General features: G+C 42.9%; 1 protein-coding gene and 1 pseudogene across 1 annotated transcript; one reads left to right on the forward strand and one right to left on the reverse strand.

The window, feature by feature from the left end:
- Positions 1–28,838: 28,838 nt before the first annotated feature.
- On the reverse strand, positions 28,839–28,956 carry LOC126093079 (5S ribosomal RNA; annotated as a pseudogene).
- Positions 28,957–40,081: 11,125 nt separating this feature from the next.
- Positions 40,082–105,397, forward strand: LOC126092413 (tubulin beta-1 chain). Its single transcript, XM_049908000.1, has 5 exons — positions 40,082–40,239; positions 94,970–95,307; positions 95,865–96,191; positions 101,114–101,581; positions 104,869–105,397. Exons 1-5 carry the CDS (start codon positions 40,183–40,185, stop codon positions 105,020–105,022), a joined length of 1,344 nt encoding a protein of 447 aa, XP_049763957.1. The 5' UTR covers positions 40,082–40,182; the 3' UTR covers positions 105,023–105,397.
- Positions 105,398–144,179: the final 38,782 nt, after the last annotated feature.

Genomic DNA, 144,179 nt, shown 5'->3' on the forward strand with positions numbered 1-144,179 from the left:
TGCGGATAAGATGCCTGTCGTCTCGATTGCTAGTGATACGAGGCCGTTGGGATCCAGCACGGCGTGCCGTACTACCCACCTGGACCCACCGATTCCATATTCTGCTAATAGTCATTGGATCTCGACCAACGCGAGCAGCAATGTCGCGATACGATCAACCGCAACCGCAATAGGCTACAATCCGACCTTCATCAAAGTCGGAAACGTGATGGTACGCGTTTCTCGTCCTTACACGAGGCATCACAACAACGTTTCACCAGGCAATGCCGGTCAACTGCTGTTTGTGTATGAGAAATCGGTTGGAAACTTTCCTCATGTCAGTACGTTGTAGGTTGTAATATTATTGGGATTTCCGTAGTATGAAAGCTGTGAGTACCCTTGGAAAGGCATTCACCTATCTTTATATTAAATGATCATGAGATGAGACCTATTCTTTGAAAGACATTTGTTTTATATAATTTACATAACCGTAAAGATGCGCATCTAGCGCGGACGCTAATACATCGATTGCGTAGTCAAAGAAACATTTTAACAGAAGCTGAACTGACGTTCCGCTTCGATCTAAATAAAAGATAACAGTAAAAAAACTTTTGTAGATCTTCAGATTTTTAATGTACTTCTGCTTGTAATGTGAAAACGTAAAGAAGGTCGACTTTAAGCTATAAAAGTGAGCGATCTTGCCAGCGTGCAGACAACATTATTAATTAATAAAATTCAAGTAATTTATGTTCGAAACTGTAAATCAGCAAGTTATTGTTATGAAGGTGTTGAACAATGCAAAAATTGTCTTTAACGAAGGAGAAAAGTAATGACTGTAATTTGTGACAAAGACGTGAACCGAGGATACAGCACAGGGCAGGCAGAAATCTGATCGCACCTACAGTTAGAAAAGTACTTATGTAAGTTATATTGTTTATAAATAAGCCCTAATTTGCTATTGAGGATTGTTTGAATATATTTAGTGTTTACCAGATTTCTTATTCTGTTCTTTTCCTTTATACTTTTTTAACATCCATGCCATATTATTTTTATAAATGTCAAACAGCCTTTACTACAGCAGAGAATACTGCGGCATCCTGGTCGTACACAGAAGGCCGCCCCCTGTCTTCTATACCACTCATAGCTGCCCCATTTATTAATGATTTCATTTGCAAGTGCAACTTTTTTTATTGTTCATTGTTAATGGTCCCTTAGGTAATTATAAAATTCATACTGATTACGTAAAGAAATCCGGGTTGTTCTTTTCCAAATAATAGAAGTCTTTGCGTAATCAAAAACTAGCCTCCTCCCGACAACGATCAGGAGCCTCGCTTTCGTGTCTCCTGGGGCAAAGCTGTGCCAAACTGGGAACACGACATTCTAGTATGAAACACAGATTTAAATTGAAAGAATTGAAATATATTTAACCTAATTTTTTTAATCATACTAGAATGTGTCGTCACCGGTGCCAGCCTTGTGCGGATGCTCTGAAAAGCTAATCATTTGCATATCACAGCATCTTCTTCCTGTCGGTTAAATTTCGCGTCTGTAGCACGTTATCTTCGTGGTGTAGCAATGTTCGACATTTTCTCAGACGTGCGTGGTCGACGAGTGCTGTTCCCTTTGGATATGCAGCGAACTTCCAATAGTTTTGTATGCCTGTCATAAATCTGCTTCTTTAGAGATGGCTTCCTGCTGGATCGACGGCGGAAAGCATGTTGCCCTTGCTGAATTGAGTGACTTAGCGCAAATTCCAACACACAAAATGATATCCGTTGTGGCGTAGTCTCCATGTTCCTACAAACAGACAACAGTGGAGCTGCGTTAAAACTTTGAACATGACACAGCGACATGCGCAGTGTGTTTCTATCTTTTATAGTTTGTAACAAACAATTGAAATCTGTTCTTTCTTTCTGAATCACCCCGTATTTCACACTTAGGTATACGCACAAATATTCATTAGACTTACATAGAGTTGTTTTCCACATGATCTCCATTACAAAAAATGGCTCTGAGCGCTATGGGACTTAACTTCTGAGGTCATCAGTCCCCTAGAACTTTTTTTTTAACTTAGTACTTCTTAAACCTAACTAACCTAAGGACATCACACACATCCATGCCAGAGGTAGGATTCGAACCTGCGACCGTAGCGGTCGCGCGGTTCCTGGCTGTTGCGCCTAGAACCGCTCGGCCACCCCGACCGGCGTTCTCCATTACATTCCAAGCATTTTGTGAGTCTGCTTTTACCAGTCTCACACGACAGTCTTTCCTGCTGTGTTGAGTATCGTTTCCTGTCCTTGTGATCTTCCAAAATTGTGAAACGTAAAGAGTCACTTGGAGCTAGGCTGGAGCGTAGGGTGAGATGCTTCAGAATCTTCCAGCGACAACTGTTCAATAGCTCAGTCACTCTATGCGCAACATGAATTCAATCTTTAACGAACAACAAACACACTCCCTGACGCAATCGCCCTCCCTTCTGTTTTTTGTCCTTCAGTGGTACCTTTTATGGTCCCACATAAACTGCAGGTAGTTATGAATTAATCATCAATCAATAGATCAGAAAATCCCTTGTCGATCTCTAAGGAATTCCATAATGAGTTCTTTCACTAACTGTTGGGTTTCGATTTCTTTTGCCAACGAAAACCCAGTGGCCTATGCCGGCGCTACATCTACAATTTCGTTCTATTTCAAAATGTAATTTGATAAAGAGTAGACACATCAGGCCCTAACAGCAACGGAAGCGGCTTTTTGGGAAACTAAGGTTACAAGCAGTGAAGGAAACAAAAATAAATTCAGAGTAGGTATTAAAATCCATGGAGAAGAAATAAAAACTTTGAGGTTCACCGATGACATTGTAATTCTGCCAGAGACAGCAAAGGACTTGGAAGAGCAGTTGAACGGAATGGACAGTGTCTTAAAAGGAGGATATAAGATGAACATCAACAAAAGCAAAACGAGGATAATGTAATGTAGTGGAATTAAGTCGGGTGATGCTGAGGGAATTAGATTAGGAAATGAGACACTTAAACCAGTAAAGGAGTTTTGCTATTTGGGGAGCAAAATAACTGATGATGGTCGAAGTAGAGAGGATATAAAATGTAGACTGGCAATGGCAAGGAAAGCGTTTCTCAAGAAGAGAAATTTGTTAACATCGGGGATAGATTTAAGTGTCAGGAAGCCGTTTCTGAAAGTATATGTATGGAGTGTAGCCATGTATGGAAGTGAAACATGGACGATAACTAGTTTGGACAAGAAGAGAATAGAAGCTTTCGAAATGTGGTGCTACAGAAGAATGCTGAAGATTAGATGGGTAGATCACATAACTAATGAGGAGGTACTGAATAGCATTGGGGAGAAGAGGAGTTTGTGGCACATCTTGACTAGAAGAAGGGATCGGTTGGTAGGACATGTTCTGAGGCATCAAGGGATCACAAATTTAGTATTGGAGGGCAGCGTGGAGGGTAAAAATCGTAGAGGGAGACCAAGAGATGAATACATTAAGCAGATTCAGAAGGATGTAGGTTGCAGTAGGTACTGGGAGATGAAGAAGCTTGCACAGGATAGTGTAGCATGGAAAGCCGCATCAAACCAGTCTCAGGACTGAAGACCACAACAACAACAACAAGGTTACAATTTATTTTACTCATGAATATTGCACACATATTCATTAGACTTACACAGCGTTCTTTCCCGCACAATTCCCATTACGTTCCAAGCGTTAAGTGGGTCTGCATGTGCCACACCTCCCTGCCGCCAGTTGCAATTGCTTTTACATGACAACTTTAATTCCCCACTCTTTTTTGAACAACACTTTCCGCCCGTGCGATTTTGCAAAATGGTGATAAGGAAGGAGTCATCTACGATCTTGCGTAGGGGAGAGGGGTTTTTAATGTCCCAACAACATCTCTTCAAGATGGTTCAAATGGCTCTGAGCACTATGGGACTTAACATCTATGGTCATCAGTCCCCTAGAACTTAGAACTACTTAAACCTAACTAACCTAAGGACATCACACAACACCCAGTCATCACGAGGCAGAGAAAATCCCTGACCCCGCCGGGAATCGAACCCGGGAACCCGGGCGTGGGAAGCGAGAACGCTACCGCACGACCACGAGTTGTGGACCATCTCTTCAAGAGCTCAGCCATTTTATGCGCAATGTGAATTAGATCGTTAATAGGCAACAAATACGCTGCTTGCTGGTTTTTAATCGTTCAACGATATCTTTTATGGTCTCACATAATCTCCAAATACTTCTGCTTTAATCAACAATCCGTCGATCAGAAAAATCCGCATCGACCTCAAAAGAACGTCGCGATGAGTTTCTTCGCTGTTGCATTTAGAATTATTTTAATGTAAATTGAAGGTGGAAGGGGAGGGGAGGGGAGGGGGGAAAAGGAATGGGAAGGAACTACTAATGTTAGCTGCATCGGGACTTACGAGGAATCAGCGACGATGGATGAAAATCTGTGCCCGATCGGGATTCGAACCATGGATCTCCTGCTTAATAGACAGCTGCGTTAAGCATTGCGCCACGCGGGACAAAGTGTTTATCGTAATCGCACGCCTCTCCTCCGACCCACATTCCCACCTAGCGCCATTTATCCACATTCCCCGTCCATGTCCGCTATGCTCGCTACATCGAGATTCCCGCAACATGTTGAACGTAATTCTGTATACGCACTGAAGGTGATGGATTCATTGCCCACCGAGGCGAAGGAATTATATGAATGCATTATGTCTGTTCTTTCGGACACCACGCATTCATATAACAGAATTCTCTTGCCGACGAAAACCCAGTATGCTGGCATTACATCTGCCAATCACACTAGTTCAGTTCCACAAGTAACAGAGAGGAAACAGTACAGGACTTTACAGTAATAACTATTATGACATTCTGAAGTGACACGTGAAACCCCAATAACTTGCATAAGGGTGGTTCAAATGGCTCTGAGCACTATGGGACTTAACATCTATGGTCATCAGTCCCCTAGAACTTAGAACTACTTAAACCTAACTAACCTAAGGACATCACACAACACCCAGTCATCACGAGGCAGAGAAAATCCCTGACTCCGCCGGGAATCGAATCCGGGAACCTGGGCGCGGGAAGCGAGAACGCTACCGCACGACCACGAGCTACGGACAGGCACCCATAAGGTTTTATAGTTGCTGGGGACTTAATTAATTAATTGTTGCGCTGTCTCGTAACCGGTTGTCCCTGACTAGTATTTGTACGCAATCTGACTGCATAGAACAACAACAAAGAATGTAAGAAAATTTCCGTTAACACAATTAATTAATTAAGTCCCCAGCATCTATAAAACGTACGAAACCAAAGCACAAGTGTAACTGTTCTGTGTGTGGAAGTGTGATTCAACGTACACATCTGGCACGGTTCTTCTTCAATAAGACAAGAAATTTTAAGTACCATTTATATTGAAGTAATTAAAAAAAATAGGAATACTATAATTGCACAAGAAAACCAGAATTACACTCTAATACAAGAACACAAGCCAGATGCTTTGTTGACTGAACCTGTAATGACGCATTATTTAAGACATTGAAACAATAAAAAGAAAGGGATTTTTTTTACCTCATATATATTGACGAAAAGCACTCTGATCGTTACAATACCTCCATTCGAACAAAATTTGCTGTGTAGCCCATCGAAACTGCATAAAACTTCACAACAACTCTCCACTACCACCTCTCGACAAGCACTCTCCACTACATCTGAACGACTACTCTCCACTACATCTGAACAAGAACTGCCTGTGGAGGCGGCTGAATAATACTCTTTGGCGCAATCTCTGGCGCTGTGACTCAGTGTAGCCACCTTTCACCAGTTTTGGTGTTTCCAGACTTTCAGAAAGAATTTATATTGTCATTTGATGCATCATACTACGCCCTTGGCTGCATTTTGAGCCACGAAACCGATGGTCAACAACATCCTGTTACCTTTGCATCAAGACAATTGAACGCCGCAGAAAAAAAATTAGTCTACAACGGAGGGAGGGAGAGAGAGAGAGAGAGAGAGAGAGAGAGAGAGAGAGATGATTAATCTGGTATAGAGAATAACGTACTTTCGATGTTACTTGAACAGGAGCAAGTTTAAGTTGATATCGGACCATGCAGCTTTAAAATGGTTACTAGGCTTGAAAGCTCGTCTTGTAGATTAACGAGATGAGCATTAAAACTCAGTGCATTTGAGTAAAAAGTAAGACACAAGCCCGGAAGCAAAGAGAAATGCGGGCGGACTAACCGGAAAGACAGCTGTAATACAAGTACTGGGTCACGATCTTGCGGAATGACAAGCAGCGCAGAACACCGACAATGAGTGTAGGCAGTATAAGAAACAGCACCAATTTGGTGCACATACCTGATTATTGTGCAGAGAGACAAAATTGGAACCACGAGTGGTGGTTCCGGCCAAGTTAAAATTGGAAGTGTTACGTGAGATGCACGGTCACATTTTGTCAGGCCATGATGGATGCAGGGTGACGAATAGAAGTGTGGAAAGGAAAGAAGGATGATGTAGGTAGATACGTCAGGAACTGTGTGGGCTGTGGAAGGATGGCCAGTTTAAATCGGAGGCAGGTACTGTTACAAAGATTGCCAGAAGCAATGGAACCTTTAAGTTGTTTGGGGTGGACTGGTTAGGACCACTCAACCGAATACCAGCAGGGAATCGTTTTGTGCTGACCACAAAAAAGAATTTTTCTCGTTACGTCGAGATTGTGCCAATGCCGGACCAACAGGCAATCAGAGTCGCACAGGCATTAGTTAATGGGCGGATATTGAAGTTTGGAGTGCCCAGACGATGATAATTGACCAGGGGACGAACTTTGTCAGACCTGATGAAGGAATTGTGTCAGTTGCTGAGAGTGAAGAAGATGAGGACAAGCCCACTACATCTGCAAGCTAACGGTACGAGATAAAGACTTCATAGAACGATTTGGAAAGTGCTTGGTTACTACATGGATGCAAATTATTCAAACTGAGATAATACGTAGTTTTTGTCATAAACGAACGTAACTCCGCTGTATATACTAGCACTGGGTTACCACCATTCGAGGTAGCGTATGGCAAAAAGTGTCTTCACCTTTCGACATGATTGACCAGAAGAGTGGCAGAAAGGGTGAAGCAGTCCCCGATTTTGCAAGAAAAGTGAAGGAGAGAGCAGTACGACAGCTTTGGGGAAACCGGAAGAAGCTGTGTGGGTGGTGTTGTGAAGTCCATATACGCCAAAGGGAAAGAAAAGAAGTTTTTATCACGGCACCAGAGCCCATACCATGTAGTCGATACCAACTCATTAGTGAACGTGAAGCAGCATTTACCAAGAAGGGCGACGATTGTGTATGTGGGACGTCTGTGACCATTCAAGGGTGCGCCAGGGGCGAACTACGAGAACTGCTAGTTACAGGCAAGGGAGGGTATTAAGAGGAAAAAGCGAAACGATGAGCGACGGGAGAGGGAAATCCGGATACCTCAGACTCGTCATACAATTAAGGTCGAGAGAGAAGTTATGTGTATCGATTATGTGGAGTTTATTTGCATGTGTAGTGTAGGACGTAATGTTGATAGTAGTAGGGGTAGACCTATGTGTTTATTTGTGGTAGTCTTGTCAGTAGAAGATCGCTATTTAGAGACAGCAGGCTTCTTGGAGGGAGGTGAGATGATATGTATCCCTATCCTCAGGTTGCCAGGTGAGGGAGAAGAAGTTGCCAGTTTTGGCTGTATTGTACCTCTTCGCCGGGGACGAAGTAACGGGACTGTAAGTACACCAGCAGGATGGTGGAATGCTGTTTTCCAGACAGTCAGATGTGGTATTTTCTAGTCATAAATGGTCTCTAAGTTTAGTATTATATGTATAGTAGTTAATATGTAGGAGCTACGAAATGAAATCAGGAGGCTGGAAGAAGTACTTTCAGGGGAGCAAGAATTGGCGATTAATGGTGGGAAGCAGAGAGAGGTCTCAAAGGAACAGAGCAACTTGCTCGGGGCATATGCACGAATAAAGGAGCAGATGTAAGATTGAAGTAGTTCCACATGAGCTTAGGAGAGTAGAAATGGGATGGACAGACGCTGGGGTTAGAATACTGAAGACAGTCTTCGGGACAGCAGACGCAAGCGATGTGAGCAAATTGCATGAAATGGCAGAAGCAGCAAGAGGGTTAGCAGAACTGAATAAAGTGACTGTACAGTGTCATTCCACGCAAATTACGAACTTGGAAAGCAGCGTGCTAAGCAGCACATGCTTTCTCCTGAATTGCTATAATAATAATAATTATAAAAGGTGGCAATTTTATTTACGCACTGTCTTTTAAATATATATGATGGTATCTGATACTCAAGTACTAATGCAAAGAAACGTAATGATGCTAAAATGCTTTAAATTCTTGCTATGATTTAATCTTTAAAATTTAATAATTCTCTTCCTGTTAATATTCAATTAATTAACTTACGTCGTTGAGATTTCGTAACGCTGACGGCGCTAAAATTTAAGATTGTTCAGTCCCTGTTTTGTTTTCTTTCAATTGTTGCGTGCCAGCGATGGTGCAATGCTGTTCGCTTTCAAGTCTACACATTTATAAAAATCAGGTCCAGGAAATACTTTTGTGATCACGGTTGCGATTTAGACGGTATTCGCGTAACTGTACCGATTAAGAGTTATCGTTTACGAAAGATGCAGGTTCAATTAAAGCTGTGTACACTTTTGCGCATATAATGAAAATATTCCTAACACGTCGCGTAACAAAAAGTAACATGCGAATCACAACCGTGGTCAAACGAAGAAAATATACAGGGTGTTTCAAAAATGACCGGTATATTTGAAACGGCAATAAAAACTAAACGAGCAGCGATAGAAATACACCGTTTGTTGCAATATGCTTGGGACAACAGTACATTTTCAGGCAGACAAACATTCGAAATTACAGTAGTTACAATTTTCAACAACAGATGGCGCTGCGGTCTGGGAAACTCTATAGTACGATATTTTCCACATATCCACCATGCGTAGCAATAATATGGCGTAGTCTCTGAATGAAATTACCCGAAACCTTTGACAACGCGTCTGGCGGAATGCCTTCACATGCAGATGAGATGTACTGCTTCAGCTGTTCAATTGTTTCTGGATTCTGGCGGTACACCTGGTCTTTCAAGTGCCCCACAGAAAGAAGTCACAGGGGTTCATGTCTGGCGAACAGGGAGGCCAATCCACGCCGCCTCCTGTATGTTTCGGATAGCCCAAAGCAATCACGCGATCATCGAAATATTCATTCAGGAAATTAAAGACGTCAGCCGTGCGATGTGGCCGGGCACCATCTTGCATAAACCACGAGGTGTTCGCAGTGTCGTCTAAGGCAGTTTGTACCGCCACAAATTCACGAAGAATGTCCAGATAGCGTGATGCAGTAATCGTTTCGGATCTGAAAACTGGGCCAATGATTCCTTTGGAAGAAATGGCGGCCCAGACCAGTACTTTTTGAGGATGCAGGGACGATGGGACTGCAACATGGGGCTTTTCGGTTCCCCATATGCGCCAGTTCTGTTTATTGACGAAGCCGTCCAGGTAAAAATAAGCTTCGTCAGTAAACCAAATGCTGCCCACATGCATATCGCCGTCATCAATCCTGTGCACTATATCGTTAGCGAATGTCTCTCGTGCAGCAATGGTAGCAGCGCTGAGGGGTTGCCGCGTTTGAATTTTGTATGGATAGAGGTGTAAACTCTGGCGCATGAGACGATACGTGGACGTTGGCGTCATTTGGACCGCAGCTGCAACACGGCGAACGGAAACCCGAGGCCGCTGTTGGATCACCTGCTGCACTAGCTGCGCGTTGCCCTCTGTGGTTGCCGTACGCGGTCGCCCTACCTTTCTAGCACGTTCATCCGTCACGTTCCCAGTCCATTGAAATTTTTCAAACAGATCCTTTATTGTATCGCTTTTCGGTCCTTTGGTTACATTAAACCTCCGTTGAAAACTTCGTCTTGTTGCAACAACACTGTGTTCTAGACGGGGGAATTCCAACACCAGAAAAATCCTCTGTTCTAAGGAATAAACCATGTTGTCTACAGCACACTTGCACGTTGTGAACAGCACACGCTTACAGCAGAAAGACGACGTACAGAATGGCGCACCCACAGACTGCGTTGTCTTCTATATCGTTCACATCACTTGCAGCGCCATCTGTTGTTGAAAATTGTAACTACTGTAATTTCGAAAGTTTGTCCTCCTGAAAATGTACTGTTGTCCCAAGCATATTGCAACAAACGGTGTATTTCTATCGCTGCTCGTTTAGTTTTTATTGCCGTTTCAAATATACCGGTCATTTTTGAAACACCCTGTATGATGACATAAATGTTGTTCGCTGTTATTCAGGACAGGTTTAGATTAAACACCGCAATTTTCAGTCTTTAGAAATCACAAGACGATACACTTTAGAGATATTTGTTTTGAATAATTTGTAGTTACTTTTTCTTATACAATATGTTGATTGTCCGCAAGGATTATCTCTCTCTCTCTCCTTTTTATAGCCTTTATACTTTCACATTACATACATCGGTTAAGAAACTTTTCCTTCTCTACCGACCAGTACGAGAACAAAATCCGCCCAGACAAAATGTTTTACATAGAATCAGTTCTCACTTAACAATCATATCTAGTTTCGTAGTACAAACAATGCTAGTTTATTCCGTGCACTAGAAAGTCTTTGATTCACTGAGCACAAAAATTAAAATAATAAAATTATAATTACATTTTTAATATCGTCAATTCTTCTTTATATCGTGAAAATAAGGTCTGACATCATCGTAATATTATTTTTCATCGTTGTAGCACTTATACTCCGTCAGTTGACTAAGGATTATACCAGATGCAACGTTAATCTTGACAAGGTTGTTGCAGTCGCTAGGAGACACAAGGCTAGAGCTAACAAATTTTCAGGAGGCAGTGCATCAGGTGCTACATGGTCAATTAAGTCCATCCTTACCCTCGCCCAAGCAATTTCTGAAGAGGATGAGGAAGGTGCAAGGAGAGCTGCCAACGGAATTACAACTAGAAGTGAAATCAAGTCGTCAGAACTTACCATTTTACTACCATACTGCAGTAGTGGGTTTAGTAACAGATAGCGTGTGATTGTAGGTATCGGGCAAAAAACCAGTACCTGGGAAAGACACAGTATTTAGGTGCTACACAGTGCCACAGTGCACACTTATCCGGTGAAGCTAGCAGTAGTTGAGAAATTTATGCAAATGAGAGAAGAAGGGGCGTTACTACTAGCAGAGGGTGGGGGCCGACACGTGGAGATGAGTGTGAGTGAGCTCCAAGAATGTCGGAATGGTGTGGTGTCCATATGCCCAACTCATGAGGTTATAATGAGTAGGGACACATGCATCCTGCAACTATTTAAGAAAGACACCGAACCTAAGGAACATCTTTGCCCAAAGGAGGTGATTGAACCACAACCTTATTTTCGGAGAGCAAGGCTTCCCTGGGTCTCTTCTGTGTACAATGGCATGGTGGTGGTCGCTAGTTGTTATGAACAAGGGAAACTCACATGGGCAAAACGTTTGGATTTGCGAGACAGCAGACTACTAATTAACGGGACTAGGTTGATACAGTAGGACCTATGTTTCATTTACCAGCGAGTTACCCTAATTAGCGTGACACAGCTAGAGCTGTATTTGCCAGATGGACCACTAGAGATCTTATCCAAACGGAATCTTATCTTTCTGGACGATGCTTGGGAGCCAGGTCTGGACCACTCCATAAGCCAAATGACAGCAGTCCAAGAAGGGCAGATAACTGTGGAACAAATGCTAAAGCATGTAGAGCAGTATCAGAATAGGAGATGTCAAGTAATAGCGACTTTAAGTGTTGCAATTCCTGACACCATGATGGTTCAGATTCTGCTCTGCCTGCTTTTTTTTTAATATCTGAGGGAACGAAGCGTGAGGAAACACAATCTAGAGATAAAACAAGTTCCGGCAGATTGGATTCTCAGGGCAAGATATGATAGACAGACCGACTTATTTGATATAGTACTTTTGTAATAGGAATAGAGAAGAAACTTCCTGGCAGATTGAAACTGTCTGCCGGACCGAGAAGAAACCGATGGCCTTTGTAGTCTGGTCCCTTCAACCCCACACACCAATCAGCCGGACCGAGACTTGAACTCAGGACCTTTGGCTTTCGCGGGCAAGTGCTCTACGATATGAGCTACCCAAGCACGACTCACAACCCGTCCTCACAGCTTCAGTTCTGCCAGCACCTCGTCTCCTACCTTCCAAACTTCACAGAAGCTCTAGTGCGAAACTTGGAGAACTAGCACTCCTGGAAGAAAGGATATTGCGGAACTGTGAATACGGACCGCGAGTCGTGCTTGGGTAGCTCATATGGTAGAGCACTTGCACGTGAAAGGCAAAGGTCCCGAGTTCAAGTCTCGGTCAGGCAGATGGTTTTAATCTGCCAGGAAGTTTCATATCAGCGCACACTCCGCTGCAGAGTGAAAATCTCATTCTAGAGGAATAGACATGTTGGGGTTATTGTAAGATGAATAGTTGTAATGGGTCAAATTAAGACCCAAGGGACTGGGTCTTCTCCATGGCGGGAGGCAGCGTAGTGGCACTGTCCAGTCAAAGTATTAAATCTTTAGCGTAAGTGACTGAAAGTAGCATGGAGGCTGCCGTGCAGTATTAAGATAACAGTGCTGTCCGTCAGTCATGCTATGTCGGCATGTAGGGCACAGTAGCAGATGTGTAAGTCAGTTGTGAAGAGAGGACAGCTGAGTAGTAATGGTAAACTGCCCTCTTACATCAAAGAACGAACGACGTAGTAAGCGGGTCGTTGCCACCACACTCGAGCGAGTTTCTATGTTATGGGTGATGTGACCAGACACAGTGTTTTAGAGACACAGATGGGCAGTAGCGGATTATAAGTGAGGCTAAATTTGAGGACATTATTGGGTTCGAGGACTTCGTCATCACTGAGCAACTGCACCACGAGACCTGAGCACCGCCGGACTGCAAGACGACTGGGCAGCACCAGCAGCAGACTCCGGTTTGGGAACAGGCCGAGTCCTCCCGAGACTTGGTGCCACAGCCCCATCGGCCTCCTGTCCATGCCTGCTGCCACCAACACTGAGATCCAGGAAGGGGCTCGGCGTCGCGACACCAACCGCAGTCTGCCGGCTGTCTGAGGGGCACAGGTCGAAACCCGTGCACAGCCGCCTCCCCAAGGAATGAGGAGCAGTGGGCCTACCATCTGACATATCGCTCTGCCAGGAAGCGCCGCTGTCGCAAGTGGTCAGGGCCTTGCCTTCGCTGCCGGATCAGAGTCCTGATCAGCCTCACAGGGCTTGTCCTAGGATTCGACGCTCACTGCACTGTCCTGAGCTCAAGAGGAGAGGCGTGCCTGCCTGATGTAGAATTCAAGATGTAATAAGGTTATATTGTTAAATTATCCACAGCGTTTCTACTGGTTCCCCACGATCTACAGCATCAGCACACATGCATGACCCCCCACAGAGTGTCCATACAGAATGCACCAATTTTTATGCTAAAGTATAAGTGACCTCAGTGACTAAACAAGCTTCCACAGGGATCCAGAATGAGATTTTCACTCTGCAGCGGAGTGTGCGCTGATATGAAACTTCCTGGCAGATTAAAACTGTGTGCCCGACCGAGACTCGAACTCGGGATCTTTGCCTTTCGCGGGCAAGTGCTCTACCATCTGAGCTACCGAAGCACGACTCACGCCCGGTACTCACAGCTTTACTTCTGCCAGTACCTCGTCTCCTACCTTCCAAACTTTACAGAAGCTCTCCTGCGAACCTTGCAGAACTAGCACTCCTGAAAGAAAGGATACAGCGGAGACATGGCTTAGCCACAGCCTGGGGGATGTTGCCAGAGCACTTGCCCGCGAAAGGCAAAGATCCCGAGTTCGAGTCTCGGTCGGGCACACAGTTTTAATCTGCTAGAAAGTTTCATATCAGCGCACACTCCACTGCAGAGTGAAAATCTCATTCTGGAAACATCCCCCAGGCTGTGGCTAAGCCATGTCCCCGCTATATCCTTTCTTTCAGGAATGCTAGTTCTGCAAGGTTCGCAGGAGAGCTTCTGTAAAGTTTGGAAGGTAGGAGACGAGATACTGGCAGAAGTAAAGCTGTGAGTACCGGGCGTGAGTCGTGCTTCGGTAGCTCAGATGGTAGAGCACTTGCCCGCAAAAGGTAAAGATCCTGATTTCGAGTCTCGGTCGGGCACACAGTTTTAATCTGCCAGGAAGTTTCTTCCACAGGGATGTCCAAAATCGAAAGTGATAATTAAAACTATATTAGGGAGGGAATAACAGAGAGGATAAAGAAAATGAGGTCGGCTTTCTTCATGATGAGGGAGATATACAATAAAAAGAATATATCCACAGAGGCAAAGATAAGCCACTACAAGGCAACGGTGAGGAATGCAATATTATATGCTGCTGAGACGATGACACTAGGAAGAAATGGGGCAGAACAACTAGAGAAAGGAGAGAGAAAAATACTGAGGAAAATACTAGGTCCCATAAGAGGTGGAGAGACGTGGATGCGAAGACCTAGGGAAGAATTGTACCGGAACATGAGAACAATATCCGGGGAAATCAGACTCAAAAGGGCAAGGTTTGCTGGACATGTAGTTAGGATGAGAATGGACAGGATGACGAAGAGTGTGTGGGAAACAACAGGGAGGACAAGGGGAAAGACAGGAACCAAGTGGGTTGTTGAACTTCGGAAGGACTGGTTGGAATTGGGGATCAAGGTCGAAGAAAAGGAAAGTTGGAGGAACAAATATACACCGATCAATATGCCGGAGATCAATGACAGAGAAGAATACAGGAAAAGATCAGTGTGTCACCAGTGGAGCCGACAGGAGAAACGGAAACTGAAGATCTCGGAAGAAGAGCGGGAGAGAAGAAAAGAAAGAATGAAGAGGTTCTGGGAGAAGAGGAGAAAATGCAGTCCACGAAGGGGCTACCCGTGGTCCTACAGAGGCCGTAACGCAAGAAGAAGAAGAAAGCTATATTAGGCCCCAATAAAGTTAATTATATGTTTCTGGAGACATTATTTTCTTCTCCTCTAAAATTGTAGTTGGTCAGTTCGTTTTTGTAACATAGCTTCAGGTCGATCTAAGATGAAGTGTCAGGTGTCACTGCTGCATTCTATTGGAGAAACGTGTATGTACTGTTATAGAACAATTTACACTAGGAAGTAGCACTGAGACACTTCATGTGAGAGTCCACAGTTACAAATCAGGTGTCAAGTGTACGTTACACAGCAACAGCTCTCTTGCAGTAACTAATACATTGTTTTACATTATTTTACGTAATATGTTGTAATGTTCTTTAAAAAATATTTTGTGTTTTTGTTTGTTAATGAATATGAAATACAAATTTACTGTGTGATGTATTGTTGAGCAGATGGTGTTCTTAACCAGTTTTATTGTAATCCAAAAAAATAAACAACTTAATCTGGAAAACCAGTATGCAATGCCTATAAGGAAATCAGTCCCTCTGAAATATACCCAGTCTCGTGAGCGCCGAGTTCTATGGTCCTGTGCAAAAAAAAAAAAAAAAAAAAAAAAAAAAAAAAAAAAAAAAAAAAAAAAAAAAAAAAAAAAACTGACATAATTCCCTGTGCAAATAAAGAATCAAATAATTTTCCTTAGCTCTAGAGTCGCAATGGATATAATCTTGGTATTCTGTTCTCACCACAGTGGGCATAGAAAATATTCAATAGCCGGCCGCGGTGGTCTCGCGGTTCTAGGCGCGCAGTCCGGAACCGCGCGACTGCTACGATCGCAGGTTCGAATCCTGCCTCGGGCATGGATGTGTGTGATGTCCTTAGGTTAGTTAGGTTTAAGTAGTTCTAAGTTCTAGGGGACTGATGACCGCAGCTGTTAAGTCCCATAGTGTTCAGAGCCATTTGAACCATTGAAAATATTCAATCTTGGCACAGAGAAGTGCAACGCCGGATGTAAAATAGCTTCATACAGATAATATCAGTAGATTGGTTGATAAACGAATAGCTTTGCAAATGTTTAGTGAAGATACTGGATATTGACTCAGCACTGTGCAGCACTGAAGCTGTTACAAACAGTAACACTTTTCTGATTCTGCCTCATTAACATTTTTCTGACTCTGATTGAAAAATTATTTCTTAAAAAATATATTCATTGGGTTCAAATAAACACGACATGCAAGAGGATGAGATACTGATATGAGCATATCCTAAGACCAAATGCTTCAGTTTGAAAATTGTATTCAAATTAAAGTTTCTTCTTCCCAAAATCTGATATGAAATATGTTACATTAACTTCAAACTAAGTGAACTTCTCAACTGTTCTACAATTCTCACTTACTGTCGTAACTCAAAGCGCTTGGATTGTTACAGTACAAAAAGTCAGACATCGTTTGGCAAAATAGATACCAAAATTTAGCTTCTCTGTATCAGGATTACACAGCAACTGCTACTGCGCTCCGCGAACCCCTACTTACAATCGATTCTGCCACTCAGGCAATATCTTTGGTTCAGTGGTGTCAAAAATACAATCTTTTCTACATATGACAATCGTTTCAAGTCATTTCGCGTGAATTATATTACAAAATCGGGCTCCACGTACAATTGGACCTCTCACAATGTGCTTTATAAAAAAATAATACAGACAATGGATCTGTTTTATAGAAAATAATATAGACATTATAAAAATGATAAGAACATTGAAATACCCATTGTTCGTATATGTGTTTATGGGGCGGGGAAGGGGGGGGGGGGCGTGTGCACATACAATAGCAGACTTTGGGAGGTAGTGTGGGGTGGCTACATTGTCAGAAGCCTCAGTGGCCGAGGTGTGAGACTGGATGGCAGGCTGATGGGGCCAGGGAAGAAGTGACTGTCAAAATTAACACTTGTTGTCCAACTTACACATTGGTTCTGCATTGTGGTGGAGAGATAATCTCATGCTGGCACCATGCTTTGCTGATGTCTGCACGTGGCACCGGGCTCATGTCTATGTTGAGCGAGCCACAGAACTGACGTCAGTAGTGCATACTGGAATCTTGCAAAGGTAGCCCGTCTCTGATGGACGAACACGCCAAAGTGGCAAAGGCTACTGGCAAGTGGCATGTCCACCGCATTATCGGTAGGCAGGTGCTGTGACCAGGGTGCATCCAGCTGCCTCCTGGGAGGAGTTGAGCTGCTGGTGGGGACTCAAACAGGGCTGCAGTTGGCGGCTCTATGTCATCTCCTAATCTGGTGTAGCACCTGCTGGACTGCGAATGAATCTGCTCCAAAATCAACTGTTCTTTATGCCATATAGCAGCGCATTTGGTCTGCCAATGCGCAACTCCTGGCCACGTACTCAGTAACGCCACTGAAAGCCCGCTGGTGGAGACATCGCCTTGTCTATGCCATGCATAACTGGCTGCCCTGGTAAGTCATGCTGAGCGAGGCTAGCCCAGCTCACAGTAATGTCACATGCTTGCTGTCTTAATCCAAATGTCAACGTGCCCAGGTCGCTGGCCACCAGCGGCTAATGCAGTGTTCCACCACACTTTCTAACAAATTTTGCTCTTAACCTGGTAGCAGCAATACATTACACAGCTCCATGGAAAAGATTCACCCCTTCAGGCTTTCCTTAGGACTGGCTCCCACCATGTCTCACATATACATCACAAATTCCGTTACAAAACGTGTGGTACAATTCTCAAAGTCCAGAGCCCACATTTGTCTTCCACCCTTACATGCTAAACGCCTTCTTATACTGTTTAGTTGCTTACAACTACCCCACTTAAAAGTCTACTAGTTTCTCTATAGCTTCCATCACTTTGTGCTTCTTCTCGTCTCACATTCTTTCAAAACGTATACCCCCCACAACTTGCGAACATTCACTGGTCACTCTGTGGTCTTACATCCTCTTATATTCTATCCCGTACATCTATTTTTACAGCACCATATTCACTTTCAAACTCTAGGAATCCAGTACGCCAGGATATGTATTACTGGTAGCCTTCGGCCTCAAACAGATGAGGGATACGCAAGGCAGAGTTAAAGTTACTACAGTGCTAGGTATTGTGCCACTCAAGGTCACAGGTACGCGTTGTTGCCCTTTCCGACACTGTTCAACGTGCTGCACGAACTGCTCTGCAGAGATTCGCCACTCTTGTGTGGCTGTTAATTGGTTCAGGGAATGGACCAGGTTGGGTTTCCGTACAGGGTTGAGAAAGATGGCTCCTATGGCCAGTAAAGCTGCAGCTATGTTCAAGTGATTAACTCCATTCATTGTGGATGGTAGATGGAAAGTTGGCCCAGTTACTTCACATTTTGTCTATCACTCAACAATCCACTATCTTTCAGTTCCAACCATCTCGCCTCCACTAGCCTTCCTTGCTCATAATGACTCGCTACTATTACAACAGTCATACACAGAAAAAAATCCAATGCAGACCTATTTGCTGGAAATACAGCCTAGATTCCATGGTATTCCTTGGGCAAAGGTGACCCCCACTCTGCCATGAATAACTGCTGTGCATGTGACTGTGCTCGTCCGAATTACACGAGCTAGACATACTGTAACTCTCTGTTTGCGGTGTACAGCAACCTGAGGCCATGGACTACCATCACGCCCCCCCCCCCCCCAAAAAAAAAAGAAGTCTGTTGTCATTGATCAGTATCCTTCACAAAAATAAAAATAAAAAGGTCTTATTCGAATTGAAAAAACATATGATCATTTTTAATGCACTACTCCCCCTATCCCGGACATAATATTCTATATAATAATAAATAAACACAACAAAAATAGAATGAGGTTTACACTCTGCAGCGGAGTGAAACTTCCTCGCAGATTAAAACTGTGTGCCAGACCGAGACTCGAACTCGGGCTCTTTGCTATTCACGAACTACTCTACCAACTGAGCTACTCAAGCTCGACTCAGGCCCCGTCCTCGCAGCTGGCAGAAGTGAAGCTGTGAGGACGGGCCTGAATCGTGCTTGGGTAGCTCAGTTGGTAGAGCACTTGCGCGCGAAAGGCAAAGTTCCCAAGTTCGAGTCTCGGTCTGGCACACAGTTTTAATCTGCCAGGAAGTTTCACAGCAAAAATACATCTGCTATTTCCTTGATCTCAGAGCATATGGCATTTCCTTGCACAGGTTCATTTACACTTTCTCATATACTCCTCCCTTTCCTCCACTTTCTTTTTTCTGTGGCTCCACTCTTATTGTCCCTGGGATTAACTCCAGGGCACCTCTGAACGGTCACAACTTTCCAACATGCACTATTGTCAACCTCGTCGGCAACTATAACCTAAAACACTGAGTGGTGATGTGGTTTCTGCTACTTGATAAGAACCTTGGTATCTCTACACAAATTTCTTCGTCTTGCCTTCAACGTATATGGAGCAGCCAAAATTAGCCACTGCTCCACTCTGTATTTTGGTAAGCCTCTCATATGGTTGATGTTTTCTACTGTCTCTCTAATGCTCTGGTATTCACCCTCTTTACTCGTTTCCATACCTCTCATTGTTCCCACGAACTCATGGATCGACTCTCCGCCCTTGTCTACATTATGTCAAATAGTGATGACAATTTTCTCGCTTACCCCATCTTGTATGATGCTGACAACTCTGCAATGGTGTGGACCTTTCAATTGTACATACACACTGCAAACGAAATATGCGTGTCTCAATCACTGTGGTGAGAGTTCACACAGTAACTCAGCTTCCTCCAGCTCTTCTGATGCACCTGCTCCATTCTTCCATTCTACTGAGGGTGAAGTGGACTAGTTCTTAATATATTTTCTGGTAAAATCCGACATAATTCCTTCATCTAGTTGATCTATAATCACCATTTTTGGTACTTCAAACTTAAGTATCCATCTATTAACCTATGCCTGTGCTTACTGGTTTGACACAGGTATCAGTACAGGAGACATTGCCAAATATCATCAGCACAAAATTATTCCCCATTGAAGTCTGTTTAAACAGGCATAACACATCCACCTCAATCATCCCAAACGATTTTGAAGCTTCTGGCAGTCTCTGTAAAGATACTTACTTATGACTCAAGTCAACACGCTGTGCACACTGCACACAATTCTTCACATATTGATCCACATCTCTTTTCCTTCCTTTCCACCAGTGTTACCTGTACTCTTCACTTCGTGTTCTGCGTCCTGCATGACATGGTCTTACACTTCCTATAGAACTTCCTCCTTCAACCTAGCCAACACCACCACTTGCAGCCCTAACCTTGTTACGTTACACAACAAACCATCACACCTGCTGAACTGTGATTGTGTGCTGTATTGTTCGCATTAAATGTCAGCATCTGTGCTGCATGCCATTCAGCAAGGTCATGACCCAGTGCTTGTACTACACCTGTCCTCCAGCTTATTGTGTCCGCATTTTCCATGTTCCTTTCCTGGCTTGTGAACTACTTTGTAGTCAAACTAACTGAGTCTTAACGCCGATCGCTTTAGTCTGATGGATGGCTCCTTAAACCCTAAGAATCATTCCTGAGCAGTGTGATCAGTCACAACTTTAAACTTTTTCCCATAAAGGTAACACTGTAAGCACATCACTCCATACTGTATGTGAGACTAAGCATTTCCATCTCCATGATCGAATAGTTTCTCTCAACTCTATTGCCTTGACACAAAAGTGATAGGGTGTCCCTCACCATTGATCCCCCCCCCCCCCCCCCCCCCCCGTGAACCATAGACCTTGCCGTTGGTGGGGAGGCTTGCGTGCCTCAGCGATACAGATAGCCGTACCGTAGGTGCAACCACAACGGTGGGGTATCTGTTGAGAGGCCAGACAAACGTGTGGTTTTTGAAGAGGGGCAGCAGCCTTTTCAGTAGTTGCAGGGGCAACAGTGTGGATGATTGACTGATCTGGCCTTGTAACACTAACCAAAACGGCCTTGCTGTGCTGGTACTGCGAACGGCTGAAAGCAAGGGGAAACTACGGCCGTAATTTTTCCCGAGGGCATGCAACCTTACTGTATGGATAAATGATGATGGCGTCCTCTTGGGTAAAATATTCCGGAGGTAAAATAGTCCTCCATTCGGATCTGCGGGCGGGGACTACTCAAGAGGACGTCGTTATCAGGAGAAAGAAAACTGGCGTTCTACGGATCGGATCGAGGAATGTCAGATCCCTTAATCGGGCAGATAGGTTAGAAAATTTAAAAAGGGAAATAGATAGGTTAAATTTGGATATAATGGGAATTAGTGAAGTTCGGTGGCAGGAGGAACAAGACTTTTGGTCAGGTGAATACAGGGTAATAAATACAAAATCAAATAGGGGTAATGCAGGAGTAGGTTTAATAATGAATAAAACAATAGGAATGCGGGTAAGCTACTACAGACAGCACAGCGAACGCATTGTTGTGGCCAAGATAGATACGAAGCCCACGCCTACGACAGTAGTACAAGTCTATATGCCAACTAGCTCTGCAGATGACGAAGAAATTGAAGAAATGTATGATGAAATAAAAGAAATTATTTAGATAATGAAGGGAGACAAAAATTTAATAGTCATGGGTGACTGGAATTCGGTAGTAGGAAAAGGGAGAGAAGGAAACATAGTAAGTGAATATGGATTGGGGGTATGAAATGAAAGAGGAAGCCGCCTGGTAGAACTTTGCGCAGAGCATAACTTAATCATAGCTAACACTTGGTTTAAGAATCATCAAAGAAGGTTGTATACATGGAAGAACCCTGGAGATACTAAAAGGTATCAGATAGTTTATATAATGGTAAGACAGAGATTTAGGAACCAGGTTTTAAATTGTAAGACATTTCCAGGGGCAGATGTGGACTCTGACCACAATCTATTGGTTATGAACTGTAGATTAAAGCTTAAGAAACTGCAAAAAGGTGGGAATTTAAGGAGATAGGACCTGGATAAACTGAAAGAACCAGGGGTTGTACAGAGTTTCAGGGAGAGCATAAGGGAACAATTGACAAGTACGGGGGAAAGAAATACAGTAGAAGAAGAATGGATAGCTTTGAGGGATGAAGTAGTGAAGGCAGCAGAGGATCAAGTAGGTAAAAAGACGAGGGCTAATAGAAATCCTTGGGTGACAGAAGAAATATTGAATTTAATTGACGAAAGGAGAAAATATAAAAATGCAGTAAATGAAGCAGGCAAAAAGGAATACAAACGTCTCAAAAATGAGATCGACAGGAAATGCAAAATGGCTAAGCAGGCATGGCTAGAGGAAAAATGTAAGGATATAGAGGCTTATCTCACTAGGGGTAAGATAGATACTGCCTACAGGAAAATTAAAGGGACCTTTGGAGAAAAGAGAACCACATGTATGAATATCAAGAGCTCAGATGGAAACCCAGTTCTAAGCAAAGAAGGAAAAGCAGAAAGGTGGAAAGAGTATATAGAGGGTCTATACAAGGGCGATGTACTTGAGGACAATATTATGGAAATGGAAGAGGATGTAGATGAAGATGAAATGAGAGATATGATACTGCGTGAAGAGTTTGACAGAGCACTGGAAGACCTGAGTCGAAACAAGGCCCCGGGAGCAGACAACATTCCATTAGAACTACTGACAGCCTTGGGAGAGCCAGTCCTGACAAAACTTTACCATCTGGTGAGCAAAATGTATGAGACAGGCGAAATACCCTCAGACTTCAAGAAGAATATAATAATTCCAATCCCAAAGAAAGCAGGCGTTGACAGATGTGAAAATTACCGAACTATCAGTTTAATAAGTCACGGCTGCAAAATACTAACGCGAGTTCTTTACAGACGAATGGAAAAACTGGTAGAAGCCGACCTTGGGGAAGATCAGTTTGGATTCCGTAGAAATATGGGGACACGTGAGGCAATACTGAGCCTACGACTTATTTTAGAAACTAGATTAAGAAAAGGTAAACCTACGTTTCTAGCATTTGTAGACTTAGAGGAAGCTTTTGACAATGTTGACTGGAATACTGTCTTTCAAATACTGAAGGTGGCAGGAGTAAAATACAGGGAGCGAAAGGCTATTTACAGTTTGTACAGAAACCAGATGGCAGTTATAAGAGTCGAGGGACATGAAAGGGAAGCAGTGGTTGGGAAGGGAGTGAGACAGGGTTGTAGCCTCTCCCCGATGTTATTCAATCTGTATATTGAGCGAGCAGTAAAGGAAACAAAAGAAAAATTCGGAGTAGGTATTAAAATCCATGGAGAAGAAATAAAATCTTTGAGGTTTTTACATTGTAATTCTGTCAGAGACAGCAAAGGACTTGGAAGAGCAGTTGAACGGAATGGACAGTGTCTTAAAAGGAGGATATAAGATGAACATCAACAAAAGCAATACGAGGATAAAGGAATGTAGTCGAATTAAGTCGGGTGATGCTGAGGGAATTAGATTAGGAAATGACACGCTTAAAGCAGTAAAGGAGTTTTGCTATTTGGGGAGCAAAATAACTGATGATGGTCGAAGTAGAGAAGATATAAAATGTAGACTGGCAATGGCAAGGAAAGCGTTTCTGAAGAACAGAAATTTGTTAACATTGAGTATAGATTTAAGTATAGAAGTCGTTTCTGAATGTATTTGTATGGAGTGTAGCCTTGTATGGAAGTGAAACGTAGACGATAAATAGTTTGGACAAGAAGAGAATAGAAGCTTTCTAAATGTGGTGCTACAGAAGAATACTGAAGATTAGATGGATAGATCACATAACTAATGAGGAGGTACTGAATAGGATTGGGGAGAAGAGGAGTTTGTGGCACATCTTGAGTAGAAGAAAGGATCGGTTGGTAGGACATGTTCTGAGGCATCAAGGGATCACAAATTTAGTATTGGAGGGCAGCGTAGAGGGTAAAAATCGTAGAGGGAGACCAAGAGATGATTAAAACACTAAGCAGATTCAGAAGGATGTAGGTTGCAGTAGGTACTATGAGATGAAGAAGCTTGCACAGGATAGAGTAGCGTGGAGAGCTGCATCAAACCAGTCTCAGGGCTGAAGACCACAACAACACCACTGATCTGACTCAGAACGAGAGCATGATTAGATACATGGCAGAGAAGTATGAATTCCTTCTGTAAATCAAGGAACACCAACAGTGGACTCGATATCAAAACTCTTTTCAGCTCTTTGTGCACCACCTGAAAAATAGTTCAAATGGCTCTGAGCACTATGGGACTTAACATCTGAGGTCATCAGTACCCTATAACTCAGAACTATTTAAACCTAACTAACCTAAGGACATCACACACATCCATGCCCGAGGCAGGATTCGAACCTGCGACCGTAGCGTTCGTGCGGTTCCAGACTAAAGCGCCTAGAACCGCTCGGCCGCAGAGACCGGCTGCATCACCTAACATTCCTCCTTCCACATAAATTTTGCACCTCTTTGGAATGGTTGTTGCATCAGAAAACTCCCTTACGAATTTTCTACAAAGTTTCAGAGTCCCAAGACGACTGTAGTTCTTAACTTGTCTTTCGCAATGGAAAATCTCGCACTGCCTGTAACAGTCTTTGAGCCGTTCTCACCCCATCTTTGCTAATCACAGACACTAACTAGCTTACTTCCTCTAATGCAAACTGACACTGCTACATACTCAGCATCAAATTTGCAGACTGCAAAACTCTTAAATACTTCCCTCAAACGTTGTCTATGTCCTTCCACGTCCCATGAGAACACAATTATATCATCCAGTTAAACAAGACACTGCCAAGGTTTTAACCCCTTCAGCACTCCATCCAACAAGCGCTGAAGTGTTGCAAGAGCGTTCTTCAGACTGTGTGGCATCCTCTGATACTGGTAACAGCCCCAGGATAAATAAAAAGCTGTCTTCAGTCAGTCCTCTACAACCACCTCCAACAGATGGTATCTGCTTCTTGAGTCCATGGTAGATAGATACTGGCACTGACTAAAGTTATCAATGGTCTCTGTGATTCTGGGTATGGGGTGTGTACCTGTTACAGTCTTACTGTTAAGATGGTGGTAATCACAGCAAAATCTTTATTTACTGGAACCATCCATAGATTTTTTGGCAAAATCACAATTCTTGTTTCTCATTGACTGTTACTTTTTCTATTACCCCATCAATCAATTGCTGGTTAATAAACTACTCCAGTATCATTGCAAATTTGAGGTATTCTATATGGTTTGTGGTACAAGGTGCTTCATTCTCTGTTGAAATTCTACGTTTTGTGACAGGCGTCGCAGACAATGGACCCCAAATAAAATCCCAGTAGCTCATCCATCTGTGTTCTCTCCCTTTAGATGCTCCACCTTCTAATGAAATGCAGCCTTAGCTGTGTCATGTGGCTGTTTATGGCCTACACCTTCTCTATAGCAATCCTTCTCCTGCAGAATGTCGAATCTCACTACCAACATCCCCTTTGTCAACTATACTTCTTTAGTGCCGAAATCGTCAATAAAGATGGGTAATACCTTCCCACTGTTCTTTTCCCATACACATACTCCTTTTAACCGAACAATGCGCTGAGTATAATACATCGTTCCTTCCAAGGGTTCTATTATGCATAAAATATTGAATGATAAGTCTTTCTCCAAACTTACCCAAAACATCTTCCCGGTGCCACTTGACACACAATCATATGAATCAAGGCTTACTGTATTTATACATCCCAACTATGATCGATGCACCTTGTGACGGATCGACATTGACACTGCCTAACCTTAGGTGAAATGTCTTTCCACTGAATTCCACCACATGTTGCTGGAGGTCATTCATTATATGGTATTGATGCAAAACGTCTACTGCATTATCATGCTGTCACCCTTACTTACATGAAGCGCTACTTCCACATACTGCTTAAACCTGACTGCCTCCACCCAAAAATCTATTACCACCATACCCAATGGCATTATATCACTATCCTCCACTTCACACAGTATATAGCTTGGTGGGTTCCATCGCCGACTCACTAGGTCTCTACTGGCTACAGACACATATGCTCCTATGTCTAATAAAATCTTGTAATTTCCTTACCTTCACCACACCCACTCTTGCATACATACTTGTTGCACCTACCTTTCGGCAGACTTCGTATCCCTTCTTGCATTTAATGGATGCTTCCTTCCTCCTTGTCCACCTCTACTATCATTACTGTACTGCTGTTGATGACCCATACCACCCCTATTCTATTGAGGTTGGCAACACTGCTTCTGCACATGCCCTGTATGACCATATTTCTAATACTTAGCATTTACAAAGAATACACCACACCTATCCCTCACACCCATAAGACATACCAGTCTCATCATACTCCCTTCCTAATCATACAACTGAATGGAGGTCCTTAATAGGCACCTTTGTGCGTACTCCTCGACATATCCACTGGCAAGCCCCTTCTGAAAGCATCAAGCACCCTCTGATCAGCATTAACTTTTCTTATTCTGTCAGCAAAATTTTTCATGGTTTGTCTCTTCGTAAAAGCACTCAGCTGCTGCTGAAATAATCTCGCGCTATTTTGCTTCTCGTACCTCTGCACAAGCCCCGTTCAAACGTCTCCACCTCATTTAACGCATCCGTGCATCTCACAAAAGGCTTTGCCTCTCCTGTTAGACGTAACGTCGCTACCTGTAACAACTGGATATTACTGGACTAACCTTCATAGTCGCCAATGTTGTCATGTCATCCACGAACATCGCATCCTCAGACGACCTTCTAGAAAATGGATTGACTATGTTAGTGCCAGCTAGATCTACTACAAGGCTCAGTGCCCTGAACAGTGTTAACCTCTCATCTCTAACTGCAAGCTTGTTAAGCAAGACCGTATTTACTGAACTGCCTCCATCCCAGTGACTCCGCTATTGCAACACTTTTATCCTTCATTCAAATACAATACAAATAAGCAGTAATTACCAACTAACAAAAAGAAAACAATTAAACCTTGCGCCCTATCATCAACCATCTAGATTCTCTACATTGCTCCGCAACATGATTAAAACGATGGCATGTAAAACAAGTTACAGATATAGATTCAGCACATGGTGTGGAATTCCCAAGCCGACTACTTTGAGAGCCCCTCAGAGGCACTAAATACTTCTCTTTACTATTGTCACGAAATTCAGACGCATCAGCCAGTTCTTCTGATCTAAATAAAGTAACCCTGAAATGAGCCCGCCCAGTTAGCCGAGCAGTCTAACGCACGGCTTTCCAGGGCGGGATGGAGCGCCTGGTCCCCAGCACGAATCCGCCCGGCGGACTTGTGTCGAGGTCCGGTGAGCCGGCCAGTCTGTGGATGGTTTTTAGGCGGTTTTCCATCTGCCTTGGCAAATGCGGGCTGGTTCCCCTTACTCTGCCTCAACTACACTACGTTGGCGATTGCTGCGCAAACAAGTTCTCCACGTACGCATACACTACCATTACTCTACCACACAGACATAGGGGTTACACTCGTCTGGTGTGAGACGTTCCCTGGGGGGGTGGGGGGGGGGTCCACCGAGAGCTGAACCGCACAATAACACCCTGGGTTCGGTGTGGGGCGGTGGAGGGGTGAATTGGACTGCGGTAGTCGTCGTGGGGTTGTGGACCACTGTGACTGTGGTGGGGATGGAGCGTCTCCGTCATTTCTAGTCCCCGGTTCACATACAACATACAATTCTGAAGTGATAAAGATATTCCCATTAGATTCCATGACTGTCACATACAAAAAAAGTACCAAACAGTTCTTCCAATCACCCCATCATGTTGAAACTGCAAATCATGATCCAGACGTCATGCTGCATGGATGATGCACCCCCTCTTATCCACTAAATGCGCATTAGTACGCCTGACACCACTCTCTAGGACAACCCCGGGGGTCGTGTGAGGTGGTTACATTGTCAGGAAGCTGACTCACCGAGGGGTGAGACTGGCTGGCAGATCAATGATGCCCAGGAAGAAGCGGTTCTCAAAATTAGTACTTTATTTCCAACATTATTTTTCTGCATCTTGGTGGAGAGGCGATCACACCCTTGCCCCATAGGGGTGAGCAGGTAATCGGTCAGCCACATCGCCAACATCAGTAGCGTGTACTGCAGTCTTGCAGAGGTAGCCCCTCTCTGATGAATGACTGAACCCCGCTAACCGAGATGAGGGTCAAGAGGCGCGCCCTTTCCAATGTAGATAGGTAGCTGCTGCACTCTGAGTGTGGCCCATTGCATCTAGGCAGGAGTCCTCCTTCTGCTGGAATGGACCGGCTGTGCAATGGCACGAAGTCCGGTGGACGGACTTTGTGCAAGTGGCAGGTACCCCAATAGGGACTCAAACCTGTGGGTGTGGCTCCATAATGTCACCTCGCATTGGATATCATCTGTGTCCCGGTCGTTCTGCTAGATTGTGAACGTATCTGCTACAAAATCAACGGTTATTTACACCAGATAGGAGCATATTTGATTTGCCAATGTGCTGATCGTGGTCATGTACTAAACAGCACCACTGAAACCCCCATGGTGGAAACATCGCCTTGTCTCTGCTACGCATAGCCACTGCGTTGGTGAGTTACGCAAGTGAGGCTAGCCCGTCTTGCAATAATTTCACATACTTCTTGTCTTAACCCAAATTTGACACACCACACTCACAGGCCACTGGCGGCTGATGCAATTTTCCACCACACCTTCTCACAAGTTTTACCCTTAACCTGGTAGTGGTACCGGATGATATACTACGTCTTCAGGCCACGAGTGGCCTACCGAGACCATCCGACCTCCGTGTCATCCTCGGTGGAAGATGCGGATAGGAGGGGCGTGGGGTCAGCACACCACTCTCCCGGTCGTTATGATGGTATTCTTGACCGAAGCCGCTGCTATTCGCTCGAGTAGCTCCTCAATTGGCATCACGAGGCCCAGTGCACCCCGAAAAATGGAAACAGCGCATGGTGGCCTGGATGGTCACCCATCCAAGTGCCGACCACGCCCGACAGCGCTTAACTTCGGTGATCTCACGGGAACCGGTGTATCCACTGTGGCAAGGCCGTTGCCCTTCCGCATGATACAGTTTTGATAAATAATATAGACATGGGAACACTGTAGCTACACCCTTAACGTGCTTTTGACAGATATTATAGATGTGGTAATGTCACTGTGATACTAGACAAACATATACACTCCTGGAAATTGAAATAAGAACACCGTGAATTCATTGTCCCACCAGGAAGGGGAAACTTTATTGACACATTCCTGGGGTCAGATACATCACATGATCACACTGACAGAACCACAGGCACATAGACACAGGCAACAGAGCATGCACAATGTCAGCACTAGTACAGCGTATATCCACCTTTCGCAGCAATGCAGGTTGCTATTCTCCCATGGAGACAATCGTAGAGATGCTGGATGTGGTCCTGTGGAACGGCTTGCCATGCCATTTCCACCTGGCGCCTCAGTTGGACCAGCGTTCGTGCTGGACGTGCAGACCGCGTGAGACGACGCTTCATCCAGTCCCAAACATGCTCAATGGGGGACAGATCCGGAGATCTTGCTGGCCAGGGTAGTTGACTTACACCTTCTAGACCACGTTGGGTGGCACGGGATACATGCGGACGTGCATTGTCCTGTTGGAACAGCAAGTTCCCTTGCCGGTCTAGGAATGGTAGAACGATGGGTTCGATGACGGTTTGGATGTACCGTGCACTATTCAGTGTCCCCTCGACGATCACCAGTGGTGTACGGCCAGTGTAGGAGATCGCTCCCCAAACCATGATGCCGGGTGTTGGCCCTGTGTGCCTCGGTCGTATGCAGTCCTGATTGTGGCGCTCACCTGCACGGCGCCAAACACGCATACGACCATCATTGGCACCAAGGCAGAAGCGACTCTCATCGCTGAAGACGACACGTCTCCATTCGTCCCTCCATTCACGCCTGTCGCGACACCACTGGAGGCGGGCTGCACGATGTTGGGGCGTGAGCGGAAGACGGCCTAACGGTGTGCGGGACCGTAGCCCAGCTTCATGGAGACGGTTGCGAATGGTCCTCGCCGATACCCCAGGAGCAACAGTGTCCCTAATTTGCTGGGAAGTGGCGGTGCGGTCCCCTACGGCACTGCGTAGGATCCTACGGTCTTGGCGTGCATCCGTGCGTCGCTGCGGTCCGGTCCCAGGTCGACGGGCACGTGCACCTTCCGCCGACCACTGGCGACAACATCGATGTACTGTGGAGACCTCACGCCCCACGTGTTGAGCAATTCGGCGGTACGTCCACCCGGCCTCCCGCATGCCCACTATACGCCCTCGCTCAAAGTCCGTCAGCTGCACATACGGTTCACGTCCACGCTGTCGCGGCATGCTACCAGTGTTAAAGACTGCGATGGAGCTCCGTATGCCACGGCAAACTGGCTGACACTGACGGCGGCGGTGCACAAATGCTGCGCAGCTAGCGCCATTCGACGGCCAACACCGCGGTTCCTGGTGTGTCCGCTGTGCCGTGCGTGTGATCATTGCTTGTACAGCCCTCTCGCAGTGTCCGGAGCAAGTATGGTGGGTCTGACACACCGGTGTCAATGTGTTCTTTTTTCCATTTCTAGGAGTGTAATTTTAGCTAGCATGTATTTTGTAGAAATATTTAATTTTAGGACCCACTGTGTCTTGCGCCAAGTGTTACACAACAGTCGAACTAGGCTCCTTGACAAGTGCAGCCTAACCTGTGAGTTATATCACCAGTAATTGCTTAATGTAAAAAAATAACAAGTTTACATTTTGCGATTAGCATTTGTGCTCTACAGTTTTTTTCTGTTTATCCGTATTTTTTATTAATAATACAGACATTCTGGTTGTAGAATCACTGCAAATTACGTTAGTATTGTCAATATTTTTAGATATTTTTGATAAATAATCGTCCTTTTGATACTTCTGAAAGTGGCATCACTTTCTGCAAAATTGAGGTCGTTCGGATATCTTTGAACATGGTCGCACTGAGGCTACGTACTGAGAGGCCATTTCGATTTAATGGCTGGTAAAATACTGGGCTGTGATTGGCTGTTTTGTTGTAATGGCTGGTAGAATAGTGGCCTGTGATTGGCTGTTTTCTTTTAAATGTCCGTTTAAATACCAGTTTAAACTTAAGACAAGTGGGCTAGTTCTGCCATCTTGCATTTTTGAATTTCCTTTCTCCGCCATTTTTGTTTCCACGCCTGCAATGCCGCCAAGCGAAGGCAGCTTAATGCAGTGTAGTTGCGACCGACTGCAGCACTACCAAATAGTGGTCTCGTGAACTCAGTGCGTGGTCCAAAGACTTGGTTGCTACACTCCTTATGTGTAGGTTAGAATTCACCCCTATTTCTATCTTCATTCATGTAGAAGATGTAGTCTTGCGAAACTGAATGTTCTTAAAAGCTCTTGTAGGTAACAGCTCGTAACAAGACAAGGATATACCATCTCCAAATAGTGACGCAAACAAATGTAGTTTTATGTATCGGTTGGATTATTCACTCATTTCTTTCGAGTGAAACCAGCCCGTCGGTGAAACAAAATGAAAACAATCGATAACATCTGATGCAGCTTCGCATATAGAGTAAATTTTCATTATTTCTTGAAACATGTATTCATTCTTTCAAACGGAAACATTCTTTAGTGCTTTACTCGTTACCCATTCATTCTTCTGAGAGAAACTAATCTGTAGTACTTTTATTGGTTAAACTGGAAGAGTGAGTTACACCAGGGATACGCATACGCCGAGAGTCTTACCCCAACCCCTGGGTGTACATAAATAAATCGCAGGGGTTACACCAAAGTTAAAATAAGAATTACACATGTTCATTTAATTTGTACCAGATACACTAATTCTTCTTTTCTTCATCTACAACTTATTAATAGGCTACATTGCTATGGGTTAACTTGTTCCAGGTGCAGTTAATGGATATCCAATAAAATCGATGTATCGTTGGGGACAGATATTTGAGTGTAGAAGTTCAGTTAGAGGCACATGAAGACGTAAGATGTTAGCCACAGTTTGCACCTGTTTTAAGGGAAAGATGAAATGATCTCCACAAATTAATAATAATTTGAATGTAGTCCTTGATCATTTATTTAGCCATTTATTTGTGTGAGTGGTTCGAAAATTAAGTCAGTGCCTCTGTACATAGAAAACCCATCCACGCACACAGACCTGTTTGCATTTCATGGCCTGTGGGAAGCAGCAGGCAAAGTATTTCACGGGAATGAAAAAGTACTGTTCGCACTCACACACTGGAACTTCAGTTTCACTGTTAATCCTGTCACCAGCCAACACTGTGAACAATCTGTAACCGAGTTTGCGGTCCTCTGGACCGCTGGAGACGACAGAATGTTCCGTTCTGAGCGCAAACAATTAATCATTTTGGTATTGTTAAGTCGTTGTTGTTTGCACTCTGCTATTGCCTGCCGTCATTGTTGCTACGGTTCAGATATTTATTTTTTATTTAGTGCCAACAAGTAACTTTTAAATCAGTTTTTCGTTCATGTTTACGAATAGTGTGTTTACCTAATAGTGACCTTTGTCACTCTTATAAAAATGGTTCAAATGGCTCTGAGCACTATGGGACTTAACATCTAATGTCATCAGTCCCCTAGAACTTAGAACTACTTAAACCTAACTAACCTAAGGACAGCACACAACACCCAGCCATCACGAGGCAGAGAAAATCCCTGACCCCGCCGGGAATCGAACCCGGGAACCCGGGCGTGGGAAGCGAGAACGCCACCGCACGACCACGAGATGCGGGCTCACTCTTATATGTGTGGTGTCTGTTCTTTCGGACATTCTGCGGCCGTATATACACACGATGAAGGTGAAATACGAACGTCAGCCAGATGAGGGCGCTGAAATACACTCCTGGAAATGGAAAAAAGAACACATTGACACCGGTGTGTCAGACCCACCATACTTGCTCCGGACACTGCGAGAGGGCTGTACAAGCAATGATCACACGCACGGCACAGCGGACACACCAGGAACCGCGGTGTTGGCCGTCGAATGGCGCTAGCTGCGCAGCATTTGTGCACCGCCGCCGTCAGTGTCAGCCAGTTTGCCGTGGCATACGGAGCTCCATCGCAGTCTTTAACACTGGTAGCATGCCGCGACAGCGTGGACGTGAACCGTATGTGCAGCTGACGGACTTTGAGCGAGGGCGTATAGTGGGCATGCGGGAGGCCGGGTGGACGTACCGCCGAATTGCTCAACACGTGGGGCGTGAGGTCTCCACAGTACATCGATGTTGTCGCCAGTGGTCGGTGGAAGGTGCACGTGCTCGTCGACCTGGGACCGGACCGCAGCGACGCACGGATGCACGCCAAGACCGTAGGATCCTATGCTGTGCCGTAGGGGACCGCACCGCCACTTCCCAGCAAATTAGGGACACTGTTGCTCCTGGGGTATCGGCGAGGATCATTCGCAACCGTCTCCATGAAGCTGGGCTACGGTCCCGCACACCGTTAGGCCGTCTTCCGCTCACGCCCCAACATCGTGCAGCCCGCCTCCAGTGGTGTCGCGACAGGCGTGAATGGAGGGACGAATGGAGACGTGTCGTCTTCAGCGATGAGAGTCGCTTCTGCCTTGGTGCCAATGATGGTCGTATGCGTGTTTGGCGCCGTGCAGGTGAGCGCCACAATCAGGACTGCATACGACCGAGGCACACAGGGCCAACACCCGGCATCATGGTGTGGGGAGCGATCTCCTACACTGGCCGTACACCACTGGTGATCGTCGAGGGGACACTGAATAGTGCACGGTACATCCAAACCGTCATCGAACCCATCGTTCTACCATTCCTAGACCGGCAAGGGAACTTGCTGTTCCAACAGGACAATGCACGTCCGCATGTATCCCGTGCCACCCAACGTGGTCTAGAAGGTGTAAGTCAACTACCCTGGCCAGCAAGATCTCCGGATCTGTCCCCCATTGAGCATGTTTGGGACTGGATGAAGCGTCGTCTCACGCGGTCTGCACGTCCAGCACGAACGCTGGTCCAACTGAGGCGCCAGGTGGAAATGGCATGGCAAGCCGTTCCACAGGACTACATCCAGCATCTCTACGATCGTCTCCATGGGAGAATAGCAGCCTGCATTGCTGCGAAAGGTGGATATACACTGTACTAGTGCCGACATTGTGCATGCTCTGTTGCCTGTGTCTATGTGCCTGTGGTTCTGTCAGTGTGATCATGTGATGTATCTGACCCCAGGAATATGTCAATAAAGTTTCCCCTTCCTGGGACAATGAATTCACGGTGTTCTTATTTCAATTTCCAGGAGTGTAGTTCATTGGTGACAAGTGAAAATTTGTACCGGATCGGAGCGCGGAACCGGATTTCCCGGTAAACACCAGCGGTCGACTTCACCGCGTCAGCTATCCGAGCTCGACACTCTGATTCTCAACTGGCCGCACACTACCAAGGCCGTGTCCTAAGTGAGCGACAGTGAGCGACTTCAGGATACGCGACACACCAGCGACAAGCAGCAGCATCAGGCGAAAACCTTGGGTGTCCTCCGTGCGAGCGGCCATGTCGCGCTACACGATGGCTGCTTAGAGCCAACCAGGTGTTTCTATAAAACGGTGTCCTTAACCTGTAGAATACTGTAGCTGGAGAGTGAGGCTACAGAATTAGGTTTAATTAAGAAATTAAAGCGAATAGCAATACTGTGCTTGAAATTTACAAAGGGAGGAGACTCCATGGAGAATTTCGTAAGTATCGTCAACTACGAAGATCACCGGACAAGTTCTACGAATACACGTGAATGAGCAGAGGAACATTCGATTATCTCATCAACAAATTAAATATGAATGTTTTTTTATGTGATCAAGAACTTTTAACAGCCTATAAATGGTTCAAATGGCTCTGAGCACTATGGGACTTAACATGTGAGGTCATCAGTCCCCTAGAACTTAGAACTACTTAAACCTAACTAACCTAAGGACATCACACACACCCATGCTCGAGGCAGGATTCGAACCTGCGACCGTAGCGGTCTCGCGGTTCCGAACTGACGCGCCTAGAACCGCTTGGCCACTCCGGCCGGCAGCCTATAAATGCAGAGGAATGATTATTATATGACAAACTACACTAAGTGCAAACGTAAGTACCCAGATTGATAGTATTGAACAATGGGTGGCTGTGGTGAAGTGGTAGCGAATTCAGTTTATAATTACATGCGAGGAAAAGGTCTGGGGTTCGATTTTTTTATGACTCAGTTACGATTCTGTATACTAACTTTTATGTATACAGTTTACACTGCATCGCTAAGTATATTTTTAAGGTCTTGCCAAAGAACTTGATCTTCACCCTATCCCAGTACATCACACATTTAATTCCTAATAAATTACAATCAACCATGAAATTTTACAGATATCTGCTGTTGCGAACGTAATTCAGCAGCAGTCAGTGTTAAGGCCAAGCGTTTCAATTACTCTAAATAGTCTGTAAAAGTAAAGCATACAAAATTTTTGAAAAGAAAGTCAAATGTTTTGGGTAATGATTTGTCTAAAAGCATGAAATAAAAAATATTAGGGAAACGTTTGGTGCACCTCATTTTCTGTTCATGATTTCGAGCATCATTCAGAGGCACGTAGAACGCTTCTCTGATCTACTTATTTCTTTTACACAAATCATTTCATAAAATGTTTGACTAATTTCTTCCATTTTTGAATTTCAAGTTTTATTCAGAAGCATGATCTTACTAACTCCTCGTTTGCCTTCCTAACGTACTTGAAACGAAGGAAGCCTTTTTGACATTTAAATACCGCACCAATGTATCTTTTTATGTGCAAAACAGCTAGGTCTTGAACAGATGACATTTTTGACACTTCACTTATAGCAGTTTTTCGTGAAATATTTCAATTTTCATCAGCCTATTAATTAAGTTTTCGTTCAATACCCTGATTACTTTCAAGCAGTTAAATATTTTCATGCCAAACTAGACCTCATTCTGGTCACTTTGATACCACGTTTACCTGTTTCTCTCCCTTTGTTTGGCTATGAAAATTTGGACAAAACCTCATGGTGTAAGTTATAGGGAGTCTTGTTTTCGCTCTGCTCACGCATTTACAAAAACGTATCGAGTGTTAATCATATGATAAAATAGCCCTTTCTGCGTGCGGTCATTTCCAAAATTCGTCGTTTCGATATCTTGAACCTTTTATGAGATACGACGATTTTTACCACCACTTGATTCACGAAGCGCAGGAAAAGTTCGGACGCGCAGCCAGCGACCCGGATATAACAACCAATATCTCAATAATGAAAAGAGATATCATTCCGGTCTCAAATTTAAATACAATTTAGGTATATTAGTTACATTTCATACGCAATAATGTATGGCCTTAAATGAACTATACGGAATGTCTGCACAACGTGATTTTACCTCTGCAAATTCTTAAAAATTTGATGCAGCCATGTACTCAATTTCGTGCAGCACAGTAACTATGACGAACAACGAAAATAAATTCTGATCTTTATCATTTAAGGATATCAAGGTCCGGAAGAATCAAATTTTTTCACCGAATAGTTGTCTTAAAATCGGATGTTCAGTAATTCATAGTTGCCGTCACGTCCGCTCCACTGCTTTGCCAAGAAGACGCGTGGCGGTCGCTCTGTGTTGCGCGTGCTGCAGCGACAGGATTCAAACACGTTTGAAAGGACACTTGTCGCCTGAAGCTGTCGCGCGCTGTCGCTCACGTAGGACACGGCCTTACGTAGCACCCTCCTGTTCACCATACTCGTTGCTTTGGTCGCAGTACTTACAAGGGAACCTCCCCAGCGCACCCCCCTCAGATTTAGTTATAAGTTGGCACAGTGGATAGGCCTTAAAAAATAGAACACAGATCAATCGAGAAAACAGGAAGAAGTTGTGTGGAACTATGAAAAAATTAAGCAAAATATAGAAACTGAGTAGTCCATGCGCAAGATAGGCAACATAACAGGGAATTGTCAGCATAGGAGCGCCGTGGTCCCGTGGTTAGCGTGAGCAATTGCGGTATGAGGGGTCCTTGGTTCAAGTCTTCCCTCGAGTGAAAAGTTTAATTTTTTATTTTCAGACAATTATCAAAGTTCAGGCACTCACACATAATCAACTTCGCTCTCCAAAATTCCAGGACATGTTCAGATTTGCTTGGACATATGCAGGATTTGACGGTCTACGCAAGGAAAAATTTGAAAACGTTCAAAACATATGTTTTGACAGAACACAGGGAAAACTGTGCGACTGTAAAACTGTTGCATTCATTTGTTACAGTTTAGGTGACAAACTCTTATGTTTTCGTCACTTTTTTGGGAGTGATTATCACATTCACAAGAAAACGTAAATCGGGCAAGGTAGAAGAATCTTTTTACTCATTCGCCAAGTGTACAAGTTAGGTGGGTCGACAACATATTCCTGTCATTTGACGCACATGCCGTCACCAGTGTCGTATAGAATATATCAGACGTGTTTTCCCATGGAGGAATCGGTTGACCTATGACTTTGCGATCAAATGTTTTCGGTTCCCATTGAAGGGGCACGTCCTTTCGTCTGCTAATCGCACGGTTTTGCGGTGCGGTCGCAAAACACAGACACTAAACTTATTACAGTGAACAGAGACGTCAATGAACGAACGGACAGATCATAACTTTGCGAAAATAAAGAAAGAAAAATTTTTCACTCAAAGGAAGACTTGAACCAAAGATCTCTCGGACCGTAGTTGCTCAGGCTATCCACGGGACCACGGCGCTTCTGAGCTCGCAATTTGCTGTGATGTTGCCTATCTTGCGCATGGACTACTCAGTTTGTATATTTTGCTTATTTTTTTCATAGTTCCACACAACTTCTTCCTATTTTCTTGATTGATGTGTGTTCAGTTTTTCAAGCCCTATTCACTGTGCCAACTTATAACTAAATCTGAGGGGGGTGCGATGGGGAGGTTCCCTTGTTAGCACGGTTCCCCGCGCGACGGTACATCCACACTGCGGATACGTCATGGACGGGGCGGGGCAGAGGGGGGGGGGGGGGGGGGGCGGGGCGCTACAGAAGCACTGTGTGACAAGTTCAGAATCTGGACTGGACGTGCAACGTGCTTGAAAACCGACGCGGTTTAAATGACCGCTCCCGTAAAGTGGAAAATACGGGGTTCGAGACCCGATCAGGCACAAATTTTCATTCGTTGCCACTGAATTATTTCAGTGCTCTCACGAGGCTGATGCAGACAGTCCCCTTTCAGCAAGTGAACTTTGTGTCTGGATCAAAATGCCGAAACGCTCAGTTGCATGGGAATGGGAAAAGTCATATGACTGCCTAAAAAGTGATCCTCAAGATAATTTAATACGATACACAGTATCTCCAAGAATAATTCATATTCTGAAAGCACATTAACTAAAGATATAAGAAGAAAATTATCGAATCATGACAGATGTTTCTCACGAAAAATATTTCCGATAAGTGACAGTATAAGCATTAAAACGAGTGAATAAGTCACCAAAAAGTTAAAAACGTCGTAACCTTTATGCGCTCTGACCACGTGACCTCAGTATTTACCGAAAGAGAATTATCGGTGGTGGGTGCAAACCAACTTAGCACAGTTATTGGAGTTTTAAAGCCAACCAAACATTGATACTTAATGCTGGAAGTACGAAAAATTCGTAGTTAGCAAAAGAAATAAACGAAATTTTGAAAATAATTCATTTTCAATAACATGGACTTTTTACCTCTCCTTGAAATAAAATAGGTTCGTTAAAACTTTGAGGTTCGCCGATGACATTGTAATTCTATCAGACACAGCAAAGGACCTGGAAGAGCAGCTGAACGGAATGGACAGTGTCTTAAAAGGAGGATATAAGATGAACATCAACAAAAGCAAAACGAGGATAATGGAATGTAGTCGAATTGAATCGGGTGATGCTGCGGGAATTAGATTAGGGAATGAGACGCTTAAAGTAGTAAATGAATTTTGCTATTTGGGGAGCAAAATAACTGATGATGGTCGAAGTAGAGAGGATATAAAATGTAGACTGGCAATGGCAAGGAAAGCGTTTCTGAAGAAGAGAAATTTGTTAGATTGAAGTGTCAGGAAGTCGTTTCTGAAAGTATTTGTATGGAGTGTAGCCATTTATGGAAGCGAAACGTGGACGATATATAGTTTGGACAAGAAGAGAATAGAAGGTTTCGAAATGTGGTGCTACAGAAGAATGCTGAAGATTAGATGGGTAGATCAAATAACTAATGAGGAGGTATTGAATAGAATTGGAGAGAAGATAAATTTGTGGCACAACTTGACTAGGAGAAGGGATCGGTTGGTAGGACATATTCTGAGGCATCAAGGGATCACCAATTTAGTATTGGAGGGCAGCGTGGAGGGTAAAAATCGAAGAGGGAGACCAAGAGATGAATACTGTAAACAGATTCAGAAGGATGTAGGTTGCTGTAGGTACTGGGAGATGAAGAAGCTTACACAGGATAGAGTAGCATGGAGAGCTGCATCAAATCAGTCTCTGGACTGAAGACCACACACACAGTTGTGTCTAAAAGAATTTGGCAATCTAGTCATGGTTCATGTGTGATCGAAAAGGCCGAATAAGTATGTAAGTGAAAACATTCATCTAACTGACTTCACTGCTGGAGATTTGTTTCAGTCGGTTGTCTTGCATTGAGTGAAACCCCTCAAACCTGAAGAGTGAATGTTAAACATTCGAACAGCGGACGTGTCTGCAGAAAAAAAATAAAAATAAATAATACGATTGAATGAAGAAACAGTTGACTGGTTAATCGATCGTTAAAACCAGTCCGTTGCCCCATCATTACCTCCAACAGGGCGATGCCTACTAAAGCATGATGAAAAAAATCTATCTGAAAGATTACAAGAAAATGTCGAATAACTTTCTTTTCTTGAGTACTAGAAAATGTCGAAACTGATTTTGCAACTCCATGTATGGCAGTAGCGGCTGGGATCGGTGAGGGCGTGGTTTCATGAGGCCCTTGAAATGACTGTGGGGTAGCGTCTGCAGTTCCCCTTATGCAGGTGAGACAAACGTGAGTCACGACTGCAGAGCGGACGATCCATACTGCGGCGCCTCTGCGACCCTAGCGGCGAGCCGCTGGCCAATGGCAGCACGCGCCGTCGTCGCGCATGCGCAGTGGAGCCGTGCCGTGACGGTTCGGGTATTACTAGACCCGGGCGGGAGCGTCCCTCAGCCACTCGAGTAGCGACGCGAGGAGGGAGAGCTATACTGCTTCGATTCGTGCGTGAGACGGAACCACAAGACACACAAAAATGAGGGAGATAGTACACATCCAGGCGGGCCAGTGCGGAAACCAGATCGGCGCCAAGGTGAGTGCTAAACTGCAGTAGTACAGCGGCGCTATCTTCCTTGCTTATCCTAATATATGCTATGTACACCTACCGGTACCATAAAGAGCGTGTACCCTGTGTGGACTTCATTGTTGCCGTATTGCACGTAACAACAAATGCCGCTGCCTCGTAGCATAAGGTCTCAGTATCGAACAAAACCATTCCTTTGTTTAAATGTGACTTCCAAGTTTTCACCCCCCCCTCCTCCTCTCTCCCGTCATGCCCTGTTCATTCCTACAGCAACTTGTAGAGGTTGTTTTGCACGTGTCTCCTCGTATCGCCCTTTATACACCTCACACAATGTCTCTGAAACGGTTTAGTTCTATATTTCATCAGCTCGCTTGAACACCTTTGTAGCATTTCATTTCGACTGCATAGGGGTTTTCTGTCGGAATTTCGTGCTTTCCGGATTTCTCGCACCTGGGGCAATGCTGAGTCGTAATGGAAAGTGAACTAATAATTCGTGTTAAGTTTTCCTGTCTGCCTCAGTGTTGCTGGGTGTTTGAACTTTTCATTTATTTTCCATCCTCTGGCAACGAATCTTCGCTCGTCATCCGAGTGAGGACGTGTAATGTGTTAAACAACAAGGAGGAGATTGGAAAACTTATTTCGTATGACATGTGCTCAAGGATTTCTCCCCTTGAAAATGGCTATATAGCCCAAAATTGCCAATAATACAGATGTACAGCCTCGCGCAAATAATGCCTTTCAATTAATTCAAAAGGCTATGGAACTAAACGTGAAAAGAACTAATTTTGTAGAATATACGTATTGACAGTTCTTTAATGTGTAAAAGTCCCACCGCCTGAGGAGTGCGTAGGACGCAGAGCTTCGTCACATATTGAAAGGTACGCTTTCAAGGCCGCTGGTATTCCTGTAGCAGGCACAGATTCACAGCTTTCGCCCAAAAAATTGTGAAATACTCATTATTGAGATTTTAGTAAATTTTCCAATATCCCATTTGTCAGAACGATCAATGCACACCCGACGATTATGGGTTTACTTAAGTTTTTCTTTTTACATGTTGCTTTTTAATTTTTTATGAAGATAACTATTTGTCAACTCTCGAAACAGGTAAATATTCATGATAGGTAACGACCAAATGTAATGCTAAGTAAGGAACAACTGCATTACTCGTCTTGAGGTTGAACCACCTGTGTCCTTGGTTGCTTGCAAACACATTTGCATTATTTGATGCACTGATTGGTAAAAATCCTAATTTGACGTGGGGAGGCGTATTACAGTTGAATGCCAGTTATGAAGCTCATTCTCCTACTCCTCCTCCTCCCCCCCCCCCCCACCCCGCCATACTACAAACTTTTCCAAGATGAAAGTACGGATATAACTATAGACGTCTGCAGAAATTAAATTTGTTCAGGGGGACAAGATCAGAAAACTGTCAAGCAATGATATCGTTCCCTGGCTATTGCTAAAACCATAATATTGCCTCACTGATGTCAGCCACTTAAGGCTACAATTTGCTAAATGAGAAGTTTAGCGGAAACACACGAAATCATTTCTAGAATTGCATGAGAATTCTGTAATGATTAAAAACTCACTACCCCAGAGTCCAGTGGGGAGGAGGCGGGAAAGCGCCCCCTTTTGCCGCTGCCCTCCCCCTCCTAGAGCAAAATGCAAGATGACCAAATATGGTGATCAACAAATAATAGTAAGGAAATATTCTTGATGATTTGTTCGTTGTTGTTGTTGATACAGGCGGTGATGTCGCAGATTTGTTAAAACATGATAAAATCAAAGGAAAAGCCTTAAGCGGGAGGAGCGTTGTGAAAATTTTGTTATAGGTGTCCCTGAATTACGTCAAATGTATGCCCGAATGATTCCTTACATGAGGTCAAGGTCAGATTTGCCCTCTGCCTCCAACGTTGGCCCAACGTCCAAATCCAGCTACTTCAGAGTCCCCTGGGCCTGAACTGTCAAGTCAGTGGTGATAATAAGGTTAAGAAGAAACCACTACAGCCGTATTGATACACCTTTATTATGTCACGACCGGTTTCGTTCGAAAGATCATCAGGTTACTCTGTCTTCACAAGAACTAACTAAGTTGTGCGAATATCATGAGAAAACGTGCTTGGTGAAGTTGCCTGCACTCGCTACCGCCGTGCGTCTTCCTGGATTTTGGCTAAGAGGCATATGTTTGTTTCGCATTTCTAGTGCTTTTGCAGGGAAGCATAGATAAAGCGTACATTTTTAGTTCGTTTTGTATATTTTTACTTCGTTTTTAATGTTAATGTTAAGATTAACCTAACTAGCAGTTGTTCTCTTCACTGTGATAGCTGGCCAGTCGCTTTTCTTAATAAGAAACCACTACAGCCGTATTGATACACACCCTGACGGTTTATTTGAGACCATATTGGTGAACGTGGAACGGTACGAACCGGGGTGTTAGCCGATATTTTTCACACAACCCCTGCATTATCAGATGTGAAGGAAACGTTAAATGTTTTAAGAGCAACTAGGGCTCCAAGGCAAACATTTTTTGAAACGAAGAGGATGATTAAAAAGCAGCGTGTAACGTCCTGTCAACGATGAAATTATTAATCATTAAGATCGGTGTACAGGTTCTAAGTGTAGATGGCTGGGGAAGGAAATAGGTCGAATCCTTTGCCAAGCCGACATTTGCCTTAGCGCGATTTAGGAAAATCAAAGGTTAGACTACCCACCTGGGGTTTGACCTCTTCCCCGAATGCGAGCCCACTGCCTTTAACCAGTGTCATCTCCCTCTGTCCTTTTGGCGTTATTTGGTGAATTACAAGTGTCAGAAAGAAGATTCGCTTATTATAATCTTTGACTGTACCATCTTCATTATTGGCAGAGGGAATGTAGGCATTTCTAAGTTTAAATTAGCAACGTGCTCATTTGACAGTGCTTCGCTGTTTTGGTATAATCGTCGTAGAAGACATTAATGATGTGAGCAACAGATATAGAGTTCTGGTGTCCACACCTTCCAGTGAAACTTGAAAACGTAGTCTTATATAGTGGAGCACCTGTGTAGCGTGCCTTCTTAAATTTGTTTAAACCTCCAACTGCAGTGTTTTTTGCTTGTGGCAAATACGATAACATCAGGCGGGGAGGGGGGCAGAGGTATGTACTTTATCGACCGTATTACCAACAAATGTGTCGTTCTCCACGTAGACTAATGTGGGACAAAAATTGTCTTCGGCGCGCAACTCGTCGCTCTTCACCGTGAAGAAACGTTTAAAAGGATTGGAGGCGTGTCGAGGAAATTAGAGATGAAGGGGCAAGGAAAACCTGTTTGTCTGCCTGCGGTCAGAGAGGAAACGGTATATCGAATTCATTCGCGAACTTTCTGACGGAGTATGGACTGATTGCGTACAAGGTCAGACAAAAATTGCAAAGGTTTTTGGTTTCTACGCGTGACATTATGGTTGCGTCTGACATCAAACGTGACTTCCGTCTGTCAGTCTTCTTCTTTAGTGTGTCTTAGGACAGATTTCAGGTCGAGGCCCTCCATCGTGTTCCATTCTGAGCATTCTCCTTCATCTGTTGTACGTCCGTCCACATTCCATTGTCAAAAATGTAATTTGTCGCCACTGTTTGTAACCAGGTCCCCATATAATTTGCTGGGTGTCAAGGTTTGAAGAAAGCCTAAAGTACTACGGTGTTCAAACTACTAACTATAATGGTCGCGACTGCTTTCTTAATCGCCTGTGGTGAGATCTCCTTCAGCTGCCGCTGGTATACACGTAACTGTTTGACATTTTGCTGCTGTGTTAATGTCGAAGGTGCTCTTTGGCTCGCGACCTATATCTTGCCTCGTGTAACTCAGCACGTAGCCTCTACTGTCTACGTTTGAGTCTTGTACCATATAAGATTTGTTATGTGTATAGCATTTTTCAGTAGACCAGAGATGGAACTATAAACTCGTACCAAAGCGGAAGAGGCACTCAGATAATTTGCCTGTCGCAAGCAATTGTAATTGTTTAGCTCATCAAGGCACACCGGTAACTTCGTGTCACAATAAAATTGCCAGTTACTCTAAGGCATCCCTCTTGTCGTTTCAGAGTAATACAACCAGAGGTTGTCCCGCCGGGTATGTCGGCGTAGCACCACTGAAATGGCAGCAGGTTTCACAATTTGTGACGGGCTGTACAGCAGACCCTAGGGTGTAAAGTCAACGGCAAAATTGTAATAAAACAACTACAGCATTTTACCAGCGTAGTCAAAAAAATCAGTTACTCATAAGAATAGTGTAATACATTCTGCTGTAAACTTCCATCACTGTTAACCAGAAACGCGGACCCTGTGGAAGGCATTGCAGGTTCATTATCACTGCGTCAGACACAAACGATCTTGCCATAATCTCTTACTTTTTGTCATCACGTAACTGAGTGAACAATGGGCGACCGAAAAGCGATTTAGGTGGCAATTGTACATAGACTTATACTTTCCAAACGTTGAATTATCAAATCGCCAACTACAATCGAATTCAGTTGTGTGTTCAGAGCGCAGGTAACAAAATACCTACATTCTATAAAAAATTATTTACTTCTTACACCATGTGCTTAGTTTAAACTGCAAACGATCGAGGTGCAGCAGTGGTTAAGCCCCTGGATCCACTTTCGGTAATGATGAAGTGCGAATACTCCGTTCGACTATCAACATTTGTTTCCCACAGTTTCTCTGAAGTATATCACAAGGATGTCAAGATGACTCGTACAAAAGGGCACGGAAGATTTCCTTCCACCATAGTCATCCAAGAGAGCTCCTGCTTTGCCACTAATGACACTAGCGTCGACGGAACGTTAAATGCGGATCTCTGTAGTTTTTCTGCACTACGTTTTTCCGTCGTTCCCAAAGAACGTTGCACTTGAAGTTTTAAATTCGCTGAAGTGAAAAAAAAATTAATTTGAATTACGGCAGATATGAGAAACTTATGTTATGGTCGAAACGGCTGCTACTCAGCGAAGTGCGACTTCTGTTCACAGACTACTGCTCTCACCACAGGCAAACTGAGACACGTTAGGTTTGTATTCGTTAAGATCGTATTTCAAATCGCCTTGGTGGTTTTCTGCATTTCTCTGTAGCCCTTCCCGTGGTCGAAATGGTACCTGCCCCTCCAATTCTGTTCAATCTGAATTTGTCTTCCATTTCTAATACTCCAGTGACCGACGAAACCTAACCTTCTTCCCTTTTCATTATTAGCATCCAGGGGATGTAGGGGATAAAGTAACGAACGGATGAGAGTCCAGTGTCCTTTATAACGGCATCGCAAAACGTTTTATAGGAACACACGTGCGGTAAGTTCGGTTTTCAGGGAAACAATTTGTGTTTTTGTGCCAAAGTGTTTCTTCCTTTTACAAGCGCTACCGTGAAATCAAAATACCGCTCAAGGTTAAGAATGGTGAATGAACTGAGAGTAGCCATTTCGAGAATCATTTCATGTTTTGCTTGCACTGAAAAAGATCAATCTGCCCATTTAGAACTTGAATACGATATCACGATAAGATCAATGCGTTTTTAACAGTTCAGTATCAATTCATTCTAGTCACATCCATGAATTGTAGTCTTGACAAACAGTTCTTGATACTGTTTTCACTAGTTTTTTGGATCCAGAAACCGTTTTTACATTATTCGCAAAAAAGAATAGAAGACACCATAGGGCGCCAAATTAAGAATGTTTATTAAACAAAACCAATCTTTCAAGTGAGAATGGTTAGCAATTGCTGACTTGCTGCTCCGAAAACTCATATCCATTTTGATTAGAACAAGAATGAGGAATATAGCAATTCGTCCACAATTGTTGAGTTGGACTCTGAAATTTATTTTGGATGGACGTATAATACTGCACAGTGACGATTTTCGTACCTGAATACAAAATTTCAGTTAAACTATATAACGTATAACTTGTAGTAGAGCAGTTATTGACTTAAAAGTTTTGAGCCATGCAAAGAAAAAACATTAATAGAAAACTGGAGAGGAGGCGCTGGGGTTTCATACGGTCAGAATTGGGTCACAGGCTCAGCAGCTCCGGATGTGCTTACATCTTATTGTGTTTGGACGTTGTAGCAAACGTGTCCAGAGAAAGATTGCAGGAATTGCTGCCGGCAGCTGTCACGGAAGCAGCCGGCGGCCATCTTGGTCCGCAGCGGCCCTGCTGCGCTTCCGGTGCCGAAGTGGGACGAGTTTCTCCAGCAGTCTCTCCCACAGGCCTTCCAGTCCATATTTTATTCTGCACGTGAATTACGAGGTGCGCCGAGAAAGCTAAGTTCTCCCGGTCTCTCTCCAGCTGCGTGTGTCGGGCGCCACTGCAGCCGCGCCGTTAGGGGCAATAAACTCGTAATGCGTTCACCTCTTTGTCTGTATAGTATCGCACCCGCACCCGCAAAATGCGAATAAAAGAATGGTAATCGTAGTCGGTCTAGTACAGCGGTGTTGCTGAATTCGGGAAACTTTCCATAACTCTCGGGTGGGAGAAAACCGGTGTGCCACAGGAATGGAAATCTTTTTCCAGCCCAAATTTGGCAAGTCTGTCTTGGAGGCTCTAGAGTTATTTTCAGGAAGCATTGGTCTTTTTTTTCTTTTTAACCGCAGAAGGAAGTACTTCCAAGGGTGAAGAACTTATTCTGTCTACACTATGCAACACACTTTAAGGATCACTATTTCGAAACAACGTAGTTATCTCCCACTGGGACGATTAGTTTGAAATTTGGCTCAAAACTGCATACAGTCTTCTTCTGTAATGATGCAAAAGTGTGGCGATGTCACCCTCTGGTGCAGTCATAGACTGTGCGGCTGGTCCCGGCGGAGGTTCGAGTCCTCCCTTGGGCATGGGTGTGTGTGTTTGTCCTTAGGATAATTTAGGTTAAGTAGTGTGTACGCTTAGGGACTGATGACCGTAGCAGTTCCCATAAGATTTCACACACATTTGAACATTTGTTTTAAATCTAGTGGACCACGTGGAGCATGTGGTGTAGTAACAAAACTGGCCCTCAGCTACTCTTTGGGATAATACTTCGGGTATTCGAACGTAATTAATCGGTATGACGAGCAGTACTTCCTGTTTCACTTTCCTTTTGAATGATTTCATAGACCATTTGGTAAGATTGTGGATACGTCGAACCAAGTTTTCTTTCCTATTTTTTTTTTTTTTCTTCTTAGAAAGTCACGTTTTCCTACAAGTAAATAAGGCACCAGCTGTGAGTCAGGCTTAAGCGGTCGGCACACGGACCGTGCTGTCGAACGTTAACGTTGAGCGTGCCAAGTTCAACGTGCTGCTGAACGCTCAGGAACGATGCGACTTATGCATACGGTACGTGGGCCCCAACGTGGTAGACGCGATCGCAACGCACTTCAACGGCAGTTGAGGGATGTTTCTAGTTTGTAAACCACTCTGTTTACTCAACGGGCGCGTGTAAAAAGCCCACGTCAGCTCAGTTAAAACGCACATTTCCTCCATCGTCCACGAAAAGAAAAGTACCATGTCCAATCAATAAGGACACAGGCTTATAAAAGTTCCATTACAAACAGTGCGGTACACATTTGGAATACTTCTCCGCATAAGATAAACATTATTTCATCATTCCCACATTTTAGCAAAACCCCAAGGTCAGTCTTACTTTATCACTGTTCCTACCCAGTAGCAGAATCATGGTAACATGTGAATTACGAAGCGTAAAACAAAAAGGAGCAAAATATCTTTATACAAGTAGCGCAAGCTGTCCTGTAGATTAAGCCATTCGAACAAAGTCACCCCTCAAAAAAAGGTGAACTTATATTTACATAACATCAAATATTATAGTATATACTTATATTAAACTAGTAATAAAGTATCAGAACCCAATAACAACGCGAATGTTAGAGAAAAAAATTTGGATGTGGTAAGACACGAACCACCGCCCCTCCAAAATAATAAGTATGGGGCAGTGACGCTAGTCACTACGCTACAGCAATAACTGTATGTAGCTGTCTAATAATAGTATCTCAGCTCGTTCAGAAAACCTTAATCGTAGATATGTTGCTAATTGAAGTTTAATTATAACAAATTGTACCAAGAACAATGCGTTTTGGGTAAATCTTCAGCGTGTCGCTAGCTTCAAATAGCCTACTCTCACAATACAAAGGTTACAATAATTGTTTTGCCACGAATATGATGTTTCTCATTATTTTATTGGAACGAATCACACAGTTAACAACGGGTTTTCCAGTGATTCTCAATTTGATGGTGCTCAGAAACGGCATATATACATATAGGCTTGAAATGAATGCCAATATGGCGCCTCACAAGTCTGTACTGAAGGGAGACGGCGTGTGTGTGACGTAGGTGGCGTTGTGCCATCTCATTGGTCAACGCTCAGACGCACGCTCAGAATATCTGACATGCCAGATATTGCTCTGCACGTACGGCAAGACTCCCGAACGTGCTGTTCCACGTTATGACGTCAGAAACTCGGCACGCTCAACGCTCAACGTTCGGATGCACGGTCCGTGTGCCGACGGCTTTAGCATGTTGCACGATTCATTGAACACTGAAAAACTTTCAAATAAATATCAAAGTTTAAACTCCCTTTATTTTTCTTTAATTTAATTTTCCCTATCACCTGTTTAGTTAAAATAACTAAAATTTTATAAAAATGAGCTGATAGTGAGCGTGAAATGGCCGCAGCTTGCAAATTCAAGCGACGTTTAAGTGAGTTAATGATATCACATTGGCACCAACTTTCACTACAATTATGCCAGAGGCCTTGATATCATGAGGTTTTCCTTATGGGTTGCCGAGGAAAACATTTCGGACATACCACCGCTCAGAGTCGACAGGAAATGGCCTTAGCGTGTGGCATAAATGGCGTCAGTGAAACCATCCCTTCCTTTGAATTGATTCCCTCACACTTCGCGGTCGAAAACGACAGTTCGCAGTGTCGTGAGAAAAACGACGACGTTCTTCAATCTTTGACACTGCTGAAACATCTCGACGATTCAAGCGTTCTCTTAAGAACGTCGTAGGTTAGTAACCTTGTTGAACGTGATCACACCCTTTGGAATGCAGTGCGGCTGCAATTTGTGCTCTGACGTACATGGTGGAATGAGGTAGAGAAACAATTAAAATCGCTCAAAAGAGGAAAGGCCGCTGGACCTGATGGGATACCACTTCGATTTTACACAGAGTGCCCCCTTCTTGCAGCGGTGTACCGTTGGTCTCTAGAAGAGCGTAGCGTTCCAAAGGATTGGAAAAGGGCACAGGTCATCCCCGTTTTTAAGAAGGGATGTCGAACAGATGCGCAGAACTATAGACCTATATCTCTAACGTCGATCAATTGTAGAATTTTGGAACACGTATTATGTTCGACTATAATGACTTTTCTGGAGACTAGAAATCTACTCTGTAGGAATCAGCATGGGTTTCGAAAAAGACGATCGTGTGAAACCCAGCTCGCGCTGTTCGTCCTCGAGACATAGAGGGCCATAGACACGGGTTCCCAGGTAGATGCCGTGTTTCTTGACTTCCGCAAGGCGTTCGATACAGTTCCCCACAGTCGTTTAATGAACAAAGTAAGAGCATATGGACTATCAGACCACTTTTGTGATTGGATTGAAGAGTTCCTAGATAACAGCACGCAGCGTCGTTCTCAATGGAGAGAAGTCTTCCGAAGTAAGAGTGATTTCAGGTGTGCCGCAGGGGAGTGTCGTAGGACCGTTGCTATTCACAATATACGTAAATGACCTTGTGGATAACATCGGAAGTTCACTGAGGCTTTTTGCGGATGATGCTCTAGTACACTCCTGGAAATGGAAAAAAGAACACATTGACACCGGTGTGTCAGACCCACCATACTTTCTCCGGACACTGCGAAAGGGCTGTACAAGCAATGATCACACGCACGGCACAGCGGACACACCAGGAACCGCGGTGTTGGCCGTCGAATGGCGCTAGCTGCGCAGCATTTGTGCACTGCCGCCGTCAGTGTCAGCCAGTTTGCCGTGGCATACGGAGCTCCATCGCAGTCTTTAACACTGGTAGCATGCCGCGACAGCGTGGACGTGAACCGTATGTGCAGTTGACGGACTTTGAGCGAGAGCGTATAGTGGGCATGCGGGAGGCCGTGTGGACGTACCGCCGAATTGCTCAACACGTGGGGCGTGAGGTCTCCACAGTACATCGATGTTGTCGCCAGTGGTCGGCGGAAGGTGCACGTGCCCGTCGACCTGGGACCGGACCGCAGCGACGCACGGATGCACGCCAAGACCGTAGGATCCTACGCAGTGCCGTAGAGGACCGCACCGCCACTTCCCAGCAAATTAGGGACACTGTTGCTCCTGGGGTATCGGCGAGGACCATTCGCAACCGTCTCCATGAAGCTGGGCTACGGTCCCGCACACCGTTAGGCCGTCTTCCGCTCACGCCCCAACATCGTGCAGCCCGCCTCCAGTGGTGTCGCTACAGGCGTGAATGGAGGGACGAATGGAGACGTGTCGTCTTCAGCGATGAGAGTCGCTTCTGCCTTGGTGCCAATGATGGTCGTATGCGTGTTTGGCGCCGTGCAGGTGAGCGCCACAATCAGAACTGCATACGACCGAGGCACACAGGGCCAACACCCGGCATCATGCTGAGGGGAGCGATCTCCTACACTGGCCGTACACCACTGGTGATCGTCGAGGGGACACTGAATAGTGCACGGTACATCCAAACCGTCATCGAACCCATCGTTCTACCATTCCTAGACCGGCAAGGGAACTTGCTGTTCCAACAGGACAATGCACGTCCGCATGTATCCCGTGCCACCCAACGTGCTCTAGAAGGTGTAAGTCAACTACCCTGGCCAGCAAGATCTCCGGATCTGTCCCCCATTGAGCATGTTTGGGACTGGATGAAGCGTCGTCTCACGCGGTCTGCACGTCCAGCACGAACGCTGGTCCAACTGAGGCGCCAGGTGGAAATGGCATGGCAAGCCGTTCCACAGGACTACATCCAGCATCTCTACGATCGTCTCCATGGGAGAATAGCAGCCTGCATTGCTGCGAAAGGTGGATATACACTGTACTAGTGCCGACATTGTGCATGCTCTGTTGCCTGTGTCTATGTGCCTGTGGTTCTGTCAGTGTGATCATGTGATGTATCTGACCCCAGGAATGTGTCAATAAAGTTTCCCCTTCCTGGGACAATGAATTCACGGTGTTCTTATTTCAATTTCCAGGAGTGTATATCGAGAGGTTGTGAATATTGCTCACCAGTGTGGGATCCGTACCAGATAGGGTTGATAGATAGAGAAGATCCAACAGAGCAGCGCGCTTCGTTACAGGATCATTTAGTAATCGCGAAAGCGTTTCGGAGATGATAGATAAAGTCCAGTGGAAGACTCTGCAAGAGAGACGCTCAGTAGCTCGGTACGGGCTTTTGTTGAAGTTTTGAGATCATACATTCACCGACGAGTCAAGCAATATATTGCTCCCTCCTACGTATATCTCACGAAGAGACCATGAGGATAAAATCAGAGATTAGAGCCCACACAGAGGCATACCGACAATCTTTCTTTCCATGAACAATACGAGACTGGAATAGAAGGGAGAACCGATAGAGGTACTCAAAGTACCCTCCGCCACATCGTCAGGTGGCTTGCGGAGTATGGATGTAGATGTAGAACGGGCAACCACTAGGGACCATTCGAAACCATTCGACGAAATTTGAACGTGATCCGAAGCAGCAAGGATACTTACGCTTTACTAGTCCTCCTGGTTAGCGTTCTCCTATGGGGTGACCACAGAGGAAAGCGACATTGACACATGCAAGAATAAAGCGGCAAAGTATCAATCTAAGAATCCCCATGTCGCCAATACCCTCGGTGCCATCCAACTGCCTTTTTCGAGCTCTCAAAAAATGAACATCAAGCTGTGACCGATGCCGTAGGCGCTCGCAGACAGGCAACCGGCTTCAATACCCCTCCATTGTGGATGGCCTTCTAGCAGACGCAAAAGGAGTAGCGTAGTTCGTCTGCTAGTGTTTAGGACTCCCTAGTCACGGCCTCTTTCTGTACAGGTACATTTTTAAGGTGCTCAACAAAGGTTAGGAGAAGGGTGGGGGGTAGCACACCATGCAGTTGCCTAACAGGAGGGAGGGGTGGGGGAGGATAGCGGCTTAGGATCCTTTCTCATTTTAGTCATTAAAGTGCCATTGTCACACCCTACTTCGATCACGCTACTGGAGGACGCGAGATAGGTCTGAAATAGGCACACTTTCCTGTTTCGAATTGCATTCAAATCTCGTCAGATGGTCTTGAGCGGTACCTGTTGGTACTACCATGTACATCAGAGCCAAAACTTTCGTGACAGTTGGTGCCATGTGACACCATAAATCAACGTTACACCCTACGTTAACTTCTGAGCTTTTTTTCGCATGTTGCTGTTTGAGACGTCACCGAACCCGAGGATGACATTACAGCGCGGCACGCTTTTGCACCATTAAAGAGGAAGGTTGTAGGCACCATTGAGCCAATTTTAAACTTGCGTCGATGTGGATGATAATTACGGGGTTTAGAAAAAAGTGATACTTTACTTTTTCTGCGCAGTGTATTATGTTTAAACGGAGTAATTTCTGAGGTATAAATCAAGAGAATTAATAGGCAGATTTCCTTCAGCCATGTGGCTATGGTCTTTTAAACACAAGTTGTCTATTGTTGCTTTGAAGGAAAGTATGGAATCGTAGGGTTTAACGTTCCGTCGAAGACTAGAACACTGGAGCACAAGCTCAGATTGGAGAGACTGGCTGATGGAAATCGGCCGAGTCCTTGCCGAAGGAACCATCCTGGTATTTGCGTTATGCGATTTAGGGAAAGCGTAGAACCCCAAATCTCGATGGTCCGACCACTCTACCAAGAAAACAGTGCCTCAGCCAGTGCACAACCTCACTAGGCGCCATGTACCGAGGGAGGTGGCGCAGTGGTAATACGAGGTGCATTAAAGTTCTAAGGCCTCCGATTTTTTTCTAATTAACTACTCATCCCTAATCGATGAAACTGGCGTTACTTCTCGACGTAATCGCCCTGCAGACGTACACATTTTTCACAAAGCTGACGCCATGATTCAATGGCAGCGGCGAAGGCTTCTTTAGGAGTCTGTTTTGATCACTGAAAAATCGCTGAGGCAATAGCAGCACGGCTGGTGAATGTGCGGCCACGGAGAAGGTGTTTCATTGTTGGAAAAAGCCAAAAGTCACTAGGAGCCAGGTCAGGTGAGTAGGGAGCATGAGGAATCACTTCAAAGTTATCACGAAGAAATTGATGCGTAACGTTAGCTCGATGTGCGGGTGCATTGTCTTGGTGAAACAGCACACGCGCAGCCCTTCCCGGACGTTTTTGTTGCAGTGCAGGAAGGAATTTGTTCTTCAAAACATTTTCGTAGGATGCACCTGTTACCAGTGCCCTTTGGAACGCAATGGCTAAGGATTACGCCCTCGCTCTCCCAGAACATGGACACCATTTTTTCAGCACTGGCGGTTACCCGAAATTTGTTTGGTGGCCGTGAATCTGTGTGCTTCCATTGAGCTGACTGGCGCTTTGTTTCCAGATTGAAAAATGGCATCCACGTCTCATCCATTGTCACTACCGACGAAAAGAAAGTCCCATTCATGCTGTTGTTGCGCGTCAAAATTGCTTGGCAACATGCCACACGGGCAGCCATGTGGTCGTCCGTCAGCATTCGTGGCACCCACCTGGATGACACTTTTCGCATTTTCAGGTCTTCATGCAGGATTGTGTGCACAGAACCCACAGAAATGCCAACTCTGGAGGCGATCTGTTCAACAGTCGTTCGGCGATCCCCCAAAACAATTCTCTCCACATTCTCGTACATGTCGTCAGACCGGCTTGTGCGAGCCCGAGGTTGTTTCGGTTTGTTGTCACACGATGTTCTGCCTTCATCAAACTGTCGCACCCACGACCGCACTTTCGACACATCCATAACTCGATCACCACATGTCTCCTTCAGCTGTCGATGAATTTCAATTGGTTTTACACCACGCAAATTCAGAAAACGAATGATTGCACGCTGTTAAAGTTAGGAAAACGTCTCCAGTTTAAGTATTTAAAACAGTTGTCATTCTCGCCGCTGGCGGTAAAATTCCATCTGCCGTACGGTGCTGCCATTTCTGGGACGTGTTGACAATGAACGTGGCCTCATTTTAAAACAATGCTCATGTTTCTATCTCTTTCCAGTCCGGAGAAAAAAAAATCGGAGGCCTTAGAACTTGAATGCACCTCGTACACTGGAGAACTTATTGGGAGGAGGGTGGTTCTAATCCCCGTCCAGCCATCCAGATATTAAGTTGAACACCAGGCTACTTTGTCAAGAAATGGTCTGTTTCCGACCCCAGTCTGAGCTTTACTTGGTCACTAATGACCTTGTCGTCGATATGACGTTAAACCCTAAGCTTGTGTCCTCCTTGTTACTAGAGTTGTCTGCTGTTGACTAGCGACAGACGTCATCACCGCGGGCGGACGCGCCTACTAATGAATGTTACGCAATCCCATTACGCTCAATGCTGTTGACACCTCCGTAATAAGTGCCCAGGAAATGAGTAAATTCGCCTGTGCTTATGGGACTGGGGGTTCTGGTCTCGTAAATGCTACTCCTCGAAGTCAGAAACCCAAAACTCTTGAGGTGTTGCGGCTAGCTACACTAAGCCTGAAATGCTTACTGCACAAACAGGCAATAAATGGGCTTTTCAGATACAACCATATGGATTAAAAATTATGTGAAGCACACAGTTCTTAAAATGTCACCACGAAAACTAGTTTCACCATTTTTTCTCACTAATTGAGTCAAACCCGCTCTAAATCAGACACGGAAACTTAGTTTGCGCTACATATATGAGCAATGCTTTCTCGGTCTCTAATATCGTTATTTTTGATTGAAGTATTTCGGAATGGCCTTATTAAAGTCCGCGTCAATTATGGAGTAAATCTGGAAGCTTAGATGATTGCTTCTGCCAGCTTTGTCGGGAGCGAGAGGAGCAACAGCGGAACGAAAATGCATCTGTATTCTCTGTCTCAGCTCAGCTCAGTAGTCTGTCATTAGCCTGGTCGTGAAGGTGACAACGAGAATATACATATGAAATACCTGCGCCCATATCCGCCCCACTCCTGCGCCACTAACGAAGAATGCATTGGCGGCAGGTGAGCCGACTCATTTTCGGTGCTTTGTTTCTCGTAGAAACACTTAACATCTGGCCTGTTTGTAAATAGTCGATAGACTAATAAATCGGATGGACGAACATGTTAACTGCCAACGATTGTGGCATTAAGTACCTCTCACCAGAAAAAAAAGAAATCTAGGGATAAGTGGCCAGAGCCGTATAAAGCGGAATGATCATACAACATTATTTGTGAGAAAGACAGATTCGTTCGAAGCACGCTAAGAAATATAATTCTACTATTAAAAAAGAGGCTCACGAAATCCTCTTCCTCCCGGATCTTCACTATAGCTCGTCAGTTTGGATCCCATATCAGGGGTAGAGGTCCAAGGGAAAACATGTAAAGAAGCGAAATGATTATCAGTCTCCAGTGGCAGTCGCTGCAACAAAGGCATTGAGCATCACGAAGAGATCATCAGTTTTAAACTGCGGGGTGTACATAGTCTGGGAACACTTTCAATTATTTATTGCACAAGAACCGAACGTTCTACAGAAATCTCATACATGTCATTTTGAAGAGAAACCCAGAAAGGTTGTTTTTTCTTTTTTTTTTTCATGTATATCGCCACAGCGTAGTTTGGTAATTTGCCGATAGTCAGCGCTAGACGCAAACATGGCGAGTTCAGGTGCGGTGCGAGCTGTTTCATGCAATGGCGTCCCCTATCACCAGATCACACTCCATGCGACATTTTTCTGTGGGGACACATTAAAGATCTGGTGTATGTACCGCCTCCACCACGTGATGTAGCAGAGCTCCGGAAGAGAGAATACGGGCTGCGACTGCCACAGTCGACGATGCCATGCTGGGATGGGCACGGCAAGAATTCGATTACCGTCTGCCGAGTCACTCATAGTTTGCATAGCGAATGTTCGTAAAAAAAAAAAAAACACTTTCATAGTTTCTCTTCAAAATGCAGTATGTATGATATCTGTACAGTGTTTAGTTCTTGTGCAATAAATAATTGAGTGTTCCCGGACTTTATGTACACCCTGTATATATTTTTAAAAAAGTACTGCCTGAATTGTTGATGTTGACGATGGGTGGCTAGAAACATAAGTGGCCCTAAGACTGCCAATAATATTGTGCAATATTGTTGACCATCTACGGATAAGATTGAAGTAGTGCAGTGCAGTGTATTGTACATTATTTAAGGGGCTTACTGAAATTATTGTTTTAAAATTATTGGAGGTCTACAGGCGTGTGTAAAATCAAACGAGTATTGTATCCATCAAAAGAAACGGAGCAATACGATCAGTTGTAGAAATACAGGAAAACGTACTCGGAAGTGGATAAACCACAATTAATAGAGAAAAATACATTGCGATTGAATTCTAGGAAATAACTGAAAAGAATCAGCAATATAACGAAAAACGGAGTTGCAGCTGACGAGCTACTGTAGCCAACGCGATAGTACTTCGATGCTTTTAACCTTTTGTGAGGGCAAGAAATCCATTCAGGTTCAAATATAACCACAGTTTCATCATTACATATATGTACTCCTTTCTTTACCTACACGTAATGAATCTTTGTGTAATAGCTGTACACGTTTCCGTCGCAATTAGGCTTATTGACTGCTGAGGTCTTCAAATGAATTTCCTGCAGCGAAATTACACGTGCGTTGACTTGCAGCAATAGCGCCTCGCAAATGTCCTTTTTCCTTCATTATAGGTGTATCCAGTAGGAAAAGTACATCAAATGAACGAGCGGCCACCGTTAGAAGTTCCGATAAATCATTTGAATCTTTTATCCTCATTTCGCTAAATTTTCATGCGTTCACCTTCCTCTCTTATACCACTCCCTCATTCATTCGCGCTTTAATTTTCCACGAGCGCACCCAAGGGGTTGAGATCCATAACCGCCATGTTTGCACCTCCGACATTTGACGCGTTTGGGCAACATCACTTCGCTGACCGGAGACCTCACTATATTGTACAAGTTGCAAGCAGCAGGTATTTTCTGTGATTTGTCAAAGGCATTCCATTGTGTGAACCACAACATCCTTTTAAGTAAATTAGAATTCTATGGTGTCACGGGAAGTGCTGCAAAATGGTTCGTCATACCTCACTAACAGGAAACAAAGGGTGTCAGTGCAAGAGACTAGTGAATTAAGTCATCAGTCATCAGAATGGGAAGAAATTACATGTGGTGTCCCACAAGGATCCATCTTAGGGCCATTGCTTTTTCTTGTGTACATTAATGATCTCTCATCAGTTACACTGCCAGAAGCAGAGTTCGTTTTGTTTGCAGGTGACACAAGTATTGTAATAATTAGTATGTCGAGTGTAGTTCTAGAAAGATCTGCTAACGATATTTTCATGGATATTAATAAATGGTTTAAAGCCAACTCACTGACATTCAACTTCGAAAAGACTCACTATATGCAATTCAGAACCTGTAAGAGGTTTCCACCCAGCATATGCATAAAATATGAAGAGCAGATAGAAGAGGTCGACAGTCTTAAATTCCTGGGATTACAACTTGATGATAAATTCAGTTGGGAGGAGCACACCACAGAACTGCAGAAACGCCTTAACAAATCTGTATTTGCAATTAGTGTTAGCAGACATAGGCGACATAAAAATGAAAAAGCTTGCATACTTTGCCTACTTTCATTCCATAATGTCATTTGGTATAATATTTTGGGGTAACTCTTAAAGTCAAACAAAAGTTTTCAGAGTCCAAAAGCGTGTAATACGTATTATTTGTGGAGTAAATTCACGGTCGTCCTGCAGAAACCTCTTCAAAGAACTGGGTATACTAACTACTGCCTCTCAGTATATTTACACCTTAATGAAATTTGTCCTAAATAATATATCTTTTTCCAACAAACAGCTCAGTTCATACATAAAATACCAGGAACAAAAATGATCTGCACAAGGACTTAAAAGCACTTTAGTTCAAAAAGGGGTCCACTACTCAGGAACACTCACCTTCAATAATTTGCCAGCAAACATAAAAAATTTAGTTACAAATAAAGATCAGTTTAAAAGGAGCCTGAAAGACTTACTAGTGGCCAACTCCTTCTACTCCATTGACGAATTTTTTAATAAAAACAAATGATGTATATATTCGTACTATTACTATTGTTATTTCAGCTTAAAAAAGATTTGACATGTTCCACATCCACGAGGATCTCCTCAGTACGGATCTATGGAACAAAAAACTAATCTAATCTAAATATAATCTACAGTACTGTTGATTATCTAGGGGTCGCTAAACGTTGAGAACACATCGTATAAGAACCACAGATGGAACTAACATGCCACTGGTATGAATTTATACAAACAGAGAACCTATTAGCGCTACCCCTGAGAACGAGTTGAAGTACCTAATGGAGCTCGCCAGGTTGTTATTACAGGTAAGTGATCGCGGAATTTTTTAGGGCACGTGGTAACTGCAGCGGGACGCCGCGCCTTTGTTCTGCTGCAGCGGCGGCGACTGGGGGAGGGAGTGTGGCACGCGGCGGCCATGCCAGCCCCACCCCACCGCGGTACAGTCGCTTCACCTCGCAAGTGCACCCTGCATTCTCCACGCCCAGGGTTGCAGCCGAAGCCGTACAAGGTGGCGGTGCGGCCGCTAACCGGATCCGCCGACCCGGTCTCGCCTTCCCCTTGGCTTCCCTTACGCAGTCGCGGCTTTAAAAGGCTCCCTGTTGCCTTTCCTTAAGAGGGCACCACGCTGTCCTCCGGAAATACCGCGACGCGAGAGCAGTCAAAACAAGTGGAGAGCCCCATATGCATTAGCACTGAAACCTTCCTTTCGTCCGTCCTTCCGAGCTGCCGTAGCGTGATGCGAAATAACACTCCGCGGTCGCGGACTGAATCCAAGCGCTCATGTTCCGTATGGGGCGCCCGGAACAAATTACAAGACGTATTGGTCCACGAATTTTAATTGGAGACGTTCATAGGCGGACCCGAATTAATTAGCTACACATGTAAAACTAGTCTAATTTCGGGTCACCAGCCTGCTTTGGTCCACGAGACAGGGATAAATATCTGCCGGCCGGAGTTGCCGAGCGGTTCTAGGCGCTTCAGTCTGGAACCTCGCGACCGCTACGGTCGCAGGTTCGAATCCTGCCTCGGGCATGGACCTGTGTGTCGTCCTTAGTTTAGTTAGGTTTAAGTATTTCTAAGTTCTAGGGGACTGATGACCTCAGATGTTTAAGTCCCATAATGCTCAGAGCCATTTGAACCATTCTGTTCGTGCACCACTCATATTTGTTGTTGTTATACTCTGGAAAATACAGAGCATTTCAAAGTGAATGAATCAGTTACTGTAGGCCTGTACATTGGAGGCCTTCTGTGCCGGAAAAGTAACTTCGTTGAGCCCAAAAGATGATTGAGTCCGGAGTTCCAAATTATAAGCATTTAAGAAATAGCAACTCTGTCCTCCTCCCCCCCCTCCCCCACTCCAAGCGTTCACGACTTGGCACGTAACTAAACGAGTGCTTCCCGCCGGCTCTTCGGTTGCGCTAGCTCCAAACCGCTCCATGAAATGGTCCAACATACAGACCCACCAGATAACTAGAATCAGGACCAGCAGAATTTATTCTTGCTGTTTAACCCTTAAAATACCAAGCCAAGTCGTCAACGTTGTGTACCAAGCTTAGGTCTTCTAGCGACCCCCCCCCCCTCCCTCCCCCCCCCCCCCCACCGGTGTTTTTTTTTTTTTTTTTGCTCAACATAGAAGTGGTGAAGGTTACTCTGATTAGACATATAAAAATCAAGAATAAAATGAGAGAATCGAGGTACTGGCAGAAGTAAAGCTGTGAGGACGCGGCGTGAGTCGTGCTTGGGTAGCTCAGTTGGTAGAGCACTTGCCCGCGAAAGGCAAAGGTCCTGAGTTCGAGTCTCGGCCTGGCACACAGTTTTAATCTGCCAGGAAGTTTCAAGAATAAAATGGTTTTAACAGTTGCAGCAGTATCACGAAAAGTCACTCTATGGGGTTTCTAGAGGACGCCGCTTGGTATATTAAAGGCTAAAACGCTTGTATAAGGTGCTCCCTCGTGTTAGAACTACAAGAAAATTTTCTGCAACGCCGCAGTGACGAAATTACTCTTCCTGTAGGCCAGCTCAGTCGGCTCCAACTGGAACACGTTTAGGAGGATTAGGGGAAAATCCATCCCGTCTTCTTCTCGCCGAATAAAAAAAACCCTTCTTCCTGCCGCCGGAAACTGGCTGAAGTGTATGCAGTAACGAACAGGAACTACGTTCCACAACTACCTCTCTTATCGATACTGATATTTTTGCCCTAACCTCTTTCTGTTTAAAAAAAAAGAATTTTTTATAGTCGCATTACATATTTTCGGTAAGTGGTTAGCCCATTCCGTCGTTGTCAGCTTTTCTGTTCTGTATCACGTAGCTTCTCAGTTCTGGGAATTAAGTATATCATTCTGCTGGCCTTCAGTTTCATGATACTTTTTGCCTGATGGCAGTGCACTAGCCTCATGGATCAGATGTATCAAGCAGTCTTTCCTTTTCTATTTTAGAGCATGAACAGTCGCCCTCCATTTGCAATTGATCTGGCTCCAAAAAACATGTCTTTTATTACAGGGATATCAAGATAATCAGTAGCGTACAGGAACATAGCGGACACGTTTGCTTTCCTGTTTTGCCCTTCACATGTCTGGAAAAGAAATACTAGTCTCCATCTGCATTTTTCCTAGATAATGAAAGAAGCGTGAAGCAATTTCTACAGATCCACGTCTGGCGGTCCTTTCGCTCGGCTTGTAGTATGCGGCTTCTCGTGCTCTACTGTATACAGTCAGGATTGTTCACACCAAGTATTCGTTGATAAAACAATGATTTAGCATTTGTCTTTGGACATTGACAGATAGCCTGCAGGTCAGAATCAGCTAAACGGTATTTTCGAGATGCATCTTCCGTCTCGGTGCTGTCTTTCGTGGCCTTTTCCTGATCTTGCTCCAAACAGTGAGTTTCTTTGAGGCGGTATATACACAGATCTTTAATGCGTCCCCACGGAAAAGAATCACACGGGATGAGATCTGGTGATCAGTGAGGCCATTGTGAAATCCAATACACAGAAAGCTCGCTCCGTACCTGAACTCGCCATGTTTGCGACTAGCGCTAACTGTCGGCAAATTACCAAACTAAAAAAAAAATCTTTCAGGGTTTCTCTCCTAAATTAAATACGTATATCTGTACAATGTTCGGTTCTTGTTGAATAAATAATTGAAAGTGTTTCCGGACTTTATGTTCACCCTGTAGATTGCTTTCTAGGGGAGATGTCATTACCTTTGCATGTTTCCACGTATTTTAGTTACCTTTTGTCAAGATTTAACCTCTGTGGCAACTACTCTTTCTCTGAATCATTCGTAGCGTAATGTGAAGGGACGTTCTTAATATACATACTTCTCGGTTTGGGCCATTCGTCTGCGAGTAACAATTTTTCCTCTCGTAAACATGTTTACAGAACATCAATGCCTGCAATGGTTTGAATGACGTATTACAGACAATAGATTTTGTGTGTTCTACCCACCACAATAATGGGTAAGCAATGTTATAGACATTGTTTATTGCAAGTGGTGCGTCAACAATGGATATGTAAGGTACAGGTTTAGTGAAAAATCAACATATCTGCAGGTATCCTGTGAAGTGAAGTGAAGTGATTTAACGCCACAGTCCCCCAGAGGGAGCCAAAGTGACGTAATATACATTTATGGTACACTAGCTCCAGAACGATTAAAGATGAGATCCAGCATTTGTTCGTCGAATTGGTTGGTTTTTCAAGACGTTGGAGAGTAGATACGTGTAAATAGCTGTAAAAGCATGCTGTTGGCCCAGTGACTTTTCGTCCAAGCAGTATCGTAATGAACGTCTGTAGCTGAATGCTCAGCGCAGAGGACCTGCGTTCGATTCCCGGTACTGCTAGGGATTCTTCGTCGGTGGAGGACAGACTGCAATCAGTCCCGAGAGACCAGTTGAGAAGCTATTTGACAAAGTCTCGGCTCCAGGTCACGAAACCTGACAATGGCCGGGAGAGCTGACCCATCACACTTCATACCACATCCAGTGACGCCATCAAGGGGGACGATAATACGGCGGGTCTGTCGGTACGGATGAGCCCGCCAGGTGCTGTGGACGGAGTATCATAAAGAAACAACTGCTAACACACCTGTCGCCATCATAGTCAGTGTAACACAGTGCTCTGGGATCATAAAGCTGATGCCGTCACAACTCGTTCATTTTCAACAATGGGGTTGTTGCTGCTACTTTGCTACGGTGTTGTAGGATCTCAAAGTACGTGTAGAGGGTGCAGAAACAGTATATAGACTGAGTCGGAAAGGACTTTATAATTACGGGATGATATAGAAATTTAATGAGATAACGTACAGAATCGGTAGATGTGTCGTGTCATTTTGTAGCAGCCAGCCTAAAGTTTAACACAAAAGTGTCACATTGGTTCGATGTGACTACGTTTTTGACGCGTCAAACATCCCATCGGTAATTAATTTCCTTCCATGCTCGTTGCAGCAAGTGGAGCGTTAACTTGTGGAGCGGCAGCGTAAATTCGATTTCTCCTGTCACCTAAATTGTTTGATCGGGGAGGAACAAACACGCGGTCCTTAATGAAACCCCACAGAAAGAAATCTAGTGGTGTGTAAAGTCCGCGGGGCGAGGTGGCCATGCGGATGGTCCTTCACGGTCAATCCACAGACCCGGAGGGCCGATTATCGAGGAAACAGTCTTGCTGATAGTAAACCGTCTTGCTCGATCATATTCATCGATCTGTTGCCCCAGAGTTCATTCCATGAAACCTAAACACACAGCGAACTCGCTCCACACCAGTTAAGGTAGCCATTTTAACTGTGCTGACGCTCCTGGTGGCGGAATGAGGTACTCATACACAACGTGAATCAAACTTGAGGTTATTTGCTGTAAAGTTGTGAAGTCCGTTTTGACTCATCCTGCACTATCTGAGTGAAAGCTTCCGAATTCTACTGGCGGAGGAGTATTACTAATTTGAGAGGCAAATGAAACCTTGTCTTTGTCGTACATCACATTAAAACCAGCCTACCTTAGCAGCCATAAACCGTAAGATGTTTTCTTACTTCCATTTTTAGAAAGTTTATACAATTTGTAATTTATTTCCAATGATACGTTAAATTTTTGAGTGCAACAGTTGTCATCTATGTTGTTCATTTACGTAATGTCCTCTAGGAATGCTTCATAAAGTGTAGAAATGTAGTTGTAGGGAAAGTTTGGGAGACTTGGGGCTGGCGGTATTTATCAAGTTCTGCCAGGGATGCAGGATAACTTCTACCTCCAATGCCTTCAGGACTGCTTACAAGCACTATAAAAGAGACGAAGTGTAGAATATGGACAGGGAGAAAGTGAATGAAGCAGAGACAGAGCAGAGGCGACAGGAACCAGCACGGGGACAGATGAGCAGAGCTGAGGTCTACGTGAGAGGGAGAGGTAGGCTGTGTCCCGTAGGCTAGGGCAGAGACCGACCGCACCGTGACTGAGCGTCAGAACCAGAAACAGAACAGAACCAGTTCCCGGTCGCGGCACGCCTTGGGTACGGTCGCTGCTAGTGGCAGGCTGGCGCGGGTCCGCAGCCTTAAACATAGTGCGTTGCGTGCGGCAATGCACGAGATTCCAACACTGCCGCGAGGAAAGCCGACATATCATCGCCTCCTCTCTTACTGAATGTCCAGCTGATAGCTGCTTCACAGCTACAGCCTCACAGTTAGAGCCTCGTCTAATGCAGATACAGCGTGTGTGGTCTGTCTTTTAACCAAACAGCGAGTAACACTTACGGTGGAAGTGGCCTTTCAAGATGAACGCTACTACCGTACAGGAGGATTATGAATCTGTTTCAGTGCAGCAGGTGGTGATTTGTGTAGCTGGAGTGTTGTATGAGGGACGATCAGAAAGTTTCGTTCGAGGGCCGTACAGTCCAGAATCTACATCTACACCTATGCTCCGCAAGCCACCTGACGGAGTGTGGCGGTGGGTACCTTGAGTACCTCTATCGGTTCTCCCTTCTATTCCATTCTCGTATTGTTCGTGGAAAGAAAGATTGTCGGTATGCCTCTGTGTGGGCTCTAATATCTCTTGATTTTATCCTCATGGTGTCTTCGCGAGATATGCGTAGGAGGGAGCAATATACTGCTTGACTCCTCGGGGAAGGTATGTTCTCGAAACCAACAAAAGCCCGTACCGAGCTACTGAGCGTCTCTCTTGCAGTCTTCCACTGGAGTTTATCTATCATCTCCGAAACGCTTTCGCGATTACTAAATGATCCTGTAACGAAGCGCGCTGCTCTCCGTTGGATCTTCTCTCTCTCTTCTATGAACCATATCTGGTACGGATCCCACACCGGTGAGCAGTATTCAAGCAGTGGGCGAACAAGTGTACTGTAACCTACTTCGTTTTCGGACTGCATTTCCTTAGGATTCTTGCAGTGCATCTGTCTGGCATCTGCTTTACCGACGATTAATTTTAGATCCATTTTAGATCACTCCTAATGCCTATTCCCAGATAATTTATGGAATTAACTGCTTCCAGTTGCTGACCTGCTATATTATAGGTAAATGATAAAGGATCTTTCTATGTATTCGCAGCACATTACACTTGTCTACATTGAGATTCAATTGCAATTCCCTGCACCATGCGTCAATTCGTTGCAGATCCTCCTGCATCTCAGTACAATTTTGTATTGTTACAACCTCTCGATGTACCACAGCATCATCCGCAAAAAGCCTCAGTGAACTTCCGATGTTATCCACAAGGTCATTTACGTATATTGTGAATAGCAACGGTCCTACGACACTCCCCTGCGGCTCACCTGAAATCACTCTTACTTCGGAAGACTTCTCTCCATTGAGAATGACATGCTGCGTTCTGTTACTAGGAACTCTTCAATCCAATCACACAAGTGTTCTGATAGTCCATATGCTCTCACTTTGTTCATTAAACGACTGTGGGGAACTGTATAGAACGCCTTGCGGACGTCAAGAAACACGGAATCTACCTGGGAACCCGTGTCTGGCCCTCTGGGTCTCGTGGACGAATAGTTCGAGCTGGGTTTCACACGATCGTGTTTTTAGAAACCCATGCTGATTCCTGCAGAGTAGATTTCTAATCTCCAGAAAAGTCATTATACTCGAAAATAATACGTGTTCCAAAATTCTACAACTGATCGATGTTAGAGATATAGGTCTATAGTTCTGCACATCTGTTCGATGTCCCTTCTTGAAAACGGGGATGACCTGTGCCCTTCCCCAATCTTTTGGAACGCTGCGCTCTTCTAGAGACGTGCGGTACACGGTACACCGCTGCAAGAAGGGGGGCAAGTTCCTTCGCGTACTCTCTGTAAAATCGAACGGGTATCCCATCAGTTCAAGCAGCCTTTCCTCTTTTGAGCGATTTTAATTATCTTTCTATCCCTTTGTCATCTATTTCGATATCTACCATTTTGTGATCTGTGCGACAATCTAGAGAAGGAACTACAGTGCAGCCTTCCTCTGTGAAACAGCTTTGGAAAAAGAAACGATATGCCAGTCAGGAAAAATCGTGAGCGTTGAGGCAATCATCCAACCGACGCACCAGGTTGAAGATACCTGTTTGGTAGAACACCGTGTGCTGCTGTGTGAAAAAGTCCGTAACTGCCTGCTGCATATCCTCGTCTGATAAGATCGTTGGCACTTAAAGGCGTTTTGTTTGAAGGCCCGAAGGCATGAAAGTCGCATGGGGAGAGAGATCAGGACCACAGGGCGGGTGTTCGAGTGACTCCCACACGAGTTGGCGTAATGGATGAGGCTGGCCTCCCAGATCGACCTTGTGTCGAATCGTGACCAACACGGAACTTAGCGCACCATCACACAAGGGTGGTTCCCCGGACACGCTGCCTTACATTCTTCATTCTCCAATGGATCTCTACTGGTGTTTGTCCTACGGCATCTAAGAAGAATAACAGCACTTTGATCTTGTTTGGGCGCATTTGATAATGTCACCATAGTGCACGGACTTACCAGAAGCACTTTGGAAACTCAGGAATGCAATACTAATCCCTTGCCTGCAAGTCGGTGCTTATATACTAGCATCTGAGCCGCGCGGTCTTAGCCGAGCGGTCTTAGGCGCTGCAGTCATGGACTGTGCGGCTGGTCCCGGCGGAGGTTCGACTCCTCCCTCGGGCATGGGTGTGTGTGTTTGTCCTTAGGATAATTTAGGTTAAGTAGTGTATGCTTAGGGACTGATGACCTTAGCTGTTAAGTCCCATAAGATTTCACACACATTTGAACATTTTTTTACTAGCATCTGAATCGCACTACATTACATATACGCCGCAGCAACGCCGTTAAACGGAAACTTTTTGATCGCTCCAGAATTTACTAGTTCTATACTCACTATGTTCGCAGCTCGTGGTCTTGCGGTAGCGTTCTCGCTTCCCGCGCACTGTGTCCCGGGTTCAATTCCCGGCGGGGTCAGGGATTTTTCATGCCTCGAGATGACTGGGTGTTGTTGTGTCATCTTCATCATAATCATTCATAACCATTACGGTCTGAGGAAGGTAATAGCAAACCACCTCCACTAGGACATTGATTAGTACGGTGGTGCGGGTCTCCCGCATCGTCCCCTATGCTCCTCGGAGTATGGAGCCTGATCATCATACTCACCTATAGTGTTAACGCATTTATTAGAAAGGAAACACTTCCTGGGTTTTTGTACTACTGTATGCCATTCACTTAAAAGGCGCGCTGCAAAAGAGCCGGTATAACGTTGACAAAAGGTCTGTAGGCACTCTGTGTGACGTAGTGGGGCAGCAGAGTTCGCACTTCACTTGGCGCGCGCACACACTGCATGGCCCCGCTTACTGAATATCTTCAGCGGTCAGCAGTACATGATTAGTGCCTTTAAGATAATTATAAAAGCTAGATAATTTTCAACTGTTGTTTACGATGACAGCTTGCAATAATTGTTGGTGAACATTATAAATCTTATTTCTCTACGTACCATTTCTTGCGATCATTATACAGATTTTTACTGCATTGGGACTGTTTAATTTGTCGAGTGAACTTTTCTTAGAACAACTATACGCTCGTCGCCGTTTAAAACCTTCACATGTCGCCAGTTCGTACGTTGATGTGTACCATGTGTAAGTTTGCAGGCTCTTAGTGCAGCCTAAATAACCTAGAAGGGAGCAGAGGGGCAGTTTGCTGCTACGCTGGCCCCCAAAATAGCAGGCCTCACACATTCATGCCTGTACTAGACATGTAACGGTGTTAAACACCGAAATTTACCTGCAAGTACTCATAGGACTGTTCGGGGGATTGAACGAACTAATTAATTACTTGTCTTTTCCGTTTTTGTATTTAACCAGACCCGTGTCAGTCGACAGTTCCAATAACTCTTCGGCCAGAAGAATAACATCGTTGTTGCAATTTTGTCATATGTAGACTTCGTTGGAGACCGTGGCTGTTACATAAGTTTTTGATGGTGTACAGCAACAATATCGTCTTACTCAGTTGAGCCCTCAGCTCTACAGTATTTCAGAAATATGTGCCATCTGGATTTTTAGTGGATGTATTTATTTCACAGTCGCAATTTCGGCATGTCATTTTCACGCGATGACTCTAGCAACACATAGTATGTTAAAAACCAACATCCCTATAATTTGAACTGGTTTTCAGCAAACAGTATGTTGCGACAATTAATACTTCAAAAGGGCAAAAACGTCGAAATTCGGTAAATCCAGTAACAGTCCACATTGAACATGCAATCATTTCTGTCTTAAAGTTCATATTTGTTCCTTCTGCCCGCCATATTAAAAAAAAAATGTTCTGTGTATGGAAGTTTCAAACTACAGACGACTTTGAATTTTATTATAAATAATTTTTGATTTGCAGAACTGTGGCTTTCGAAGCAGCATTGCTAGTACATGATTGAATTGGGATGCTAATTGCTAAGAGCAGTTGAAATAATTGATACGTAATTTCGGCAGTTCCTACGCCTCAAATATTTGTATTGGCAGAAAAGTGACTAGATGATAACTAGCATTCACGACGTCCTGTAAGGTAGATGTCAGATGTCGTTCTTAACTGTAAGAAACTGACAGACTTAAAAATGTCGACTGTACCCCAAGATAGTGCTACAGGGCCACTGCTGTTCACAGTAAATATTTAATAATCCAGTGAAAACGTCGAAAGCTCCGTAACCATACTGACAGTTGACACATAACGTAAACAAATGCATTGCTTTTAAATAGGAAAGATAACGATTATCACTGGAAATAGTAACAACTCAGAAATAGCTGGGAGTAAACGTCGAGAGTGTTCTGCAGTGAATGACCATATAAAACGGATTCATTGTAGCTGTCTTGATGACATGCAATTCTTCCTTGAAAGAAGTGGCATATAAAACGCTGGTTCTATCGAGTGTTGATTATTGCTCAACAGTGTGGGGAACTTTTCCAAACTGGAATAATAGAGAAGGTAGGTAAAATCCAATTAAGCGTTACGGTGATGCTCGAAAAACACTAGTGGCAGGTTCGACACGAGGGACAACCGACATTTCTGTCGAAATTACGAAACCCGTGTTTCAAGAAGAGTCGGGCAGCGTATTACCACTACCCATGTATGTCTGCGAAATGACCGCACGAGAAAATCAGAGGAATTAAACTTACCGAAGGTCGTACGTCCCACGCGCCATTCGCGTGTCCGACGCAGAAGAGGGGAATAGTGGTACCAAGCAGTAGCCTACCGAACACGCCGTGAGGTGGTTACTTCAGCTGCACGTGTTGCGCAGTTCACAGTATTAACGCATTCAAGTTCTTCTTGTCGAAAGTCAAGATGCAAATCTGTGCTCAGCGTTGCTCGCCGAACCGGTGGCCCAGCTACCTGGAAGGATGATGACGTAATGGGGCGCGCTCGGCGAACGACGTCAGCGCGCGATTTAAATACGCCGGCATGGCGCGGCCTATGACGTAACCGGCACGGCGGCGCGAATGGCGGTGGGAGTGGGCGCGCCTAGCTTACGTCGCCCCTTGCTGCCTGCCGCGTGCTGCAGGGCTTTCGTAAGCCGCTGCGGTCTTTTAAAAGGCGCTTCCCGCATTCCGAACACTATCGAACAGCTGGTAACTTCGTGTGCCCTCTCACGTCTGGCTTTGCCCCGGAGTGCGCCAGCAACGGTACAGTACGCCCGTTTGATGCGAAACAGTCCTGGAAAACACAATTAAGCCGTATCTGCAGGTACTCATTCGTGGAAGGAACAATGTAGGCGAAACTGTGAATGATGTTGCTACTTAATGTGTATAAACGAGTGAATTATTAAAGCTTCAACTTTTGTCGAATAAGTATGTTGTTGTGAATAACTTTTCTTTTCACCAAGCTTAGCGATTTCCCGAAATTTTTTGCTGTGACCACGTTCTGTTACCAACGAGAAAAGATAATTCTCACAACTCTCTCAAGCTACATGTTTTCGCGTGTTCGTAAGGAGGGCAGCCTCTACCGAAATATTAAAATACTTTGGGTTGCTGCACAAGTTTGTAGCGTTTTTCCAAAAGCTTAATAAACGCAGCAAATACACATAAGGACTTTAGTCTTCACTAATGTATTCTCCTTCACTGTTTGCGACGTCTGCCAATGCTGGGATAAATTTTCTATTCTGCGACTATAGAAATGTAGTTTTTTCTCTATGTACGTTATTCCGTGATTTATTCAGTTTTCAAATTTATACTGACCTTTTGATCACTTGGTATATAGATAGTCAACCTATAGACTTTGAGAGTGAATTTGCCAGTATTGAAATATACTAATCTTTTTTACGCCGGCAAGGGGACGCAGACGTTAGTATTTGACACAAATTTCAACTTGATTGTTGTACCCGTTCCTAAGAAAAGGGCAGACAGGCGGACAAACTGTTTCCTACCCGCAACTACGCAGGGAGCGACCATCTTCAAAATATATTCACTTTCTGTAGGCTGCCCTGAGTGAGTTTTTGCAAATCTATTCAGTACGTAGTGAGGTAATATTCCGTTCAGAATTCTCCAATGTTCCTAATCCTGCTTTTTTACGAGTAACAAAGCGCAAAAATACAGGCGGATATGGGGTTACTGGAAACAGTTCGACGAATTATGTAATGTTGTTGATGACCATTCGGTCCGCACATCAACATAAAACCTATTTCTCTGTATGTCCATCTTTTTTCATAGATGGGTACGGGACTCGACTGCTCGATACAGGATGTCAAATTAAACATCTTTCAGCCGTCTAATTTCCAAACTCATTTTATTTGGCTACCAGTTTCGGCGATTTAATACGCCATCTTCAGGTCCCTGATCGACGTGTAGAAAGATTCCACCTCGGTTCTGGTCAAAACAGGGGCCAGCAGTACTGGTATTGGTAGATTTATGCTTGCTGTAGCAAGCAAGAAGAAATCTACTAACACCAGTATTGCCGGCCCCTGTTTTACCAGAACCGAGGCGTGATCTTCCTACACGTCGATCAGAGGCCTGAAGATGGCGTAGTAAATCGCCGAAACTGGTAGCCAAATAAAATAATTTTGGAAACTAGACGGCTGAAAGGTGTTTGATTTGACATCCTAAAACTTCTTTCACTTCGTGGTGACATTCAAACGCAATTGCCATCAGAGATGTCTTGGATTACACAGTCAGTTTAAATATAGTAATGCACCTGTGCGTCAAGAGATAGCAGAATAGGAAAACGTGACAGCGCATCAAACCAGTCATAAGGCTGAAGACGAAAAACAGTTTCTTTCATTAACGGAATCGGTCTTGATACATATCCAGTGGTGTGTAATATTTGTCGAACATTTCATACTTTTACTCACCAGGAAAGTACTTGGGCTCTAACAAACACAAATACACCAAAATCGTGTGAGAAATAATGTAAAGGTCTCTTATTGCACTAGTGATACTCCCGCATCTGCAAAACTCTGCAGTCGTCCGCTAGAGGCCTCTGCGTATGCCATGCCGCATTGCACACTCACCTGCCGGTACGCCAGTCGGGACCAGTAGGGACGGTGCAGTGTGCCTCTGAAGTTGCGTTTTGTGACATTATTTGTGTATTGAAGCGTCAGATGGCTCGGCGATTGGTAATCAATCCTGCTAAAGTATTCAGATTGGTTGAGATGAAGTTACGAAGAACCCTTCTTCGTGAAGATGGTATTGGTGTAGAAGACGAATCATTCGCATGTTTTCTGGTATCTATTATAGTGCAGAAATATGAGCATAAGTTAGAAACAGATACTGTTGTAAGACTGACACATAATAATGATGATAGGGATGATAATGACGAACAACTCATTGCAAACGGTAGTGCTACGGCAAGTTCGGGAAGAGGCGATGGAAGCAGTGACAGTGAATACCAACCGTTTCCCAAGAAGAAGGTTAAGTTGCAAGTATCATCACGGCGTTTGATTTCAACACACTGGAGAACATGTACGATGATTATTACGTAAGAGGTTTCGACACATACGACAAGCTTCTGAAAAGATACCCTAAACTGAAGTCTAAAAGCAATATTAAAAACATACTGAATTACGTGGCAAAGAAAAGAGAAGGAAATACAGTTTTCAAAGGAAATCGTACACTGCTGTTCGAGACCATCAAGGAGCGTGTAATGGCGAAATTCGATGAAGCGCGAGAATGCGGTTCTGCTGTTCATTATTGGCATTTACGACATTGGGCATTAGACGTAGCCAGAAATCTCGGGGTACAAACTTTACAGCTTCACTAGGATTTATTACTAACTTGAAAAAGGAGTTTAGGATAACATCACGCCGTATCACTATGCTCCAAGCACAAAAAGATAAGGATGACGAAGAAGAGCTGATTGAAAGAGCTCAAACGTTTGTTGCTGACGTCAATGAGCATACCACGAGAGAAAACATCGATTTTAGTTCTGTATGGAACTGTGATCAGAGTCAGTTCAACTATGAACTTTCTTGTGACAGAACACTATCCATGAAAGGGGAGATGTCACGATGTTGCAATCAGTTAACTGTGCAACACATAGTTAACACGATCGATGTTGCTATATCAGTGGACGGACGATAGGCAGACAAACTCTATATTTGCTTCCAAGAATCCAGTGGAAAGTTTGGAGCCCGCTTGTCAAGGGCAGTTTTGAATCCACATTTGTCGAGAAAGTCATTAGTACTTTGTGACTCCTGGTCTGGACATAAGGATGAACGAGTACTACTGGAAGCATCTGGCGGAAAACATGTAGATTTAAAAATCATTCCGCCTAAAACTACAAAATATACACAACCTCTGGATGTGTGTTTCTTCAGGCAATATAAAATATATGCCAAGAGAATAACAGACTTCATTAAACTACGTTCCAGTAATATGCATCCGAAATTGCACGACAGATTCTTTATCATGAATATGCATTCTGTCATTTACAATCAGTCATCTGCGGGAGTATACAGACCAATGCTTCGCTACGGTCGCAGGTTCGAATCCTGCCTCGGGCATGGGTGTGTGTGATGTCCCTAGGTTAGTTAGGTTTAAGTAGTTCTAAGTCCTAGGGGACTTATGACCTAAGATGTTGAGTCCCATAGTGCTCAGATCCATTTGAACCATTTTTGAACCAATGCTTCGTTACGCGTGGCAGAACCCTGGCTACGATATTGGTGAACCAGTGAACAACTTCAAAAGTGTTATTGACGTGGCGTTCAACACTGATATTATAGAATGTGCAAATACGCCATGCGATCAACTTGCATTTCTTCACTGTGCGTTTTGCAGTCATTCGTATTGCTCGGAGCATTTTATTGACATTCCGCATTTACATTTATAGTTAAGATTGTTGCATCGCGTATGGCTTCTTCAATTACATCTACAGTGATATCTAGAGCATGACTGCAGAGTTTGCAGAAAAGACACCCACCAGCGCTTTCAGAGGTTCATAATGGTCCTGTAACCAAACGTTCCTACAGATCTGTTTGTTCGAGCCCAAGTACTTTCCTGGTCAGTAGACTAAAAAAAACCATAGCACGACGACACACAGTCTCTAGTTCAGCCACGTATGCGTGTAGTAGTTGAACTCTGCAGCGAACTGCAGCCGTAGACAAGGGCAGTGGTCGACTTACGAGCATTTAGAGGTGTTGGTACGCAGCTGCTGCCAGTATTTGTAACGGACTGCAGATGGCATGCGGGCAGTTGGTTCCCCACAGGAAACGGGCTTTCCGAGTTCCTGTGGTGGCGCCCTGTCCCACCTGCCCCATATCGAGCAGACACACAGAGTCGAAACGAGGCCACGAGAAGCGAGGCCAGGTCACAGGTCGTAGACCGGCCCAGCCACGCTCGTGTATTTCGGGAGGACGGTCTAGTTGTCGCTTCTTCGCGCACGTGCCAACGGTTGCCAAATCGGCGGACCCCCGCTCGCTTTCGACAGGTAGGTGTACGTGTGTGGTTCCATACCTCAGTCGGCAAGGGCGGAACCTTATAGGATCACTTTGTTGTCTGTCTGTCAAGCTCCATTTTTCCTCTGAAACGGGTAAATGTAAGAAGCTGAAATTTATGTCGCAAAGTAAGATCCACGATCCCTTGGCGGTGTGAATAATTGAAGCTTCTAAATCTATGCAGTCAAAAGATCGGCGGGTACTGAAAGAGATCCGATCACCGTGAAATGCTGCATAATTTTCAGGTAAACTGTAGACAGTAGCCAAAGGACGTGATGTCAGTCGTTCATCTGAGGAGGAATTTTGTTTTATGAAGTTAAATACTATATACCGGAGCCAGTATCGGTATGCACGCACTGCTAATATATTCCTAAACGCCGCGCATAAAAACGGGATTTTTCCGGTGCTCATACCTCGGTTTCTATTGGTGATGTAAAGGTAGACTGAAGTATTTTGGATAGTGTGCTAGGGACCATTTGCTAGGGAACTTACGGAGGCACCATTTAGCTCATGTGCGATTCCTGAGAAAACCAGAGAGAAGCGTTTCCACCATTTTTCGCTGTCAGGAGCGGATATCTATACAACGAAAAGCAGCAAATGGCTCAAATTTTAACGATTTATTCTCTAGGCATTTATCTAGAAACGTCATGTTCCCGTTTTAAAAAATCTGTATCTGCTATCGAGATAGTATTGGGTACCAAAACCGAGCCGCGCGTTCCAAGACGGCTATGCACAGCAAATGGCTGATTTTTTTTTGCGATATATTCCTAAGATCCCGATCGCGAATAACCTTGAAAAATTTCTGGATATATTTATCCGTTTCCGAGACAGAGAACTTCAAAGTTACCCTAGGTAAAATCCGGCGTAGATTATAAAGTGACGAAGCTGTAAAGCGTCTTTGTTGTCAGATTTCTGGGAATCTTATGTTGTAGTACTGAAGCAAATGCATATAGTGCTGAAGCACACGTGAAATCCGATCAGAGGTTGAAAATCAGTTTTCCGTTGTTTCAATTTGACGTAAGTAAACTATCAAAATTTTCCTGACTCATAAAGTTCTTTTCATACCATTGAAATGCCCTGCTTTAGTGAGGAAAAGAAGCAAACCAGCGGAAAAATGTTCCTGTCGGAGCATAAAAAAGGGCGAATATGCTCCTGGTTAAGACTCAGACTGAAAAGTGCGGTACCAGCTGACTCGTTCTGCCTTCCTCAGCACCTTTAAGAAGGTGTTTGAATAGAACGGTAGGGCATTGTTCTTGCACTCACAGCAAATTGAAAACGAAAGTTACTATCGTCGCTGGACGTGAAGTGACTGTCATTTCACGCAGACACTTGGTGGCGCTACTGAGGTCACAATAACGATAGCCTGTGCCGTCCCACTATGCTGTCTTTCTAGCTGCGGGATGCGTCATGGCCAGAACAAGCGCATAAAAAGTCAGAACTGATGCACTTCGCACCGAGAGCAGCAAACAGCTTTCGCAATACAACCTCTCAGTGACTATATATTTTTTTTCCCGAGGGAAGCAAGAAATAACTGATAACAACAAGCGTCGTCTTCCATCGTACAGATCAGCTTATTTCAGTTGAGGGAAAGGTCGTGACCTGTCAGACAGTTGATCCAGTGTTGAGCTTGGCTGCCAAAAAGGCCACATACTGTGTTAGCATGCTTCGGAAAAGATAGGTCTCTGGGCTGAGATACAAACGCGTGAAAAGTAACATATGGTTTACCGGTGAGTTTGCATCGGGTGCTGGTAGAGACACCCCCCCCTCAGTCCTTGTCATTCCTGCCTGACTGATGAGTATCAGGTATTGGTTGGTTTGGGCGGGGGGGACCAAACTGCCCAGTATCAGGTAGTAACTAGATGTGTACATATGCAGCTCTGTGCGTGGTAAATGCATATGTTGTCCATGAATCATTTGATTTTCAGCTATTTCAGTTCATAGAGGAGGCGGATTTACCACGATTTCACAAGCACAAGGATGGATTTTAGTTTCTTAGCTTCCGTGCGTAGTTCCACGGCCAGAAAAAATACCAGTAGCCAGTTATAAAGGACGAAAAACAGATTTTCTGTCCCGTTGTCTCTAACAATATTGAGTGCTGTGGTTCGCGGCAAAGAATATAAAATTATTTTTGAATAATCCTCGAGCTGTACGCTCTTTTTTTGATAACGAATAGTCCCTGTACGATAGGCTAAAGATGGTCCGACGTTGTATTTTAATCATCCTATCTCTCGGGTGTACGTGTTCCGCTCAGTTTTTCGAGAATAACTGATAAGCGGTTTGACTAAAGGAACCGAACTAGTAGACGTAGTGGCATTGAAGTCTCATTTAGAACTGGTGTTAAAATACATTTGAGATAACTACATTTTGGTTTTCTGTGGTCACCCTAAATTCTTTTTGTAATTATTAAGACCGGATAGCATTCAATATTTAACTTCATAAACAATTTTGATGTGATAGAGACGGAGCAAAGTCCGAATTTGGGAAATAAGGGTAAGGAAATCAACCCCGTCCTTCTGAAATAAACTATCCCGGGATTTTCTCTAGTAGATTTTTGGGATATGTATGACGGACGGTGACTTGAACCACCATCTCCCCTAATGAAACTGCAGAGTCTTACCACTGCTCTAACTCTCTCGGTGACATTACGACGGCATTCGATTATACGGTCAGTTTTACAAGCAAGTGAACGCCGTAATTTTAAATGTAACGTCCACAGCCACATCTCTGGTAGTGGTCTGGAATCTGTATCAGTGCGGTTTTAGACAGTGTAATAGTTTAATGTTTTGTTTTGTCTGTTGCAGTTTAAAATGAGTGCAAAATATCTGAAGAGTCGCTTATTTATATATTTATCAAAAATGCCTTCTGAGGTCAGTTAAGAAGCTATTTGGTTCGAATGAGGCAAACTGGGTGCTTCAAGAGGATAATGATCCGAAACCTTGCAGCCTCCTGTGTACAGCGTGGAAACAAGAGCCGCGCGGGATTAGCCGAGCGGTTTCGGGCGCTGTAATCATGGACAGTGCGGCTGGTCGCGGCGGAGGTTCGAGTCCTCCCTCGGGCATGAGTGTGTATGAGAGCTCGATTCTCGGTCCGGCACCCTTTTTTAATCTGCCAGGAAGTTTCATATCAGCGCACACTCCGGTGCAGAGTGAAAATCTCATTCTGGAAACATCCCCCAGGCTGTGGCTAAGCCATGTCTCCGCAATATCCTTTCTTTTAGGAGTGCTAATTCTGCAGGGTTCGCAGGAGAGCTTCTGTAAAGTTTGGAAGGTAGGAGACGACGTTCTGGCAGAAGTAAAGCTGTGAGGACGGGGCGTGAGTCGTGCTTGGGTAGCTCAGTTGGTAGAGCACTTGCCCGCGAAAGGCAATGGTCCCGAGTTCGAGTCTCGGTCCGGCACACAGTTTTAATCTTCCAGGAAGTTTCATATCAGCGCACACTCCGCTGCAGAGTGAAAATCTCATTATGGGTGTGTGCGTTTGTCCTTAGGATAATTTAGGTTAAGTAGTTTGTAAGCTTAGGGACTGATGACCTTAGCAGTTAAGTCCCATAAGATTTCACACATATTTGAACATTTTTTGGAAACAAGGCAGTGTGGTGTCCACGATGGATTGGCCTGCAATGATCCGGATGCAAATCCGATCGAAAATGTTGGGTCGTATATCAAGATAAAGCTTAAAGGAAAGCCAATATATACTTCGAAGCAGCTGTTAGATCAAACGAGGACGATATGGAGATCGTTACCGAGAGAATATGCAGAAAATATGGTGAAAAGCATGCCAGATGGTTCAAATGGCTCTAAACACTATGGGACTTGACATCTGACGTCATCAGTCGCCTAGAACTTAGAACTACTTAAACCTAACTAACCTAAGGACATCACACACATCCATGCCCGAGGCAGGATTCGAACTTGCGACCGTAGCAGCAGCGCGTTTCCGGACTGAAGCGCCTAGAACCGCTCGGCCACGCGACCGTAGCAGCAGCGCGTTTCCGGACTGAAGCGCCTAGAACCGCTCGGCCACGCGACCGTAGCAGCAGCGCGTTTCCGGACTGAAGCGCCTAGAACCGCTCGGCCACGCGACCGTAGCAGCAGCGCGTTTCCGGACTGAAGCGCCTAGAACCGCTCGGCCACAGCGGCCGGCCAAAACATGCCAAAAAGGTGCCAAGCTATAATCTATAATGGCGTACACTTTCTTGTAGAACTGACTATAGGTCGGAACCAGTCATTCAACTCCTTGCTGTAGGAGACAGTTGTCCTCGGCCGCCTAAAAATATCTGTAAAATACACCACAGAACTTGTTTAAGGCGAAAGCCAGCGTACTCCCTTTAAATAGGGAACAGTTTTTGTTCCGCTTCATTCTTATCCAACTATGACGGTGCTATTTTATGATACCGGTGTCGGTGAGCTGTGCTAAAGTTTTCCTTCTATGGCCGAGTAGGACAGAAGTACTGACATGTTGGATGTGGTATATGAAATGAGCCATAAGATTTGTGTATCTCCTTTATACTTAAACTGTTACGGGGCAAGTCGCCCAGCTGGAAGACATCTGACCTAAACAAAGGCCACGATAATCGTGCGCTGAGAAGTCAGTGACACGTAATGTATTCGTCTGATGGAGGTTTACCATATTCTGAAGTTGCTCTTTGCAGCGTGCCCCTAAGGTGAGAGTAAATATGAATCCTCTTTGAAGATTACGAGCGGCTGTCTCTGTGAGGAAGATCAGAAAGCCGGCGATGAAGCCATTGACTCGGCGCCTCTGTTTATGCCACACGTGGACGGGAAGGACGACGACGTAGGGTGTGGCGAACGCTGGCAGAGAGACGGGTATGTGGCGCCAAGCCAGTCCCCGCAGTGCGTGCTATTCTTGTACGCAGGTCACACACGCACTGCACACAGCACGGTGGCCACCGAGGCGACTTCCCCGTGGCAGCCTCTCGCCTCTGCCCGTCTTATCGCCACCACTCTACGGTCCGCTTGAGAACCTCCAAAAGCGAGACTCGTAGCTTATCGCTGAGAGCTTTCTCACGCTTCCGGCGCCTCTCTGAAGTCAGAAACCGGTGAAGAATCCAATTTTGCTGCCTTAATTTCGGCATTCTTATCTTGCGTTTCTGGGCCTGTTGAGATCAAAAGTTGGGAGGACACTAAGCGTGACTTTTGGATCCCAGCCTGTTGGAGGTTCAGACAGCCTGCTGGAAAATAAGCACACAGATGTCTTGCGGATATAGTAGACCAAATCTGGATTCACTCTCGGATGAAAACTAACGTTAGAGTTGATGACGCCACAGGCCCAGACACGTCCAGGGAGAACCATACACACCTTCGTTCTCACTCTTCGTGACCACTGTCGGTTTGTGGGATGCGGAGTGCTACCGATCGTCACTGCTTGCTGGCGTACAGCAGCATTAGCCTTTCTACACTGTACAGAGAAACTTAATGAAACGCGGGTTACGAGGTGGCATAAATGCCACAACGCGACACTTTTTTTAGCTTCAAACCGGAACCATTCCCAATGGCTCAGTTCGGGTAGTGTATGAAAAGCAAGTGCTACACTCTAATCTTGCAGCAATTGAAAGAATATATACACTAAACTCCGTCCGAACAGGCCTTGGAAGGCTCAACGGTATCGACCGGCCGTCGTCTTATCCTCAGCCCAAAGGCGTCACTGGATGTGGATATGGAGGGGCATGTGGTCAGCACATCGCTCTCCCAGCCTTACGTCATTTTACGAGATCGGAGTCGCTACTTATCAGTCAAGTAGCTCCTTAGTTTGCCTCACAAGGGCTGAGTGCACCCCGCTTGCCATCAGCGCTCGGCAGACCAGATGGTCAAGCCATCCAAGTGCTAGCCCAGCCCGACAGCGCTTAACTTCGGTGATATAACGGGAACCGATGTTACCACTGCGGCAAGGCCGTTGGCTTGAAAGAATGTACGGTTACCCATATAGCAGCGTGCTAGTATAAAGGTGACTGAATTTAGAGTTTCAGGCTCTAGGATGGGCAACACTAATTGTTCTGTCGTTAAGTGTAACATCACATATAGCATCTCTCCTCTTGAAGCGAAATTGTTCTCCTTCCACTTGAAAAGCAACACGCTACGGAAAGCCTCGATCACGGCGCTGAAGAGAAATACAGCTTTCTCTTGCCCCTGGTTATTAAAATAAACATAAGTTGTCAGTTATTGACCTTTGACCACAACTGAAGGGACATTTCACTGTTACAAACATTCAAAAGCCAAAGCCGCACAAATATTTCTTTATTTAAAACAGCCGGTTTTGACACACACAGCTTTATGGGCGGTCGGCGTGGCCGAGCGGTTCTAGGCGCTACAGTCTGGAACCGCGCGACCGCTACAGTCGCAGGTTCGAATCCTGCCTGGGCATGGATGTGTGTGATGTCCTTAGATTAGTTAGGTTTAAGTGGTTCTAAGTTCTAGGGGACTGATGACCTCAGAAGTTAACTCCCATAGTGCTCAAAGCCATTTTGAACAAAGCTTTATGTTTTTAAATATTTTAGCTACGACAAACCTTTTATAATGTTCTGTTTTTATCCCCATGACAACTTCGCGTGCGGTCAATCTTAAAATGAACACGTTTCATTACATAAAGATTTTTTTAAGCCCTGAAGGTGACAGCAAAGTCTGTCGAAAACGGTTGCTTTAAATAAAGTAAGATTTATGCGATCTTAGCTTTTGCATGTTTTTAACAATGAAAACGCATCGCTCCGTCTGTCTTCTCAAAATGAGCAAATTCAGTTATTTTACTTGCAGCTGAATAAAACCATCAAGAGACAATACAGTCACGTCTGGGCTGCGACACAAGCGCGGCTGTTGCTCCTTAATGCTGGCACCGGGGCGAAAAATCGAATGTATGTACAGTGAGCAATATTCGCCGAAGCTTACGTGCTCGTTATCTCTACCACAGACAACAGCCGGAGAATTAAATTGCCTGTTCTGAAGGAAGTCCCGTGCCAGCTGATCATGTTCACCGTCTTTCAGTGTTTTAGTTTTGTGAGCCCGCTGGCTGGCAGATATGCGCAGTTTCCTCTCTTCATATTATACTGAACGACTGCTCCCTAGTGTAAACCGCAGTGTCATGTAGCTTCGCCTAAACCGCAATATTACTTCCCTTCCTGGCTTCTAATTTTATGTCCGCCTCCGTAGCGTAGTGGTAGCTTTACCGTTTATCACGCAGCGGGCCCGGGTTCGATTCCCGGTAGGGGACTTATCATCATTGACCCGCAAGTCGCCGAAGTGGCGACAGCTAAACTAAGTATTGGCGGCCCAACTCCCCCGCATGAGGCCTCCCGGCCAACAATGCCATAAGCTCATTTCCTTTTTTTTTTCTAATTTTATACGGGCATTGTAGAATTTCTGCACATCTTCGGAATCCACGCTACTGAAAACTAAGTAGCGCCCACATTACACATATTGCTTAACATACAGCATCAGTGAACGGCGGAAATTCACTGGCTTCCAACAGCAGCACAGAAACGAATGAACATAGTACATTCACTTTGTTCAACCGCGTCGATTACCAACGGTTCCACAGTTGAGTTCGATATTTGAGAAAATACAGAATCAAATTCTTTAAACTTTTCAAATATCTGTTGTTTATTGAGAGATTGCTGCTCCGGTGCTGCAGATGTAGCAGGCTGGGTGTGCTTTTTGCCGTGAAACGTATTCAGTCCGTTTCAAAAAAAAAAAAAAAAAAAAATATATGGTTCAAATGGCTCTGAGCACTATGGGACTTAACATCGGAGGTCATCAGTCGCCTATAACTTAGAACTAATTAAACCTAACTAACCTAAGGACATCACACACATCCATGCCCGAGGCAGGATTCGAACCTGCGACCGTAGCGGTCACGCGGTTCCAGACTGAAGCGCCTAGAACCGCACGGCCACAACGGTCGGCAGTCCGTTTCCTCTTGGTAGTACAAGCTGTATCGATAACGACCTGCAGTTTGCCATTGTCCCAAAACGGTTGTTGGTGGAAAATCTCTTTCGCTATTAATGAAGCTGCTGAATGCAGCAATATGTTTACAGCGACCCGACGGGCCTGCTTTATAGTCACATCCACGTTGGATCACCATTCTGTCACAGCCTAACTGAACGTGACTTGACACTGCACAAGCTGCTAATTGACATTGTATAGCACATATAACATTCACGTATTACACAATTAACGTAAACGCAACTTACTTTGAATATAACCGCACAAGGATCCTGATTAACCCTAGTTTCTCTTAAACACTTGCCGGACACTTCCTCCCCCAAAATTTCCTTCCCTTCAAAAAACATGGTTACCGTCTATACCGTGGGAAGCTTGAACTATGAAGAACCCTATTTTACATTCTGGAAGTCAACATGAGTTAGGCTTATAGTATCGAAAGCCACACCCTAGAAATGCACTTGAATGCAGCTGATTTCTCCGTCTTTCATTCGTGAAGTTTTCCGCAAGTGCTGCTAGCTGCGCTTGCGGTCACAAATGCTGCATTCGCACGCTCCCTATAGGCTCTCGAAGAGAATCAGACTTGTTTGTGCAATTTGCTCGTACCTAGTCACGGGTTTGTCAAACGAGGCGTACACCTAACTAAAAAGTTTGTCAATTTAACCTCACTTCTGAAGCAGACGCTGTTAGTGTACGCTGAATTTTGCACTAGTGGGAATGGTTACAAATTCAGTTAAAGCATTTCTAACATTGACGCTGGCACTGTGTTTGAAGAAGAAGAAGAAACTCTGGTTCAGGGAATTATTTAAAATGAGAGAAATATACAGATGAAAACCTGTTAAAAGGAAATCTATACTTGGAACATGGTTACTGCGTCAACGTTCTCCGAATGGACAATGAAACTTTTAATAACTTGTTGAGAGTTACTTCGTCCACACATCCTAAAAGAAGATTAAAGAATGCGAAAATTTATTGTTTGGTCCTCTAATAACAGTTCATGAAAATAAAAGTTAGAACATATAGTTTACATCGTCCGTGGAAGAAAAAGATTTAATTTTTTTTATTTTGTTGAACGCCCACTCGCATATTGTTCCCAGAATACTGAGTTGCTTCTGAACTTCTCCGTGCGTAATCCTGTATATGGGTGGGAAAGATGCGACCCTCTACTTTTATGTTAGGTGATTGTCAATGCCATTTCCATAGTTGTGGAAACCACGATACAGTGAAATAAATTGTTATAAAACTTATTTTTCACTAAACGTACGCAGCAAAACATCAATACAAACAACGTCCGTCATCTTGTCAAATTTTTTGTCAGTTAAAGTTTCCCTCAAACACGCTCTGTGTTTGACAACTACGTCGAATGGGACCGAAAAAGATCAAATATTTGGATAACATCGTTAAGTTCGACAAACTGTTTGCCCGTTTACGGGGATCTGTTGATGAACTCTCATCAAATGTGGTGTCGCGATGTGGCATAAATGCCAGAACACGACACTTTTTCTTTTTGTTCGTAGCCTTTTTTCTTCAAACTGCGAACCGTTCCTAATAGCTCCGTCTTAGGGATGCGAAAAACTGACCAGTTAAAACCGATACCGGTATTTTTGCTCTGAATAATGGTATTTTTCATTATTTCTTTGGTTACGGTTATGACAGCTGCTTGTTATTTTTTTGGTAATAACCCATTAAAAACGATTTATTAATTAGCCATAGCAATAATGCTAAAATTTTTCATTTTTAAGTAAACCTTTTTTAAAAAAACTAATTCTTAAAATTTGCTTTGGTTTGAAGCATTGCGTTATTATAGAAAATCAGAAAAGTGATCAGAGCTATGTTAATAACAATGCCGACGGAAACGAGCAACAAACACGTGGCATGAGAATTGATACAGAATTGCTGAGACAATAACTGCCAGTTATCGTGTGTCGTAGCTTAAGGTACGCCTGTACGTTCAGTGTGTTAGAATCACCCGCACATGGGACATGGGTAGTTTCTTGCTGTCGTCGCCTGTATTGCAGAATGGCATCAACCCTAGTTTGGAAATATTTTTTAAAGTGACGTAGTAATGAAGTATAATGTCTCATTTGCTTTAAAAGAAAGATTTGTCTGCCACTTCTGTGAAATAATAAATGAAGAAGCAAATTATAACAGTAATAAATTAAGCTTAACAACAACACGAAAAATAAGAATTTTTCAGCCTCGGTTTTCACCCTTTAGCAATGACTATTTGTAATGCCCGGATACTTGTATGGTCCCCGATTAGAGCATGTTTTTTGAGCAGAGTTCCAAAAAAATGCTGGCTATTTCGTCTAGTATTCAAACACTTATCACTTTTCGGGAAAAGCAGCGAACGGTGGACGAACTAAGTTTTCTTTTATTTGCCTATTTAATTTAACATTTTGATGTGTATCTTGAGACTGAGTCAAAATTGTTCAATATTTGTTCGATTACTACATTTACTGCAGCAAATAATAGGAATAAAATACCGAAAAATCTGTTATTTCAGAAACCAATTATTTTGAGCCAGGGATAACCGCTGTCCCTACTCACACCCAAACTTCCAGGTGTCAGACACTCAGATCGGTACCAAATGTTGTATGTCGAAAGAGTATCAACCAAAACCACCATTTTGTTCGTACTATGTGCTGTCGTCCAGGAGAACGGGCGTAAACTTTAAAGTAACACCAGAACTACGTATCAGAGCAAGAGTATAACTGTAAGTAATACGTATAGCTTCCGTGGGGAAGATGGTAGTGTGTTATATCGTCGTACCAAGGGTCCTGGATTCAAACGCCAGTCATTTTTTTTTTTTAACTGTTTGTACATGAAAGTGTTATACGGGACTCATAATACTTTCGCACGTGTGAACTCATAATACTTTCGCACGTGTGATGCAATTATTTCTTTATTCTACTGTTCTGATTGTGTTTATTTTGTGCAATTACAAATGCACTAGCTTCTTCATTACGAGTGGTGTCTGTTCTGTCGCACATGTCGACAGAACACCACACTGCCCATAAAACAGCTTCACGCGTAAACAGTTTAAAAAAATTGTCATCAGTGGGGTCTGAACGCAGGCCCTCACCCTCTGCCAACTTGCCCACGCGAAATCTACAAAGCAATTATTCACAGATACGCTTTTCCTGACCTCCGTCGTTCTGGTGTTACTTTTAATTACAGTTTACGCATGTTCTACTGGACGCCAGCACATAGCACGAACTAAATCGGTGTTTTGGTTGATTCTCCAACGACATACAACGTTTAGTGTCCGACATCTGGAGGTTTGGGTATCAGTATACCAGCCTATCCACAGAGGCTCCCTCATTTGCAGACGCCCTTCCTCTGAAGGATTTGCGCAGTGCAGCGAGAGCACTGAGCGGGTTGCGGTGCTCTCGCTACACACACACACACACACACACACACACACACACACACACACAAACACACACACGCTCCTTTCACACCCGCCCGCTAACCACACGCTTGAGGAAACGCGTCGGCCTCGCTAGTGAAGATCCCTGCGCCCCTCGCGGAGCCCCATTCTGTCCGTTAGCCTCTGGGCTTTCAATTACGGGTGCGCTCTCGCAATTAAGGCCGAGCCCAGCGCAGACGCTCATTACGCCCTTTTGCACGCTCCCGCAGTACACGCATCTCCTGACGCGGCTCCAAGTGGGACCTCGCAGCCACGCCCCTCGTTACATTCATGCTTTAGCTACCGAGTACAGCGACGAAACACACGTCAGCAGGTGCTCACGCACATATTCAACCGCCACTTCTCCCCCTGATTACACAAGCACACAGCAGCGGACTGAAACTGCTTCATAAAAGAAAAGAAAAATACTTTTTATTATTTCGCATCTGAGGAAGCCACAAGAATACAGGGCGTTTGTAAATAAGTTATATAAAGTAAACTTAAGTTGTGAAAATGGTAAATAATTAACAGTAATGTTTGATACGCACTGAATGCAGTATGGCTTTCTAACACAGTTAGTTCCCAACATTCCCGCTATGTGGCATGCGCGAATGAGTGCTGCAGTATATCTTCAAAGTTTTATTCCCACCTAACACTGTTAGTTCCCGACGTTCCCGCTAGGTCGCATGCGCGATGGAGTTCTAACAGTCATCATAGTCTTGTAATGCTGCAGAGTGTGCGCAGTGTTGTTTATGGTTTTCTAACCCAAATCCGCTACTACAATTCAGAGACAATTCTACATCTACATAGACACTACGCACTCCACCTAACGGCGCGTTGCTAAGGGAACCCTGTACAACTACTAGCCATTTCCATTCCTATTCCACTCGCAAATAGAACGAGGGAAAACGACTGTGTGCCTCCGTATCAAGCCTAATTTCTCGTATATCTTATTTTCGTGATTCAAAAAATGGTTCAAATGGCTCTGAGCACCTATGGGACTTAACATCTGAGGTCATCAGACTCCTAGAACTTAGAACTACGTAAACCTAACTAACCTAAGAACATCGCACACATCAATGTCCGAGGCAGGATTCAAACCTGCGACCGTAGCAGTCGCGGGGTTCCTGACTGAAGCGCCTAGAACCGCACTGCCACCGCGGCCGGCTCTTTTTCGTGGTCCTTATGTGCAATATATGTTGGAGGTAACAGAATCGTTCTGCAGTCAGCTTCAAATTCCGCTTCTCTAAATTTTCTCAAATGTGTTTCTCGAAAAGAATTTCGCCATCAGTTCCCAAAGCATCTCATTGTCGTTCGAACTCAACCGGTAACAAATCTAGCAGCCAGTCTCTGAATTCCTTCGATGTGTTTCTTTAATCCGACCTGGTACGAATCTCAAACACACGAGCATACTCAAGAATAGGTCACATTAGCGTACTATATACGGTCTCCAAACCGCCTTTCCTACCACAATCCTCACGCATTTGTTCCATTTCATCACTTTGCAACGTTACGCCCTGATATTTAAACGACGTGACAGTGTCAAGCAGGACACTACTAATGCTGTATCCAAACATTACAGGTTTGTTTTCCTACTTGCCCACATTACTTAAATTTTTCTACATTAGAGCTAGAAATTTTGTTTGTCATCTTGTATCCTTCTACTGTCTGCCAGATCGTAGTTTATAGAGAGTAAGAGCAGTCTTACCACACATCCCAGGGGCCCATCTGACGGTGCCCTGATTCATAGACATAAGCTTCTGTCACAAGAAAATTTATTGTATTCGAACTGAGGATACGTTCAAAGATTCTGCAGCAAACCGATGTTACTGATATCGGTCTGTAATTTAGCGGGTCCGTTCTTTTGACCTTGTTATACACAGGAGTCACGTGCGCTTTTTTCCAGTCGCATGGGACATTGCGCTGTGCGAGAGATACTCGATAAATGCAAGTTAAGTAAGGGGCCAATGCGGTAGCGTTCTCTTTGAAAAACCTAATTGTGATTCTATCCGGACCTGGTGATTTATTTGGTTTCAACTCCTTCAGATATCGTCCATATGGGAGTCTGTTCGACGGTCAAACGAAGGTATGTTGGAACGCTTTATTGAACGTGAAATTTAAAACTCCGGCTTTCGTTTTGCTGTTCAACTAATTCAAGTCTAAATACCGCCAGCTACCACTTCAAAGTCACAGTTTTTAATTGGTACAATAGTTTCTTCGAAACTGGCTGTGTACCACATAGGACGCAGACTCGGGCAGCCAGTAGTCTCTGACGCAGCAATTGAACAAGTTCGGCAGTCTTATTACAATCGTAATACGGCTAAATCAACGAGACATTCCAGTTTAGAATTGAATATGCCTGATGTTATGGTGTGGAAGGTATTGCGAGCTTTAAGAGAAAGTGACAAAGGAAAACGAACTGAATTCTGTGCAGAGATGTTTAACAAAATGCAAACAGAAGATAATTTTCTTAATAAAATTGGTGTGCAGTGTCGAAGCCACCTTCCATACCTCCGACAAAGTAAATCGGCGTAATGTTAGGATGTGGAGTGGAAGCTACGCTGCATTCAGAGCCGTATCAAACATTCCGTAAATTAATAATAACTGTTACTTTAGATTTGTGCGTGAACAACGTACTGTTGGAAAGAGAAAACTCTCGAGTTTTACATGGTTCCCGCTAGGTAGCAGCAGTGTGGGCCCACATCCATTCTAGTAAAAATGGTGTCGGCACAAAAAAAAGCATTTTGTGCTCAACGTTTTGCGCAGTTTACTTTCTTACTAGCTCTGGTGTGGGTCCTCCTAGAGCACAGAGCATTAGACGATGGCATGAACAATTCCGAGAAACAGACTGTTTGTGTAAAGACAAATCGCCGGCCGTCCCCAAGTGTCTGACACAGACGTCGAACGTATCTGCCATAGTTTCACGAGGAGTTCGCAGAAATCCGTTCGCCGTGCAGCTCGGCAGCTCAACATGCCCCCGATGTCCGTCTGGCGTGCGTTGCGTCGACGTTTACACATCAAACCATACAAAATTCAGCTACTGTAAGCTCTTCGTGAAGGTGACAGACAACAACGTGTGGAGTTCCGTAATTTCTTTCTTGGCAAAATGGAGGGTGACAGTTTTCTTCAAAGCTTAAAGTGTGGTGACGAGGTAGCATTCCATTTAAATGGAAAGGTGAACCGTCATGATGTGAAAATATGTGGTACGGAACAAACACATTATACAACATGAGAGGGACTCTCCAAAATTTAATGTGTTTTGGCAGTTATACGGAAAAAGGTGTATGGTCCATTTAAAGGTGTATGGTCCATTTTTCTTTGCCTAGAACACTGTTACAGGAAGTACATATCTCGATATGCTTGGGAACTTTCTTTTTCCACAGTTGGAGACTGATTCGAACGACTTCACTTACCAACAGTATGGGGCAGCGCAACACTGGCATCTGGAAGTGCGGGAATTTTTAAATCAAAGGATTACTGAACCGATGGATCGGTCGCAGTGGACCAAATGACTCAGCCTTAAATTACTGGCCACGAAGGTCACCAGGCCTGACTGTATGTGATTATTTCTTGTGGAGGTTTATAAAAGGCACTGTTTATGTGCCTCCGTTACCATCAACAATGAGTGAACTGAGACATCGCATAAGAGCAGCTGCTGAAGCTGTAACTCAAGACATGCTCGCTGCAGTCTGGGATCAGTTTGAATACCGCATTGAAGTATGCCGTGCATCTCAAGTGGGGCATATTGAACACCTGTGAAAAGATATGAGAAAAACTTTTTCTGTTTCCCGTTAGTCAAAAAACAAAATTCATTGTATATATGTTCAGAAACACTGACGTGCCAAATCGGTTACACCCTGTACTGTGCTTTCAGTAGCGAAGCAGTAACGGCAGCGTGGGTCGGTCACGAGAGCTCAGGGACTTCGAACGTGGAATAGCCACGCCACCTGAGTAACAACTCCACGAGTACATTTCAACCTTTTTAAAGCTGTCAAAGTCGACAATGCGGAATGATATGAACACATTACTGCCTACAGTAGAGGAACAGTTAGGAGACGGTGATTGATTGCATCAGCAGGACAATGCCTCTTGTTAGAAAAGAGCATCTCCGTAAGGCGATGGTTAGTGGACAATAACATCGCTGACATAGACTGGCTACCCAGATAAGCACCCACTGGAAAATCTTTGGCATGAGTCATCGTGGGTAGCATTCATCTCACGCTAGGTGAGGAGAACCCTACGTCATAGTGACGTAACACTACGTCATCGTGACGTAAATAACCTAAATCGACTACATGAGTGCGTATATCGATCTTTGCGGTTGTGCCGATAACGTCAAAGCTAAATGTAAATACATTTCTACAAACGAAGTGACAGGAGTTATCTGTTACGCTCATCCCAGTTGAATTAATTATTAAGCTGTAATCCCAGAAATTTGGGATGGTACAATGTGTTTCAGGAACATAATGAATGTCTGAACGACGGAACCATAACGAAAGTAAAAAAAAAAGCTTTGTCAATTTTTTAAAAAAATCCGGTGAATCGTGCATAAATCGTGTGGATAGAAAATTGAAATAATCAATTATTAAGCTGCAATCCAAAGAATGTGGGATATTATTGTGTGTTTCATACGAATATCTGAATGAAGGAATCATAACCATAACGAAAGTGTCTAGGCATTTTTAGTCTGATTAATCGTGCATAAATCAAGTGGATAAAAACGTGAAATAGGAAGAAATTAAAGTGTTTCGTATTTTTATAAAAGCCAATGAATTGTACATAATTCATGTGGGCTGAAACGTTAAACTGAGAAACTGAAGTTCGAAGTAATTCCGAATGTTGCTGGAAATATTAAACCATCTAGTTCCATTTAATTTTGCCTTCATGTTGTAAATCAACAAAGAACAATGAACAGTGCAGATTAAAGGCGCACACAACAGTCGATGTATACAGAATGCACACAACAGTCGATAGGACAACTCGTGAAACTCATGATGACGCGTGCCTACGTCACGTTGACGTAGGGCTCTCCTCACCTAGTGTGAAATGAATGCTACCCGTCCATCGTTGGCTTGCTGCTGCAGATGGCGGAGCTATGACCGCATAAATAATATCGCTGGAGTTACAGTAAATTAGAATAACCATTATAGAACAAATGTATTACACACACATGAACCAGTGAACTGAAAAAAAATAAACTTATGGGAAGAAGGTATTTTCTTTTCTAATCTGATTGTTGTTTACTGTTTAAACGAAATAGGCCAGCCGCATATCTTTGTGAGTGCTGTTTCCAGGATACAATGAGTCTTCATAACATGCCTATTTTCAGCGGGCACCTCAGCGAATGAAATTACGGAGAAACCACATCATCCATTCGTCGTCTGAATCACGAACGTCCGGAAAGTTGTGTGCTGCTGTCGTTTATAATTAGAGATGAAACGAGCGGTACTGGCAGCTGCTGAACACGGGCCGATTTCCAAGAAGCATTCCTGTGGGCACCCAGGTGTCTAGTTATGCAGTTCCTCTTCCTGCTTAACATGCGCCAACGACTGTAGTCGGACTGATACCTTCAGAAGAACATGTATTTTCCTAAACTACATGCATGCTGCCACACACTGCTTAAGCAAAATGCGTAATAACGGTGAGCATTAAACCGTCTGTAGTCACATAATTGTGATATATAATCGAAGCGTACTACAAACATTGTGTTAAAGTCTGACCGTGTTTATTATGAGGAAGATGGGCCACTAGCCTAGGACGCGCCTGTTACCAGTCAGTAAGTTTGATTGCATTCATTTCCATTGAATGGTCATCTGACTTCTAACTTGGAGTATAGAGTACGCGTTCGCGACCAGGTATTTCCACCAGATTTTTCACGTTCATTGGCCGCTCCATGTTCTCAAATAAAAAAATACGGTTGGAAATAGCTTGCATCGTGGTATGTTATAGAAATCGAAACAGTGGTTAGTTTTAGAACGTGATATACACTACTAGCCATTAAAATTGCTACACCAAGAAGAACTGCAGATGATAAACGGGTATTCATTGGACAAATATATTATACTAGAACTGACACGTGATTACATTTTCACGCAGTTTGGGTGCATGGATACTGAGAAATCAGTACCCAGAACAACCACCTCTGGCCGTTATAACGGCCTTTACACGCCTGGGCATTGAGTCAAACAGAGCTTGGATGGCGTGTACAGGTAGGTACAGCTGGCCATGCATCTTCAACACGATACCACAGTTCATCGAGAGTAGTGACTGGCGTATTGTGACGAGCCAGTTGCTCGGCCACCGTTGACCAGACGTTTTCAATTGGTGAGAGATCTGGAGAATGTGCTGGCCAGGGCAGCAGTCGAGCGTTTTCTGTATCCAGAAAAGCCCGTACAGGACCAGCAACATGTGGTCGTGCATTATCCTGCTGAAATGTAGGGTTTCGCAGGGATCGAATGAAAGGTAGAGCCACGGGTCGTAACACATCTGAAACGTAACGACCACTGTTCAAAGTGCCGTCAATGCGAACAAGAGGTGACCGAGACGTGTAACCAATGGCACCCCATACCATCACGCCGGGTGATACGCCAGTATGGCGATGACGAATACACGCTTCCAATGTTTGTTCACCGCGATGTCGCCAAACACAGATGCGACCATCATGATGCTGTAAACAGAACCTGGATTCATCCGAAAAAATGACGTTTTGCCATTCGTACACCCAGGGTTGTCTTTGAGTACACCATCGCAGGCGCTCCTGTCTTGTGATGCAGCGTCAAGGGTAACCGCAGCCATGGTCTCCGAGCTGATAGTCCATGCTGCTGCAAACGTCGTCGAACTGTTCGTGCAGATGCTTGTCTTGCAAACGTCTCCATCTGTTGACTCAGGGATCGAGACGTAGCTGCACGATCCGTTACAGCCATGCGGATAAGATGACTGTCATCTCGACTGCTAGTGATACGAGGCCGTTGGGATCCAGCACGGCGTTCCGTATTACCTACCTGAACCCACCGATTCCATATTCTGCTAACAGTCATTGGATCTCGACCAACTCGAGCAGTGTCGCGATACGATAAACCGCAATCGCGATAGGCTACAATCCGACCTTTATCAAAGTCGGAAACTTGATGGTACCCATTTCTCCTCCTTACACGTGGTATCACAAAAGGTTTCACCAGGCAACACCGGTCAACTGCTGTTTGTGTATGACAAATCGGTTGGAAACTTTCCTCATGTGAGCACGTTGTAGGTGTCGCCACCGGCGCCAACCATGTGTGAATGCACTGAAAGGCTAATCATTTGCATGTCACAGCATCTTCTTCCTGTCCGTTAAATTTCGCGTCTGTAGCATGTCATCGTCGTGGTGTAGCAATTTTAATGGCAAGTAGTGTATTTAACTTCCTAGAGTGATTCTATAGATTCTGATTCATGCCTTTTCTCATAGAACGTTCAGCTCCCGGATTGGGGCGCTGAAACTGTAAAGTGCACGTGCCCTTGCAACAGATACTTCGTCATTTGATCCGATATGAATATTCCTTTTATGAAAATATAGGTACCCATCTAAACTGTATCCTACAGATCGATTCACTCTATCCACTCTCTTCAGCGTTTGCCAATTTGTAACTGCAATGCAGAGTGAGAATGTAGATCTGGGTAGTATGCCAAATCACATTTCGTCTGGTTTAATAATCCGTGACTCATCTGCATTTGAGGAAAGACAACATTCGACCGGACTGTATTATGCATGGCGTGCGATTTTTGTATGACGAAATGAGGACGATATATCAACATCTGTTTCAGGTATCCAAAACTAGTAGTCCTGAATAACGTATGATTATGAAGTACAGCATGTTGGAGTGAGGCCTTTCCTCAAATTTATCAAGGCTATGGTGCCCACCCAGAAGGAGAATGTAGATGATGCATTCCCGTGTGGAAAGCTCAATACATCACTTGAAGAGATGGTGTACCGCCATACAACTGAGTCATTGGCATGTCATTTACATTTGTATAATCTGCAAACCATTGTGAAGTGCAGGGAAGAGGGTACTTAGCTTGGTACCATATGTTTGCTGATCCAATGTTAGCTCGCATGTTTCAATGTGAGATGGGCGTTTCTTCCCCATTTCATTCAAGACTAACTCACCCAGTGTCAGGATGTTGAGGCGGCGACACATTCCACGCCAGAGTCTAAAATTTAGTAAGCAAGACAGTCATCATTCCAATATGATGTAGACAAACTGCTAATGAGTGTAATCATGGTGTAATGCCAAACATGAATCCAGGTAGCAGTGTTTGACTGCGATCTATAGTTAGAGAACTTACAAATGGAAAAAAGTTGATAATATACTGGGAAAATGTGTACATTATTCGGCTGACAGACAGACATTTGCTGTTACATAAAGACCTCCTCTTAGATTTTTGTATGCATTATGGCATCTTTCCATAGCTTTTGGAATACAGCAAAGAACTTCCTTGGGTCACCTACATTTGACCCTACTTAGATTTAGTTTTCACTAGTTCATAATTGTGTTTCTACCAAGAATTTCAATTATGCATCTCTCTATTACATGCTGAGCAAACATCAGTGTTTGTACAGTTTTCAAATTAGAACTTCCCTTTTTTCCCTTTTGTTTATGTATTTTGGTGTTAATGACTCAAATGGCTCTAAGCACTATGGGACTTAACATATGAGGTCATCAGTCTCCTAGACTTACAACTACATAACCTAAGTAACCTAAAGGCATCACACACATCCATGCCCAAGGCAGGATTTGAACCTGCGACCATAGCAGCAGTGCGGTTCCGAACTGAAGCGCCTAGAAACGCTCAGCCACAGCAGCCAGCAGTGTTAATCAGTTCTTTGTCTTCAACTGCCTTCATTGTTGGTATGTTTCGATAAGAAGCACACTGAACAGAGCAATCAGATATGTTCCATTAATTTTCCCTCTCTTTGTTTTTGTAGTTCCAGGATCCGAAAATTTCCTCTAGGTTTTCTTAGGATAGTTCTGATGATACTCAATTTCTTTCTTTGGCTCCTTTTTAAACTCTTAAACCCTAATTATCCTAATACTCTCACAGAATCTGTTGCATTGATGTATATATTATTGGGTATGTTAACACAGATCGAGTAAATGCCCAGCTTATGAGTGGCTGTCAGCACAGATCCTCTACAATATTGCCATGCAATGACACATTATACATATGGAGTTGTGGTTAAGTGAAACTTCCTGGTAGATTAAAACTGTGTGCCAAACTGGTACTTGAACCTGGAACCTTGCCTATTGCTGGCACTGCTCTTACCGACTGAGCTATTCAGGCATGACTCACAATCTCCTCACAGTTCTCCTTTTGCCAGTAGCTCTTGCCCATCTTCAAACTTTACACAGTAGCTCTGTGGGAAAAAAAGGATATTGCCAAGGAATGGGGTAGCCACAATCTAGGGGATTGTATCCAGAATGATATTTCACTTTGTTGTGACCATTTCTCTAAGATAGCCTTTTCTTCTGGTATTATGGTCCAGCTCAGTATGCAACAAGACATGCAAAATTTGCGAGGTGTAAGAGAAGTACTGGAGACAGTGGAACCTGCATATCTCAATGGGTAAGGCAAGGTTCTAGATTAGAGAGTGTCTGGCACACAGTTTTAATCTTCCAGGAAGTTTCAAAACAGTGCACACTCTGCTGCAATAAAGGACTAGTCTAATGTTTTAAAAGGATCAGCCCAGCAATATAGCTTTATACAGCTGTCTTTTGCAGACGCATGTGTTTCAAAGAGCAACTTGTCTCATTGTTGCAGTTCTGGGAAATCATATCCGACGAGCACGGCATCGACCCGACAGGCGCCTACCATGGTGACTCCGACCTGCAGCTTGAGCGCATCAATGTGTACTACAATGAGGCGTCGGGCGGCAAGTACGTGCCACGTGCCATCCTGGTGGACCTGGAGCCGGGCACCATGGACTCTGTGCGCTCCGGACCCTTCGGCCAAATCTTCAGGCCAGACAACTTCGTGTTCGGCCAGAGCGGCGCTGGCAACAACTGGGCCAAGGGCCACTACACGGAGGGCGCAGAGCTTGTCGACTCAGTGCTCGATGTTGTGCGCAAGGAGGCCGAGAGCTGTGACTGTCTCCAGGGGTGAGTAATCTGTGCCTCTTCTGAATCACGTTTGGCCATGTACTTAAAACCTTGTCCTTTCCTTGGCAAATCAAGATGTGTACATGTCTGCATGGGTTGATGATGTTATTGAACTAGAGCAACCTGCTTCAACTTGGACCTGCTTACTGTATTAGTCTCCCACTTCTATATTTACCACACTCTGTTAGCAAATCAACTGTTATTTAATCCCTCTGGATGTGCCCTATCAACTGAAACAGTCTTCTAGTTATTCAATTTACCTATCTGAAATTCTGTATTTTTGTGTAGCACCACATTTCATAACTTTACATTCTCATCTAACCTGAAATGTTTACTGTCTATGTCTCTCTTCTGTGCAATACTCTACTTCTTTAGGCAGCCTCTTTCACAAAAGGCTTCCTAACATTTAAAGTATATAGGAAAAAGCTCATTGCCTACTGTTGATGGATGAGTAGCATTTGTTACTGTTTCGTTGTTACTATTTGCCTTGACATTGACGTCATGCAAGTTTTACACTAGTCATGATGGTGGTCTGTAATGGTCCGTCCTGTTTGCAGATTCCAGCTGACGCACTCACTGGGTGGTGGCACCGGCTCCGGAATGGGAACGCTGCTCATCTCAAAGATCCGTGAAGAGTACCCAGACCGCATCATGAACACCTACTCGGTGGTGCCCTCGCCCAAAGTATCTGACACAGTCGTCGAGCCCTACAATGCGACGCTCTCCGTGCACCAACTGGTTGAGAACACTGACGAGACCTACTGCATTGACAATGAGGCCCTGTATGACATTTGCTTCCGTACACTGAAGTTGACCACGCCCACATACGGTGATCTCAACCACCTCGTCTCGCTCACCATGTCCGGAGTCACCACATGCCTCAGGTACGTACGCTGCTGATTGCGTGCCGCACGTAGTGACATTGGCAACATGGCAAAGGGATGAAAGGAGTGTAAATCACAGCTAGGAGGAGATTCTGACTGGTTCATTTATGTGCTTGGTATCTTGGCAAACATAAGATAAGAAAAGCTGTGACCCTGTATACCGAATAGCCATACTGTCTTCAAATAACTTTTGTCAGAATGGATAAACTATCACATTGACAGGAGATAAATGGAGCAGACACCATCATTGTTAGTACATATTGACATGCTGCCTGTTGCATTCCTCTCGGGATCTTTGGCCGATGACCATTTAGTGTTTTTTTTGTCATTTTACATCTCATCAGCAGGAATGGTAGACATTACTAGAGATTCACCTTCCGTTCCTGCTGAAGGTAAGCTGGAAGGTATCTTTGGGAATGGTAATTATTTGCACTGATGAAATGTCAGAAAAATCTCTAAACAATTGTCATCCGAAGATCTCAAGGCAAGTGCCAATAGACAACGTGTTGAAAAGTGATTGTGGAAGCCCCAACAATATTAAGTAGCATCTATCTGTAACGCACATTATGCAAGGGGTCAATGTTGGTTCCTACTATTAAACCAAAATGATGTTGTATGATGCGTAGGTAGTTGTGAGGTTAAAAGTATCACGGAAAATTAAGTACCATGTATCTACACAGGGATACGATAATAGGACATTCAGTAAGACAACAGGGAATGACTTCCATTAAATTAAATGAACGGATGCAATCAGAAATGAGGAAATCCACAAAATGGGCAAGGAAAGGAAAACAGGGACTACAATAAGTAGGAACAGGAACAGGTTGATAATAAATGACATCAAGGGGTAACTCCTGTGTTACTATAGGGAGTGATAGAGGGCTATAATTGAAAGGGAGAGAGAGCTTGGAATATCTCAAACAAATAGAGGATAATGGGTAAAAATGTTAATATAAAATAAAGAGTGGCACAAGAGAAGACATCCTAGTGACATAAAATCAGTCAGAAGACTGATGGAAAGAAAGCAATGTTGCAGCCTTTTGTTGCATATATTCCATCTCTTTCATCCCCTAGCTTTTGCCATAAGACTTTATCCCATATTTTGGCAATTTTCTGATGTCTTCCCACATGTCCTGTCTTCACGTCCCTTCTTGTATTAAAGATTTTCCGCATATTCCTTTCCTCCCCAGTTCTGTGAGCACCACTTCATTTCGTTTCTTATCAGTCCACTTAATTTTCAGCATACTTCTGTAACACCGCATGTTAAACACTTTGTCTTATTTTTCTGGTGCTTAAGAGTTTTATCACTGAAACAATGGAATTGTAAAATTGGATTGGTGTTAATTCAAGCCCCCAATTACTGTCTGGCCTATGTGTGGGGCTGTAAAATGTAGCTCCCATAGTGCTCAGAGACATTTTGTAAAATGTAGCAACTAAATTTGCAACTGCCTGTATTCAATACTGTCAAGATACATGTTCTTTACAAAGTATTGGTTACTGGTTACTTTAGTTACAGAATGCCATTAATAATATGGCGATGGCACGCAAATATGTTTTCTCTAACCTGTGCGTATAACTGTGTTTGTGAATGTGCCATTCAAGTGAGTTTTCTTTCATGAACAGATACTTATTATTTACATCCAGATGAATAGTCACCATGGCTGTAGTGGAATTACTGATAACAGCTCAGGTTGCAAAAGTTGAACACAATTTCAAGTTTAATCGCCATGTTACTGTGCCACACAGGCTAAACAACAGTTCTGCTGTATGGTAACCAGCCACCCTCTGCACTGGCAAGGTATGGCAACAATCAATCACAGGACTGCAGTTGCTGTGTCCTATCAACTTGCTGTAGCCATAAATTCTGTTTAATGCAGTGAGCTATCAAAAAGTCAGAGGCTTACCATATGGCAGAGACTGTAGTATGTGAAAAGAAGGAATTGAAATATGACAAATACTGCTGACTGCCTGTGTCAACATGGTCTGTATGTGAGGAAAGAAAACGTGAGTGACATAATGTATTTGGTACTGTGTGTCACTAATAAAGTGCTCCCCCGAAAATAAGAAATTAGAGGAATGCGGCAACTACTGAGTTGGAATGATGAAAAGAAAAGAAGGCAATTGAGAAACAAAATGCTTCAGAAACGAGGAATACTTGACACTCAGTAATGCATATGATATGTAACAGAGCACTGAAAGACCTGAGTCGAAACAAGGCCCCGGGAGTAGACAACATTCCATTTGAACTACTGATGGCCTCGGGAGAGCCAGTCATGACAAAACTCTATCATCTGGTGAGCACGATGTATGAGACAGGCGAAATACCCTCAGACTTCAAGAAGAATATAATAATTCCAATCCCAAAGAAAGCAGGTGTTGACAGATGTGAAAATTACCGAACTATCAGTTTAATAAGTCACAGCTGCAAAATACTAACGCGAATTCTTTACAGACGAATGGAAAAACTGGTAGAAGCCGACCTCGGGGAAGATCAGTTTGGATTCCGTAGAAATGTTGGAACACGTGAGGCAATACTGACCTTATGACTTATCTTAGAAGAAAGATTAAGAAAAGGCAAACCTACATTTCTAGCATTTGTAGACTTAGAGAAAGCTTTTGACAATGTTAACTGGAATACTCTCTTTCAAATTCTGAAGGTGGCAGGGGTAAAATACTTGACAGGGAGCGAAAGGCTATTTACAGTTTGTACAGAAACCAGATGGCAGTTATAAGAGTCGAGGGGCATGAAAGGGAAGCAGTGGTTGGGAAAGGAGTAAGACAGGGTTGTAGCCTCTCCCCGATGTTATTCAACCTGTATATTGAGCAAGCAGTAAAGGAAACAAAAGAAAAATTTGGAGTAGGTATTAAAATCCATGGAGAAGAAGTAAAAACTTTGAGGTTCGCCGATGACATTGTAATTCTGTCAGAGACAGCAAAGGACTTGGAAGAGCAGTTGAACGGAATGGACAGTGTCTTGAAAGGAGGATATAAGATGAACATCAACAAAAGCAAAACGAGGATAATGGAATGTAGTCAAATTAAGTCGGGTGATGCTGAGAGAATTAGATTAGGAAATGAGACACTTAAAGTAGTAAAGGAGTTTTGCTATTTAGGGAGTAAAATAACCGATGATAGTCGAAGTAGAGAGGATATAAAATGTAGACTGGCAATGGCGAGGAAAGCGTTTCTGAAGAAGAGAAATTTGTTAACATCGAGTATAGATTTAAGTGTCAGGAAGTCGTTTCTGAAAGTATTTGTATGGAGTGTAGCCATGTATGGAAGTGAAACATGGACGATAACTAGTTTGGCCAAGAAGAGAATAGAAGCTTTCGAAATGTGGTGCTACAGAAGAATGCTGAAGATAAGGTGGGTAGATCACGTAACTAATGAGGAGGTATTGAATAGGATTGGGGAGAAGAGAAGTTTGTGGCACAACTTGACTAGAAGAAGGGATCGGTTGGTAGGACATGTTTTGAGGCATCAAGGGATCACAAATTTAGCATTGGAGGGCAGTGTGGAGGGTAAAAATCGTAGAGGGAGACCAAGAGATGAATACACTAAGCAGATTCAGAAGGATGTAGGTTCCAGTAGATACTGGGAGATGAAGAAGCTTGCACAGGATAGAGTAGCATGGAGAGCTGCATCAAACCAGTCTCAGGACTGAAGACCACAACAACAACATGTAACAGCCAGAGTTGGACATCTCAGGTTTCAGACTGGTTTGTAAACTCACATACTCTGTTATGAGTAGCAGTAGTGCATGAGCTGACATTGTGAGAGGCCCAAGGAGCCTGCAAGTTCTTCATGTGCCTGTACTGCATATAATTTAATGAATGGGACTCATATTTCACTGGACAGTATATGAATAAACTGTGGTAGTTCCAGTTGAGTTGATTTTAAGATAATGTTTGTTTCATTTTGTTAGGAATTTGCATCATTTGAAGTCAGATGAACAAGGTGCTTAAGCCAATGTTATCAAATTTTCCTGAACTCATCCTTGGTCATTCTTAACATTTAAAATAAGTTCCTAAGTATATTTTCACACCTTTTAGTTCCACAGTGCTAAAACAAAAACTGGTGAATTTGTTTCGTTTATCATCTTACATAAAATATTTTGGTTCAATATAAAGCTAAACTGCTCTATTACAGTCAACGTTCAGGAATATTGTCAGACGTTGTGTCAAAAAAATTCAAGTTATTTGCCAAAGAAACTGTCAACCATCTTTCAGCCTGGGGCCATTGTAAGAATAATCAGCATATTATTTTCATCTTTGCTTTTTTTCTGCCTTTAGTTTTGAAAAAAATTTCTTAATTATTTTGAAGTGATTAAGGAATGATAGACAGAGCTGTAATCAACAGAACAGACTTTTATAAATACAGAATTATTTCTATTTTCTGATATTGGCTGAGGCATACTTGTAGGCAAGACAAGTGGGTTATGTTCAGTGCCAAAGAAAGGGGTGTGGGGCATTACTTGTATGTCATCTCTTAAAAAACACAATGATCATGAAATAATGTCATAATTTGAGAAGGAAAAAATGTTATCTCTAGGGAAAAAGAGAAGGCAACAATTTTACTTCTAGGGACATGCTCACAGAATGAAAAGTGTGACTATTTTCTGATCCCACGATGTTTGTGTGCAAGAGAGAATGAGAAATATATTAGAATGAAACTATGTATTTATTAACAGGTACTTACCATGTATGCAGTCTCCACTGAGGCATTCCTTACCGCACTCTGCTGATTACCTGTCCATCACGGGTGTGACTGTCATCTCACTCATGAGCTCTTGTACTCTAGCAAAGAGTATCTCAGTACCCCATTCTTGAGCAACTGTCGAGATCACAAATAATGAGCGAACTTGATGCATGTGCTGACTGCTTGTACTTTGAGCAGAGTGACAGAGTTGGTCTGTTTTGCAGGTTCCCAGGTCAGCTGAATGCGGACTTGCGCAAACTGGCAGTGAACATGGTACCTTTCCCACGGCTGCACTTCTTCATGCCAGGCTTCGCACCACTGACGTCACGCGGCTCACAGCAGTATCGTGCACTCACCGTGCCAGAGCTCACACAGCAGATGTTTGATGCTAAGAACATGATGGCTGCCTGTGATCCCAGGCATGGCCGCTACCTCACCGTTGCTGCCGTATTCCGTGGCCGCATGTCCATGAAGGAAGTCGATGAGCAGATGCTGAACATTCAGAACAAGAACAGCAGCTACTTTGTTGAGTGGATACCCAACAATGTGAAGACAGCTGTCTGTGACATCCCACCCCGTGGACTCAAGATGTCTGCCACCTTCATCGGCAACTCCACCGCCATCCAGGAGTTGTTCAAGCGAATCTCTGAGCAGTTCACCGCCATGTTCCGCAGGAAGGCTTTCCTTCATTGGTATGTAATTCAGTCGTGCAGTTCCCTGAATAATGTAAATGAAATAATCATCATGCATTTTCTAGTGTTGTTTTCTTATTCTTAAATATTAACAAGTAATTCAGGAGCCATTGGTGTAACTAGGTTATCACAGCTATGGCCCATGCCATGGGTGCTCCTCCATTGGGGGCAAAGTTTTATGGTGGGTAAGATGAGGAGGAAGAGCAAAAGAAAAGAGGAAGGAGAGTGAAGCTGGGGTGAGAAGGGGAAGTAATGGAAGGTGGTAAGATGGAAAGATATATGGTGATGAGATTTAGACTGGCCTATGCTGAGCAACAGTTCCATAAAGCCTACCTCTCCCTTGGAAAGAGATGCTCATGTCTAGTTGTCAGCTACGAGATAGTCCCTTTCATTATGCTAAGTCAGCCAGTTTGCAAAATATGTAAGGAGTATATTTTGCATTTGTTGTTTTGTTTGTTATTGTATTTTATTCATTGGCAATGAAACAGTGAAGAAGGAATTTTTTTTTTTTTTCGTTATTGCAAGCATTGTTACTTTGGACGGAGGATTTTCCATGCTTCATATTGTATTGTACAAAAACTAGTCACTGAAATGTGTGTGTGTCTTTATTTGGTTGAATAGAGTATTAAACAAAAAATGGGAACAGGTTGGCAGGGGATGGGAGGCACAAAGTTAGTTTTTCCTGGGCACCAGTTACCCTTGTTCCACCACTGGCTAAAACACTGCACTCATCTGTGAAGTGACAAGAGAGCATATGTGCCATTTAGTCCCAGTGTTAAATTGAAACCTGCCTATGCAAACACACTCCCAGACAGTGATCCATATCTTGAGTGGGAAAAAAGTGCATACTTGTTAAGTGTTAATTTTGACTGTAGTACTTGTGTAAATTACGTGAAAAGAATTGGCATACCTGAGGGCTCAACGACTTGATACAAAAGGGTTATCTTTCACCATGTACAATGACCTCTTTGCTTGTAAAGTCAGAGTTGTTCCAAAAGTAAGGCTGTGTGATAAAAGTGTGGAAACTTGTGCCAGCTCATAGTCTACTCCTATTGAATAGCACTAAGCGGTCACAAAGCTTAATATATCCATCTGTCAGATGGATCACCATGCCATGAAGTGTCTTCTGCTCACATTTCACAAGACACTGTGTATAGGCTTGGAATTTAATACAGGATATTGTTAGCAGCCTCAGATATGGAGGCAGGTAATGAATAGGGGAAAAAAAACCATCTGCATTGTCCAATCATTCTTTGGATACCTCCTCCTCCAGTAGGTATTCCTCAAGGCTAATAACTGCAAAACTGATAGTATACCATACTGCCTTTGTCTCCATATTGCTGTGTGGATGTCAAACCTGACCACTTTACTACTGTAACACTAAAACAATGGAACATCTACAGTGGAACCTTTGGACAATCAAATAAACCGAAGCTGCCCTCAGCTAGAAGGCTGGTGTGAACACCATAAGTCTTTCCAACATATAGTCCTGTTGAACTGACTTACTCAGCCAGTTATTGGGGTAACTACAGTTTAACATGAACTCCAAACCATGGTGCAGCTGGGCATTTTTCATGTTAACAAATAATTGCCAGAGGTGAAACAAACAATAAGTGGCAAAATAAAATCTCAGATCATCTTGGGATGAAGTCCCAGGCATTTAGATTTGTAGTCTGATAATTACTGACTTAACAATTGAGCCAATTTGAAAAATCAAATGGGAGAACTAAACAGCCTATTTGCATGAGTGCACCAGTGAACAGTATAGGAATCATCTGGAAGATGCTGGTGAAGTGACTGTGTGTAGTATATTAACGGTGACAGATTTCCTTGAAAAATTCTCTATATCAGTTTCATTACTGCTAGGAGTCACTGTTTTGTCCTTCTACTGCACAACAAAGAGCTGTTGAAAACAAAGTTGAAAAAGCATGAACAAAATGAAAATGCTTGCTAGTGTACGACAAGCTCTGGTGCTTAACCATCTGGAACTCATCTGTTCAAACAAGATCAAAAAGAGGCAGAAGTGTGAGTAAGGTGAACAGTCCATCTAATAAGTCCACAGCCTCCTCCTGTGGATTCATATGATACAAAAGTAATATCACCAAGAAATTTACCGGAGGAAAACATTTACATGCATATGAATGGTGACCAACAATGTTAATGCGTGTCTAATGCTGTTCTGCCCTTGTTTTCTGTGGAGAATGTAGCCTGTCAACTTACTATTGAACAGAAAAGGTGTACTTCCACTAGTTTCTCCAGTTTGTTGTAAGCTTTACAGACAGTATCTAGTTCAGCACTTCAGTTTTTCTGCTGTGGGAATGTTTTGTTGATAAGTCTGGTTGTCATCATTAACATCAAAATTAGGTTCTGTTGAAGAATAATATGACACAAGTTTTCTGCAGAGCTTAGGGCCACAAAAAAATACCAGATACGCACTGTAGCATAAGCATAAAAAATACCTACTTCAGATCTAAAACAGTGCTAATGTAAATTTGAGTCTTAGACAGCTTCTTCTGAGAAGGCAGCCATTTACTAAAAAGAAATAACTATATGATAAATAAGTTCACATGTGTAATTTTTTCACATCAGCTCCACAGTTCCATAAATCGTGGAAAGTTTGGTTAAATTTTCTTATTTGCCCAAGGTATGAAATAATACCTTGTTTACTGAGAAATCTAAAATAGAAACTAGTGTTTTGGGAGTTTTTATTTTTTATGAATCTATGAAGTTATATAGAAATAATGAAGTATACTCTCCATAGTTCTGAATGGAAGCAGACAGAATGGAATCTCTTATTGGAGCATTATCCAGTCTCAAAAGCTTTCATAGAAAAGTGCAGTTGAAGATGACTTCCAAAAACAAAGTTAAATTCCCAGAAAGGACTAACTAATACCGTGCCATAAATCTTACAGGAAAACTGCATGCAGTTCTGTATTAGTAAAAGTAACTCCAATGAAATGCCTTGAATGTCACCACTGTTATAGACGACTTTTCGATGGTATTATTCTCAGGGATAACATTGTCCATATATATTAGTGTCCATGATCCATAGTTTATAATCATACAACATCCAGTCTACTTTCTTTGTTAGAAAAGCCCTTGTATGCTTTTTAATTTTCAAGAATTTGCCACTCAGTATCCAAACTCAAGGTGCCCAGACATTTACAAACCGTAAAAGTTCCTTATGCAGAAGAAATTCTACTTCCTCCTATCTTATTTAGAAATAAGAGAATGTTGATGCACTGCTACGTACTACTATTTCTTTATTTGGTACTTCTTTATTTTAGGTACACTGGAGAGGGTATGGATGAAATGGAGTTCACTGAGGCAGAGTCCAACATGAATGACCTGGTCAGTGAATACCAGCAGTACCAAGAGGCCACAGCTGATGAAGATGCTGAGTTTGATGAGGAGCAAGAAGCAGAGGTTGATGAAAACTAAGCTCAACCCTCAACCCACAACCCACAAGACACAAGGAGGCAAATTGCAGTGAACAGTCATTCCCGGGGAAGGCGAATTGTGCCACAGGCGGCTTTACTGCAAAGACTGCATCTCTCCTACAAAAACAGTGCCGCCGTGATAGTACTGCCACTTCACTATACTGGTTATTTAAAAACTTCGTACGATGTTTTACTGGCATTTCTCCTGGATTCTTCCCAGAAGAAGTAATTGTGAAGCTTTTTAAATCATAGTTTATACATTTATTTGTAATATATAAGTACATGGTAGAAACTGGCATGTTTCAAGTTTACAAAATCTGAACACTGATTTTTTTATTTTCTATTTTTTCAATTAAACTCAGTATTTAGCAATTCACATGTGGACATGTTATTTAAATACCTTGTAAAAATAAATTTGCATCAAGTGTGTACCAAAACTGTTTTATTTTGTTCTAACAATATATCTGCAAATAGAGTAAAGAGTAGAAGTTGTGTGGTACTCAACATCAATTTGAGACAGTGCTCTCACAAAAAGCCAAAAAAAATTCTGCTTAAAATAACAATGGAAACTGAAAAATAGGTACCCAGCAAATATAATTGTCATTGAGAACTTAATTTGCAATTTTAAAATATTTTGTGCAGAATTACCCACTGGAATTTAGTAAAGGTTATAAGGGAGTAAGTGGAAAAAATTGCAACCAACCAGCTGAACTTCTGATCATGGGATAAAATTCCATTATTTATGACCCAAATCAGTGAACTGATGCATTTCACATGCTGGACTCATCGGAGGAAAAAGTGGAATTAAAATTACTATCTAAATACATTAAAGCTGTTTTACAAAGTTTCCTTAAGTTATTTAGATGAATGCTGATGTAGTTTCTGCACAAACTACTGCATAAAACTTCTGTCTCCTTCCCCTCACCCCCATTTGCTAACCAGCTTTGTACTAGAAATGTGACCTTCACTCCTTCTTTCTGACATTTAGCAGTGTTTTGTGTTGACTTAAGTTCAAATCAAAGTGGATCAGAATAGAAAACATTTTTTACTATTTGATTACATTCTCAGAGAAAAATACAGTGAGCATCTAAAACTAAAGGACAAACTTTTGTTCTGGACCTAAAATGCTTGGTAAATTTGGGAGACCCCCACAGTGGTTTTTTTTTTTTTCCAGTTTACTCAAGCTTTCATGTCTCACCCAATCCTTTTATAGCTACTCAATTTTGTGACATCTTTCCTTTCATTTGTCAGGTTAATCAATCTTGTCTTGGAAGTTGCTATTACAAAAACCGACTCTGTGAAAACCCTATAGCTTTCTGGTGAGTTAATTTCCTGGATCTCTATTTGGTTAATGCACCAACTGAATGAATGTTTGAGTAAGCAAAGTCTTAATAAATAGCCAATAATAAATATGCCAAATGGGAATAACTTACATTGCGTACAATTGTGGTTACATTTCCTGCATTGTCATATTTGATGAGTATTGCTTCAAATTGCGAGATTTGAATAGTCAGTGTGCACCAAATGGTTTTGTTTCCTTTGTTTGGCTATATTAAAGCTTTCAACAAATGATTATATTCTGTTGAAAAGCAGCAGCATTTTCCCACTGGTGAACTGAAGGCCTTTCTGATTTAAGCTGTTTCGTGGGATTATTTGTCTTGTCCTGCCCAATTCTATGATTGCAAAGTCTGCAGAATATTAATTCCATCCTTTCGTGGGCTTTCATACTTGTGACCCATGCTTGGCAACACTACTGATCGAATTGACAAGGCACCTGGCTAGAAGTAGAACCAAAAGTAACTCTATTTGAACATTAGGGGAAGACTTCTGGCACAGTTGAAAAATGTGACAGAACTTCTTTTTCCCCAGTCCCTATAGCTATAATAGCAGATGGCCAAGAGCATAAATGAACTAGAATTTTTATGCCAGAAGGGAAAGGATTGGTGCAAGGAAATAAACCCTGCATTCCTCTCTCAGGGCAGCAGCCTAAAGCAGAACTGTCACATTGTCATAGGGATTGCTGATCTCTTATGGTGTTGCAAAGGTCATAATTGAAATCCATGATGGAGCATGATTAATCAGTTCACTCACTTGAAAATAAGAAAATATCGAGCAGTGTACAACACAAAGCATTCATGAACAGTGTCCACGCATTTGGTTGTTGTCAGCAGAAAATTGTTAACAAGGTAGTTCAGACCGAACATTTTGATGTATTTGACGTAACCACAGTTCAAAATATGCCCATTAAGAGTGTTTGTATTATATCCACTTTTGAGCTTCATCTAAGAGACAAACATATGCATTTCTTTCTTATAAAATGCTATTTCCCCCCGACTGAGTAATATGTTGCATTACAGGGCATATCTCTTAAATAGACTATTCGGTCATCCATAGTTGGTGTGGCAGCAGCAGAGCATCAAGTGCTTTTATATGCCGTTGTGTTCGTACAATTTTTATTTTGCAAACTGGTTCTTATGTACATTATCTTTCAAAACAGGACTTCACCAGATGATGTAGAATACCAGTAACTGAGAACTAATTAATTTTCAATATTTGTATGCAGAAAAGAAAGCTATTTCAAACTATCTCAGATAATATAGTCCATCCAGATGCAATTTGCTATGATATAGGCTCTACCATATAATTACGCAGTTTGAGGCAGAATTTACATCTATTTCGCATTTATTGCAGCACATGGTTTTTTTCCACTTCAGAGTTATAGCAGATGTTTAAGTTGAAGCAGTAGAAACTAACATTGTGTAAAACCTGATGTTCTTGGTCCACTCAGTTACTTTTATTAGACAGTGGACTGCCTGCCGGTATAACTGGGAGCCACATTCCATGCAATCCAAAAATGATTTTTTTGCTGCAACCATGTCATCTTGTTGGACTGCATTTTAATATCCATTTCAATATGGTAACCAATATAGTAGACAGCTCAGAAGAATCACTCTGAAGGGTGAGGTGGGGATTGGAGAAATAGCCCTTCCTTTCCTCCCCCCAGTTGCCCATAGTCTGTTATCGGCTTACATTACAAGTAGCCATCATTGTCAGTCCTTTTTTGTCTCTTAGTTCATAGTTTATGTTCTCCAGTTTGTTTTTTTATTACAGCACCCTTATTTTGTGTCTGTTGATAGCAGTTTTTTTTGTGTTAAAATTACCAGTTTTAAGTAATGTCTCCCATAAGTAACTTAAAAGTAGATATCGTCAGAGTAGTGAGTCAACTTAAATCATTTAATAAAAGTAAGCCTTCCGGTCTAGATCGTATACCAAATAGATTTGTCTCAAGTACACTGATCCAATAGCTCGACACTTAACAATCATATAAAACTGCTCACTCACCAAAACATCCATACCCAAAGAGTGGATAGTTGCACAGGTCACAGCAATATTCAAGAAAGACAATAGCAGTAATCCACTAAATTACAGATTCATATCATTAACATCTATATGCAGCAATATTTTGGAACACATATTGTGTTCAAACATTATGAATTACCTCGAAGAGAATGATCTATTGACACATGCTCAATACATAATGAAAAAACATCGTTCTTGTGAAAGACAACTAGCTCTTTAGTAATGTGAAATGCTGAGTGCTATTAACAAAGGATTTCAGAGTGATTCTGTATTTCTAGATTTCCAGAAGGCTTTTGGCACCATAAGTCACAAGCAGGCAGTAATCACGTTATACGTTCAAAGATCATTGTCTCATTTATGGAACTGGATTCATGATTTTATTTCAGAGAGGTCACAGTTCGTAGTAACTGGAAAGTAAAGTAAAACAGAAGGTAGTGTTATAGGCCCTCTGGTGTTCCTTATCTATATAAATTATTTAGGAGACAATCTGAGCAGCTGTCTTAGGTTGTTTGCTGATAATGCGTCATTTATTATCTTGTAAAGGCATCAGAAGATTAAAACAAATTGCAAAATGATTTGGAAAAGATATCTGTATGGTGTGACAATTGGCAGTTGACCATAAATAATGAAAAGTGTGAGTGCTAAAATGAATCTGTTAAACTTCAGTTACGTGATAAATCAATGAAGTCTAAAGGCAGTAAATTCAGCTAAATACCTAGGAATTACAGCTATGAACAATTTAAATTGAAAAGGACACATAGAAAATGTTGAGGAAGGTGAACTGAAGACTGCGTGTTACTGGCAGAACACTTAGAAGATGCAACAGATCTAATAAAGAGATTGCCTACACTACACTTGTCTGTCCGCTTTTGGAGTATTGCTGCACAGTGTGGGATCCTTACCAGATAGGTTTAAAGGAGTACATCGAGAGAGTTCAAAGAAGGGCAGCACATTTTGCATTATCGTAAAACAGGGGAGAGAGTGTCACTGCCATGATACAGGATTTGCAGAGGACAGCGTTAAAAGAAAGGTGTTTCTCATTGTGGTGGGATCTTCTCACGAAATTTTGATCATCATCTTTGTTCACTGAAGACAAAGATATTTTGTTGATGCTGACCTACATAGGAAGAAAAGACCAACATACTAACATAAGGGAAATCAGACTCATACGGAACGATGTAGGTGTTTGTTTTATTCTGCATGCTGTTAGAGAGTGGAATAACAGGATTATTGTGAAGATGGTTCAATGAACCCTTTGCCAGGCACTTGAGTGTAATTTTCAGGGTAGCCATGTATATGTAGATCTTTAGACCACATCTTGTAGTTACAGAGTAATCTGTCCTAATGGAACTACCAGTTCCATTAGGGCAGATTACTTTGTGACTACAGGATATGATCTGAAGATGGGCAACATAGGCTGAAACCAGTCAGTTTGAAATAAAAGAACAGCAATCAAGAGACAGAAAATAAGCATGTTTTGTGTTGAACTGGTTGTTGAACAGCTGTTAACATTACATACACACAAATGAAGAATCAGTGCACCCAAGAGATGAAACAGTATTATATATGTACATCGTTAAAACCTCTCCAAGCTTGTCACAGATACAACATTGACATCAGTACATTCAGTATATGGAATGTACTATCCTGCCCCAGGGTGTGTCGCATAGGTGGAGACAGTGGATGACTTGGGCTATGTGGCCTTGTCCAAAGATTGTTAGAGGCTATCCTCTTTCCAGGAAGGATAGTTATGTCCTACACTTATATCTTAGACTTCTCATTCAGGTCAGTCATATTGGTTTGTTCCCACAGCTTACCATTAAATGACGACAAGTTTTAAAACAGAATGGGATGCGTGCCAAGTGAGTTAGACAAGAACTCGATTCATCAGTCCATACCACAGATTATGGGGAGAACAAAAATCAGAATATTTAAATCAACAAACATTCTCAAAAAATTTTTGTGAACACACCGTCATTTGACTGTATTGTTGTTTATTTAATTACGACCCAATTATATACATGAATCTTGAAACACAAGGAATTTGATATCTCTTATGGAAGTAGGCCTTACAGCAGAAGTGTGTTTCATATGCTATTCAATGAGGAAAATTTCAGTGTATAAATTGGTTTTAAATATAATCCACATGCAGTGCCACACATAAATTTTGCAAGTGAAACAGGTAGAATAATTAATGGAGAAACACTATCAGATGTCCTGCAAGGGTTCAATTTGTTTTACAAAAAAGGGCAATGAAGATGTAGTCTATGGATCAGATGAGGAAACACAACAACGAAATCCACTGTTTTATTCTTATTAATTATCTGTAAACATGTCAGTGTGCATAAACAGTTCATTACAAAAAGTGACTCTTCGATTATAAAGGAAACAACCGAACTTGGACTATACAAATAAAAAAAGTAAATGAAAGCAGCAATATGGACTCAATTTGGAGAAAAGTGTTAATGAAAGCAACATTATAAGTGGGTGTTAGGCACTGAAGTTAACTGCAAAAATGAACACAGTAACTGATGTGATGGAAAAATAGAACTGCATTCAGCACTAGGGGAGGAGTTTCAACAACCATTCATAACACTGGATGGTGAATGTGGTATAAACAACAAAAAGCGCTTGAAAACACTGACCCCATAAATATTGTATTTAACTTTTTTAGGAAGCAGAGCTTAATAATGTGCTGAAGTATGATAAAGAACATAAATCTGTTGGGCTGTATAAAGCTTGGAGCAATGATGTAACATTGTACTGGAACATGGACTGTATACAGCCTGGTGGAATGATGTCTTCCCTCAGATTTTTTGAGGCTGTAGTGCCCACCCAAAAACAAATGATAAATTCACTGGAACAGTTGGCCTAAACATTGTAGACATGCCAAGAATATTACTTAGTGCAGTTAACTGAATCTGAGAGAGAGGAATTAAAGGCTACAAAGTCCTTCCAAAGAAGTGCCCAATATGCTGGACACACATTGTCAGCATCTGTTGGTACCAATGGTAGAAGCAAGGTGAGAGAGCTCATCAACATATGGACTGGCAGCAACGTAAGAATTCAAATCTACAACACCCCATCAGTCAAACAGCAATCACTGATTGCACAGTGAGCACAGCGCCAATTAGAGCTAGTGTTCCATTAAGAGTAAAGACGATCAGGAACTGTTTCCTGGAAATCAAGCTGTAAGGGTGCTGCTCTCACACCTCACCACTGCTCAGACATCCAGCAATGTTGTACTGATTCAGACAGCTGCAGAAATAAATGGTTCATCATGGAAAAAAAAGAAAGAAAAATTATTTGGAATGAGTATCCTTTGTCTGGATGTTGCATCTTTGATTAGGAATCAAAAGTACTCGGGCTCGGATTTGAAACCTTCCACTGCCTAAATTTTGAATAAAAATCATCAGGAATGGCTGCGGAGGACTTCCAACATAAGAAGACACCCTCATTCTGCCAGAGAGTACCCTGTTGCCATTGGGATGGGCTACAGGCTTTCTCTGTTGGCAAAAGATTCCGGACTAGTCCCCCAGTCTGATATCTGGGAGGGTACTGCCAAAGGGGAATGACCATGAGAAAAGGATGAAATAACCAATGAAAGAATAACGGTCTGCAAGTTGGGACATGGAATGTCAGGAGTTTGAACATGGAAGGGAAGCTAGAAAAATGCTAAGACTCAGTCTACATATAGTGGGGGTCAGTGAAATGAAACGGAAGGAAGAGAAAGATTTCTGCTCAGATGAGTGTACGCTAATGTCAACAGCAGCAGAAAATGGCAGGTGTAATATTTGTTATGAAAAGGAAGGGAGAGCAGAGAGTGAGTTACTGTGAACAGTTCAGTGTTTATAGGATCGTTCTCATCAGAATTGACAGCCAACCAATACTGACAACAGTGGTTCAGGTATACATGCCGACATTGTAAGCAGAATATGAGAAGAAAAAGTAAGGAAAAAAGGAATATTATGATTTAATGTCCCGTCAACATCACAGTCATTGGAGACAGAGCATAAGCTCAGATTGTGTCAAGTATGTGGAGGGGAATCAGCCATGCCCTTTCAAAGGAACCACCCCAGCATTTCCCTGGAGTGATTTAGGGAAACAACGGAAAACCTAAATCTGGATGGCCGGACGTGGGTTTGAACTGTCATCCTGAATGTGAGTCCAGTGTGCTAACCACTGCACCACCTCACTCAGTGAAAAGATAAAGTATATGAGGATACTGAATGGGTAATTCTCCATGTAAAGGGAAATGGAAGTAAGTCATGGGGTATTGGAATGCAGTTGCAGGGGAAGGAATAGAAGAAATGTTATGGGAGAATATGAGATTGGTAGTACAAATGAGAGAGGAGAAAGATAACTGAGTTTTGTATAAGTTTCAGTTAGGGAAATGGAAGTAGTATGGAATGAAGAGATATGCTCTAAGTTCTCTGATGCTATAAATACTGTGGTAATGGATAGCTCAGTAGGCAGTTGAAGAGGAATGAACGTCTCTAAAATGTCAGAAGTTGGAAAAAAACGTTGTTACAAGAGAGGTAACTGGGAGGAAATTAGGAGTATTAGAAGAAATATTTCAGCTGATCGATGAAAGTGCAGAAGGAGGGAAATGGAAGTTGAGGATCTATTAGATGGCGACTAGTTTTTACTTTATGAAAGGTAAAGGCACCAGAGGAGCAGTTGTGATGTTGTGGTTGATAATAGAAGAATGACGGAAGAAAAATCAAGACACGTTCATAGGTTTTGTCGACCTGGGAAACACATTCGACAGCGTAAAATTGTGCAAGATGTTCGACATTCTGAGAAAAATAGGTATAAGCTATAAGGAAAGACAGGTTGTGTAAATATGTGCAAGAAACAAGAGACAACAGTAAGAGTTGAAGACCAAGAACGAAGCGGTCGGTTTAAAATGTGTATTAAGTAGAAGTGAAGTATTTCGCCCCTACTGTTCAATCTATGCGTCGAAGAAGCAATGGTGGAAATAAAACAAAGGTTCAAGGTTGGGTTAATAATCAATGTGAAAAGATATCAATGGTAAGATTTGCTGATGGCATTGCTGTCCTCAGTGGAAGTGAAGAAGAATTAGAGGATCTGTTGAAGGGAATGAACAGTCCAACGAGCACAGAATGTGGATTGAGAGCAAATCGAAGAAAGATGAAAGTAATGAGAACAGCAGGGAACGTGACAATTAGGGAACACAAAGTTAAGGAATTCTGCTACTTAGGCAGCAAAATAATCCATGACGAACGAGGAAAGACATAAAAAGTTGACTAGCATCTACAGAAAGGGCTTTCCTGTCCAAGAAAAACCTATTAGTATCAAACATAGGCCTTAATTTGAGAAGAAATTTCTAAGGATGTACGTTTTGAGCACAACATTGGATGTTAGGGAAACACGGGGTGTGGGAAAACTTGAGCAGAAGAAAGTCGAACAAAGCATTTGAGACGCCACAATTGATGCTGAAAACTGACATGGTTGAGAGCGTTTGGGGGGGGGGGGGGGGGGGCGCAATTGTAAGTCCCTGGTATGGAAGGATGTTGTCAGATCGGCCCTGGCAGGTGCAGACTTTCAGCAGGACAATACACACAACTCAAAGCACTCACCAAGGTTTTGTCATCTCGTCTGACCAACATGTTCACCAGAGGTCTTCCCCATTCTGCATATGTTGGACATTATACGATAGTGCCAGGTTCAGTCTGTTTTACCACACATCCGTTGACTACCTGTGTCAACAGGTAACAGTAGCATAGAACTCTATGTACCAAAATGACACCAGACACCCGTATGAACATACATGGGCCACAGAATTCCATTATATTCATATTAGGGCTGGGCACGACAGCTGCCTACCTGGCAGCTCGCTAGGATTGTGAGCAAAGTAGTCTCTCCGAGAGCGTGATTCGCACGCTGCCTGCCTACGTCAAGGGAAAAACTTGCCAGCGAATGCATCAGTCCTACAAGTTGAGATGGAAACACGTATCTGTTTCGATTCACTGCTTTAGCCTACGCAGTTTCGAAACATTATTATATAGTTTTAATATCCTTGTCACAAATGAAACACTCAGGTAAGATAATAAGCAATGAACACATGCTATTTACTAACATCTATCATCATATTTCATTTAATTTTACACAAAAGTATGAAGTTCCGACCAGTTCTACCATGTGAAAAAAAGAAAGAAACACTGTTTTACACTGCTCAACACTTTTTAAACGCACTTATGTTAATATATCGATGTTTGTAATAGAATCACCGTTCTTTTAACGGATTGCTCCAGTAAGACGATTATGAGACCACTCTTTAAGTTTTGATTACTGAAAAAATATTTTTACACACGTGTTTGGTTACGGACGTAGAACTGCAGAACTGAGCAGGTATTTTAAACAACTGTGGGAATTGTTCATGAGAAATGCTGTTGGAGATGGTTTCCAAATTTTCTGCGGTGCGAATACTTTTCCTCTCCATACGATTACAGTGAGAGCTGTGCGCTCCAACAGTATGTCAATATACTTCTTCTCAATGTCCACTGCAAAATTAGTTGCAAAAATATTAAAATCAAATTCCAACTCATTTAAGTCTACCGTCAAGGTTACCGCTCAGAGTACTTTGCGCATATCAAATCCATCGAAATGTTCGTCCAGGGTCTCCTTTTCCATTTCCACTTACAAGTTGTCTAAAGCCTGGAAAGCGCAAGCACGAACTTTCTGAAAGTTTCTTTAGTCACGGTGCCAAATACGTCGATAATTCTTTCATGTTTGCCCTGCAAATTTGTGTTCAATACATTGAGATGCTTTGGCAGTTCAGTTATAAAAGACAAGACCAAATATTCACCGAGAGCTGCCCAACTCTTTTACTGGTTTTTCTTTCATATTCTTGAACAAAGCTATGTCTTTAAGCATGTTGAAAATACGTTAGAAAAAACACACCTCTACCCAGCTAGCGTACTTCGTATTTACGACTGCACTGTAACTTCATATACAACACAGTGTATTGCCGATACTTTCCTATTTGATACCAACTTTTTTTTTTTTCACCAAAGCAGCGACATCAGGGGTTCCATACATACGATCGATGAAACGTTTTCCGAATAAAAGATCAGTCGTATTGTGTTGGGCACTGTCTTTAGTAAGCCAGTCGATAGTGTCAGCTTTGAGCGCACAGTAACCATGTAAAGACGTGTAGAAAATAGTGTCTCCCACCAAGTATGACTGCCTGCTGACAGATTTCGCCTGATTTTATGCAACAAACGTGTGTTGGATTTCCTTCTTCGTGGCAGTTCTCAGCCGGACCCTGCAGGGGCAATGAAGACGGTCCTTCAGCGTTTGCAATGGGAAGTGCCTGGTCACCCACCATACAGTCCGCACTTGGCTTCCTCTGAGTTTCATCTCCGCTCACATGGACCAAGCTGTATGAAGACAACATTTTGGCACAGAGAACGAGCTGCAGACCAGTGTAGAGAACTGGCATAAAGCACCTTTTATGACGGGGGTATTGGTAAGTTGATACAAAGCTACGACATATCTAAGGCACTGCAGCGACTATTTGGTGAAGTAGCTGGAAGATGTAGCTAAATGGTACTGAAACAGAGGATGACAGACTAAAGGCCGAAATACTAAATGTCTTTTTCCAAAGCTGTTTCACAGAGGAAGACTGCACTGTAATTCCTTCTCTAGACTGTCGCACAGATGTCAAAATGGTAGATATCGAAATAGACGACAGAGGGATAGAGGAACAATTAAAATCGCTCAAAAGAGGAAAGGCCGCTGGACCTGATGGGATAGCAGTTCGATTTTACACAGGGTACGCGATGGAACTTGCCCCCCTTCTTGCAGCGGTGTACCGTAGGCCTCTAGAAGAGCGTAGCGTTCCAAAAGATTGGAAAAGGGCACAGGTCATCCCTGTTTTCAAGAAGGGACGTCGACCAGATGTGCAGAACTATAGACTTATATCTCTAACGTCGATCAGTTGCAGAATTTTGGAACACGTATTATGTTCGAGTATAATGACTTTTCAGGAGACTAGAAATCTATTCTGTAGGAATCAGCATGGGTTTCGAAAAAGACGATCGTGTGAAACCCAGCTCGTGCTATTCGTCCACGAGACTCAGAGGGCCATAGACACGGGTTCCCAGGTAGATGCAGTGTTTCTTGACTTCCGCAAGGCGTTCTATACAGTTCCCCACAGTCGTTTAATGAACAAAGTAAGAGCATGTGGACTATCAGACCACTTGTGTGATTGGATTGAAGAGTTCCTAAATAACAAAACGCAGCATGTCATTCTCAATGGAGAAAAGTCTTTCGAAGAAAGAGTGATTTTAGGTGTGCTGCAGGTGAGTGTCGTAGGACCGTTGCTATTCACAATATATACATAAATGACCTTGTGGATAACATCGGAAGTTCACTGAGGCATTTTTCGGATGATGCTGTAATATATCGAGAGGTTGTAACAATGGAAAATTGTACTGAGGTGCAGGAGGATCTGCAACGAATTGATGCATGGGGCAGGGAATGGCAATTGAATCTCAATGTAGACAATTGTAATGTGCTGCGAATACATAGAAAGAAAAATCATTAATCATTTAGCTACAGTATAGCAGGTCAGCAACTGGAAGCAGTTAATTCAATAAATTATCTGGGAGTAGGCATTAGGAGTGATTTCAAATGGAATGACCATATAAAATTAATCGTCGGTAAAGCAGATGCCAGACTGAGATTCATTGGAAGAATCCTAAGGAAATGCAGTCCGAAAACGAAGGAAGTAGGTTACAAAAAAAAAAATGGTTCAAATGGCTCTGAGCACTATGGGACTTAACATCTATGGTCATCAGTCCCCTAGAACTTAGAACTACTTAAACCTAACTAACCTAAGGACATCACACAACACCCAGTCATCACGAGGCAGAGAAAATCCCTGACCACGCCGGGAATTGAACCCGGGAACCCGGGCGCGGGAAGCGAGAACGCTACCGCACGACCACGAGCTGCGGACAGTAGGTTACAGTACACTTGTTCGCCCACTGCTTGAATACGGCTCACCGGTGTGGGATCCGTACCAGATAGTGTTGATAGAAGAGATAGAGAAGATTCAACGGAGAGCAGCGCGCTTCGTTACAGGATCATTTAGTAATCGCGAAAGCGTTGCGGAGATGATAGATAAACTCCGGTGGAAGACTCTGCAAGAGAGACGCTCAGTAGCTCGGTACGGGCTTTTGTTTGAAGTTTCGAGAACATACCTTCACCGAGGAGTCAATCAGTATATTGCTCCCTCCTACGTATATCTCGCGAAGAGACCATGAGGATAAAATCAGAGAGATTAGAGCCCATACTGAGGCATACCGACAATCTTCCTTTCCACGAACAATACGAGACTGGAATAGAAGGGAGAACCGATTGAGGTACTCAAGGTACCCTCCGTCACACACCGTCAGGTGGCTTGCGGCGTATGGATGTATGTGTTGCAAAATAATCATTTTTTGATTTTCACTGGGGTTTCCATTTCGCGACAGAATGGACCTTAATGAACGAACAGCTGACATAGGTTACTAAACATTTCACTTTGTCCGTAGTTCATAGTGCGTGGTCCCAGTGCTTCCAGGGCAACAAATTTTATTTTCGATATTTCATATAATTGTTGATCGAATTTAAAAATTTAAAAGGGTGTCGTAATCTATTCATTAAGATGCATAATTTTATGTTAAAGGTTTAACACAGTCAGGCAAGTATTACAGTTAGAAACAGTGTGTATGTCTTGAGTCAGCGCAACTTACAGCACGCCAATAACGCACATTTTATTCATCCACTATTTAAGAGCGAGAGCGGTTGGCGTCTTCCAGCAAACTTTGTACACAATTTCAACTTACGAAACGTTTTCTCATTAACACCCACTAGAGTGTAGTGAAACTTAAGCTTCCGGCAGGACGTTTTAATTTATTAGTTCTGTACTACTGTAGTTAGAATACTGGACTCGCATTCGGGAGGACTATGGTTCAAACCCGCGTCCAACCATCCAGACTTAGGTTTTCCGGAGATATCCCTAAATCGCTACAAGCAAATGCCGTGATAGTTCATTTGAAAGGGCACGACCGATTTCCTACCCTTTCCTTGACATCATACAAGCTCCGTCTTTAATGACCTCGATGTCGATGGGGCGTTAAACCCAATCTTCCTTCCTTCTCTACTGTTGTTATTGTTGTTGTTGTTGTGGCCATCAGTCCTGAGACCGGTTTGATGCACCTCTCCATGCTACTATATCCTGTGCTAGCTTCTTCATCTCCCAGTACTTACTGCAACCTACATCCTTCTGAATCTGCTTACTGTATTCATCTCTTGGTCTCCCTCTACAATTTTTACCCTCCACGCTGCCCTGCAATGCTAAATTTGTGATCCCTTGATGCCTCAGAACATGTCCTACCAACAGGTTCCTTCTTCTTGTCAAGTGGTGCCACAAACTCGTCTTCTCCCCAATTCTATTCAATACCTCCTCATTAGTTATGTGATCTACCCATCTAATCTTCAGCATTCTTCTGTAGCACCACATTTCGAAAGCTTCTATTCTCTTCTTGTCCAAACTATTTGTCGTCCATGTTTCACTTCCATGCATGGCTACACTCCATACAAATACATTCAGAAACGACTTCTATACACTTAAATCTATACTCGATGTTAACAAATTTCTCTTCTTCAGAAATGCTTCCTTTGCCATTGCCAGTCTACATTTTATATCCTCTCTACTTCGACCATCATCAGTCATTTTGCTCCCCAAATAGCATAACCCACGTACTACTTTAAACGTCTCGTTTCATAATCTAATTCCCTCAGCATCACCCGACTTAATACGACTACATCCCATTATCCTCGTTTTGCTTTTGTTGATGTTCATCTTATATACTCCTTTCAAGATACTGTCCATTCCGTTCAACTGCTCTCCCAAGTCCTTTGCTGTCTCTGAGAGAATTACAATGTCATCGGCGAACCTCAAAGTTTTTATTTCTTCTCCATGGATTTTAATACCTACTCCAAATGTTTCTTTTGTTTCCTTCACTGCTTGCTCAATATACAGATTGAATAACATCGGGGAGAGGTTACAACCCTGTCTCACTCCCTTCCCAACCACTGCTTCCCTTTCATGCCCCTCGACTCTTATAACTACCATCTAGTTTCTGTAAAAATTGTAAATAGCCTTGCGCTCCCTGTATTTTACCCCTGCCACCTTTAGAATTTGAAACAGAGTATTCCAGTCAACACTGTCAAAAGCTTTCTCTAAGTCTACAAATGCGAGAAACGTAGGTTTGCCTTTCCTTAATCGATTTTCTAAGATACGTCATAGGGTCAGTACTGCCTCACGTGACCCAACATTTCTACGAAATCCATACTGATCTTCCCCGAGGTCGTCTTCTACCAGTTTTTCCATTCGTCTGTAAAGAATTCGCGTTAGTATTTTGCAGCTGTGACTTATTAAACCGATGGTTCGTTAATTTTCACATCTGTCAACACCTGCTTTCTTTGGGATTGGAATTATTATATTCTTCTTGAAATCTGAGGGTATTTCGCCTGTCTCATACATCTTGCTCACCAGATTGTAGAGTTTTGTCATGACTGGCTCTCCCAAGGCCGTCAGTAGTTCCAATGGAAAGTTGTCTACTCCAGGGGCCTTGTTTCGACTCAGGTCTTTCAGTGCTCTGTCAAACTCTTCACGCAGAATCGTATCTCCCCTTTCATCTTCATCTACCTCCTGTTCCATTTCCACAATATTGTTCTCACGTATATCGCCCTTGTATAGACCCTCTATATACTACTTTCACCTTTCTGCTTTCTCTTCTTTGTTTAGAACTGTGTTTCCATCTGAGCTCTTGATATTCGTACAAGTGCTTCTCTTTTCTCCAAAGGTCTCTTTAATTTTCCTATAGGCAGTATCTATCTTACCCCTAGTGAGATAGGCCTCTACATTCTTACATTTGTCCTCTAGCCATCCCTGCTTAGCCATTTTGCACTTCCTATCGATCTCATTTTTGAGTCGTTTGTATTCTTTTTTGCCTGCTTCATTTACTGCATTTTTATATTTTCTCCTTTCATCAGTTAAATTCAATGTTTCTTCTGTTATCCAAGGATTTCTACTAGCCCTCGTCTTTTTACCTACTTGATCCTCTTCTGCCTTCACTACTTCATCTCTCAGAGCTACCCATTCCTCTACTGTATTTCTTTCCCCCATTCCTGTCAATTGTTCCCTTATGCTCTCCCTGAAACTCTGTACAACCTCTGGTTTACTCAGTTTATCCAGGTCCCTTCTCCTTAAATTCCCACATTTTGCAGTTTCTTCAGTTTTAATCTACAGTTCACAACCAATAGATTGTGGTCAGAGTCCACATCTGCCCCTGGAAATGTCTTACAATTTAAAACCTGGTTCCTAAATCTCTGTCTTACCATTGTATAATCTATCTGATACCTTCTAGTTTCTCCAGGATTCTTCCATGTATACAACCTTCTTTGATGATTCTTGAACCAAGTGTTAGCTATGATTAAGTTATGCTCTGTGCAAAATTCTACCAGACGGCTTCGTCTTCCATTTCTTACCCCCAATCCATATTCACCTACTATGTTTCCTTCTCTCCCTGTTCCTACTCTCGAATTCCAGTCAGCCATGGCTATTAAATTTTCGTCTCCCTTCACTACCTGAATAATTTCTTTTATCTCATCATACATTTCATCAATTTCTTCGTCATCTGCTGAGCTAGTTGGCATATAAACTTGTACTACTATAGTAGGCATGGGCTTCGTGCCTATCTTGGCCACAATAATGCGTTCACTATGCTGTTTGTAGTAGCTTACCCGCACTCCTATTTTTTATTCATTATTAAACCTACTCCTGCATTCCCCCTATTTGATTTTGTATTTATAACTCTGTATTCACCTGACCAAAAGTCTTGTTCCTCCTGCCACCGAACTTCACTAATTCCCACTATATCTAACTTTAATCTATCCATTTCCGTTTTTAAATTTTCTAACCTACCTGCCCGATTAAGGGATCTGACATTCCACGCTGCGACCCGTAGAACGCCAGTTTTCTTTCTCCTGATAACGACGTCCTCTTGAGTAGTCCCCTCCCGGAGATCCGAATGGAGGACTATTTTACGTCCGGAATATTTTACCCAATAGGACGCCATCATCATTTAACCATACAGTAAAGCTGCATGCCCTCGGGAAAAATTACGGCTGTAGTTTCCCCTTGCTTTCCTGCTACTGTGTCTATTCGCAACACTTTTTGCAGACACTACATACATATTTACATATTCCACTAAAGTACCTGCAAAATTATATCATTCTATGGCACATATTTCAGGAGACAGGACGTCACAAAAAATGAGATGTGTGGAAAACTAGCTTTTGCTTAATACGAAGTGCAAATTACCTATGCTACACTCAGGGCCGGCTACAGGTATTTTGCTGCCCTGTACGAAGCGCCGCCCCCCCCCCCACCCCCATTACCCCTCCTCCCTCCACCCTCCCCCACCCCCCGCCAACCCTGCATTTTCAGGCACAGTCTGTCTTGTTCACAATGTCACTCACTATGATGTCTTATTTTCATACATCACACTTATTTATACGTCATTTTGACATGAAGACTTTTTTGAGGTCAGAGCAAGGAATGGGATACGTCAGTGAAGCGGAAGGGAAAAGTTTGCAGTGTAATAAATTCTGAGTTATAACTCGAAAATGAATTGTGTCAACCATTAAAGTTATGTCACTCGCAGAGTATATAACTAAAATCTGTTCAGTTTTTCTCATTCTCTGAGCAGAGGGGGGCGTGCGGTGTGGGGGGAGGAGCACCGTGATCACCGTGGGGGGAGTAAGAAGTGGGGAGTAGAGGTAAGTAGAGCTCTCGCAGTAGTCATTGTTTGCGATTCATACCTACTGCTGACTGTGGTGCAAATGACGTACCGCAGAGGCAGGTTTCGTGAAAGCGTGGATTTACATTGAAAGGTCTCTGTTGGATTCCTTTCATGTTTAATTTCTTAAATCTGTTGCCATTTATGGAATAAATTCCTCTTCTAAATGTACTGTGGCGTTTCTGACTATCTGGGAGGAGACTGAGCAGTGGAACGTGTTACTTTTACACATAAACAAGAACGATCTGTCACACTACTACACTTTAAAGCACAGTTTATATGTAATTCTTATATGTAATTCATGTCACACAGTCTCATACGGAACCTACATCCGCTTTCTTTTATATACTGTATATGATAAGATACTGTCATCCCCCTTCCCTTTTGTGTGAGAGGATGAATGAGCATATGTATTTCTAGTTGCATGCTTGAGGGTAGCAGACAAGGCTGTCTGCTAGAGAACAGTAGGACCAACGTCCTAACAGGTAGCTACGCTTCCTAAAAGCAAAGAGGTTTCTATCCTTAGTATGGTCCTGTCCGTCCGTTGTCATGTTGGTATAGGAAGCTGCCCCTCTGGCCACTTCCGTTGGTCTTTGTGAGACCGAGGAAGCACGCTGGGCAGTAGGCAGTTGCTGTGTGGCCGTGGCGAGCGTCTGAAGTGGTAAGATCTCCGGCTAAGCGCGTGTCTGTTAAGTCCGTAGGACAATGGATTTCTTAAGTTCAGCCTAACTGAAAATTTAATCACCTTGATTTCAGGTTTAGCTCTAAAATATCTAATGCTATCTTAAAGTGCAGCGGAGTGTAATTCTCGTGTTAAATTCAGATTATTTTGCGGTAGTTGCTTTGTTACTACTTTGTGAGTAAAGTGGAACCACGTGTTGATCAGTAACTCTAACTAAGTTCATCAATCTTAAATCCGAATGTGCGTGAGATTATAACGTCTCGTCTTGAGAATATTTTTTTTAATATAGCAACTTTTCTTTATGCTTTTCTTTATGTTCAACCCACGTGGGGTGTACTTTGCGAGACCACTACCACGTGCTTATATAACTGTTTGACCCATCAGGTTAATAGTAAGACGTTAGTAACCAGTTCAAGGTTTTTCTTTTGTCAATTGCTTTTCGATCTAATGTATTTTAATTATCAAAATTATTGTGGAGTTGTACGCTTTGTGTAAACCAAGTTGACCACGTGAAGCATGTGGTGTAATCATCAAAGTAGCCCTCAGCTATTCTTTTTGCGAAGACTTCACAAAGAGTTAATATGAATTTAGTATACCAGTGTGTAGTAATTACATGACGGACAGGATTGTGGTATGAACGTAATTTCTTTGGGTAAAAACTGAATCTGTTGGTTGTGGTTAATTTCTTCTTGCTTATGTTTCAATGTTCTTCGTGTGTGATTTTATGAATGCAGTGTTGTATACAGTCTCCCAATCTTGGCTCCATATGTGTTCCGTAAAATTACAATCTCACATTTTTTTAAATCGTAAATAAGGCACCAGCTCAGTTATAACTCACGTATAATACGCTGAAATTTCAATGAACAATCTTAAAATAAATTTCCAAATATAAACTGATTTCTTTCTTTTTATTTAAATTATCCTTTATATATATATATATTACCGGTTTTGTATGACTATTAAAAGATTATCATTAATGTTAGTCTGGTTGGTAAACCAAGACTAAATATCTGATGAAACAGTTGCCCAGTAATCCACAGTTAACGTCCCCAGACAGATCACAGTTTTAAACCGCTTTCATTGTCAATTAGCACCGATTTCAGCATACCAAATTAAAGTAGCAACATTACACATTTCAGCATACAAAATTAAAGTAACAACCTTACACATGGCGACCCTGTTCTGTGATTCCGCTAGACTCTGGAATCTCTGAAATGTTAGATTGCGAGCTTGTTATAATCTTAATTTTTTTTCCCTACAGCGCTCAAACAACTTCTGCGTTGTTTCCGAGCAGACTTTCAAAAGATTCACGGCGTTGTTGATGGGCGTTGCGTTGTTTGTCTTTTTGTGTTTTTTATATTTGTGTGTTTTATATGTCTGTGTGTTTTTTTTTATTCTCGCTTGTAAATTCCACTGTTTCGATCAAAGATAAAAATTTGTTTTGCGTGTGAAAAAGTGTGTACTAGGTTGGGTATCTTTCGTGTGACTGTCGTAATTTTTGGGGGACACATTTATTGTGATTAGTGTGTTGCGTACTGAGTATAAATTGCACTAATGCAAACACGTAACCAAGCTAAAAGTAAGCGGTCCAACAACTTAAGCAACATGGACCAAGGGGATAATTTGATTTCCAATATTAACGCGTCGGGCGGTTCCGAAAATGCAATGGGGAATACTTCAGACGAAATGCAAAACAGCACGAACGGGCTCACAGCAGAGCCAGAAATTAATTTGCCTCCATCTAACCAAATTGATTTAGCAGAACTCATGAAAGCCTTATTGCAACAAAATAAAGAAAACACAGAGAAATCGATCCGCGAGCTAGGGGAACAAATGACGCAGAAATCTGAAAAATCGATCCGAGAGCTAGGCGAACAAATAGACGAAAAACTAATCCAGCAGACAAATAAAGTCGACAAGTCGATGCAGAGAGTGTCCGATGATATCTCACAAAGAATAAACAATCTGGCAAGTGAGATAAAAAGTGATATTATGAAAGAATTAGGCCGTACATTTGAACAAATCGATGATCGTCTGCAAGCCTTAGAACAGAGCAAGCGGAGGGGCGATGCCCAATCTAAAGAAAGCGAAGAACGGCTACTTAGGAATTTCCAAGAGCTGAGGGAAGAATGCCAAAGAGAACACCAGCAGGTACTGTCGAGGCTCCAAGTGGCGGAAACGCATTGTCCCACGTCCGTTAGCAACACAATAGCGGACAACAGTTTAGCGATCCACGCGTTGGAACAGCAAGTAGAACAATTGAAGCAGACTGGGGCGGAGGACAAGAGACAAATTGATGATAAGATTGCGGCATTAGCGGACATTGTAGGCACGATGAAGCTGACGGAAAGCGAGAACAATACTACACCGGTAGCGGCCGCAGAGACCGAAGAAGTGCGTTCGCTTCTGAGATTTCAAAAGGGACAGTTCGAAGTGAACAGGCAAAACAGAGCTGTAACAGGCGAATTACAAGAACGCGTGGCGCATCTGGAAAACCGCATGGCGTGTGATTCCGAACTCGTCAATAGCATTAAAAATAGCCGTACGAACAGTGCAGAGAGGGACTCCGGCCACGAGGGAGATTTTGACGACAAGGAAGAATGTAATTTGAGGGGCAGACATGAGAATAATAGAAACATTCAAGGGCCTCACCAGGAGGAAATGCGGGGATTTGATTTCAAACATTTCCTTACGGTGAGAAAGTTTGAGATATTCCGAAATTCGCAAAAAGGAATACATCCACGAGCATGGCTCGAGCAATTTGAGTTCTGTCTTCCTCCCGACTGGGCAAGTTCACATAAGATAGAATATATGTGTGGCTATTTGGAAGGCGAACCGGCGAGTCGCATGAGGTCGGCAGCGCGTCACTGCAACTCCACTCGGGAGTTTCGACAAGCCTTTCTGTCCGCCTATTGGTCGGAAGCGGCACAAGATAGGGTCAAACATGGCATAATTATGCTGCCGAATTTGAACCAGTCTGGTTTCGGCAGCCCTGCACGCCTATTCGACCACATGCTGCAGGCAAATCAATTCCTATACGACCCATACGGGCCGGCGGAACTAATTAGGATATGCATCACCAAATTGCCGATGCACTTGCGGCACGTCATTCTTGCGGGACGATGCAAAGAGGACGTGGAAACGTTCAAGACGCTTCTCCAAGAGTTGGAATACAATACAGGAGAATGCCCGCCTAATCAGGCACAAAGTTATTACGGGGCACAGCAGCGTGACCGCAGTCGTGGCCGTATTACTAATCAACGGCGTGACTGGTCGTCGCGACGCGAACGGAACAATAATCGGGACAGGCCGTATAGAAACTGGGGTAACAGTCGCGAACACAGGTGGAACAACGGAAATGATCGAGGACGTAGACAAGATCGTGAACGCTACAGGTACGGCAACCAGAATCGACACTATGATGAATACGGAGGGAATAGGACTATAGGCGGAGCACCTCATGATGTTGAAATTCGGCCAGCTAACCCTAGACATAATCCAGCAAATGGAAATGAACGAAACCGGCAATGACAAACGATCAGCGCAGAAGGCACCCAATCGCAACAAATGAGCGACATGGCAAATGACTAGAAAGGACAGTGAGAAGTAGAGAGGACGGTGAGGAGAAAGAATTGATTAGTTTAAATTTGTGACGTATGCATTTTGAATAATATGTTGGTAAAAATTAATGATAAAGATGTTTCTTTGTGATGGATTGAAGTGATGTTTTAATTTTTTCTCTCCTTGTGCAATTAGGATTTAGTTTGATTCAAACGTGAAGATAAAAGGTTTCTTTGTGAACGAGTAAAATGCTGTTTATGTTTTTTTTTGTGTGTAAATTGAAAAGAGTCGCTCCTGAGGAAAGCAAGATCGTTGCTGAATTAGTGCATAAACTCAGGGGAATATCCGATCTGTGGGTATTATGGGTCTGGCAAACCCAGGTCCCCAGCTGTTAGTAGCCTTGTTTCCGATTTTCTGCTTTCAGTGCTACTATCTATCTATTACTATTCTATATCTGTCAGTATAAATGAGGATCTCTTACTATAGTATGCGTGCTGTATGAATATTTTAAGATAAGAGAACTCTGAGAAAGGAATGAGTAAGTTTGGAATCTTGAAAACAGGATGCGATAATACGATTGTTGAACCATTGGCTTCCAATATGCGATGATATGTTAATATTGATGATATATGTCTTTTTTGTTCTTTATAGCTGAGTACGTAAAGTGCTGTCTGTGGATTTCGTAAGTATATTGATTCCCTTCAAGGTGAAAGAAGAATTGTGGTTTGTGTAATTTACGTGACTCTGAAATATTATTGTGGTAGTCAAATACGAGCAGCTTTTCAGCAAATGGAGAATGGAACGGAAATATGGATCCTTTTTGTAGTCTTGATTGATGTTGAGCCAAAGCCTAAAAAATTATTCTGCGTTAATACTTGTCCTAGAAAAGCGACGTTTATGTGTTTTGCTGATGCTGTGAGCATTACAGCTTACTGTTTTCGCTGGTGCGGGATGCACTGCAGCCTATATGATTTGTACTGAGGAAATTTCCCTCTTGAAGGTAGAGGATGATTAAATAATTTTGATTATGGGAACGAAGGAAAGCTTGGTTTAAGGTAATAAGGATAAAGCAAAACATTTGTCATTTAAACTACAGGAGGATTCGGATCTTTTGTGTCTGTTATAAGTTCAATATGTTAAGATGATACTGTTTTACAGAATAGAGGTGACCACAATTTTGCCATTCATGAGAAATGAATCCAGAATAACCACCACAGGCGAAATAACTGATTTGGAAGCGAAAGGTAACGTAAAGAAGGAACGAAATCGCAGCAAAATGGTAAGAAAATGTAATATAACCTGTATAATGCAAATATTTTTAACCTTCTCAGAGTCATCTGCGTGATTAATTGTTGTGATAACGTAATTTTAGGTGAAATTTTCTTATTGTTTTATGTGTGAATATATGAGTATGATAAATGTATAATTGCGAGTCTCTTTTCAGGTGTGCGAACTGGTATAAATGTTTTGGCGTGTAGATAACCATTGTTCTTTTTAATGTGTATGTTTAAGGAAAGTTCTCCATATTTATCATGTGACAAGACGTATGCCGCGAGCGTCAAGAAGAGGACGAATTAGAACAATGTTGTAGTGGTATATACACGGTGTTGAAATAGCATTGAAGTAGCTTATTGGGTTAACTAGTAGTGGATAGAAGTAGAATATTGAGTAATGCATGTTTATGGGTAGTTAGTTTGTAGAATAGACAACAGGTGTGCATGTATGTGTGTGTAAATAACATGTGAACCCTATGCTGTCCTGACCTATACTTGCACAAGGCATAATCCTATTCATTTTAGTGAATTAATAAGTAGCATTTGATTTATTAAAACGTAAGTGAACCACATTAGTGATGTGGATTTAAATATTATATTGTCAGTTTATTTAACTTTTATTTTTTTTACATTGTAAAGTCATTTCACTTTTATTTTTTTTACATTGTCAAGTCATTTAAACTTTATTTTATATTGTCGATTCATCTAATTTTTTATTAAAAAAAAAAATTAAGTCTCACTTTGTTCTTCAAAATTGTGAAAGACAATACTAAGTGGTATTATGTATGACATTGTGTAATCACATAAGGATGATGAAAAATTTCTGTGAATGCAGTTGAGAACGTGAAAGCGAACCGGCAAAACTCTTATGAGACAGCGGGAGCAGCCGCACTAGTTGTAAACTGGCGGGTTTCCCAGCGGGACACGCTGTCATCCGGGCCACTTTGGGAGCGCGGCCGACAACAAAAGGAGAGTAAGCGGCAAACACTTTCCCTTGTACCTGGAGCTAATGGGCGGCCGCCCCGGGCGACCTTTCCTCGAGGCGATGACCTGAGATGGGCGAGCGGTCCACCGCGCGGAAATCCATCTGCTGGCAACGCACCACACGCACGCGACCGTGACGAGACGGCCGCGGTGAAACAACACAAGGGGCGTGGAGCCTTTTGACAGGTACTGCCCAGAGAAACTTGCAGACGTCAACGACGCCTATCGACATTTCCTGATGGATGCCTACTGTCAAGCGACAGTAAATCTTGGTTCGATGTTCTCTGGTCGCTAAGGGTGGCACAAAAGAAGAGCCATTAAGTGTCATCCTTGCCCGAGAATATCAACCTGGCGTATCAAACGAGGATACCGCACGAATTTGACAATACAAACATGGAACCAAATCGAGATGTACGTGACACGAGAGAAACTTCATGAGAGGGCAGAGACGGCGGGATCGCACGCAACAGATGGACAAAAATCCCTACTGACAGCTGCGGCGACGAACCCCCCCCCCCTTTCCCTTATATTGTGCCTCGGAACAGTGGAACTACTGAGTGTGTCAGTGAACAGTGATTATACGGTTCTTAGTCCAGTGCATATACGTGTGTTTCTGTCAGAGAAACTCTGACTCGTGTGTTTTGCAGGAGTTCGATTTATTGGTGTTTATTAGATTGACTCTTGTATTTTGCAGGTGTTCTATTTATCTTTTTTTAGTCTTTGACTCTTGTTTTTTGCAGGTGTTTTATTTATAGGTGTTTTTTTGTTTTAGACGTGATTATTGAACTTTGAGAGCTGTTTTATTGATCAATGTTTGTTTTTGTGTGATGTATTAGATTTGTGATATTTTGTTTCGTAAATTCATTGCTGTGGCATTGCTTCGTTTATCAGTCAGATAGCTTTTTATTCTCATTGAACTGTGATCGATTAGCCTTTGCATGGGGCATATTTATTGTGAGGAACCCCTTAAGGGTAACAATCACATAATTATTGTAGTTTCAGTATAATGACAAAGTGCTCATTGTTTGCTAGGTAATTGAAATATAGTAGAGTGATTAAATTAGTGCCACATAGTTATTTTAATTCTACAAATTATTAGTTTTATATGATATAGAATTTTTTTTGCGATAACCACTTTGTAAAACATGTTTTTTCTCTTATCATTTTGTTGTTTTTGCAGATTGTGCATTGTTATGTTCTGCTTTTTAATACCGATGTTATTTGATGTTCTTTTTTTAATTGCTGTGGCACCTTTGCTATTTTCATAAATTTTGCTTGTTAATAAACAGTCATAAATTTTCCTGTGATCAGTTGGCTCTTGCAATGAGCAAATACTGGTGAACTCCATAAGGGTAACAACCAGAAATTGTTTTCATATTAATGACACAGGAACCATTGTTTTTACTTGCTGACCGAATTAGGTCTACACTACCTTTTAAATAGGTGTCACAGAGTGTGTTCTTTTTTTCTGTTTGAAATTGGTAGATTCTAAAGATGTGTTGAAATTATTGTGTTTTAGCAAGTAGCTGGTGTCCTTTTGCCTTTTCTTTTACACTTTTGGTTTAAGTAGGGTGTGAGAAGCCTGCTTGGGAATGTCCTAGCATGGCTAGAAAATTCCCTGCACAGTCTTTTCCCGGAGCGTTGGGGTTATGAAAGGTCTCTGTTGGATTCCTTTCATGTTTAATTTCTTAAATCTGTTGCCATTTATGGAATAAATTCCTCTTCTAAATGTACTGTGGCGTTTCTGACTATCTGGGAGGAGACTGAGCAGTGGAACGTGTTACTTTTACACATAAACAAGAACGATCTGTCACACTACTACACTTTAAAGCACAGTTTATATGTAATTCTTATATGTAATTCATGTCACACAGTCTCATACGGAACCTACATCCGCTTTCTTTTATATACTGTATATGATAAGATACTGTCATCCCCCTTCCCTTTTGTGTGAGAGGATGAATGAGCATATGTATTTCTAGTTGCATGCTTGAGGGTAGCAGACAAGGCTGTCTGCTAGAGAACAGTAGGACCAACGTCCTAACAGGTAGCTACGCTTCCTAAAAGCAAAGAGGTTTCTATCCTTAGTATGGTCCTGTCCGTCCGTTGTCATGTTGGTATAGGAAGCTGCCCCTCTGGCCACTTCCGTTGGTCTTTGTGAGACCGAGGAAGCACGCTGGGCAGTAGGCAGTTGCTGTGTGGCCGTGGCGAGCGTCTGAAGTGGTAAGATCTCCGGCTAAGCGCGTGTCTGTTAAGTCCGTAGGACAATGGATTTCTTAAGTTCAGCCTAACTGAAAATTTAATCACCTTGATTTCAGGTTTAGCTCTAAAATATCTAATGCTATCTTAAAGTGCAGCGGAGTGTAATTCTCGTGTTAAATTCAGATTATTTTGCGGTAGTTGCTTTGTTACTACTTTGTGAGTAAAGTGGAACCACGTGTTGATCAGTAACTCTAACTAAGTTCATCAATCTTAAATCCGAATGTGCGTGAGATTATAACGTCTCGTCTTGAGAATATTTTTTTTAATATAGCAACTTTTCTTTATGCTTTTCTTTATGTTCAACCCACGTGGGGTGTACTTTGCGAGACCACTACCACGTGCTTATATAACTGTTTGACCCATCAGGTTAATAGTAAGACGTTAGTAACCAGTTCAAGGTTTTTCTTTTGTCAATTGCTTTTCGATCTAATGTATTTTAATTATCAAAATTATTGTGGAGTTGTACGCTTTGTGTAAACCAAGTTGACCACGTGAAGCATGTGGTGTAATCATCAAAGTAGCCCTCAGCTATTCTTTTTGCGAAGACTTCACAAAGAGTTAATATGAATTTAGTATACCAGTGTGTGGTAATTACATGACGGACAGGATTGTGGTATGAACGTAGGTTGTGGTTAATTTCTTCTTGCTTATGTTTCAATGTTCTTCGTGTGTGATTTTATGAATGCAGTGTTGTATACAGTCTCCCAATCTTGGCTCCATATGTGTTCCGTAAAATTACAATCTCACATTTTTTTAAATCGTAAATAAGGCACCAGCTCAGTTATAACTCACGTATAATACGCTGAAATTTCAATGAACAATCTTAAAATAAATTTCCAAATATAAACTGATTTCTTTCTTTTTATTTAAATTATCCTTTATATATATATATATTACCGGTTTTGTATGACTATTAAAAGATTATCATTAATGTTAGTCTGGTTGGTAAACCAAGACTAAATATCTGATGAAACAGTTGCCCAGTAATCCACAGTTAACGTCCCCAGACAGATCACAGTTTTAAACCGCTTTCATTGTCAATTAGCACCGATTTCAGCATACCAAATTAAAGTAGCAACATTACACATTTCAGCATACAAAATTAAAGTAACAACCTTACAACATACATGTTTATCTTCACACGTGGTACATATTCGTAGCACACCACAAAGACAAAGAAACCGTTGCACACCTTTTCACTGTGCATTTCGAATGTTTACTGCAGCACTGAACAGTGGTACATCGCATACGCTGGCAGAATCTGCAAAAGGCACGAAACGCACCAACTCAAGTTAACGAGTTCAAGCAGAATTATGGGCCTCAGCGAACAAGGAAAAGTAAACTGTCAACATTATAGTAACGTGAAATAGTACCTCCAGGTGACATTTGGCAATATGTTACGCTCTTAGACAAAACAAATGTAGGCCTACCTTAAAAAAGAAATCTTTATTAAATAAATTAATGGAAATGAGCGTATGGCATTGTTGGCCGGGTGGTCCCATGTGGGGGGGGGGGGGGGGGGTTCGGCGCCGTATTGCAAGTCCTTTTTAGTTGACGCCACTTCGGCGACTTGCGGGTCAATGATGATGAAGGACACACAACACCCGGGCCCCCTGCGTGATACGCGGAAACGCTAGCGCTACGCTACGGAGGCGGACAATAAATTAATGTTAATGCAAGACATACATCAGTAAATCAAAACCGAAATTAATGGTAAACATATGTTTACACACTTACCTTATGTTACAGATGTTTTTCTTGCTCCGGCATTAGTGAATTCCCGTATGACTTCGTTGAAATCCAGACATTCGGCTAGCTCATATTCAATCGACAATGTTGGCACTCTGCACAATTGCGCATGACCCATAGTTGGCCTCAGGTACGTCTTAATCAGTTTAAGCTTCGAAAAACGTGTTTTTCCTCTTGCCACTGTCATCGATTCTGTTAGTAAAATTCGTAAGGCTATACTCACGTTGCGCGGTAAACCATACACCTTGTGGGACTTTCAAAAGATTCGCTTCATGTGCTACCAGGTTTTACCAAAGTAGAGACCAATTTAACTTCATCTTTAAAACTGGCAAGACTCATATCCTTAAGCCTTTCCATGACTAAAACTGTGGCATAATTTGGAACGCTTGTCACTTAGAACGTCAGGCAACACATTCTTTTTTTACTACCGTTGTACAAAAAATCAAAAAGATTGCTGTGACTTTCGAGCTACTAGAATCTCTCGCTGAGAGCACATCTTAACCGGCCGGTGTGGGCGAGTGGTTCTAGGCGCTTCTGTCTGCAACCGCGCGACCGCTACGGTTGCAGGTTCGAATCCTGCCTCAGGCATGGATCTGTGTGATGTCCTTAGGTTAGTTAGGTTTAAGTAGTTCTAAGTTCTAGGGGACTGATGACCTCAGAAGTTAAGTCCCATAGTGCTCAGAGCCATTTGAACCATTTAGAGCACATCTTATAAAATCCCGTACTTTAAGGTATAAATCTATTTTGTACTGTATTCCTGGATATTCAGTTTTCTCGTCTTTACCCTAGGAGTGGGAAAACCCGACTGGTTAAAACCGATACCGGTATTTTAGTTCTGAATTAACGATATTTTTCGGTTTATGTTTAGTTTCGGTTATAACATTTGCCAATATCCGGCAAAAAACTGAAATATGAATTACCCATAGCAGCTGCGCAAAAATTATTCGTTTTTAATAAGCCTTTAAAAAAACGTGTAATTTTCATTCGTAAAATTTCCATTGCTTTCAAATATTGCGTTGATATGGGAAATGGGAAAATCTGTCAGTGCTGTTTTGATAATAATGTCGACAAAAACGAGCAATATAGACATGCCATAAGAACTGGTACAGCATTGCTGAGACAGTAATACACCTGTTTCCATATGGCGTGCTCTACTGGATGATGAACGGAGATGAAAATTTAATAGTCATGGGTGACTGGAATTCGAGAGTAGGAACAGGGAGAGAAGGAAACATAGTAGGTGAATATGGATTGGGAGAAGGAAATGAAAGAGGAAGCCGTCTGGTAGAATTTTGCACAGAGCATAACTTAATCATAGCTAACACATGGTTCAAGAATCATCAAAGAAGGTTGTATACATGGAAGAATCCTGGAGAAACAAGATTTAGGAACCAGGTTTTAAATTGTAAGACATTTCCAGGGGCAGATGTGGACTCTGACCACAATCTATTGGTTATGAACTGTAGATTAAAACTGAAGAAACTGCTAAAAGGTGAGAATTTAAGGAGTTGGGACCTGGATAAACTGAGTAAACCAGAGGTTGTACAGAGTTTCAGGGAGAGCATAAGGGAACGATTGACAGGAATGGGGGAAAGAAATACAGTAGAAGAAAAACGGGTAGCTCTGAGGGATGAAGTAGTGAAGGCAGCAGAGAATCAATTAGGTAAAAAGTCGAGGGCTGGTAGAAACCCTTGGGTAACAGAAGAAATATTGAATTTAATTGATGAAAGGAGAAAATATAAAAATGCAGTAAATGAAGCAGGCAAAACGGAATACAAACGTCTCAAAAATGAGATCGACAGGAAGTGCAAAATGGCTAAGCAGGGATGGCTAGCGGACAGATGTAAGTATGTAGAGGCTTATCTCACTAGGGGCAAGATAGATACTGCCTACAGGAAAATTAAAGAAACCTTTGGAGAAAAGAGAGCCACTTGTATGAATATAAAGAGCTCAGACGGAAACCCAGTTCTAAGGAAAGAAGGGAAAGCAGAAAGGTGGAAAGAGTATATAGAGGGTCTATACAAGGGCGAGGTACTTGAGGACAATATTATGGAAATGGAAGAGGAGGTAGATGAAGATGAAATAGGAGATACGATACTGCGTGAAGAGTTTGACAGAGCACTGAAAGACCTGAGTCGAAACAAGGCCCCGGGAGTAGACAACATACCATTAGAACTACTGACGGCCTTGGGAGAGCCCGTCATGACAAAACTCTACCAACTGGTGAGCAAGATGTATAGGACAGGCGAAATACCCTCAGACTTCAAGAAGAATATAGTAATTCCAATCCCAAAGAAAGCAGGTTTTGACAGATGTGAAAATTAACGAACTATCAGTTTAATAAGTCACAGCTGCAAAATACTAACGCGAATTCTTTACAGACGAATGTAAAAACTGGTAGAAGCCGACCTCGGAGAAGATCAGTTTGGATTCCGTAGAAATGTTGGAACACGTGAGGCAATACTGACGTTATGACTCATCTTAGAAGAAAGATTAAGGAAAGGCAAACCTATGTTTCTAGCATTTGAAGACATATAGAAAGCTTTTGACAATGTTGACTGGAATATTCTCTTTCAAATTCTGAAGGTGGCAGGGATAAAATACAGGGAGCGAAAGGCTATTTACAATTTGTACAGAAACCATATGTCAGTTATAAGAGTCGAGGGGCACGAAAGGGAAGCAGTGGTTGGGAAGGGAGTGAGACAGGGTTGTAGCCTCTCCCCGATGTTATTCAATCTGTATATTGAGCAAGCAGTGAAGGAAACAAAAGAAATATTCGGAGTAGGTATTAAAATCCATGGAGAAGAAATAAAAACTTCGAGGTTCGCCGATGACATTGTAATTCTGTCAGAGACATCTAAGGACTTGGAAGAGCAGTTGAACGGAATGGACAGTGTCTTGAAAGGGGAATATAAGATGAACATCAACAAAATCAAAACGAGGATAATGGAATGTAATCGAATTAAGTCGGGTGATGCTGAGGAAATTAGATTAGGAAATGAGACACTTAAAGATGTAAAGGAGTTTTGCTGTTTGGGGAGCAAAATAACTGATGATGGTCGAAGTAGAGAGGATATAAAATGTAGACTGACAATGACAAGGAAAGCGTTTCTGAAGAAGAGAAATTTGTTGACATCGAGCATAGATTTAAGTGTCAGGAAGCCGTTTCTGAAAGTATTTGTATGGAGTGTAGCCATGTATGGAAGTGAAACATGGACGATAAGTAGTCTGGACAAGAAGAGAATAGAAGCTTTCGAAATGTGGTGCTACAGAAGAATGCGGAAGATTAGATGGGTAGATCACATAACTAATGAGGAGGTATTGAATAGAATTTGGGAGGAGTTTGTGGCGCAACCTGACAAGAAGAAGGGAGCGGTTGGTAGGACATGTTCTGAGGCATCTGGGGATCACAAATTTAGCATTGGAGGGCAGCGTGGAGGGTAAAAATCGTAGAGGGAGACCAAGAGATGAACACACTAAGCAGATTCAGAAGGATGTAGGGTGCGTTAGGTACTGGGAGATGAAGCAGCTAGCACAGGATAGAGTAGCATGGAGAGTTGCATCAAACCAGTCTCAGGACTGAAGACCACAACAACAACAACTGGATGATACGCATCTACATGTAGTGTGCGACACTTCCTCATCTGGCCTATTTGGTAATTTCCTGCTGTTGTCGGACATTAATTGTATTACAGAATGGCATCATCCTCAATCCGGAAGTATTTTACGTAGTGTGGTATCAATAAAATAAAATGCACCATTTGCTTTAAAATGTTAAGAGCGGGAGGAACCACAATAAACTTGAGACAGCATATAAGGAGAAAATTTAAAATTTAATAATTCATTCATAGTTAACAATAAAAACAGAACCAGTTGATCTGTTGCCTGCGTCTGCATAATATGCCTTTATCTGCTTGTAGCCCCTGAAAACCGAAAAGTTAACACGAAAAACAGAGTTCTACCTCAGTTTTCATCCTTTAGCACTGATTATGTGTAATGTCCAGATAGTGGTATGATATTCGATTACAACATTATTTTTGGGCAGAGTGTAAAAAATGCAGAATCAGTAGGAGAATACTGGTGAACTTTTGTAGTTTTCAACTACTTATCGCTTTTCGAGAAAAGCAACGAACGATAGACGGACTAAGCTTTCTTTTGTGTGTCTATTTAATTTAATTTTTTAATTGTGTGTATCTTGAAACTGAGCGGGTCAAAATTTTTCAATTTTTTTCGATTTCTACGTCTATTACATGAAATAATAGGAATGGAAAATCCGTTATTCCATAAAGTAGTCAGTTTGAACGTTTTTAACAGTTAAGTTAAACTGTCGTTCAAAAGAATCGATATAACCGAAAACAGGTTGTTTCAGTGATAACCTCCATCCCAATTTCTCGCTCATACTGGACCTGTTTCTTCTTACATCACCTTCGTATCGGCGATGTACCACCTATGACCCGGTAGTCTATGATCCAGCTAGGTTGCCATTTCCTTAGCGTGTAGTGGGTTATCTTGGAAGTTGAGGTCCTCTTTGTCGTCTTTCAATATATCTGTGGTAATAGTTTGTGTTTTTACTGACAACATTATTGGTTCAAATGGCTCTGAGCACTATGGGACTTAACTTCTGAGGTCATGAGTCCCCTAGAACTTAGAACTACTTAAACCTAACTAACCTAAGGACATCACATACATCCATGCCCAAGGCAGGATTGAACCTGCGACCGTAGCGGTCGCGCGGTTCCGGACTGAAGCGCCTAGAACCGCTCGGCCACCCCGGCCGGCTGACAACATTAATGTGGGGTAATATATCATTCCGCATCACCACTGAAGTAGGCAGTAAAGTCATGGACAAGGTTTGCCAAACTTCCAGCCTCATGCACTACCATTCTGTCCATATTTTTGTGTTGGCTTATTTCAGACAGTGCATCATAGACCCCTCCTATGTGATACTTAAGAGGGACGACTGCATCAATTCTACTTTCCGGTCTTGTTGTACCCAATGGCCTCAACGTTAGACCAGATACATGACCATTCAACTGCCCAGTGTCGCGCAGACGCAGAAAAGAAGTCATAATTTTTTTTCACGAAACAAAAGAATGAAACTGCGTATGTTGATGCCTTTGAAGCACTGTGCTATTGGTTATGGCTTCAACACTGAGGACTGAAAAGAGAATGACGGGAAACTTAAAAGAAGTTACGAACAAAACAGAAAAAATTAATTTAGAGAAACTTCGCAGGAAGAAGAGCAGAGCAGTGCAAATGGTGTAACTGGTAGATCCAAATTCCGCTTAACCACAAGGCATGGATACAAAAGACTGTGGCAGACTGCAAATTTTACTTATTCTTTTATTTATTTACCAGCTGTACCTGGCCGTGCTTTGCTATGGCTCAGTCTGCTTAAATGAAAAAGAAAGTAAACCGCAAGCACACGTTTCTAATATAAATGGGAACTGGATGGATGTCCTAATCTTCTTCTCTTCCCTGTATCTGTCCACCTTCTTCTCCCTCATCTCACTCCATCTCCTTCTGCTGTCTCTCTCTGTCCATCTTCTCCTCCCCCTCTCTTCTATCTCCTCTGCCCCCTCTCTCTCCCTCTCTCAGTCCATCACCTGCTCCCCCTCTTTCTCCTCCCCCTCTCTATCCTCCTGTCTCCTCTCTCGTGTAGAGTTATGCTTAAAGTTTGTTGGAAGTCGCTAAGTCAATCGGTCAAAACTTCGGCGATTTACGCTTAAAAACATCTACATTTTCTGTATAAGTGCAAACATAGATGTTCGTTTCTTCAGGATCTCAAATCTCTGATAGTTGACCTTCTCTCAGTCCTACTCCCCCTCTCTCTGCCCATCTTCTCCTCCCCCTCTCCCTCCATCTCATCCTGCCCCCTCTCTCAGTCCATCACCTCCTTCCCCACTCTCTGCCATCTTCTCCTCGCCCCCTCTCAATCCAAGTTCTCCTGCTCCCTCCCTCTGTCCATCTCCTCCTCCCAATTTTCTATGTCAATTTCTTCCCATCCCTCAGTCCATCTTCTCTTCCTCGCTGTCTCTGACCTTGAGCCTTGTTTATTGTTATTACAAATACAGTATTCTACTCATAAGCCAATAACGAACAAAATACAACATTCCAGTTCCACTAATGTATATTTTATAACGTTTTCCTGTCATTAAATTTATATAAATTTGTGTATTACATATTTTTAAAAACTAGGTAAATAAAACCACGTGCAAATACGAATAGGACGCTGTGTCAATATTTCACACCGGCCACTCAAGAACCTTCAGAGATCTAACGAGTTTGAACAAACCAAAATCTACTTTTTTATAATGTTTTGTCTTTTGTTACATATATGTTAAATATATACCAGATGGTGTTCCTGTGGGTGTGTAGAAACACTTGAGTATTAGTGTGCAATGTCGTATCAAAATTTCAAGATGGTCCATGAAGAACTATCAGAGATTTGAGATCCTGAAGAAACGAACATCTATGTTTGCACTTATACAGAAAATGTAGATGTTTTTAAGCGTAAATCGCCGAAGTTTTGACCGATTGCTTTGAAATGTTGACACAACGTTCCATTGTTATGCGTGCGGTTTTTTATTTTCCTTTTTTTAAAGATATGTAATATATAAATTTATATAAATTTAATAATAGAGGGACGTTGATACAAAAAATATTAAAAAGGTACATCATATAGTAACGAATTAGGTACTTAAAAACCCACCCGTATTAGAATTCAATGTAAACTCAAAATCCATCGGTCAAGAACTTTCGAAAATATACGACACTAAACAAACGAACAGTCACAAAATGGGTCAGAACATTGTTGCAGAAACAGCATTCACTCAAAAACCTGGGCGGTTCGTTAAGTACCCAAGATTCCCCCTCCCCCTCCTCACATACCCGTCCCCGCCGGCCTAGAACCGGCTCTGACCACACTCATGCAGTGTTTTTGATAATGAGAGCACTTAGCGACTTCCAACAAACTTTAAGTATAACTCTATACGTTTACTACGCTTATATGCTTAACGTCCAACATTTAAAAATTAACTAATCTGTGAAGTAATCAGACGTTTGAAGCTGTTTTACAAATGGAAGTTCAATTCTTTAAAGAATCGGGGATGGGTGTTCGCTGGTATTTTCTAAGCAAAAAAATATGACGACGTACCAAATGAAGGACTTCATCACACTAAAGTGTGCGTCAACAACTCTCACAATACGGCAAGTGAAGCAACATAAATTACGAGGTCTGTTCAAAAAATTCCGGAACATTCGTAATTTCGCGCTAACGGTGTGCTGGAGCGAAATGCGGTTGGCATTCCTGCTCACCCCTGTGTTTAGTGTGCAAATGCCGGAAGTTTCATTTTTGAGTGTCTCTTAGTTACTGTTCTGTCGTGTATTGAGTAGAACGTTGTGTCGCACGGTTTGCGAATGTCGAGATAGCAACGCATTTGCATTAAATTTTACGTGAAACTCAAGAAACCTTTTACAGAGACACACCAAATGATGCAGGAAGCCCACGGCGATGAGTGCTTAAGCCGTACTCGGTGTTTCGAATGGTTCACACGGTTTAGAAATGGTCGGACGGAAGTTAAAGACGACCTCGTTCAGGACGCCCTTTGACATCCACCGACGAAGGTCATGTCAGGAACGCCAATGAAATTGTCCGTGCCAATCGAAGACTGGCTGTCAGAGAGATTGCATAAGAATGTGACATTTCAGTTCGATCATATCATGAAATAGTGATACAGCATCTTGGAATGCACCGTGTTGCCGCCAATTTCGTCCCACGGCTCGTAAATCAAACCAGAAAGACCTTCCCCTCGCAACCTGTGAAGAACTTTCGGATCGCGCAAATGAGAACGGGATGTTCCTTAAGAGAATCATAACTGGTGATGAGACGTAGAGCTACGATTATGATGTTAAGGCCCCAAGGCTCAATCCTCACAATGGCTCGGGGCAGGTTCTCCAAGACCCAAAAAAGCTCGTCAGGTCAGGTCAAATGTCAAAGTTATGCTGATAGTTATCGTTGACTTTGAAGGGTTAGTTCATCATGAATTCATGCCACAGGAACGAACAGCTAATCGAAGATACTATCGGGACGTGTTGCGAGACTGCGAAAAAAATGTGAGAAGGAAACGGCCCGAAATGTGGCGAGACAATTTATGGCTATCGCATCACGATAACGTACGCGTACAGTCATCCCTGTTGGTGCGTGACTGTCGCACAAAAAACGAAATCACTGTGCTGCTTCATCCTCCGTACTCTCCAGTCCTGACATCTACAGACTTCTTTTTTTTTATTTCCATGCTGAAAACCCCGATGAAAGGACGAAGATTGGCAACGATGGACGAGATAAAAGAAAATTCGCTGTCGGCGCTTCGCGCGATCCAGCCGAAGGAGTACCAAGACTGCTTCTGGAGGCGGAAACGGCGTTGGGAGCGGTTCAAAAATGATTCAAATGACTCTGAGCACTATGGGACTTAACTTCTGAGGTCATCAGCCCCCTAGAACTTAGAACTACTTAAAATTAACTAACCTAAGGACATCACACACATCCATGCCCGAGGCAGGATTCGAACCTGCGACCGTAGCGGTCGCGCTTGGGAGCGGTGTATCAATTCTGGAGGAGAGTACTTCGAAGGAGACCATGCGTAATAAGGAAAAGGTAAGCGAAGAACAATTTTGTGGACAAAGTTTTGGAATTTTCTAAACAGACGTCGTATGTCAGTGCTTTCATCTAGAGCCAAAGATAAAAACAATCTTTATTGCTGTCTTTGAACTGCACTTCGACATCTTTTGCCATTTATTCAGCACGTCTCCAAACGAATGTCATGGAAAGAGGAAGTACTTCGAAGGGATAAATTTCCGCTGAACAGAAAATTGTTGTGGTTGTCATAAAGCATTATTTCACAAAATACCCATCGCTGAATGTATGGGGTACTTTCGCTATTTTGAGAGCTGTGTGGTAGCTCAGCTACATTGCAACTCCGTTGTGCATCGCATGATTCTCTTCCTGTAAGTACGTTACAAGCAGCAGGTAAAATCGAGGAGAAAAATACATATCTCGTTATCAATAATAGTAATAGCTTAAAAAAAAAGTGTCCACCTAGTGAATTTCTTTCTCTCTTAGAGAAGTTGAGCTTCCATTCCTCCAGTACGCAGACGACCAATTTCTAATGAAGCATTTTGAAATGTCCCTTCACATTAAACTTGTTTAACGCCTATGATTTCATACGACAAAAAAACAATGAGCGCCGCTTTGTTTTTCAATACAAAATAATTTTCATCCCAATTTGGCTTGAAGCTTAAGGATTCAGTAGATTTTCGTTTTGAGGATCATAACTGTTTTCCGGCTATTTTTAGCTCAGTGGTTCTGGCTTATTAGTACAAACGAAGATTTCAACATAGACCATTTCGGTCGGCACAGCTCTCGGTTAGCCGGAATCGTGGTGACAGCGATGTTTACCTTTGGCTATTCATTCGTGGTATGAACGACGTTCACAGGTCCAGCGGCTATTTTCACAAAAAAAGGGGATCTAGCAATCTGTCATCATGAGCCTTTAAAAATGAATGGGAATGATAGAAGAGAGGTACGAGAATTCTCAATGTACACTATGCAGCTGCATAAGCGGCAGGTACCACAGATTTGCTGTGGAACGACATTCAATACCATGCAGAATGTATATAGTTGACAATGAAAGAGCCGTCAATTAGAACCATCGACCAACAGGATTCATTGTTCTGTACATCAAGAAGCACCCTGTGCTAAATTTGAATTTTCAGGTACGTAGCACGTGGAGAAACTAGTGCTACGAACAGTAAAATTTCTGAAGTCGCACGCATTATTCCATTGTCAGTTGCAACATGGAACCGAACTAATAGAGACTGCACAGTACGTTGGTTAAATCAAGGGGCATGCCTGGAACCATTTTTCGACTTAAAACTCGCTGTTGTTGAATTTAGGAAGGAAATAAACAGTGCAGGAACGAAAATCAGAACATACTGAGTGAACTGCAGACCTCACATTTTAAATAGACTTGACTGCCCGCTGCCCACAGTATGACATTGAAATGTAACAACTTCTTTCTGATCTGATCGGGATTCATTTAAAAGGAAAATCGCGCTGTAGAAGGGATACATTCCAATAAACGCAGTCCAGTTTCCTAAGCTCACTGCTGTTAAAGAAAACTTTTTTGAGGTCACTGCCAATCTTAACTTCAGTTTTTGAGCTGTTTTCGAGACAGTTTGCAATTTCAGTTGGAAGTGCTCCTGTGCACGTACAGATGTAGCTGATTGATCTGGAGGTAATTCCCATTTTAAAGACAAATCCGTTTAACGTTAAAACTGTCCAGGACGTCTACATTGGTTTCCTCAAGTCAAGTCTCCACATCTCCTTAATGAGGTTGCAAAAGTGCTAAAATATTTCGACCAACACGTGTCTGTGGAAGACGTTTATTCGATAACGAAACTGCATAAGATGTGATTATGTGACAACCTTAGTGCAAAAATCTGTGCATCTGTCAGCACACTGACAGTTTGTATTCGGCAAAAAGTATATTATGTCTTCAGCACGCCAAAATCAATGAAATTATACTGAAAATTTGTTTTGTTTGTGCTCCATGTTGTGGAGAAATGTCAAGTATAAAACCAAGTTGTATGCAGTGTGACTGCATTGCCATTTAAAAGTGGCACATTCGCAGTTTCTCCCTATTCCTCCTCCTCGAGCTCAGACATGGTGGTGTGGCTGTGGGGGAAGTGTTCCAGCCAGGTTGAGGGCTGTTACACTTGGGCCAGGATACGGCTTATGAGCCGAATTCTTGGCCATGCCTGACACAGCAAATTTTAACAGCCCAAGGTCAGTAGATCGCGTTACCGCTCATTTGTCTGTTTGAAATGAATGGGACACATAACACTAATATTGCACAGCACCTTATAAAGCTTTGATAATGGCTACTGTTCGACGAGCAAGAGAGTCCGCTAGCTTTCTTTGCCCAGGAAAGCGTCGTTTATCGACATATACCCTTCTGATAGCAATACACTTTGTCCAACGTTTTCCTGGAAGAGGATCCCGTCTGTGATATGTAATTCTATTAGTTCTGGCAGTTTTTCTCGCATATTTTCGTCATATGAGGGCAAAGCAAACGATCGCTGACGCCTTTTAACCCTAGCAATATCCAAGTGTTTGTAAACGGGATTTTGTTAACCGTTGTTGATTTTTATTAGCAACATACTTTGTATTTAAGCACATAATAATGTGTAAGTAGGGTCCAAAACTCGAAAGCTTCTTTTATCATGATTCAGACATGTAATTTGTATTTTTCCCTTATTGAATCATTTAAGTTCTTTTATTCTCATAATAAGCAATATTTGTTTAAATTGTTAGTAACAGTTTTTATAGAAGTAAAGATGACT

Source organism: Schistocerca cancellata, chromosome 7 (assembly GCF_023864275.1).
Source record: "Schistocerca cancellata isolate TAMUIC-IGC-003103 chromosome 7, iqSchCanc2.1, whole genome shotgun sequence".
Taxonomy (NCBI): Eukaryota; Metazoa; Arthropoda; class Insecta; order Orthoptera; family Acrididae; genus Schistocerca; species Schistocerca cancellata.

Excerpts from the sequence above, each read along its gene's own strand:
- LOC126092413 (XM_049908000.1), top strand. The coding sequence starts at position 40,183 with ATGAGGGAGATAGTACACATCCAGGCGGGCCAGTGCGGAAACCAGATC. Across the intron at positions 40,240-94,969 it reads GAAACCAGATCGGCGCCAAG|TTCTGGGAAATCATATCCGA; the intron begins GTGAGTGCTAAA and ends TCATTGTTGCAG. Across the intron at positions 95,308-95,864 it reads AGCTGTGACTGTCTCCAGGG|ATTCCAGCTGACGCACTCAC; the intron begins GTGAGTAATCTG and ends TCCTGTTTGCAG.